Source organism: Nesoenas mayeri (genome assembly GCF_963082525.1).
Source record: "Nesoenas mayeri genome assembly, chromosome: 3".
In the NCBI taxonomy this organism is placed as follows: Eukaryota; Metazoa; Chordata; class Aves; order Columbiformes; family Columbidae; genus Nesoenas; species Nesoenas mayeri.
Window position 1 is genome coordinate 62,609,450 of NC_137544.1, and position 121,896 is coordinate 62,731,345.

The window sequence follows — 121,896 nt, forward strand, 5'->3', positions numbered from 1 at the left end:
CCCAATGATAATCCTCAGGCTGTTTCCAAACAACCATGAAATGGATGCTGACAGGACATGGAATTCTCCATTGTGCATTCTGACATTTAACCTGAAACCTTTTCTAGAAGAATTGTCCATGGGTTCTTGTACCATTGACTGTTTTCCTATACCATACCTTCCCATGTCTTGGTTTTTGTCACTGTTAGTTAAGACTATGTAAAACAGGCTGATTTCTCATGAATATACTCGTAATCTGTTAAAGGTTTGAGAACAAGGAATTCAGTCTGTTCTCCTGTTTCTTTCCCCTTGACCTTTTTTGGATGGGGAATAACTAGAGCTAAAAAACAAAGGATAGAAAGTCTCATCTCTTCCAGGAATTAAGCATTCTGAAATTCCCCATTTCTTTTTCTGTGTTTATCTGGCAAAGCCCCAGATTCTGTCACCAGTATTTACCCTGTGCAGCTCCTTAGTCACAACTTAATCCAAAGCCTGTTGAAGTCGGTGGGAATCTTTCCCTTGACCTCAGGGGGAATCAGCTCTGCTTGTGTAGGCAGAGCAGTTTCAAATTATTTCCACTGCTGATTACAGTATAAGAACTGGTTGAAATCAGTAACCTGTCCTGAAATCCAACACTGCAGCTAAGTTGATGACATCTTAAGTTACTATTATACTTTTTCAGTTGTGCTTTAAGAAGCTTAAGTAGTATCAGCTGCCAGAAAAAACAGAAGATAAATGACTTTTTTCTTCTCTACTGAGAGCAAAGAAATTAAGGACTGTACAGCTTCTGAAGACCATATCATTAATAACCATCACTGGAGATATCATAATGATTCCTTTTGTCTTTTGAAATGTTTACGTCAATAATGCAAGGTATTTTAGTAATCATAACTCAGGAAAAAAGGCTTAGGTTTTGTCTGGAGATTGGTTTTAATGGTAGAGGAATTTCTGATGCAAGTCAAAGGGACAAAATTTGGAGAGCAGTTTAACAGACATTCAGCAGGAATTTAGGGTGTTTGGACCTTTCTGAATCTGAATTGGTTATTTATGGAAATTCTACAAAAAGTCAGATTTAAATCCTACTGACTATTGAACCAAGCAGCATTGGTAGCCATTTCAGGAAGACTAGAGCAAATTCAGCTCCATTTTCCTCATTAATGTAATGGATGTCTGCATTCAAGTTCATTAAAAAAAAACAAACAAACAAAAAAACCAACCAACAATAACAACAACAAAACCACAAAAAACAGGGGATGGGAAATAGAGGAAGAATGTAATGTTTGTAAATTCAAGTTTTTTAAGGATTTATATTTTTCATCCTTGTAATATTTAGTATAGTGAGCATTATCTCTATACACACATTCTCACATAATGTGTGATACCTGAAAACCGTGCTCTGAAAAGTGCAAATTGTTAAAATGTTTACAAAAATATTTGTTTGCAGTGTATGAACTCCAAGTTTCTGCATCATCCTTTCCACACCCATTTCCTTTTGATCTAATAATTTTAATTTTTATAAACTTAGTGTTTATTTAATATTTTTTTCAAGTTTTCCAATTTAATGTGTTGTTTTCTTTCTGTACCTCCTTCTACCTTCTTTCATTCTTTCCTCTTTTCGCTACCATGACTCCTCTTGCCATTTTTCCACTCCGTAGCAGTATTTCCATTTCTCTTCTCTCCATTATGTGGTCTTGTCTCCACCTCTTCAGCATCTCTTTGACTTATCCATCCAGCCTTCTTCCACCAGTCCATCTTCACTTCTACCCTTTTCTCAGCGTCTTCCTTCTGAAATTTCCACCTGCTGAGATTTCCTGTATCTTCTTAATCACCCTACAGATGCCTGTCTTATGCCACCTCACACATTAACCCCTCTTCCTCAGTAGTTCTTAGGGATTTGCACTCCTTTGTTTACATAGCCTTGTTTGCTAAGATGATGTGCGAAATTCCAGGGCAGGGTGGATCCAGTTGCCTATTACTGAGGAAGGAGAAGGTGGAGGGGAGTGCTGCCTGCCTGGGGGTGCAGGAAGATGACTAGTCTGTGGACACAGTACGCATGAGGCAATAAGGGCGAAGAGGAGATGGTGAGGAAGCATGTTTCGCAAGAAGAGAGAAAGGGCAGTACCCACAGGAACACCCACTCTGAATATTTAAATGCAGTCTTTTATAGTAGGATCGTTTAATGACAGACAAAATAACTCTACGAATACATTAATATTTCCAGCATACTACTTTAAATGCCCTAAGGCAGTCATTTGAAAGTGAGGCTCTAGTGCTGCAGACTACTTTTTCATAGGAGTAGTTTGGGGTAAGATATTGCTGCCTCCCCAAGTCATCAGCAACAGGTCTTGTCCATGAGCTGAATGGTATATAGCTACCGTAAGAGAGAGGTCGCCTCTAACCACGGTTCCTTTCACTTCTCTGCCTGAGACTTTACATATAGATCCCAAGACAGATGTTTAAAGTTATGACATCATGATGGTAAAACCGAGTCATTGAGAACTGGACTCCAATGACTTAAGACATAAAAGAACCTGTATATGAGATCATTGCTTTAGGGACATATTATGCTGCTGAGTCATTAACTGTAACTGGTCCACCAAATACCTCTAGTTTGATAAATTGCTGACAATATTAATGTTGTGAAATTTATAAGCAGCACTAACATTCAACTATCTGAATTTACTTTTTTTATTTGAAAAAATAAATAAGTATGTTCAGGATAGATTAGACAAACATTAGCTGCAGGAAGACGTTTCAACATCATAATGAAAATGGCGAACTTCAAAAGCATTACTGTATTTTTTAAATTAATCTTTGTGGATTATCAAAAATGATCATTAAACTAAGTTCAGATCTTTTCTTACAAGGGATTTATGTGGAATTTGTTCTTTAACCCTCTGCATTCTTTTGATTGCCTTTCCTAATGAAAATAGCAAAATGAGAACATTAAATGGGAATGATAGTCAAACATCTTTAAACTTCAGGAATCTTGAATATTTAAGCTTGTATCTGTATTTACATTATTTCCAATGGTTTTCCTCTGTCACCATTTTTTGCAATAGACTCCAGAGATTAAGAGTGTATCTAAGTAGTAATTAGTATTGATAATGATAAGAGCAGATTTTGCTTATTTCTTTTGCCTTAGAAGCACAATAATCCTAACATAAGATATAACAGAGCATGTAAGTAGTCGCAGCTCTCCTGATTAGCTAGACCTTAAGGCTGAAATATGAAACAAGCCACGAGAACACAAGAACAGCCACAATTCCTGTGCACTGTGGGGTCTGTGTCCTCTCCTCCTGTGTCCTGATGTATGGGCAAAGCTTGCTCCTCACTTCAGTAAGTAACAGGTGATTTCTTATCACTGGCTGGAACTTGCTGTGGGTGAGCTATGGGCTCTTCGCTGGGGATATTATGCTTCCGGCTATATCTGCACTTAAATTCCTCCTGGCACCCCGATTCCTGGCAGGCGGGGGTACAGTCTGCAGGATTATTTTATATATCCGCATATAATGTAATGTTTAGGGAAGTAAAATAAACAGTCTCCAGGTCCTAGAAAAAGAGTACAGGAGACACCTCTACTGAAGGTAGGACTGGTCCATATTTCTAAGACAAAAAATGGAAAATAGTGCTTAAAAAGTGTGAAAAAGTCAGAGGTGGTTTTTTCCTTACCTTTTTCTTTTTCTTTTTTTTTTTAAGGAAGAGGTTTTGACTGACTTTGTTCTGTAATACAGTTTGTTCTTTTATGATGTTTTGAAAATGTTAATACAATGCAGGGAAATGACTGAATATATCTAGGTAATAAAAGCTTGGAAATCATGGTTTGGGTTTTTTTCCACAAACGTATATTAATCTCACTATTTTTCAAAATACATGCAAAATACAGATTTTTAATACTTCAAAAGATATGTAATAATTTTTCATTTTAAGTAGGTCTTAATTTAGAGTTAGGTTGAATAACATTGAAAAAAGAATCTCTAATTAAAACTGTTTTATCATCAAATATTTCTAAGGGAGGGAGGTGAGGGGAGAAGGGGTGAGGAAAGTAGGGGAAGCAAGGCAGGAAGGAAAGAAGGGGGAAAGAAGGGTAGGAAAAATTTTATAATAGTAAGAATGAAACACCAAAGTTTCACACAGGGCTAAATGGAAAATGTTTTCTTTTCTCCTTGCATAGTTTTCTGTGACTTGTTAAGCCCTGATTTCAAGTTAGAGAAGTAGACATTCCTTGTTTCTTTCCCCTCTCCCACAAAATTTTCCAGGTCTTATTTATTCATCATGAAGAAATACAACCTCAACTGTTTTTCTTAGGCACTCTCTCTTAAGTTAAGGAAAAAAACATAGATGTAAACAGCCAACACATGCCCCATAGAAGTAACACTAAAAGATAAGTGAATTCAACTCCTGAGGCTACATTTTGGGATGTTTTACTATGTCTTAATCTAAAAAAATGAAGAAAATACATAAACTTTCACAAAGGATGTGAAAGATTTTTTAAAAATTGGGCTATAAGTTATAAACACATCCTACAAGTATAGTCTTAATTATCCCTCACTAAAGGGGAAATTCATGGGACTGCACATTCATGTTGCAGTAGAAGTAGGTGCAGTCTCACTTCTATTATGAGAGTCACAACAATATTTTAAAAGAAATAAAATAAAATAAATTGAAAACATACGCATCTAACTCAGCTTTCACAACAAGTATGTGCAGATGGTGGACTAGGTCTTCTATTACAATTCTGAATTAAAGTGGTCTATAAAACTTTGGTGTCTTTCCATGCTGCTGACTTCCTTCCCCTGTTCTGTAGCGAATCTGTGGAAAGTCACTGCTGATACCTCTCCTCATCCTTTGCAATCCTATCATAAAGAGGTATGCCTGTTCTAGTATCAGTCACTTAATGGGGCTGTGACTTTGCTTTACAGGGTTTTTTGCTGCAGATTTTTTCTTTTAATTATTTTCTGCCTGTGAAAGGAAAAGAGAAGAACCAAAGAAGTAGCCAGGAGGTCTTCATAGGTGTGGATTCCTAAATCATCTTCTGGCAAAGTCCAGGTTGGGGTGAGGCAAATACACATTAATCTAGTGATTCTGAACTCGCTTTGGCTCATCTGGTGGTATTCCTTTGAGTAAATAAATTATAACCTGTTTCAGATAAACTGTTTTCACTCACAGCTTTTTCTTCTTTAGTTGCAGATCTTAACAAGGATGTTGTATCAGTGTCAGGTCAAGTTGGAGTAAAATCGGAGGTTCTTGAGTTAGGTGATCTAGTTTTAAGAGGAGCTCAGTGAACTAGACGTATATATTGGTATACAACCTTCCATTTCTCACCCTTGAGGGACCCTCAGGGTCCCAGCTTTTTTCACTGCTGGGAATCTATACATATTCCCACAAGAAGCAGGATTATTTGGAGAACTGGAGATGCTTCTTCCCTGTGCACAATACCTGCAACTAGTGAGAAAGGGGGAACAGATATTGGAAAGGAGTTGAAGATAGACAAAAACTAGTTAAAGGAAGCTATGAAAATCTTGTTGCTGCCACTGCCACTGAGATTTTAAATGGAAAAAATCATTATTAGCTTCTGTATTTCCACTTCCCTGTTAGTTTTTACCATGAGAAAGCCTGACCTCAAGAGGAATACATCTTAAAAATATAGAAGTGTTATAAATATAGAACAGAAATCATAAGGGAAAAAAATACTAAGTGTCCATCTTAGAACTCTTAGGGTATGTGAGCACTTATCTATAATTTTGCTCTTAATCTGTCAGTACTCTATTTGGAAAATAAGGCTAAATCCACGTATTCACTCAGGGATGCTATGTTATCAAGCATTCAGATATTATGTTGAGAGTAATTTAAAACGTCCTTTGTAAAGCTGAGGTTTTGGATTTTTTTTCAGATCACACCCTTAATGAAAAGCACCTTTTTATTTCAGTTAACTGTTCTTGTACTGGCTGGGCTCTGGTAGTCGGAAGCATGACTTTAACCATTACTCTAAATTCACACCAGAGCCTGTCCTATTTACTTCATCTTTTAAAGCATTCCTAATTTGCTTCAGGGAGCTTAAGGCTGACAGACTAAGTGTTACATGTATCCCTCCATTATGTGCTTCAGACTCAAGAAACTGCCATGTTTCTCGCTCATCTCGTGGAACAGATAGTATACGCTTGTGTAATTTATAATAATGCATATGCACAGGAGATGGAATTTAAGTTATAAAGGCAGGTAAAATTGTAATGTAGTTTTGAACCAAAATTGTTCTTGTTTGTATAATTTATTGAAAAGTGGAAATGCAAGAACTTCTTCTCATACCTTCAAAACAATACTTTAGAGCACTGGCCTAAAACACTGCTGTGTACCTCCCGTAGTTTCAGCCTGAATACAGGGAAAAGTTTTAGAAGGGCCATTGATAGCAAGTTGATCTCGAACACAGCACTATCTCATTGTTTTCTTTCATTCTCTTAGAAGTCAGAAAGGGTTTATACATCTGTACGTTTACTGCTTTCACACTACAACTGCAGCTCTGCCCTTTGAATGGTTTTTTAATGTTCCACTTAGCATCTGATTTCCATTCTTCAGAAGTATATTATTTTTTTATGACATGGGAAAAAGCTAACTGATTATGATTGATGTGCAATTAGTTTTGTTTCTATGTAATTCTGTGATTTTGTTAGCACTTGTGTGGTTTTTACAAAGAATGATGAATGAACTTCATAATGTTCACTTTTGTTTTGGTTCTGATAAGCATCCAAATATTTGGATGCTTGCTCAAAACTTATCCAAAGTTTCCTAAGCCCTTGAGTCTGCAAAACTAGTCTGAACACTTAGACAGAGAAGGGCTTTCCTCATGAGGTTTCCAGTTGTTCCACTAGTGGAACCTGATGGAAATACCATGAGGTCAGCTTTTCTTCCAGTTGTTCCAAACCTTTAACATCTGGACAGAAAACGGAAGTGAGAAATCCTGCCCAGAAGTTGTAATATAGGAAAAGTTGAGTTCTAAAAATAGGTGAAGAACGACTGGTTTTTTAACTCTGCAAACTGGTTACTCCATGACTGAAAAAAATCAAGAATCCAAAATTAGAGATGAATCAGCTTAATTGGTACCAGAAACTATAACCTCCTCAAGTAAAACCTTTTCCTCCTTAGAATCTGATTATTTGCTGAGAGACCTATTCAGAGCAAAATTCAAATTTGGTGACATTTTAGAAGCTTTTAGGGTTGGGATTCATTCTCATTTCTGTCAAGTATTTATTTGTGCATGAAAGGATAGTACACAGATGCTGGTTGGAAAAGGTTATCTCTTTCTTTACAAAAAATATCTTTGTTTCCTCACAGTATTAATACTTTGGAGGAGACCCTAGATAGAAGTGTTACCTTCTTTAAATAACTTGAATTTCAGTGCTCGTCTTTCAAGAAGACAGGCAAGTTCAGCTGTTGTTGATCTTAGCATTGAAATTACTTGCAGCCAGAGAGACACATTTTTAGGGAAAATAACTGGACAGCTTAATGCTTTCTACCCTGATGACTGGTATCTAATAAGTTCAAAGTATACTTTACAGAAGTAAATTATCTTTTTGATGAAACCCCTATTTTCTCTATCCGTGATCTTCTGTTCACTGTGCTGCTTTGCCTGTGGAATGCCTAGTTCTCCCTTCATAGCCTCTGATTCAACAGGCTCTTGCTAACCAGGTTTATCATATTGTTCAAATACGAGTCACCAGTTCAGATCAGGCTGCTGCTAATTGTTCATTGATGATCTCAACATCATCCTACAGGTTCTTTATAGAAATAGAGTGCACCACCATGTAACATGAGCATTGCTCCCAAGTTCGTTGATCTGAAGCTGGGAGAAAGTCCTGAGGTTCCTCTTCCCCTTAAGAAAAATGAAAGTTCAGGAAGCCTTTACAAGTGGGCAAGAAAAGAAAACAAGCATCCTCCCACAGATCAGAAATATGTGTGAGAACACCATTGGAAGCATGCCCCAGCAGGCTACAGTTTAGGACTCCCAGAGTGCTTGATCAAGAGTAAGGAGTTGAAATGAATTAACAAAAAAACCCAATAAAAACAAACAACCTCAGCCCACCCTCCCATCTTCTCCCTGCCCCTGTTTACTAGCTTTAGTCAATACTGTTCTTCCTTGTCTCCCAAGTCCCTGGAAGCCCGTGCTTGCTTGGTACTTGGTCAGGCATAGAAACTGCTTCCCATCTCCCTTTACCTGCTGGATCAGCAGCCTCCAAGAAACATCCACTCACCCAGCGTTCAGCCATCCCTGCCCAGCTCATATATGAAACCATTGCATTAAGGATCACAGCAAAAACTGACTTGCTCCCTCTTCAGTCTCTTAGTAATGGGAACCAGCCCTGTCTGGATGTGATCTCCAATGTGAAGGGAAAACACCTCCCTGGAAACAAGAACTGAACAAAGAAAAAGACCTGATTGTTCCTGTTATCTCATCATCTACAGCTGAAACAGAAAGGTAAGGCTCTTAATCTCTCAAATAAGGGAAAATGAGGAAAGAGGAGCTGTTTAGAGACCTTCTGGCAGGCTCAGTAGAAAAGCCAGGAAGTTAGGGCTGATTGTCCTTTAGACTGTGAAAGGTGGCTTCTGCTGTGACCCAGCAAGGGGTAAACAAGACTGATGGGGGCTGGGAAATCTGGAAGCTGATTAAGTAGTTCAGACAGATAGAAGACTCTTAAAAAGGAAGAGCTGCAGGACTGTGAAGATCACTTCATGTAATAGCATAGTGAAGCAGAGTCTTTGTCTGCTATATCTCAACAGTCTGAAGTAATAACTGAATTAAAAGCCTTGGGAGCAGCAGTTCAAATCAAATCTGCTCCTTCACCATTTAGATCAATGCCCAGGCTTTGATCCTCAAAACCAGCTTCTGGGAGCTCACCTTTGAACTCTTAGACTCAGCTGGGGGTACCTATCATGTTTTCTCCAAGACAGGAGAATGACCAGGCAGAAAGCCAGGAATGGTTGTAAAGTGCAAAGCCTTTTTCCCCCTCCTCCCTTGGACTTGATGAGAATGCATATGATCTTGGATTTTCTTCATAAGTTTATAGCATTGCACTATTTATTTTAAGCTTCCTTTTTATTGTTGTGTGTTAAAGTGTTTCTTGTTTTACACTATTACAGGCCATAAAGTTTCAGTATTTGCATTTCTTTGGAAAGTAAACACCGATTTTCCTAAATATAAATGATATAATAAGGAGAAAAGTTTCAAAACAGAAGTTCTGAGAAAAATCATGTTTCTCAAAGGTTAGAATGAAGTATCCAGATATAAAATATGATATTTCATATTACTATTTTATGAAACATTCTTTAACATTTTTATAAAATATTTTCAGAGGTCCATGCAATGTTGCACAAAACATAAGCAAACCACCGTAAGAATTAAGTTTAAAAAAATATATGAACAAAGTCATAAAAATCAGAGCCTACAAAATTCATACAAAATATTTCACTGATCATCTCAGAATATTAATGAAAAATTCTGGAATGTTTATAGAATTATTTCAACAATGATAGCAACCTGATCTAGTTTAAGGTGTCCCTGCTCATTGCAGGGGGATTTGACTACATGACCTTTGAAAGTCCCTCCCAAGCCAGAACTGTTCTGTGGTTCCGTGGTTCTGTTTTAATGATGTTAGGCCAAATAACTGATCCCAAAAATGCCTTCTTCAGAAAAGTATCCCCTCTTCAACTGTCTGCTCCATACCAAGTTGTTTGACAGTGGATTAAAGGCAGATGTGGCACAGTGAGCTGCTGCCAGATGATGATGGGCATTTTCTTGTGAGCAGTTAGGCTGTTCTTTGCTGCCCTGCAGCTCTGAGGCAGTCTGCAGCAACATGCTACTTTATCATCCAGAAAATCTGCACTGCACATTATCCTTGCTGGACAGCATAGGCATTTCTCACCAGGCAGTGTTCGGTTTGGGGATCCAGAAGCAGCAGTGCTCCTACTGTGAAGGGGAAAGCACACTGAAGTCTGAGAAAGTATATGACAGCAAATTCAGAACAGGAGAATTAACCAAGAAATAGTTCAACAAAAGCATGACAGAAGAAAGTTCCCATTATTTCTTCTCATTTTTTCTTGGTTTTTTTTTGTTTGGTTTGTTTGTTTGTTTGGTTTTTGTGGTGGTGGTGGGTTTTTTGTTGCTGTTGTGTTGTGGGGCTTTTTTTGTTTGTTTTGGTTTTCGTGCTTGACTCACAGGTTCTGGAGTTGCAGTCACTTCTAATGCCTTCCAAGTACGGAAGTAAGATGTAAATTTCCAACATAGCCAGTAGATACACACTACACTCATATTGCTAATCTCTGCATGAGCAGCAGATTGACTTCTTCCAGATGCTCTTGATTTACTGTGTAAATCACATACACAGTGGATGCAATATGCTCAGGAGATACAGAGCTTAATCTTCAATTGATCTGCACATGTACAGCGAGTCCAGTGTATTCTAGATGCACAAACTTTGCCGTGCATGTGAGGTAAATGCAATTTGTGTGTGTACAATAAACCCTGGTGGCAAGAACTTGCAGGTTTATTGCCCAAGCACAAACTGACTGTATGTAATAGAGTAAGTCTTATGTGCATTGATACATTGGACTCATCACAAATGCAATATAAACTTGATTTACATAGACTTTATCCAGTTGACTACAAGTCTTGGAGGAAAGTTGGCACGTACACCCCCCCCGTCCATCCCATGATCCCCTAGGGGGATTCCCCGTGTGATAGCAGGGTGGGAAGCAGTGCAAAACCTACTCAGAACACAGGGTACAAAGTCATTCGTACTGCCTTCCAGTGGAAGTTGGACATGCAGATTTGGCTGACCCAGTCCCAACAGTTTCTGCACCTGCGTTTAGTACCAGGAGGTTACAATGGAAACAAGCCTAATGCTTATTGAGTTTAAAGGCCGATAGTAAACATTGACCAGAACGAGTGAATATTAATGTTCAATATAAAGTTCATGAAACATTTAGCGATGTCTTTATGGTTTGTTTGTGGGGGTTTTTTTTAATAGAAACTCAATTTGCTTCTAACAGCCATTGCATGCTGATCACTTCATTGAATGATTCACTATGCCAAGTCTTCTCTTCCCCATCCTTCCAAATCCTGCCAGCTCAGATCCATGGAGAAAAATTTTGTAAAAATTTTGGACTTCTTTTGTGACTTTGTGTTTCTCTGTGTTTTCCTTTATATCATTTCAGTGTTTTCCTACCTAGCTGTACTTCAGTGCCATATTCACCACAGATTTTTATTGAACAAAGCAACTTAAGAACATTAGCAAATGGTGCAAACTACCTTCCTCCAACAATGCTACCCAGGAGTGAGGTGTAGGCCAGCACTGTACATGCGAGCAGCACACAGCCTTGTATGCTTCTGAAAATGGGTCAGAGATGCGTCACCTCCGCTTACCTATCTTCTATCCCAAGCATAGTGCATTGTGTGCATCAGAGAAAAATGGCACAACTGAAGTGCCTTCGGGTCTGTGTCATCAACTCTGTGACACAGTGGCATGGTTTGTTTCCCATAGGCATGCAGGCAGCCCCATGTGTCCTCATCTCTGCCATGCAGTGTGTGGGGTGGGTGGAGTGTATTTGCCCCCAGGGAACCTGCTGCCACTGGGATGCTGTGTGGTGCTGCATGCCCAGGGTACTGTCCCTGGTATGGGATCTCCTCAGAGATGACCTCTATCATTTGGGGGTGACTTTGGGCCTGTGGCTACTGTATCCTGGCGGGTGTAAGTGTGTTTGGGGACTGTGCACCCCTGGGCTAGCCCCTAACCGGTGGGCGGGGGCGCTGGGTGGCCGTGACTGTGTGAAAGGCGACGTGTGGTGCCTCCTGGGCAGTGCCTCTCCTGGGGGTCGCAGGTAGCAGGGTCCCAGTGGCAACTCCTCACCCCGGCGCGGCGACTCAGTCCCCTGGAGCGGGTCCCCGGGGGAGAGCGCGGGGCCCGCCCGTGGCGGCGGTTCGGCGGGTCCCGTCCTGCCTCCCCGCGCTGCGGGTGGGGCGGCCCAGCCCGCGTGGCCCCGCCGGAGCCTCCACCTGAGCCCCGGGGGACACGGGCGGGAAGGCCCCTGCCTTCGGCACGGGAGGCTCCCCTCGGCACCGAGGTTTCCCCGGCTTGTGCCGAGAGCGGCGAGTCCCGGCGCGGGGGCGCATCGTGGCGGCAGTGGAGGAGGAGCAGATCGGCGCGGTCCCGGTCGCCGCGGGCGGTGTGTGCGGGGGCGGGCGTGGAAGAGAGGTGAGCGAGCAGCGATGAGCTTTGCGAGGAGCGGGCCAGAGTGAGCTGCAGTGGGACAGAATGGTTGCTGAGACCCGCAGACACAGCATCCCGTAATGTCACCATGTAAGTCTCCGGACTCTGGGGCGAGGGCTGCGACTTGCTGTCCGCGGCGCTCGGGAAGCGCGAATAACCCTCGCGGGCGCCTTCGTCGAGCAAGAAACCGGGACCAGATAGGCAGGGCTTTTTCTCCCACCACCCACTTTCCCCCCACCCGCCCCGTAGCAGGTGATGAGTAATGTCAGGTTTGAGCCGTGCAGATAGGTAGGGCTGAAGGAATGGGGAAACGAGAAAGTTTCACGTTGGGAGCTCAGAGGGCAGGGCAGACAGGGCTCTGCCCTCTTCGGGCTCCTGGTCCGCCGGCGGGTGCCCTGCAGGGTCCCGGGCGGCCGCTGCCTTTCTCAGAGCACTGTAATCCCGTCTTTCGGACTGCTCTGGTGAGTTTTCCTGTGCTTGGAGGCAAGTAGCGAAACCCTCGGCTCCACCCGCTGCGGGCGCCGGTGTCCCGGCACTCGCCTGGCCTCTCGGCTCGGGGCCGTGGTCGCTCACGTCGAGGAGCCCCATCTACCACAGGCACCGTTCCCAGCCCTCCAGGTGCGGTGCCAGCACAAATAGGGGCAAAAAGGAGAAGAAGGGCTGGGCGGGCTCCGTAAAACCTTCCCGGTCCCACCGCCCCTCCCTGCAGGGCACGGTGGAGAGGAGGCAGCGCGGGGCTCCGCCGCCGTCGGGGGGCGAGGGGTGGGCGGGTCAGTGGCTCTCCTGCTTGTCACCCTCTCGTCCGTACGCCGCCTGGCCCCGGCCGGGCCACTGTCGTGGCCTCTGGGCGCCTTCACCGATATGTTTTGCCTTTGCTGACGGGCTCCCACAGAAGGTAAGGCGAGGGACTAAGGGCTGGGTTTAGGCGTTTCAGCGGTGCGCTCCCAGCCTGTGGCTGGACCTGAAGGGAATCAGTGTGAGGGGAAAAGGGTAGGGTTTTCTACCAGTGCACGGTGAAGTTAAGGCAGAAATGAGAAGTAGCTCCTGAAGACCTAGTTTTGCAGTGCTAGGGAGTTGCAAACAGCCGGCAGTTTAGTTGCCTGAAACTGGGAAAAGTTCACTTCGAAAGGAAAGCCAAGGGAGTGAAGCTGATCTGATAGAGCTGGAGCTGTTTGAATTAAAAGCCAATGTCTTATTTTTTTTCATCTCTTTTGATGAGTGTGAGGGTGTTTTCAAGTTTGACTGTAAGAATAATTAGGAACAAGTAATGCTTAACAGAATGAAAGTTTTAAGTGGCTTTGTGTAATTAAACTTTCAAGACATTCGTGTACTACAGTTTCAAGCAAGCGTTTCAAAATTAAAGTCAACTCTTCTGTTAAACTGTAGGAAGTAAAGTGTGAGTTGTAATCGCCTTTCACTTGTTGTAGTCCCACTTAAGAGTGAGTAAGCTTAAAATATTTTTGTTTGCAACCTATATGAGAAAAAAATTGTGAAATTGATGTTATCTTTCTTTTAATTTTAAAGCGTCAGCAACATTTTTCCTTAATAGCTTTAGACATGTCAAAGACCAAAGACAGTCTTGTCAGTCTGCCTGGGGCACAATTCACATCCTACTCCAGGGAACTTTGCCGAATCTTTGAACAAAGAAGATGGTGCATTGAAATACATATTGCGTGTTTTGAGACTATACAGTATATAAATTAAATGCTCCAGGATTATTCACATTTTGTGTATATTTTCTTGAAGAGCTGTATACTCCCTAAAAGGTGATGTCGGGTTAGGTCACTGTTAGCATCTAGAGTAAATTGTTTAGTAGTTAGATGTAGCAAAACTCCCATTAATTTCATCCTGAACTATGTCGAGTTACCATCCATTTATGGTTTATATAAATTACATGTCTATTTTGCTCTTCTGGGATGAATTGTGAATAAGCTCGTTGTCTCCCTATATTATAGGAAATGAGAGTTGCTGTGGACTCTATTGAACTGGCAGCTAGAGTGCATAGCTGCTCATGTCATCAGTGTCTACAGTGGAATGATGATGGTCCATAGAAAAATTAATAGCTCTTCTATAAGAATCTATAGAAGGGCACTTTCTAAATTTTCTACATTTTTTGTGAAAAAAATAAACAACAACAACATCAAATTAAGAGGGGTTGCTGTTGTGAGACTACATCCAACTGTAATGGATCTGTTCCTACCATAGGTATACTAATAGTTCCCAAATATATTGGGTAAAGTGTTTTGGTTTGTGTTTGACAATCTGCAATGATTTCTTCAGGGCTGCTAGCATGTTACCAGCTGGCAACACATCAGGGCTCCTTCATTTAAATTGAAACAAAACAGAGAATAAACCCACTAGGAACCATCTTCAGCAATTTTAAGGTACTTGGGGTTAAAGACTGAAATAATCTGCATATATTCTGAGATCTTTGTAATGGAGTGCTTTGCTTACTTAAACTCTTGGTGTGTTTTAGTATGTTGCTGTGCTGATATCCATTCTCTGTTCTATTTATGAACATTAAATGACAGAATAAATCTTTTAAGTACTATTTAAAATAGGAACACAAGACCAAAGGAGTCTCTTGGGCTGTGAAGTCAGTGCTGTTGTAGCATGGGACCATATCATCCTTTGATAAGCTATAAACTAGCCCAGAACTCTTTCATAATTTTTCTGTTGAATTATTTATATGCTTCTTGGATTCAGTTCTAGATGTTAATTAACACTAATAATCAGGAAAATGAACCTTAAAATAAATATACACATAGTGTGTCTTAACAGGTGAATATCTGCAACTAAGGGTGTTGTGATTTCTGGTGTGTTGTGGGGCTTTGTTGGTTGGTTGGCTTTTTTTTTTTGGGGGGGGGAGGGCAGGGAGGGAGAGGCAAGGCGGGGGCAGTATTAGTATAGTATAGTACAGTCTATTAGTAATTAGTATAGTATAGTATAGTATACTATATACTATACTATACTATAGTATGCCTGGGAAGTATTTACTAGTTGCTCTGGCCCCTTTCCATAATTGTTTGCCAACTGGGATATCACATTATTAAAGTATCAGGGATGTATTTTGGTATGGAAGAAGCCTTTTTGTTGGCAAAGTGTTAGCTAACTTCTATCTTCGACAACTTCTTGTGTGACCATGGCTTGTACATACAGCACAGCGTTAAGGCTGCGAGCAGTCAGGTTTCTGAATTTTGGCTTTTTGTCAATGCAAGATCTCAAGAACATGTAAATAACTGATTTCCTCACTCATTTATAGTACTTGGCTAGAGGTCATGCTTTGTAACATAGTTCTTCAAAAGTCCTCTCCAACAGAAACAGATCTGACTTGTGATGCCTGCGTTAGTGGAGTATTCTGGTAGTGTGCTGCTACTGTGGTCATTCTTGTTTGAGTTTGATAAACCTTTCTTTCTCGTTAACTGAGATGGTGTGGTGTAAAGAAAATGGTAGAGAATGTAAGTGGAGGACACAGGTTCACCGTTTTTTACATATTTGTTTGTTTATTTTGGTGGAGAGTTGTATATTTTTTATAGCAATTGTATAGTTATCCAGCCTTTTTCTCTGGGGAAAAATTTATAGTTGCTCCCTTTCTCCTTGCTGTTTGCACTTATTTATGCTCTGCTCTGTTGCTGATTATCCATGTTTCTTGACTTGCACTTTTTACGAGAGTGAGGATAAGGAAACAGACTGTAAACTAACACTGTGGAGTCCTGGCTTTTAAGCGTTACCACAGCGCAAGTAAACATTTACAAATAGAAAATGGCCAAATTAAATAGCGCTCTCAGACTAATGCAGCACCTCAGATTCTTTAAGAAAGGCATTAAAGGCATGTTGACTGGGTAGAGTCATGCCAGACTTAGACAGCAGAAACTTGTCATGTTATTTTTCCTTGAGTATCTCAAAAGTTGTCTTTCTTCCTCCAGCTATTCAATGAGTAAAAACTTCAGCTGAGTTCACAGAGACAGCAAAACTGAAAATTGCTGTAATGCACAGAAAATGTATCAATACAATGAAAACCAACACAGCTTTCTTCTGAATTAATAATTGTTTGTGACTGTTTCCTAGTCTGATAACTTTACTGTGCTTGCTCAAAACAAACAAAAACCAGTAATGCAACCCATTCTATAAGCTAGCATTGGTAGATCATACAACAGCCTTGCATTTATCTCATCTGTAGATGCAAGCCTTTTCATCTGTAAAAACAGCAATATTCTTATATATCTCTGGTATACCATACTGTTATCCTCAAAATTTCCATTTCAGCACTCAGTAAGTATATATGAGTGTACTATGCTGTATGTGTGTCCATGTGCATGTAACTGCTATCATGTTTTAAAAGAACTTCTGTTCAGTTTTCTAAATGAATATGAAGGGCATTGTGGATTTATGAATTATATACATTGAACAGTAACTGCTCCCAAACCTCAGCATTCTGTTGTCTGAAATTTTAATAAGGATTTTTGAGTCATTAGGTTGAAGGACAATAATTCTATTGTTTGATAATCTGGCTATTTTTGTGTCTGGCTTCATCAAAGAGATTCTTCTATTTTGGAGCTCAGTGTTTTCTGTGCTTGTCTTCAACACTTGTTAAGTTTGACTTTACAATATCTTGGAAAAATAAATCAGCCTCAAATTCCTAATTTGATTCAACTACCCATAAAGAGTGGGAGTCTTTTTTGTAATCAGACACTTGTGCTATGTAACACTGAACCAAAGGGAAACCTGACTGATGGCAGTAGCCTATTGAAGTGCTATTTACCTGAGCCCATTGGCATCTGGCCCAGGAGAGTGGTTTGATGAGTTACTTCTTTTGAAACTGAAACATTAGTTGTTCCTTTACAATGATTTATCTTGCTGCATTAAGTTTGGCCTGTCTACATTACAGAACTCCACTTTGGGAAGAAACAGAAGCTGATACTGGGAAAGGATTTACATTTGCCCACAAGTTTCACTGGCAGGGCCACAGCAATGTCTGTGGAGCAGAAGGAAGACTAGTTTTCCAAGTTTAATAAATTAAATTTCTTGCCACTGAGTATGAACTTTGCGCTTTCTTTCACTTACCTCTCTCACATTTCCATCCTGATAAATCACAGCAGTGGCCATTCTAAATATGGGGGGTTGTTTGTTTGTTTGTTTGGGTTTGTGTTGGTTTTTTTTTTCCTTCTCCCATCTGTTTAATATGCACTAACCTGGAAGACATTTGTGTTCATCAGTGTTTCTTCATGTCTGTTCATTTGTGGTTCTTCACATACTGCTGCTGGGAATAGAATTGTGAAATATTTTAGGGATTCTGCTAGAGATTTTTCTCCCAGTATAATAGTCTCTTACTGAACAGAAGCCAGTTAACCTTGCCAGATAGCAGGAAAAGAAGTTGGTCAAAATAATGTGTGTTGTTTCATTACTTGTTGCTTGCTTTTGCTTGTTGCTAACTTGTTGAATAAAATGAGGCAGGAATGTAATTGAGCACCATTCATTTTGGATACATATTTATAAGTCTTCCTTGCTTCCTTTTCTATCTAGTATGGGGGCATTTTATTTTAGCCATTAAATTTAATGTATGCTTCAGTGCAAAAGAAATCTTAACTTCAAGCTATAACTAATAAAGATTTTTATACAATTGCATTTGTTTTGTTAAATAATAAAGGTGTTCCTGACTTCACTGGCAGCACAGATGAACCCCTAGATTTTGGTAATGAAAGTTCCAGGATTTTCATTAAAGTTGTCAGCAGAAAATATTGTAGCTACCAAAATACTAGCACTGAAACATACAGAAAGGCTGGTTAAGGGCCAAGGCAAGTTGTCCAATCCCATCTTTATATAGTTAAGAACAAATATATATGTATTATACACGTATTTTTAAACACCATAAATGTATCCGTATATGTAAATAGGTAAATTAAAAGTTGGCAATCTCAGAAAAAGTACACTTTAACTATTTCAAGCCCTGTATGAGCTACTCTTACTGAAATACCACCCACGCTTATCTGCTTAAAAGCCCAGCGCTGACCAGTCTTGCACTTTGGTGTCTGCTATGGACCAGACAACATTATTTCTGACCTTTTTAAGCAAGTGTAGAGGCTTTTGTCTCTGTTAAGCAACACTACAGCCATCCATAATTTTCAAGTGCTACTTTATTTACTGCTAGTTACTAGTTCGACAGTATTTTGCATTTTCTTGGATATTTGTAAAGCTCTCTGAACTTTTTTTTCCCCCCAGGATGTCTCATGTAAGTGAAATGTGGTGCTATCACTGGAAATGGAAGCTGCAGCACTGTCTCTGCTTGTTTACCGCGTATATTATGTGCATGCAGCAAGCAGGTAAGTCAGCAAATTATCTCAAATAAATGGTCTAGGAGCCAAAGTCTTGATGGCTAAGGATTGAATATGCTTACATTTGATTGAATTATATACAACATAGTATTTTGATGAAAGTGATGTGTTACAATTATTAGTTGTAATTTAATACATTGTGTCATATATTCTGCAACTGCCAAATTTTCTGTTTGGTTTTGTGGTTTTGTGTGTGTTTAATAATTTTGCTGTTATTCTTTTGGTTTGGTTTTGTGCCACCTTTTTTTTTTTTTCACTTTGTACTTTGAATTATTTATTTTGCTTTTCCTTTGCTTTTACCTTGTTAACACCTACCTGTGTTTTGAATTTCTTCTGGTTGTTGAATACTGCGAGTAATCACGTTGCTCTTCCATTTTTGTATTGTTCGTGTGTGTGGATGATGTGTTCAGTAACTTTCCACTCTAGTTCAAAGCTGTAAAATAACGCTAGTGTGGTTATTATTTTTACGCTATTTTATGATCAAATAATAGAAATGTTCCTCAACAAGCTATATGTACCTGAGAACACACTGTAAAGAACAATCCATTTAAACTTATCTTCTTAGTCTGTAGTAACACTTGAGCACAGAATAATATAACACATTCTGTGTTCTTTAAACATATGAATGAGAGATTTCATTTATTAAATGTTTTTTCCTAACCACTAGAGTGCAAAATGTTTTAGGAGCTCCAGCTGCTTTACTGGAAAAAAATCTCTGGAGTTTATTCTGGAGCATATGAAAATTTTGGAGCAGCTTGAAGAATTCAGCTAATTCCATATCAGATGGCTGGTTTTACTGTTACAGACTTGCCATTGGAAAAAAATAATGGTTTATATATAGAAAGAGTTTCTAGCTTCTTTGATATATTTTTTTTCTCCAAACAAAACATGCAGTGTGTTTTGGTTTTTTAGACCTGCACTTTTTATTTAGAGAATAAACAATGCAATAGCTGCACAGTAGCAGTTTCCAGCTTCATGTGTTTTCCATTTCCGTTGAATTATGTAGCCAGAAATGTACTTAACACCCGAATCTCACCGGTGACTCTGTTGAGTGATGGCTTTTGTGTCCCTGGGCCATATATGATCCTGGGCCATGCAGCTGCCATCCTCAGCATAAAGTAAATCAGCAAATACTACTCTAATTTACAGGTGCTGTGGGCTGTTACCTGGTGAATAAAACATTAAGACCCATAGACCATTAGTCTTTGATAATTCTTCTTGATAAAAGTTTATTTATTGAAAGTGCAGGTGACACAGCAAGAGTAGGTCCCCTGAGCCAGAAGGTCCGAGCCAGTGTGCTGTGAGGACAGAGAAAGCCAAATACAAGCTCATCTGTGCATTGAGCTAATCGCAGCACACCATTGCTACCTGTGCTGGCCCCAAACAAGCAGATGGGTCAAAAGCCCTATGCTGAACTCCAACATACACATCTACAAAATCATACATGCCCCTGCCTAGCTACTTCATCAATAAAGTAGTTGGTGCCACTGGATAGGTAAAAATAGCCAAAGTGTTCTGGTTAATTTGGTCTCCTCTATTCTAGTTACTGTTTGTGCTCCTTTCTCAGGCACTGGTTTAGCACGTAGGAGACTCAGAACCAAGTCTCTGATGGAAATCATAGCAGGACCGGAATCTGAGTCCTAAGTGTGTGCTGCTGGGGGCTTTTTTGTTTTGATGGAAAAAGATCTGAAGTCTTTAAAACTTTCAGTAAATGGAAAATGCATTTCCTTATCTGCCTAAATGATGAGTAGATAAATAAGGCACACTGGCAACACCCAGGTTCAACAGACAAATGTTTGCTGTTCAGAAGCCAAAGAGATCATACGTAGTCTGCTGTCAATACTTGACTGAAATGGAGACATTTACCTTTACAGCAACGTATCATTTGGCGGTACTTGCTTTATGTTGATGTGAAAGGCTAGGTTATACTGCAAAATGGAGTCTTTGCATTTGTTCTTTTTAATAGCACAAGGCAGACAAGGTGGAAAACACTGCTGTTTCTGCATTTTTTGTATGTGTGTGTGTTTTTAAAGGGTATTGGTCACTTTGGCTGCAGATTCTTATGGTATCCATAATCTCCCTGGCAGCTTAAGCTTTACTCAAGTTAGAGTAGAAATATCATAAAACTAACAATCATCCAGCTTCACCACTGAGCTGTAAGCTTAGAAAGCTATTGGGGTTTATTAAGCTTTGCCTAGAGGAGGTTACATACAAGCAAGGGATTAAGATCATCAAGTACAGGTTTTATGGATTATTTAAGGCGCTATTCATAAGGATAAAAATATCAGTCATGCTGTGACATGGGAAAAATGCAAAAATAATAATTTTACAGTTTAACTTGAGAAAAACTACAGGACTTGGCCTGCTTTTGGAAACAAAGCACAGAAGAAGGACTATACAGCAGAAAACTTACAACAGGGTCAGGATAGTCTGTGAAAAGGATGTTTAGCCACAATTTGATCTGTAAGGTACTGACAAGCAGGTGTGGCAGTGGACTGTGATCCCAAAATATAGGTCTGATACCTCAGAGGAACCAGTGGAGGGACTCTGTAAAATAGAAAGACAGAGAGAAATGTCAAAAATAAAAAAAGAAATTTTAAAAATACAGTATGTACTTCAGTTAAAAACTCAGCAGCCTGAACTGTTTTGGTGTACTGGTTTCAGGCTTTGGGGTGAGACATGGGGTGAAGTTACAGAATAGCTCAGTGAGCAGCTTGACAGGTTTCCATTCCTGTCTGGAGTAGACAACCCTGATGGCCTTGAGTGAGTAATTTAGCTGTGCCTTAGTTTCCCTTCCTGTAGTGATGATGATATGTCTTGCCTGTCTTGTAAATAGCTGGTCTGTCTTACATTGAAAGGACTGTATAGAAGCCAAGATGTTAGAATGGTTGTGTTTTAAACAGCATTTGTTAAATCTAGTTTTATCTGAGATTCAGACATTCCTAACTTCTTGTTTGTATGTACATTTTGTTGGTTTCAGAGTCCAAAAGAGAACAGAAAGACTGAGCAGAGTCCTGGAAAACATAAGTAATGAGGGCAGACAGAAAGAACTAAGATTTTTCTGGTCTAGAGTAGGCAGAAGGGGGAATGCATAATAATGTAGAGTATTTAAACAGAGAGCTGCAGTGGGAAGGAATAGACTGATCTTTATAGAGAGTCGAAAGGGCAAAAAGAATGGGTTTAAATTACAGCAAGATAAATGAAGGGAGGAAATCTCATCAAAAAGTATAGATAGCAATTGAATAGATTGCCAAGGAATACTGGGTAATCTCAGTCTTTGAAAATGTATAGTAATATATGGCAGAAGTGGTTTAAAAATATAGCCCTCTTTCCTTGGGGCTGAGTAATAGATTAGATTATTTCCAAAGTTCCCTAATTTTTATAGGGCTTTCTAAATCTTTGCTCTATAGAATCTATTTTTGTTCAAAATCTGGGAGATAAGGAGGTTCATTGGAAATGGTATTTCTCAAAATATGGTGGTGCTTTTCTTGTGCCTACAAAATGATTTGTCCTGTTACAGTGGCCTCCTTTTTATTTGAAATAAGAAAGCAGCAGTTCAGTATCAAAAGTAAAAATCAGTTACTTCCGGTGTGTGTAACCTCACAAAACATGTTCATTTTAATGTTCCCTTGCTTTTTTGTGTTTCTGCTCTCATAGTACAACATTTAAACATAAGGGGTTTTGCTATCTCTTGGTTTTGACTGTGGTCTATGTTGTAACTCAGGAGCAGAACTGGACTTTTTTTTTATGATCTTAAAAGCAGATTCCAATTTGCATAACTTACTTTCCAGTCTAGTTTTCAAGTGTCTTGTCAGTGCTGGACTTCCAGGGTTTTGAACACTTGCACAGTGGAGATTGCAATAGCAATAGCTGGTTTAAGTACCATGCAAGCCTATTTAGTTTTATCCAGGATGTGAAAAGTATTTCTTTGAATAAATCCATGAATGCCTCTTAAATTTTTATTACACTATTTCAGCATTTTACCCCATACTTCTATTATCACAGAATTACTATGGCTGTAGTTAATGCCAAAGTGAGCTTTTGTACTTGTGTTCACCCACCAGTGCAGTGTGTTAGTGTCTCTAATCACGTTTCTGTGTCCTCAAAGGGCTTTAATCAATCTCCAGGAGTAAGTTTCAATTCTATTACAGTCTTTGAATTTTTTTTTTTTTTAATTTTTGTTTTTGTGGTGGTTCAAAGCAAAAATTTGTGCCATTTTTAATTGATCAAGAGAGATTTGAGGAAAAAAAGAATAAATCTGAAAGCCAGTGCTTCACCCACATGGCTCATAACGGTCTCCAATATAGGATCATCTCTGTCCATCGTGTTCCTTAATAGGGCCTGTGTGGATAAAGGAGGCATTTAAGTCCTCCCTTGTTTATAAGAGAGCTTCACAATGACCCTGCAGGCCCAGGAGCTTCATGAGGGATGGGAAGGGAGTGTGGTGGGAAGTGTTACTGTTGCCACCCACACTAACAGCAAGAGTCGGTCACATTGCTGTCTGTGAACATGGATTGGGTTTTATCTTGCACAGCCCATGTCAGGAAATGTCTGTTTTCACCATAGACCTGAAACTGCCCACCCCAGACATGGGCCAAAGATCCTATCGCTGAGTGAATGATGAACTGGTTGTCAGCACATTCCCTTATCTTCCTCTCTTACCATGTGCACAGCAAGAACCACAGTGCCAAGATGTTAACCCAGTCATTGGACTCAATCCTCACGTACCACAGGGAGGTGTGGGATGATTTTATAATATTATTACTGGCAATTTCTGAAATGTGTCCCATGGCATCCCTGGGAAGGGGACAGGCCTGCATATGTTGATGCTGAACAGGGTGAATGTCACTGAGAGTGGTGTCCCTGACTCAGGCATGGAAATTCATGTTTCTGAACATTATGGAAAAACTCAGAAAACCTGGAAAGTTTGAGAACAGCATTCAGTCTGGTGGTCTCTTTCCTTAAGCAGGCATGCGTAGGTCATGTGTAACTGAGAGATTGGTCAGGAGGAATCTGGATATTTAATGAATAGCTCCAAAGTATTTTTATTCTTTCCCTTTTCTCTGTCAGTCTTCTTTTATATATTATTGTAGCCAAAGCAAAACAAATCAAAAGCAATTCTTTATGTTCTGTTTAATATCTAAATTTCTGCTGTCCTGAGGCATGTGTTTAGAATTTCTGTTCGTATAAATCTTGTGGAGAAAAAGTTACTAGTTGGCTTTCTTGTATTCCCCTTAGTTGACAGTTCGTTAATATAAAAGTAAATCACTGTTGGAATAAATTTCACAGGAAGCTGCCTCTCATTACCTCTGTTTACTTTTTTAGATATAATTTTTTGATGGTGCTGATAATTCTTTTCCTTAAAGAGTTTGGACCTTCTTGCATTAACCATAACAATATTGCCTTAAAAGCACAGTGATTTTTTTTTTTTAACCCTTCTCTAATATGTACCTGTAACCTATGAAAATGGACAATACAAGTATCAAGCTCAGTGCTATATCCCCCAACAATCCTAAAATGACCAGTTGTGGCCAACTGGACTGTGCTTTACAAAAGGCTGCCTCTGATAGAGGTCATTATGTAAAGAAACTAGTTCTCTATGGTATTTGTCTGTTGCTGTCAATAAAGTGAATGAACATTTTAGAACCAAATGTGTTTCTGTTTCTTTAAAAGACTTCAGTCTTTTTTCTCTTGTGGATTAGTAATGCAAGAAATATTGCATCATGAAGTGAAGGTCTTAACTGGAAATAGAACAGTTTTCCAAATAAAAGTTCCGTACCTATAAGTTTAGCAATCTTGTGACAAGCATTTTACTATGTATTACAATGAATACAGAATAATTAAAATGGTTGATTTCATATACCAGTGGATGTTTTGGATGTGATTACCACTGTAAAGTCAGCATTTGCCAACTAACAAGAAGTGCTGATCTTGCAGATTTTGGATGTATATTGTTATGTCCATGATAATTTTGCTAGAATATTGGATTTATTTGCTTAATGAGATTGCTTAAGTGATTTGCGTAAGATGTAACATGTAAATGTTCAATAGATCAAGGCCTCATTTATCACTGTAATAACTGAAATGTTAACCTTTGCATTTTTATTATAACCGTAGCACCGAGATGTCCAAGACCTATTACCCCATGTATTATGTATGGACAATATTAAAATGAACAAAAACTTACATGACTTTTATTTTACAAGGACTTGAAAAAATGAAATTACGGAATTTTAGTTACAGTAAGGTACTAAGAAATAAGGAAATCCTTCCAGAAAATCACATTCCGTGTTCAGATTATGTCTAGCAATACCTTTGATTAAATAGTTCATCCATACTGTTTCAGAATTTCTTCCAGTCATCATGGAAGAGAAAAATTTCTCTCACATTAGAGGAAAAGAAAATATTTCAGCTCTAGACTGTGAACATTTTCTACAGAGTTAACTAAAATATTAATGTAATAATGATACGTTACATCAGAGAAGTACATCCCTTACTGCCCCTCATTGAACCAAAACTACTACTCCCAGCTTAAATATGATAATACAGGCAATATCATATCAAGGGAAAGCAGGGCTTCCAGAAACAGCTCTTGTTTTGTCTGGGTTTAGTGCTCACTGGTCTGCTCAGTTCCTGTAAATGACAGACTAAGCTCTGACTCTTGCTACGGTACAGGAAAATTAAGTGCATAATTCAGAGTTCTGCTTATGTGGTCAGACCTCCCAGTATCATTCACACTAATTCATTTAATTTTTCTTTCTTGAAGAATCAAGTCACTCTAAACTCCTTTCCAGTAATAAATTTTTGGTACCACTATGAATTTGTACTCCTTTTTTTTCCTCAGCTCTCATGTTGTAGTTTTTACCCTATTGTTTGTGATACTGGGACGACAGCAGCTTAAGCAGGATCTTGACTGTTTTCAATTTGTTAGTTGGAAACTATTTTGCTAATTGTCCTTGAGATTTCAGCCCCCAGACATGTTCACCAATTCCCCTTGTGTGAATTTCCCCTTCTGTAATTTCTGAACAACTTTTCAGTTATTTACTGGTTTGTCCAAATATCCACATAGCAAGCAGTCCCTTTTGACAAGAGAGGCCACCACAGTGGTAGCTCATATTGCTTAACACTCCAAAACTACAAGTATATCAATTAAGATGAGAGATACTCAATATTCTATGGACATGTCAACATGGCATATTTTTAGAAAACATATTTTTTGGAAGTTCTTGCAGAATGAAAAAGTCTGTGTAGATGTGACAGATGCACCCGCAAATAGAGAATGACAGCAAGTTAGTTCCCATTTGTGAAACCACTTCTCTTTTTTCTTTTTTCCTGTCTGACTGTCTTCCAGTACATTGTAAAACAACTGCTTTTTTTCAGGGCTAAATATCTGGAAGCGCTAACTCTTGCAGAACACAGGGGAAATCCATTAAAAGATCGTCACACAGCTAACCTAATTTTTGAAAGGATACAATGGGATCAGAGTTTTTCCAGTTCCAGCTTTTTCCCTCATGAATATGCTTCTCAATGGGTGTCAGACAGAAAACTGCAACTCCCTATCTTGAACAGAGTTTGTTTTGTTCAAATGCATGCTCTGGCTTCTCACAGCTCTTGTCATTAGGAGCTGTGCAGTGACAAATCCATACTATGAAGCTGAAGTCATGTTTTTAAATCAGAACTTGCTTTTTAGGTGGAGAAAAAGACCTCATGGTTGAAGTTATCACAGAGGCATTTGTACAAGTGACACAGTCCTCTGTGATTTTTGTTTTGTGATATAAGGAGTGAGAAGTGTGTTTGTTTCTCAGTGTCTTGAATTTACAGGAAAAGCTTATAAGCGAGCTTAAATATTAGATCTTGTACTGTGTGGTTCTTTTTTCTTCTAATTGTGCATCTAAATATTTTCCAATTCCAAAGTACATTAGCCCCAGAAACTAGAAGTATACAGAGAATGTAGAAATCACCTTGCCTCGTGAGTCATTAAGGAGCACCAATATTCTGGGGTTTGTATTGAAATCTAAAATAACTAAGAGATTGTGTGCTGGGTGTGGCTGTTCACCTATCCAGTATTTTGAACAACAAATCACCCAAACTGTGTTCAGCTCATCTTGGATTTTAACTTTGGTTTAGAGAATTTCTAAATTTCAAAAATGGTACCTGTAATATACTTACAAAAAGAAAAGGGCAAAATGCTGGTGTTGAACAAAGGCATTGTTCATACATTGAGTAGAAGTTGCGGGGTTTTTGAAAAACAAAATATTGTTTGACTGATAAAAATATTTAAGGTGTAATATTAAGTGTAAGTATGAAAACAAAGAGCCCACTCCCATCCATGTGTAAGCCTGGTGCATCCACTGTGCTGTGTGCACCAGCTGCTCTGGTTACAGTTTGTCATGTAACTAGTTTATAAAAGGTGGGCTTTCTTCTCTCACCTGTCAGATTTGGGCAGTGTATTGTTTCCATGGTGTCTTATATTTTGATCTTATCTTGAATTGGGTATGCTTCTGCTAAAATCTTGCCTCTAGAACTGACAATGATATTATATAGCAGCAATGCCACAGTTGAGGCTTCCCTCTCTGTCTCTGCATCTGGGGAATTACTCTTCTGTTAAGTGATTATTTAATTGCATTACGAATGAATTGCATTTAACCCTTCTGTGTTCTCAGAAGGGTCTCAGTGAAAAGTCAAAATAGTAGAAGTAGCACTGGTACAATAATAAATTTCTCTCTCTGGTGGCACATGGCAATTAGAAGTTTGTACTGAGGATTAATAAGGCAAACATCTCTCCCTCTCTCCTTCCCTCTGTTAAAATTTGCACATATTTTTCACATGTGGGTAATACCAAGTGAGTGGTTTCTAAATCCCTTGGCAAAAACTAGTGACTTGGAAATTACCTGCAAATAATATACATTTGGCTTAGTTAGTTGTCTTTAGTTTTGTGGGGGTGTTTTTGTTTGTTTGTTTCTTTTTTATTTGTTTGTTTGTGTTGTTTGTTGTGGGTTTTTTCCTCCCTGTTGTCAGTAGCATTGATGTATGCGATACAGGAGTTGCCTAAAAGAGATAACTTGTTTTACTGACTTCTTTGGCTACTACCCCCAGCAAAATTATCTGAAATTGTTCTCTATCAATCTATTGATCTATCTATCTATCGATCTATCTATATTTTTATATGTATATATAAAACTCAGAATTGAGTGACTGGCATTATATTATCAATGGTTGAACTCAAGATGTTAAGAAAAAAATTGCCTGTTTTTTTTTTTGCTTGGCTGCATAAATCTTTTCTGAATGACACATCACAATGGAAAGTATCAGATGCCATAAGAGTCTGTTTATAAAGCTATTGTTTTCAACGCATTTATCTTGCTTTATCATCTTAATCAGTTTTCTGATATAATAAATATTCTGAATTTGAAGGAAAAAAATTATAATGTTAATTTAAAAATTTCACCTTTTCTAAAAATTTATTTTCTTAACTAAAATGATATTCATTTCAAGAAATTAAAGAACAATAACTCTTACTAATAACATGATTGAAAAAATAATAAAATAAATTAATTTGCTTTTTTATGTTTAGGCATAGTGAAATTGAAACAGATTCATTTTAACCTTGAAATAGTTTTGTAGGCTTTCAGAATAAGATATAAGAAAACTCTTCAGTGAATGTTCCACTATATGTAGTCTGGTGGTTCCTCTATTTTAACTGGATTGCATAACATTGATTTTATTTGGTCCCACCAAAAGTTCTACTGCCCCCTTAAAGAGCAAAAATACATCACTGTTGTGCACTTTGGGAAATCCTTCCCCAAATATCCAAATAGAAACTACTTGATAGTTGGTGTCTTGGTCAGTCAATGTTATGTCAGATGAAGCTAAAGTTCTGCTCCATGCCTTTAAAAGATTTAACTTGCACAGTGCTGCAGCTTTGCTGTTCAGTGCTCAGAAAGGAAAAAGGCTTAGAGAATGAAAGAACAGTTGCTGTGTACACTTGGCAGGGATTATATGTTGCAATTTGAGGGTTTTGTCTGCAGATTACTATGATCTCACCCAGTAATGCTTGAGATGGAAGAGGGTTTTTGTGTTCTCCTTTTTGTCTGTGTAATCCCCATGTCATGTGAATCCCGACTTGGTACTTAAGAATTAACTTGAGCTCCAACAAAAATCTCAAATGCACAAACTCCCCTGGAAGGAGTGATATGGAAAGGCTGCTTCTTCCAGCACTGTTCATACTTTATGCAGGACTCTATACCATTTGCAGGAGTTATGAGCACCTAAAGTGCCCAGTAATTCAATGGGAAACAACCATTATCAATACTCCCAAAAACTGAGCTGAAGAGAAGAGAGCATATTTGCTCTCTCTTATTTCATCTAGGTTTATTGCATCCTGTTGGGGAATTTTTAACTGGCAGAGCCAACAACTGAACAATCATAAGTATTGAGACACCCACGCTTGTTTCTACCTATCCATCCATAATCTGCCTGGTTTTAAATCCTAACACACAGAGGAAAGCTTTCTTTTTCCTCTTTAAATTTATTTGTTTTGAATATAGTGGCATGAAATATTTTTTGAGCTTTCCTCAAATTTTACTGTAGTGTGTGTGTTTCTAGTGAGCAGACAGTTCATCCTGGCCAGAGGTTTAATCTTTAGGGTGAGGTCTACAATGCTTTTTATCTTAATCAGCTGCCATGTTTATTAACTTGAAATATGTGAAAATCTGAAGAAATATCTTGTATTATCAGGGATCAAGCCATACTGCCCACTCCCCCTCCCCCCAAATCACAAAGAAATCCCAAACAAACAAAAAGACAGAACCTAGCCTTGAACAATTAGTGATGTTTCACATTAGATTTCTATTAGCTTTCCTTTGCAGAATTCATTGTAAGGAATGATGTGACAGCAGAACAGTAAATAAACTTGCGTATTTTAAAAACAAAATAAAAGGTCTTAAACTAGAATCTGGTCAGCAAAACATGAACATTGTGAGTCATAAACATAGATCACTTAATAGCAGTTGGTGAAAATTAAAAGAAACATTTTTTTTTTTTTGCCAAGAAGCTCTTCTATAGAACTTGCATATTGTTCTTTATAGTTGGTCATAATTCATCTTCATGTTTGTAGTTCAATTTCTTACATTGACCCTCAAAATAGTTCTCATAAACAGTCCCCATTGGTCATTTTATATAACTCTTCATAAAACTTACAATGTTGGAGTGTAAGGTTAGAAATATGTGTGCCAATACTGACAATAACAAATATGATAATCAAATACTATGCAAGTAGACTTTATATGGCCAAGATAGTCTATATATTCACAAAGCAGTTACCTGAAATACAAGGAGATTATCTGCACAATTAGGTACCATTGTTGGGCTATATTTATCAACTTGTCAACAATTATGAAAAAAGCTAAGGACCAATATGCTCAGTCTAAACTCTGATCTAGTAAATATGTTCCTATATGGACTTTTCTTAAGGTTATGATGTATATTAGACATACAGTTTTAATTAAGATTAGCAATTCACCTGCTATGTTTTTAAATTTACAATGCAACTCCATAGGAGTTGTCCTCTTAAAGTTATAATATAAATGTTAAATAGTAATAATGGTGGTATTCTTTTTTTTTCATGTAGTGTTATCTTTCATAAATAAACTAATACTAGTTAGCATGATCATATCTCACTGGAGATATATTATCTGCATACAAGATGGACAATTACCCTGTGCTTGTATCCTGCCATAAATAATGTTACTTGGCTTGCCCTTTGGTACTACATTAAAAATATCATGGATATAAATCCTGGGTGATAAAAACTATTGATAAAAAAATCTATAAACTACGATACATTTGTGATGCAACTTAAACTTCAATACAGGAAAATGTTGAGCTAAACTTTTGGAACAGCTTAAGGACAATTATCCATATGGAAACACATTGATGTGTATATTTGGATTACGCAGGTGGATCTCCTGTACTGTTTGTGAGCGCTGATAGATTTATAAGTCTAGCCCAATAACACAGAACCTTTGTCCACATTTTAAGTAAATTACGTTCTTGAGTATGGGCTGCTTTGGTCATGGAAAAATACATCTGTTTGAGACTTGAATCAATAATGGTTTTCATTGTTAGCACCTTTTTATCAGCAGCAATATGAGAGGTTTGAGTGAACATCCAGGGTCCCAATTACACACAGATATTGCCATTTCCCTATAGTTTATCTTTTCTAATTATGACAGAGTACATTTATTTCTGAAATTTCACCTAGTATTAAGTATCTCTCGCTTGTCTGTTACTGCTTTAAAGTAACAGAACCCTTCATTCCTGACAATTCTGACAGAGCATAAGACTTTTTGTTTTTTTACTTGCTAACCATTTTCCATCTTAGGAAGAGGTGAAGGGATTTACCTAGTGAACCAAAATAGAGAATGATAATCTAGAATCAGCACTTGTTACTTCTGTTGAAATGTCAGAGACCTGTGTGGTGGAAATAAACCATAAATCAACAGTATAGGCTGGCATTGTCACACAATAGCACTTTTCAAAGTTAGAATTATTTTAAATAACAGAAGAAAGCCTTAGGAAGAAAATACTGTGAAGAAAATACTGAGGCTGAAGAGCTGGCAATTCAGTAATTTGGAAATAACAGAATTGAAGAATTCAGAGTGCCTTTGGAATTTTCTGTTTTCACATCCATTGCGATGATGCAGGTTCTAATTACAGACTTACCTGCTTTTTGTCATGGGCCATCAGCTTTGTACAGAGCAGACATGCTATGAGACTGAAAATAAAAACAATTCTTGAGATCTTTGCTTAATGTGTGGCCAGAGTTAGAACATACACACTAAGCAAGGCACTGGACTGCAAGGAGATCTCATGGCCAGGATGGCTGAATACTGTGCTAGAAAACTAAATGCTGTCTTTGACACTTGTCTGATAGGGGTTGCGGAGCAAATTATTTTCATGATTGTCTTTCATGTGTATCATTTTCTGTGGCTAATTTGAAGCTATAGAGCGATTTGCTCCTATAATTGCAGTTGGAGTGAGTGAATAAGAACTATGATTATATTAACCTCTATGCCATGCTACAAATCATGAATAAATCAGGTCCTGTGTGTCTGAAATCAGACACCTAATGTCAGAGGATTCTTCCGATCTTGATATTCTGCAACTCCCCTTCTATAAAATGAAATTAAGAATACTTTTGCCCCCATAGTCATATTGTAAGCTTTTAATTAATAACTACTGGGGAAACATTCAAGTGCTACACTAATGAACACCACATAAGAGCTCATGAGGAAATCTGTGATTCTGTCTCAGGGGAGGACTGAAATTGCTGCAAAGCTGCAGGTCACACATTAAAGAACGAAGGGAAAGCAGGATACTGAAAAGTTGCTTATTGCATGGGATTTGTCCTTCCTGTGCACTGAGCAAGGTCCTACAAAAACAGTAGTATGTGATTATGTAATTAAAGACTTTATCTATGCACAAATGCCGAAGAGAGGTTAACTCTGGCATTTCCTAACTTCAAGAGTCCTTGATTGTGCAACCCTAATGGTGTCTGCATGTTGCTCGGAGTGGTTTATAACGTTAGTATCTCTGTGTGTATTTGCAGATACAGATATAATTACTGTTAGAGATACTTAGAATTTTATTTTAACCCATACGCAAAATGGAAGGTTTTGTTAACAAAATGTCATTTACTTATTTTTCTTGTTTCACTCATTTTCACTTAATCAGGATGTTCTCTACCACATTTTTGAGACAGTTTAAGGAAGCTGAGATTGACAGTGGTTGGAGTAATCAAGCCACTTCACTGTGAAGCAAAATTTGCTTAGAAGAACTGAATGACCCAGCAGTTACAGCAACAGCAAGCTGTTTCTGTACAACCTCTGTAACACCAGAACATATTATTTCATTATGAAAAAAAAAAAAAAAGCAACAGAGAGGTATTCTGTTGTAGTACTTCTACATGTTATTAGCACTTGAAAGTTTGGTTTGTTTTTCTTTCCTTTTCAATTTTGTTATTCCATCCATAACTTCAAGGGGATTTCTGGTTACGCATCTAAAATATATCCTTTCTTCATCTTTCCTAATAATCTTTCCAGGGCAGTACTGTGTATGTTGCGGGTTTTTTGTTTGATTGTTGTTTTGTTTGTTTTTTACAGCACTGTAGTTCTTAGTTTATTCATGATTTATTAGTGTCACTCTGCTGGAAGAAGAAAACAAAACACTTTGCATTTGGAACAAGGGAGTCAGTGTTACACTTAGCAAAAGAGAGACAAGAAAATATCCATCTAGAGAAGAGATTTTAAGGCTTCTATTTCTGCAGTGTTAGTCTCTGGAGGAGCACTTGGTGAATGTTGGAGTCTGGATGAGTAGGTCCTGTGTGGACTGAGGTTTGAATCAAGGCAGCATTTTGCTAGGAAGTAGGGTTCTCTGAAATGCATAAAATCTTTCTGTGTATCTGAAGTAATGGAAGGATGCCCAGACCTTTATGGAAAGATGCCTGCTTCTTCAGAAATAAATAAAATAAGTAAATAAATATATTTAGTCAAGGGTAGAATATCTTTGATGTGGAGATCTGCTAGCTGAAAGCCTCCAACTGGCATGTGTTGCCAAGTGTCCCCCTGCTTCCTTAGCACCTTTGGTGCCAACATCGTCAAAAATAACAAGGATTGTAATCCTTAAAACATCAGATTTGAAAAAGGATTTCCTTTAGGGCTAAGATTGTTTTTCTTACCCTGTAGACATGTAGCTAGTGGTAGGACAAATGAGTCTTCCAGAAATAAGAAATGTATAATAACTGTCAGTTTTCAAATAACAAGCCATGAAATAAATTAATTTTCCTGTAACTATGGACAAGGTTCTGATGTCCATCTGCCTGTGAAACAGAGGTAGGTCTGTTACTGGTTTAAGCCAGGGGTTCAAGTAGCCCTGTGTTCATAGATGGGCACCTGGAACAGAAGAGTTAAAACAAGGCCTTACGTGCATGATGCTTCCCCTCAACACTCCCCCAGCCTTTAGCTGTTTTGATTTTGGGAATGAAAATCTCACTGAGGCTGGTGTGGCTTGCCTGTTTAGTAGTCTGCAATGGATTTCCACCAGCTAGTTGCCCCCTTTCCCTTTGAACCTGCACATCCACAGTTGACATGAGGCAGGGAGTGCCACGTGTCTACTTCCCGCTGCACAAAGAACCACCTTGTTCTTCTTACTTTGAACCTGGCTTGCTTGGTGGCCCATTGTTATGGAAGACAATGAGCAGATTCTCCCTCCCTACTTTTTCCCTCTTACCCACAGAGCTTTTGTAGACCTCTGTCAACTCTCCATTATGTCACCTCTTTCCTAGCATGAAGAGTTCTTGACTACTTCCTCGTTTGCCCTGACCAATCCCAAGCAGGACCTCCCCCCACCAGCCATCCTCTGCTTGTGGCTAAAGGGATTTATTTAAGCCCAGGCTGGGACAGCCATGTGTGGCCTGGGCTGTCAGCCTAGCTGGGAGCAGTAGGAGCAGGGTGGCCCATGAGAGGAGAGCATCTGGGAGCCAGGGCGACCCAAGCACAGACAGGGCCCTCACTGACTGAGTACAATCCCACCATATCTGAGCTGGGTTAGCAGACAGAGTGAGGCAATGAATCAGGTCCAGGGTCCACCCAGAGAGTCAGGTCAGGAGCAGGCAGAGTTGAGGCCAGAAAGAAGACCAGAAACAGATATGCCTCCAGCATATGTTCAGCAAGAACCAAAAGTTAATTAAGGGCTTTTAGTGCACTCAGGGCACTGTCATGCTTATCTACATTGAATTTAACTTCCTGTTTTATTGCCTAGTTGCTCTGTCTTGTAAAGGGACTCATTTTTGCAGTTCCTTACAGTTTGTATTCTAGATATCTACTATTTGGAGTAGCTTTCTATCCTCAGCAAACTTTGTCTGTACTCTTCTAGTGCTTTTCCAGATACACTCTGAATATGTTAAGTAACATGGATCCAGGCAAAGGTCCCTGTGGAACTCTACTGGTGATTTCTTGCCTTCTTACAACTTCACATTTCCTCCTATGCCCTACCTCTTAACCAGTTATCTATCCATGCCAGAATCTTCCTTATTATGTACTGGCTACTTAGTTTCCTTTAAAGCCTTTGGCGAAAGTCTTTGCCAGCAACTTTCTGGATATCCAAGTGAATATGTCAGCTGGGCCACATTTACCCACATAGCATGGCTGAACTCTGCAGAGAACTCCAAGAGGTTTTGAAGACAAAATGTCACTTTACAGAAGTTCTGTTGACTCTTACAAATAGATTTTATTTATCCAGGTGTCCACTAATTCTAGCATTTCTTATACCACAAATCCCCTGTGGTAGCTGAGGTACTGGGCTGTTCAGTGAGAAAAATAAAATTGGAGTAAGCCCATTTTACCTGACTGCCAGTCTCTGGCAACCTTTGCAGGTGTTCATGTTATTAGCAAATATTCAGGCTGAATGACTTGTAATTAGACTGTTGTGCCAGTGCTCTAGACTAAGACTGCGTGTTGCAGAAAGACCTTGAAAATAATAGGATGTGTATGATCATGTTGACAAGCAGTGGAAAGAACTGAGTGGTACTTCTAGTACTTTATTAAAATATAATGAAAGGTTTGAGCAGCTCACTTGAGTGGTAGTTCCTCATTATAATTTTGTCCTAGGGCTGCTCGTGTGACTCACAACTGTGAACATAAGCAGAAGAACCTTTCCAGTTGCAGCGAATAGCTAGATGACATTTTGACCATCTCAAGGAAGGAACCAAATGTCTGTTTTTCATATAATCCTCTCAGACTGTGAAGGGAAGGAAAGAACCATCACTGGAAAAAGAAAGCATAAATTTCTGCTTTCTTCCGAACTGCAGAAGAGACAGGAATAAACTAACATGCAGAAGGAATGGAGATAGTGTGCAATTCACCATGTGTGCTATACTTTCTCATAAATGCAGAGACAAACCTGCTACTCTGCGCAGTGCAGATCTGGTAGTCATGGGACTGACATTCCTAACTCTCCCTAAAGAAATGGAGCACTTCTCCATATCCACATCTTGACTCATATATGGTCAGATAAATAGAATAGATTGCTTCTCTTTGATGGGCAGTTCAGAGATCAGCTACTTCAAGAGGGTTTTATACCTTCCTGTTTGAAAGACCATGCAAAAGTCAGTTCTAAGTGACAGATAACACGGTTGTGCTAGTTCTGTGGGTTGTTTTTTTTTCAGTAAACCCAAATGCCCAGAAACTTCTGATACTATTACCTCCCGGAAAGTAATTGTTTTCTCAGAACAGGAAGGCTTGTAACTTGTAAATGAAATAGCAAGGTTAGCACTTGCAAGGAGTAGCAAAATTGGTTTGAAGCGAATATAAGACAAAATAGTGTGAAAAAGAATAACTTAATTATTTAATGTAATTAAACTATTAGGCTTTTAAATTCTTTTAGACAATCAGCACTACAACTAGAACAGTAGCTTTTCGCACATTCCACTTTACAAAATAATATACATAAATACAGTGGGCACGATTCATAGCTAGAACTTCTTAGAATTCTTTTAAAATTAATGATGTTACTGGTGTGCAAGGGTAGTCTTGGGCAAGAAGTCAGTATATCTCTTTATACCTGCCTAGTATCTTGTCTAGAGGCAGCTGGGCCTTTGGTTAGTCTTAGAGAGACAGTCCTGGGAGCAGGAGCAGCTTCAGGCAGAGCAGAGTGTTGCTTTGAGTAGAAGTCTGCTATAGGCAAAAGAGGAGCTGTAGTCCTGCTACATATAGCCCAAGGTGGCCTCACTGCCATTCAGGAAGGGACATGAACGTGTAGCTCATACTAAAGGAGGTAGGGTCACCCCTGCAAGCAGCAGCAGTGACACCCCATTTGTGAGCAGTAGGTGCTGCCAGGTTGGTTTTCAGACCTCTCATGACAACTCTTCACTATACCTGTGCCACTTTAACCCACTCTGTCCCTTATATTTCACTGGAGCTGCTTTATCACAGCTTCTTCTCCACAGATAGACAAAATAAGATAATTCTTACTCTACTGGGAAGTTTTGAATGTAAGCATGGTGGTGGGGTTTTTTTGTTGATTTGTACCATTTGGAAAGTTGGTATGATCAACTGTTGTAGGCTATGGTATTCATGTTTTTGTCTCTGTTTTCATTTTGCATTTGTTTTGTCAGTAGAGGTAGAATTTTGAACAGCCAAGAAGTTTGAAAAGAAAAGGTGCAGTTGTCTGTCTAGTCATAAATGAAAGAAGACACTTCTGGCAAACATTTGCAAATCATACCTGGTGATGAATCCAGGAGCTGCCTGATGACTTACAAACAACCCTCTGCTTTTCCATAACTAAAAACTGCTTAAAGTGGCTGCTGGCAGTTCGTTTTAGTTAAGTTTAGAGTTCAGGCTGTAGCAGATTTACCAAATGAGCCAAAAAAGTGTTTAGCCTGCCACCATTACTACCATGTAGTACAGCATGTGATTTAATGCTGGAAGAGGTGGTCACAGGTCCATGGCTGTTTAGATCAGGATTGTATCAACCTTTTGTTTCTATGACATTGCATAGATATGAGTGGGTACCTGAACTGGTCTGTTCAGCATTGTGGGCCTTCCTCAGCTGGAAGAAAGGTATTTCGCCCAACTGTGTGCTAGGCAGATCATCAAGCAGTGTTCTGCTATTTTCATAACTGGTCTAGATTCAACTAAAGAAAATGTGCGAGCAGTTACCATCTGAGCTATTGTGAGAGTTTTCTGTCTTGTAGTTGTTGCAGGCTGAACACAATGACTCCATTATCACACATTATAAAATGCTAAAATTGCCGTTAGCACTGTATACTGTCAGAGCCTGTTTTGGCTTTTCTGTCTGAGTAGTCTTGAGACTGAATACGGGAGGCGATGGGAACTGCCTGGATGGAGAAACCTCTGCAGTCATGAGAGTCATAGGAGAGCTGTCTAGCATACCTGAAAGCTTTACAGACTGCAGATGGATCTCCAGCACTCTATCTCACCTCAGACTTTACTGCACAGTAACACTTGAGGAAACTATGAAGAAGAAAGAGAATATCAGAATTCTTGGAAAGCTGTTTACATGAGGAATGGTGTTGTTTTTAAATTAGACTGTGTTTTGTATTTTGTTTTTCCTCCCAATACATTGTTTTTGCTGAAAACAAAAAGTATATCAGTTTTGAAGAAAAGTGACAAGATTAAAATTCTAGCTGAAATATTTTGATGATGGAGAAAAAATGCCACTTTGAAAATTCAAAGCAGACTTTTGAGTCATTGTTTTGAATTGACTTTAATGTTTTAATAAGTTTTTCTAAAATTCTTAAAGGCAATAACAATGAAATGTTTTGATTCGCTTGAAGTGACTTATTTTATATTATTTTGCAGAATATTTTTTGAAGGAGGTATCTTTTTTTTTTTTTTTTTTAATAAGATTTCTTGTCTGCTACTTACTGTCAGCAAGTTCAAATTAGCAGCTATCACATTTTTAATCTTGCATTTACTTCTTTGCTACACCCAATTAACATGTCTGGGTCAACTGACCAGGTATTAGGTTCATATTAGATTTAATACCTGCAAGTTTTAAAAGATTTCTTGACTTTTCCTCATGGCCTGAGGGAGAACTGAGAATCACAGAATGTTAGGGATTGGAAGGTACCTCAAAAGATCATCTAGTCCAATCCCTCTGCCAGAGCAGGAACACTTAGATGAGGTTACACAGGAAGGTGTCCAGGCGGGTTTTGAACGCGTCCCAAGTAGGAGACTCCACAGCCTCCCTGGGCAGCCTGTTCCAGTGCTCTGATACCCTCACTGAGAAGAAGTTTCTTCTCAAATTTAAGTGGAACCTCTTGTGTTCCAGTTTGAACACATTACACCTTGTCCTACCATTGGTTGAACTATACTGAGGCTATCCTGAATCATACTGAAGACTTCCTGTTCATTTGCACACACGGCTCAGTAACTTGCACTGAAAAACTTGCAATGATTGGTGCGAGCGCCAGCCATACAGCAACTAAAATAGATTTAGTAAGTTTAATTTCATAAGAACTAGGAGATCTGGAATAGCCTATCTCTTTTAAGAAGGAAGGTACAATAGTTCTTTAACTCTTGGGCAGCAGCTCTTCTGCAGGCCTTGGCATTGGGGTCAGCTGGAACACGAAGGAATGCTTTTCCTAACTAAGAAGTTCTTGATAATGACTGTGTCTTAATTGAGCTACTAGCTCAGAGTCCTTCATAGAAAAATCTAGATCAAAGAAAACATTAAGTCACTAAATTTTATTGATTGAACTCTTGACCAAAGATTTAGTCTCAGCAAAGTGGATCTGTCATGAATCAAAGTAAAACTCAGATGATGTACCTAAAAATTTTGTCATTCCTGTGACAGCAGTCTACCGTAGTTCTAGGCTCAGTTATTGACTTGTGTTGAAGAAACAATGCTGTCACTGAACTGTAACAAGGTGGATTTAGCTGGACATGACAGCATGCAGAATACAATAATTACATGGTTATGCATATAGATAGTGTGAAAGGAATTGTTTAATTTTTCTTATCCATGGTAATTAGACACTGTGGTTGGGGTGAAATGCAAGACCTCCTTTGTTTCCTGTTTACACAGACTCTATCCTCTTTACTCTATGCTTCTTAATAATGGTTCCAGACTCTTTCTCCTTGTTCTTCAGTACTCTGACAGCTGGTCCAGCTTAGTTCTCCCACAGCCATGGTGTTGGACTAATTTCTGCAGGGCTGTTATGAAATCATTCATGACACATTCTGCTCTTTCATAACTGAAATATGTCCACAAAAAATATCTCACTGTGGCATGGCATGGAAGACTTACCAACACAAGTATGCTGAGCTGTGTTTTACCAACTCTGTACAGTGGGTTCCAGCCTATACATTGCAGCATTACTATGTCTTCTCCTAATTTCTACCCATAGGGTAGCCTGGTATCCTTCCTCTCAGGATACAGTATATCATATTCAGAAGGAGATGCTACTAGGAGAAAAGGACAGTCAGATAGAACCCTCACTGTTTTTTGACTAGGCTTTGTTTGCCTTTTTCTGTTCCACCCTTCTGTGAGCATAATGATATGATCATTTAGCAAGCAGAGTGATGTTATGGTGTGTCTTACCTTATTTTCCTTGTCTGCAGCTTTCCTGTCCTGACTCTGTGTTACAGCTGGAACTCACCAAGCAACAGTTAGTTATATATTTTTAGGCCACTTTTTGCCTTTTCTGACACTACCTCTGTGAAGGAAATATATTGTCCAGATTAGGCCTTGTGTTTTTCTTTCCCTCTAGAAATGTTCTGCGATCTGCTTAATTATCATCTGACAGTTTTTATTACTTTCTGCATTCATATAGATTTTTACAGGGACCTAATGTGACAGTGTTGGAATGATTTGGCAGATTACCCTTACTTTTTATTTGTGCAGATTTTATTTTCATTCTGTATGCCTGTTAGGGAGCATCTTCAATAATTATTCAAAAATAACACTATAGATTTATGAAGTAGTAAGAACTTTATGCACTATGTTGCCTGCTATTTTCTGATCAGATATTATAACCATTCATAGGTAGCATGCTTTCCATATAAAAAATTGGCAGGCTGAAGGTGTTCATCTTAAGCAACCATTTTATTTCCATTGAACTTTGTGCATTAAGATAGTGAAGTAGGTAATTTGATTCTGTTTCAGAAACTGTACATGACCAGCACTCAGATCACCCTTGGAGGTTCTGTTAATGTCAACTATAGTTCTCAATTTTTGAATCTATATATAATTCCACTGCAAACAGTGAGAACATTTCTTTGAGTTAAGAGTTTTGTATGAAGGTTAAAACTAGATGGTCTGGCCAAGGACCATGAAAGGAGAAAAGCTTCTAGTAAGCGCAGAATCTCAAACTAAAATCATCAGCTATATTTTTATATATGTTATTTGTTTAATATGTTTAAACATATCTTCTTCAAAACTTTATATTTATTACTCTGAATTTCTGTTTTTAAGAGTTTATGTGGACTTCCAACAAAATAGCAAGAACATCTGGGTGGACAACAGTGAACAGAGATCTCTCTAAGCTTGACAAGATGGTAGGATGTGGGTGTGGGAGAAAGACACTATTCACACCAGTCTTCTTACGCTGCTTTGAACACTTTACTGATATGCTTCATTAGCCCTGATATGCTTTATTAGCCCCTGAAGTGAATTTTCAATGCAGGGAAATGATCATTGAGCTAAGTCCTGAAAGAGCTGAGACAAAGTCATTGATGGGTTTATTTACAAACCCAGGTTTACAGTTTGCAATTTAATAGTTTATACGGTGTATGTGAAGAAGTTAGGAAGAAAAAAAGAGAACCCCAAGAACAGTGATATAACTATGTATTGTAGGAGGCAAGTTTAAATACCTTGCTGCTTTACTTAGTGCGTTGTGAAGGGTCATACTGGTAATATAATGACATGTGCCATAGAAATTGGCATATGTTTTATATTTTGTTGCTTTTTTATTGTCAGGCATGACAAATTGCTTTTCTCTTAATCATTCTATGCCATGACAAGAAGATATTGCCCTCACCTTCTCCCTCCAAGCTTTGCAGTTAACTTTGCATAGTCACAAAGCTGTAGTCATGGGTGAAAATACACTGTGTTTTAACAGTGTGCTTCTAACAACTCTTGTTATTGACTGCTACTGCAAAGTAAATTTACATTCTGGAGGCAAAATACATCTCCTTCTTTTTGAGAAGTATACTTATACTTTACACTCTGGTATGTTTATGTCTCTGGGCATGCACTATTGCTTGTTCAAATGCTAGGTCAGAAGTTACAGTATCGTGAACTTTAAGATTTTGAGTATTTAAAGAATCAGAATAATTGTGATTAAAAACTATAGTCAAAGGTAACTACTGTGAAAGCAGTGAGAACTGTAAGCACTTTTGGCATTTTGAACAGCCATGCGTTTGATATTAGAGTTTGATTAGTGTATTTTCTGTATTGGGCCTGTTTTACTTTAGATGTCAGTGAGGCTCCATCACTGGAAATCCCAGGACTTGCTATCTTGAAGGATTCGGTCTTCCAGGCTTTGAAAAATTCAACAATAGTAAACCTGCAGTCAAAATGGGTTTTGATTCTGAGACGACTCCAGATATTCTGTCTAGATATTCAACAATGATGGCAGATCTTACACAGATACTTTTGTATTAGTTCATATTTCAGATTCAAAGACAGTGAAAATTGATAAGCGGACTCCAACTCTAAACAAGAATACACGTTTTAACTGTGCTTTGAAATAGACTTTCCTTGAGAACAGATGAAGTGTTAAGAAGGGAGAGCACTGCTGTCACGGGTGTTCTTTGAGGGTGAGATTTGCTAGAAATATTAGCTGAAAAATTAACGAGGTGAGGATGTTAAGTTTTGAGTTGATGACACGTTAACTTGCTTGAACTTCAGAGCTTTTTTGGATACAAAAACACTACAGAGTTTTGTACTTCAGGAAAATATTTTTTAAAATAATCTCAGATAGAAGGAATTTGGGAACAAACCAGGGCTTGGCTGTCACTAATTGAATAGTTAAGGCAATTAATGCAGTACAATGTGTTAAAGGTCAAGTAAAGATACAATACTGCATTGTAAATATTAACGTATAGTTCTTACTAAGTGAGAACAGTTTGTCCATTTAGTTTTGTAGAAGGATGATGCCATGAAGTTCTGTCTTGTACTCACTTCCCGTCTCATTTCAAGGAACACTGTGCACCTGTCATTATGCTTCCTAATCTTTTAAAACCTCATTAGACTGTGTCTCCAGAGCTAACAAAATACCTTTTCCTGTCTGCTTTATATGTAAATAACAGATTCATGAAAGAGGTTTCCTTTGGTTGATTGGCTTGGTCTGGTTTCAGAAATTACAGACCAAGTCGATTGTAAAACTCTGCAGTTTCCATTAAGTTGCAAGTGTTTTAGATGTTGTTTCCAAATAATGCTGATGACTGCAGAACCATTGCAGAAAATAGTTCCTTCGCATGAATAGTTCTGTTAAGATGAAGAAAGCTTTTTTGTTCTTAGAGTAAGCTGTATAATTTGCTGATTTTGATTTGGGGAAACAAGAAATTGTAAGTGTATTTGCAGAATTCCTCTTTCGGTGGAGAATTGAATTCTCCTGGTGTCTGAGGGCTAAAACAGTTCAGTATTGCTTATTTACGTGTTCTGAACACAGAAACCAGTGTAGCTCTGTAGCAGACGTTAAAACATGACATCAGTATCTGAAAATCTGTTCATTAAGATGTAGAGTAGACAAATAATAAAAATAAGAGACAAAGCATTTTGAAACTGAACAGGCTTTCAAGCCATGCTTAGTCAAACCTATCACAGTTTCCTTCCTAAGAGCAAATATTTTCGTGTGTGTCTGTGTGTGTTAAGTAGTCATAGTTGACTAGAAAGACCTGTAGAAAGACTAGAAAGATCTATATCAGTTATTTATTTCTGATTTGATCATTGTGCATCCTCAAGAGGTTAAATACATATAGTCTGATCAGAATCAAATTTCTAACTTGGAAGTCTATTCATCAATGGAATATTCTCCTCTAAGGAACTGGTAGAGAAAGCTGGTAGAGTTGGAAAAAGCACTGGAATGTATAGGGAGACTTGATTGATTGCAGTGGGAGTTCAGTGGCTAGAGCTGTTGGAAAACTACATAGAGGTTAGAAAAATAAAACATGTAGTCCAAACTGGCAAAAATAAAAGGTTCAGGTGTAGTCACACAAAGTGCAGTCATTGTAAGCTTAATGGAAACTGTAGGAAGACACTTGACTGTTTAATACAAGACTTTGCTGTCTGCATTCATAATGTTTTCTGCTGCTATGTAAAGGAGAAATATACCAACAAACCGGGGGTGGAAATTCATAATACAGCAGTAAAGGAATTACTGTTTTGAGCTAGGTATGCCATTCCCTTCCATCTTTACATCTGATAGAAAAACCACAATAAGAAAACAGTTCTAGATGCTGTATCACTGAAATTATGCAAATTATAATGAATGGCTTGTTTGAGAATATAGAGCAAAAAACAGCACTAGACATGTCAAAGTAACATTAAATGTCAAAAATGTACACACCCCCCAATAGATATTAGTTTGCTGTATCATACATACCATTTTTCTGTTCTTAGCAATGCAAACTATTGAGAAGTAAATTCTGATCTTGCATTTACTTGTATAGCTTCACTGTTTCCAGCAAGTCCATGAATGAAGTATGATGCATGAAAGCTTCAATTAGCAAAGAGGCTTTAACCCCTTTCCAGTCTTCTCAGCCATCTATTAATAGTACACAAGAAAATGACTGATATCATTATTCGGAACATCTTTTTAACTTGCTCTGGCTCAACTGATTGAATAATAAAGGTTAACACTGAATATGTTATTGTCTTTGGAAGGTGAAAATGTGACTAATTTTCTATGATGAGGTAGAAGAGAGTATTTCTGTATGTAATAGAAAAACTTTATTATTTTGTGATTGTAAAAAATCACAAGTATTTTGACTTAGATTTCTCCTTCTTGCAGATCAGATGAAACACATATATTCCTGACAGCATCTATTTTTTGATAGCTTACTGAAAGGACACAGAAAATACTGAAGTACTGAAATATAAGTAGCCCAAATCATATTGAAATAAATGGCTTAAAAACTAGTAGAAAGGGCTGGTAATAAACCCCTAAAAACTGTTCAAAGGCTCTGTATGAAATTTCCTTTGAATCTGTGTTTCCCAGTATGTCCAGAATACTTTGGTATTAAACCCTAATAATGAATTCCAGCGTAAAATAACTGTGCATAATTTATGTGTCTTTTTAAACACTAGCAAAGTGCAAGAGATCCATATAATAGCAGAGTTTCTGGGATAGATAAAAAATTCTAGAAGAAATTCTAGATCCAAAATTTAGCCTCTAAACACACAAAGCTTGAAGAATATCACTGACCAGCAGTACAATAACCCACCTACCTCATGTTTTCTAGAAGCCTTCACAAGAGTTAAGAATTATGCTTATTCTGAATATTGCAGCCTGGAAAGAAAACTCTGCAATTGAACTGACCTCTTATAAGGGATAAAAGATGTTGAATGCATCATGGATTAAATGGAAACTGCTTTGGATATTGGGTGTGTGTGGGATACATGGGATAAAGCACCCAGTGAAGAGGTAGTATTTTCTACTTTCACTGCACAAAATATTCTGTTGTGCAGAAATTTCATCCTAACACATTCTTTAGTCTGTTTCCAATTTATATTTAGAGGAAATGTATTTCTTATATGCATCTGCATGACTGAGTTTTATGTAGAACTTGACCTGTGCCCAGATACGTTATCTTAACTTGTGTCTGTGCATTTTGGTGGTATGTCAAATTCCTACAAACTACACCTCTCTAAAAGATTGTCAGCTGTTTTCCCATTCATTTTTGAACAGCCTCCCAGGTAAGCGTGATGCTTGCATGAATGATACCCAAGAAATTATTTAGCCATACAGTCTGGTGTAGTTGTGTTGAACTAACTGCACTCATGGACTTACTCAAGCTGAGAATGTGATTGTCTTTGTAACAATACAGCAACTGAACAGCTAGAAGCCAGCAGCCGGAACTTCTCGCTGGAGTGGACAACAATGTGACATTCTTGAGGACCGTTCTTGTAAATCTTGGCAGGGTTTGTTGATAGAGTGTGATATGTAGATCTCAGTTAGAAACCATTGCATTACATGTAGCAACCTCACAAAAAACCTCACCTATTACCACCCTATTCCTTTCCTCACTTAATCTTACCTTTACTGACATGTGTTAGCTTATGTGCTTATTGTACTAGCCTGTATACTTACTGGTTAATACTTTTTTTAACCAGCACATCTAAACTGAGCTGTCAATACCACTCTTTGTCTCAAACTTCTGCTACTTTGTGGGAAAAAAAAAAAAATATCTCGGGCCAAAACTAGCGAGTCAATTCTGTTATTTTTATAAGATTATCACAGGAATGCCAATGAAAATATTCTTAAGTTACAATGGGTGTAACACAGGATTTTCACATTACCCTCTCCCTCTGGGGGAAATCCATAACTTTGTCTACAATGTGAACTCCACTCGTATGGGTCAGAATAGATTTACCCAGTCAGTGTGTTTGTTTCCACTTCCATTTTCATTGGCACAAAACCAAACAACTAAAGGGAAACAGGCAGTGCAGGGCCCCCACCCTGGCTCTGAACATATTTTCTTGTATTGTAGCTGGTTCCCTCAATTTCCCAGATCAATCAAAACTTGCTGGAGTCACTGCTGTGATAAAGTCATTCGCTGTCAGGAGGTAGGATATTTGTGCTAAGCGATCAAGGGCGGCAGAGCTCTTAGTGGCAATGATAACCCAACAGAAATAAACACCTACTGAATTCCATCATAAAATGGGGCCTGGGGGTGGTATGGAATACACACTCAATTGCTAATGGTCTCTGTATTGTGCTAGCATCCCAGTCTAAGGGAATGAAGAACATCAGCTCTGATCTTTCCAGGGCAGTCAAAACATTTTGGAGATCTGGGATATAACAAATGCTGGTAATGTCAATACTTGGATGACTCTGTTTGAGGGCTGGTTAGGATGCTAGTCTTGAGAAGTCAAGAGGTCAGTTCCCTGAAGTATCCTGTCCAAAATTTCAGCAGCCTGCGTGTGAACAGTACACCGTAAATTGGTGTAAAGTTCCAGTCCATCTGTGTCACTTATGAAAAGGAGTAAGGATCACGGTCTGGCTTATATATATGAGACAATAAATAACAAAATCTCTCGTGATCAATGACAATGTTATACAGTTGTGTCATGAGGAAGTGCAGATCAGTTTCTGCTCTCTTGCTTTTAGTGAAAAGTCTGCTGCTGGCTTTAGTAGTAGCTGGTTACTGCCTGCATTCATGCTAAATGCTTCCTGAGTCAGTAGTTTACTATTCTCACTTCTGCTTTTCTAATCTTAACCTCAGATTTGAAAATTAAGTGTTGCTCTTCCTGATTTTTTTTTTTTGTACATTATTATCATTACTGACCTCAAGTGTATCCTGAAAGATAATTTTTATTATCATGTTAGAAACAGGATGTACTACCACCTGTTTCTCCCGGATTTACGTGTACTGTTTGAACCTCCAAAACTAATGAGAGCTGCTGTGCTGGCTCCTATGTAAGCTACGCAAGACAGAGCCTCGTGCTCTGCCTCGTGCGGCTGCTTTCCCTTCCCCATGCATGCACTGGGCCACCCCTACTCCAGTTAATGAGACATGCCCAGGGTTGTTCGCTGCCTCAGAGGCCAGCTCATGCCATGTCCGAGGTGCACATGGTTATAAAAACATGGGCAGCTGTATTCAGACTGTGTGTTGGGAATGGTCTCTGGCCTGTGCCAGGAGGTGTGAAGAGCTGGCTGGGCCGGCCCGAGTGGTGCCAGAGTCACCCTTGTGCAGCTGCATGGGCAGTCGAGTCACAGAGATGGGGGCTGCACCCACTGTCAAGGTGGAGCTATTAATACTTTTCCTAATCAGTTGCAAGCATAAACCATATGGTTTGCAATCCTTTACAATTATGTTTCTCCTTATCAATTATTGTATGTCTGGAGGGATTCAGAGTTCTTATTAGATACTTGGAAAAATGTCTGTTGGCTTTCTGAATTTTATGTTCCTTGCCTTAATAGTTTTCAGGTCAGAGTTCCGCAGGCTGATGTTTTAATGTAGGAGAAAATATTGTCTTTTATCAGTTTTCAATATGCCACATAATGTCACTAATTAAGTGCTTTGTTCTTGTCTTACGAAAGAGAGAAAATAACCAGTTCTAATTCTATGTGATGAAAAATTTAATTTGTTAATAATCTGGTAAACTAGAAGGGTTAGATCAACAGAAAACCAGAAGAAGAAGTGACTTCGCAGACAACAGTTATGCTTTCATATATGTCTATATATTATGCTGTGAGGATATATTTTTTTTTCTATAATTTCATTATTTTTAGGTGCACCAACCAGTTTAGCCATTTAAAGTGTATGCTGCAGGACATACTGCATCAGCAAAGAAGATGCGAGGCAAGCTGATATGACTGACCAGGACATAGTACTCTCTTTGTCTCCTGGCTTGAGTGACCAAAACCCAATTGTTAAATTATTTTGTGAGAGCACAATCTTGTCTTTCATTGAACTCTAAAAGGCTCTGCCAGGGTCATGTGCTATTTCCAGTCAGGAATATGGAGGCTTTAAATTATTGCTGGGTACAGGGAGTGCTATGCAGATGATGCAATGGGAATGATGCAGAATGAAAGTCTGGGCTGAGGTTTTAGTAGTGCTTAAAATACTGTTTCTTACAATTCAGGAAAAAAAAAAAAATCACATTTGCAAACTAAGAATAACACAGAGATGAAAGATTCTTCCTAATTACATCTTTATTATACTCATGCTGTGCAAAATGCATTCAATTATGTGTTGCAGCTTTAAGTAAGATAATGTGAAGTTTCACTCTCATGAAATTTATAAGATTTTTATTTTTGAACTATGTTGGTTATATTACTTATGAGTCTATGCAGGTGTTTTCATGTGCCATCCCATTAGGGATTCTGTATTTTCTATGCCTATTAGTATAAATAAGCATTTTAGGAAGGTTTTAGATAATTCTTTCACTTGTACTGGGTTTCCTTTTCTAATGACCTACACTACACTGCCAGGTATTTTAGCGACCAAGAGTTTAACTGTTCAGCATTTGAAGAAATTTAAAACCCCAAAAGGTGAACTGAAATACATTTCTCCACCCACAAGTTGTCCAGCTTCAGAGCCTGCTGCTGATGCTTTTGTAGAGCTGGAAGTTAATGTAACATACTACTAACAAAGGCTGATAGGTTGGGTTTGAACCCTACCAAAAGGAATAATGCTTCTATTTTTAAGTGGGGAGGGAAGGGAATAACATACTTTAACATGGTAAGATTTTTAGAAAGTTCATGACTGAATTAGAGTTAAGACTTGCCTTTCCTGTTTTTTATACAGAAAGTAATTTGGGAATAAATTCAGAGGTTGGAGGGAACTATTTCTGTGAGAGTTTGATATAAAAATCAACCTCTCGCTCACCCCCAAATTCAATCAGCAACTTGAGAATCTAGAATATGCCCAGTGGGCTGGCAAGGAAAGAAAGGAAGAGTGTGGATTGCTGTGTGGACATTAGGCCAAGTGTAAAATGGTTCATGTTAATTATTTAATCACAGTGTTACCAGCTTTTCATATGCACCCTCTGTGTCTGAGAGTGGATCTTTCTCCTTTGCCTATGCTGGTCCAGTTACTACTCCCTTCCTTAAAATAAAAAGAAAGTGATCAAAACTAGAATGTAGCACAACCTTTCTCACTGCCAGGGGCCAGCGGTGCCTCCCCTGCTGTTCCCATTGGGCAGTGGGTGTGGAGTCCTGCCCCCCTGCTGCCTTGAGGGGACTGCAAGGCTGAAGATGGGACTTGTAAAGCTTCGAATACAGGACTCAGAAGCATCATTGTGCAAGAAAGGACTTCAGATAGTTGCTGAATTTTAAGTCTATGCTTAAATCCAGATAATATCTGTGAGATTTTTTCATTTGCACAATATTTTTGTGAATTTAAGGTTGTGCACACTGTAGAAATGCCGAAGTAGAAAAGGTTTCATATTATCCTTACAAATCAGAGGACATTTACATTTATACACAATCATATTTCCAATCAGTAGATCTCAGGCCTGTAACGTTGTATGTGCAGGGGCAAGCTTTTATACGCATCAGGATGAGAGTCTTCCGTTTTATAATATTTCTTACAGAGATAATCCTTTTTTGTTGTTTTTGTCCTTTAATTTTGTCCCTTTAAAACAACAACAAAAAACCCAAACATTTTGATGTTTAAATAGTTATATTTAGGATTGTTTGATTTGACAATTAAATGCAAGCTAACATAAAATTATATGTTATCAGGGCCAGCATACTTTAGCAAAATAAGGATCTTTTGGGGAGGTCAAACAGCTTCTACAATTCAGAAGATAAAGAAGTGAAGTAAACCTGTTACATGTCTTCATTTGGACTTTTTCAGACAGAATTCTAACAATTTGTGAGTTGTGTGAACAGCAGACAACATGGTTTGGTGTGCAGAGGCTCCAGAAGAGTGCTATGCTTAACGTTTTGCATAAAAATTTGTATAGGTCTTATAACTGACTTACAAGTCACTGAGCAGAGCCTTACTTTATGTCCAGAGTGAATGATGTGACACCTCTCTGCAATTAATATATTCACATTTTGCACACAAGTATTTCTGTAGGTCCTAGATCCTCTTCACAGCTGAAATTATTTTTTAAAGTGAAGATAAGCTACTGCTGAAGACTTTGCCATGTGATAGCTGTTCTAGGTTTAGTGTTTGTGTCTCATTAGAATAACATGGTTTTGTTTGTTCTGTAGCCATGCCAGCCCACCCACATCTTCGTGGTTTGGCCCTTCCTCTTGCTTGTTTGCAGGTGTGTTCCTTGCTGACCTCATTCACTCATCTATTTGGAGTCATAAATACATTTAACATAATGTTTGGCTATGTTTCTGTTATGATATCCTTGAAACAGAAAAAAAAAAAAAATTGCTTCTTACGAAGGAAGACTTTTCCTGCCTAATATTTATTGAAATATGTATTTTTTTTTTGTGCTGTCGCAGTAGACTGTTGTAAGGTTTCATTTCTATTTTGAGCTTTGCCACAAGCTTGCAAGTGCCTACATCAGGTCACCTCCCCATGCTTCTCTCTTACTTCAAAATGACCATCCTTGCAAGTGCTACCTTTTTAAATGTATTTGAAGTGTTTAAGGGTTCTCTGATGTTTACTTGAAAGCAAATTATAATTAATGCTGTACTGGTTTTTTTAGGTCTAAAGTGCTAGGTACTGTAGCTAAGATTCTCTGTGGTTTAGAGTTGGCCTAATTCTGTCAGGAAAGGGAGATTTTATTGTTCATGTGAATAAAACTAGAGTTAACATAAACCGTTTTGGTTTGTTTTCTGGTAATTCAATTCCAGAGCTACATAGATTTATTTTTAAGGTATTTTCATATGAGAGTTGGATGCTCTACAGGGAGAACTAGAGTTTGCTTTCATGCCAAAATGGAATTCAGCATTATTCTGTCTTACTTTCATGAGTGAGCCTTTTAATGGATTTTGTAAAAATACCAGTAGTGTTAATTCAACCCACACAAGCTAGCATTGATATCCTGTGCCACTGCCTACGCTTATGTAGTCATTTACACTTCTGTCAGGTGGAAAATGCTGTACAGAAGGCCAGCTGCATGCTACAGCTGGAAAAAGAAAAACCCAATGCGAGGTTTAACTTAGTGTGAAAACAAACTGGATAACACATGAATTGCAAGAGCAGACATTTTTCCCTAGAGACCCTGTTTTCTTTTGATCCTAACCTTCACACACTTTAGATCTTAGGGTTGAAATAGGCAGTGTCCCAAGCTGGATTGCTTTTGCTCTTTTAAAAAAATTCTTGGCTAAAGATGATTTTTTTGTCCAGCAATTCTCCAAGGTTAGGTAAGAGCAGAAATTAAAGCAGGTGGAGAGGTAGAAGTCAAAACTCATGCCTGAGAAATAAGTGCAGAGTACAATAGGGCAAAGGATGAGGTTTTGGGGGAAAATGATGACAACGAAGAAAAGCAGAGAAGTATGAGGAACTAGAGGAGAATCTGAATCTTAGCACAGATTTTGGAGGCAAGGGCTGGAATGTATTAGTCATATAAGAAGAAAATAAAAAAGAAATTAAAATAAAAAAGAAGTACAAAGGTATGGCATGTGGTTATACACAGACTGTTTTCTTTCCAAATCCGTGCTTCTGCTTTGTAGCTCTGGGTCTGACTGTGGCTTCAGCTGCCCACAAATGGCTTATGGAAGTCACTTTCAAATTATCTAGCTCAGTGCCTATAGATGTCTTCATGAGTTCAAGTGGTGGAATTCTGTTCTAGGAACTCTAAAGCAACAAAATCTCTTGATGGGGTCATTAATTTTCTTCTACAGGATAAGGTTTTTGTGTGAGTGCATGTCTGTTTGAATGGTGCAATATTTAATGTCATGGTCTGTTTCCCTTAGCCGCTTAGCTTTAGGACAGTCTTCAGACAGTTCAGCATCATATAGGGAAGAGCTAGTACAGAGTACTTTCCTCTTCATAGAAGTTAAAAATTATATATGTGAAATAGGCAGGAAACTCATCGAAGACAGGGAATGGGCTCATGGTTAGGAAAATTGGCAACCATGGAATGGGATTCTATCTCTGCCTTTACCAATAAATTCCTATTAAAGACGGCCAAATGACTTTGACCAAAATTTTCCATTGGTCCCTAAGTATTATTTTTTGGATTTTCTTCAGTGGGCCAGATTGGCAGGCTGCTCTCCCAGCTGCAGTTTAAAGTCATTGGTAGTGTGCTTTGGACATATAATAGCTGTACAAATAGTAAGTGGTTAAGGAAAATCGGTACTGTCATTTCTTAGATTGTGAACCCAAAATCCATGGAAAATTTGCCATTTTTGCCCAATATCATAGAAACATAGGAGGGAAAAAGCCATTTCCCCTACAGTCATTTTGCTTTCTGAAGTCAATTACCATATGCGAATCACTTAAGTAACTTGAGTGAGAGCTCTAACATACACCAGAGGAATTTATTAATTTTTCTTTTTAGCATGGTGTCGAAGTGTCTTACTAAATACTTAATTATTCTTTTATTATAGGAATTATCAGTCCTACAGGGAAAAAATAAGTTATAAGGAAATGAAAACCATACTCTTCATGGAGAGAAATGAATTGCCTAGAGAAACTGTCAGTTTAGGAAATGCTGAAATTAAGTGCCTCATTTTGCTATATGGGTAGGGTGATCGTTTTGGTTTGGGAAAGAAAAGAGGGGAGAGAAAAGGTGAAGGTTTTTATTCGTTAAAATATATTTAAAGAGTGAATTTCCTGTGGTCTAGGGTAATAAAAATACTTGACAGGGAGATTCTGTGTATGTGGGGTTGCTGACCAAGAACATCACACATAAATTTGTTCCCATTAAAATCAATAAAATATCTCAAGTTGCTTGCAGAAATGTTTGTGGTCTGTATTGCAACAAGTATTCAGTATCCACAGTTCAGAACTGATCTGGGCCAATGAAATTGCAAAATATTTGTCAGCTTTGGCTGACAGCCTAAGGTTGCCACAGCAATTTTTCTCTTTAATGAGTAAAATAGGTGGTGTTTATAGAAAAATAACCGTCTCATGAGAAGCTGTGCAAAAGGTTCCATTCAAAACCATTCTGTTTATATATAGTTTTGTTGTTTGTTTTCTTTCTTTTTGCTTACTACCGTGGACATTTGCATCAAAACAGGATATTTCTCCTTCAAATTGCAGTCATGGACAGAATAGCTACTATGCCAAAATGGAACCAACCCACTTCAAAAAAGTAAACTATCTTGCTTACCAAATCTGTTTCTTCTGTGTATGTAAAGTTTTGAGCACTTATTTTCCTACCTAAATTTAGGGGCTGTTTTTTTGTGTTAGTTCTGTAAAACCAACAAAACAATATGGATATTATAAAATGAAAATATGTGAAAAGACTAAATTAGTAAAAAAAAAATGTAAATAACATTTATGTTTTAGTGTTTATAGTCATAGACATCAGGGATAAAAGTATTTTTTGACAAGTACTGATGATCTGGGGGGGTTTTACATAGTTTAGAAACAATGATAAATACTCAAGAGAGAGAAATAGAAGAATTGAGTTCTATTTAACTGATGGTGATCAATAGAATTAATTAAGGCAGGCTTTTCTTGAGAATGTCTGTGCTCTTTCTGATGGACAAATTTGACTTTTCTAGTCTCAGGTTGAATGTAATATTCTACCAGTTTGAGAAATACACTTTTACTGACAAGTGGCATGGTTTTTTTGCTGGTTCAGCAATGTTTGATAATGCCCTTAAGATTTATTTTAGGAGTCCGAGGCTGAATGAGTGTACATCAACACACATGTTCCTATATGTATTTACATCACTTAACAGCTTAGTCCCTGGCTTCAGGTGCATCTGGGTGCACAGGGAAATCTCCTGACTGGCCAGATAGCTCCGTGTCATTTATTTCTCTGGCAGGGAAGAGTAGGAGAGTGGGTGTGGTGTGCTGCCAAATCCTCAGGCCCTGTAGCCCTCATCTAGCAATAACGAAGGCAGGAGGGTGAATCACTGATCCTTCCAGCTGGAGGCGGCTCCAGCCAGAGCCATCTCTGCCCACCAAGGGCTCACTTGCCCTGGGCTAGGAGAGCGCAGTGGCTTGTGGCACAGAGTGTGCTTTTCCTGTTCCCCCTCCTTTCAGTCCTGGGTGGTTCTCTGAAAACTGATAACTGCCTGTGCAAAATCCACTGCATGAAACCATCATCTTTTTGTACAACTGCAGGATTTATAAGTAAATATTCCCTCTCTGGTTAATAAATGGAACAGGAGGGTTTCAGGGCAGGTGAACGTAGTCCTCTGATGGTAGAAATTTGCAAAGAAATTACGAGTGGGAAGACTCCTGTTTGTAATACACAGATAAGTTTTCTGTTGTCCTGAGTGCTGCTACTTCCCAAAGCTATCTGCAAATCTTTCAGTGTTTTTTTCTCATTTGAACAAATAAACATCACACTGATCTTTTGTAATGTAACTAGCCTCTACTTGGCTCTGAGAGCCTAATTAATTAGTAATCTCTTTACTGAGTTGGGGCCATATGAATTCATGATTAGTGAATAAAAAGTATAAAAACTCTGTAAAATACATCTTGCAAGTCTCCCTGTAGACGTAAACAGCTTTTTTTGCCAAACCACTTCACAAAGTCAGAGTCCATTTGCTCAGACCAAACACCGTTTGAATGTGGCTGAAGAGTATCAGGACCCAAGCAGTGGAAAAAAACATCAAGGGCACTTCGGAGAAGTTTGTTGCATTTATCCTTATTTTATAGCTGCTCCATATGTAGTTTACACATCACAACTCTTTGAGTTGCTTTTAGCTTGGGCAACTAATAACACGTGTTCACATTGTCCTGTTTTTTCATACTGTAATACTTGATGCAGGATTGTGGCTTAATGAAATGTTTGCAAAGTAATTCAGCATAAGTGTGCCAGTTAGTTTCCTTCAATGTTTGTTGGTGATATTCACTTCCCACCTCATTTGTTCCGTGCTGCTTTGGCAAACTGTTACAGATTTTAGCAGCAGGCAGTTCATGGTAATTATATTGTATAATACACCAAGTAAATATATGATAAATGAGGAAATGTAAACCAAAGAAGAAACACAACCCTGGGGAGTAACTGGGCCTGAAATTATCATGGATAAGCACAGCAGGTGAGTATGAGGAATAGATCAACAATTTCTTAGACCCTGACTGCCACAAATATGTCAATGGGTGGTGAGTCAGCATGGGAAGAGTGCAGTAATTTGCTGTTGATTCAGAAGCCAGTTGGTCACTGCTACACTTCTGGGTGATGTGAAGAGCATTTGCCAGAAATGCTGCTGATTAACTTTTGAGAGCTCTGCAGAGCTGCTGCTTCTGCTGCTCCTCGACCCTTCTCTTGTGATGCTGCATTCCAGGGACATTCCACTGGAAACAATGGCATGGCACAGAGCTGCTGGAAAAGCCACCAGTCAACATCAGACCAGCAGCCAGAAAATGCAAATGATACCAGTCATCTCTTTAGAAGCTGCAGTTTAAGAATTCATTTGCCTTTCTGAATTCAACAATGTTGCTTTTGCTTTGCCTGTGTCAGGTCAACATACATAGCAGCTAAATATTTTGTGCACAAATGAATATTTAGCAGTATAATTTATATTTATTTTGTGTAGGATTTATTACATAAAATATTATTTTGCTGTACTATTCCTCCAGCATTTTGTCCACTAGAAACTAGGCCTTTTTCTGCCTTTCTTCCTCCCACCTCTGTTCATATTTTTCTGCATAGAAATACATTTAGATATTGTGTTGATGATTATTTGCCTGTTAAGTTATCTCTCTTCCTGACTTCCAGCCTTTCTCTGTCTTTATTGCCAGCTCATGGATGTTATGACTGTAGGATTGTGCTAACTGACCCTTCTGGAGTTTTCACTTCTCCATGCTTCCCCAGTGATTATCCCAACAGCCAAGCGTGCAAGTGGATCATCCGAGCACCTCATGGATTCATCATCCAGCTAACATTTATTGATTTTGACATTGAAGAAGCTCCAGGCTGCATTTATGATTCACTGACATTAGACAATGGAGAAAGCCCAATGAACCTTTGTGGCATCACTGCCAAAGGATTATCCTATAACTCTACCGGAAATGAAATGATTGTGTCATTCAAAAGTGACTTCAGTATCCAAAAGAAAGGTTTTAATGCCACCTATGTACGAAGTAAGTAAAACCAAAGCATTTCATGTCTCTTAGAAATGTTAGAAGGAGATATGTCCTGTGAGGACTAGAATGACACTTCTCGAAGGAAACTCATCCTCCATGAGAAGGGAAAGGACGCGGAGACTGCAGGGTAAAACTAGAGTTCTCTTTTATGTTTTCTTAACTGATTTATTTTTCTTTGGATGAAAATAAATTGTCTTCTTCTGGGACATGACATCAAAAGAGTTAGAAAAACTTTTCACATGCGAAGATTTCAGGCCTAACATTGCCTCTCTCTGGAGTTTTATCCTGGGGAGTTTGGAAGGAGGGCAAGTGTCTTCCAGGTCAGGGTACCCGCAGAGGGACACAGAAACCTAAAGGAGAGCATGAGAGGGGACTTAGTTGAGCCAGAACCAAGTCCAGCCCAGACCTCTGGCCCAGTTTAAAGCCCAGCAATGAGGAGAAGTTTGCAGAGAAGGGAGAACTTCTCAGGGGTTCTTCCAGTCTCAGAACAAACTCCCAGGGATGAACTGGCACTGCAAAACAGCTACCTTTGGTTCCAGTTCCTTGACATTTCTTTGCCTTCCTTAAATACATAACAATGCTTAGAAGCCCAACAACTGAAAAAGGAAAGAAAAAACAAAACCACTCACGTTTTTTTCATCCAGAAGGGTACAAATAACGTGTGATTAATGTTTGTTTTGTTGTTTAAAGCATTAATTAGAATTTGCTGAAGGACAGTGAGGTAACAGGACGATTGCTTACAGGCCCCATATGCTACTGAACATTAATTCCACTTCAGGCTTATAGTTTATAATTGTATGCTCTCAGTGGGCTTTCTTTTTGCTGAAGTCACACAGCTTAGACTGAGCATTAGTATTGCATTGAGCATTTATATTATTGTAACACACTCATGGTCTGTTGGTTGGCTGGCCGCTGTAGAAACACAGGGCAAGGAGGTTTGCAGTTATCTCTTTAGTCACAAGCATATCTTCCTCATGATTTTTTACTCATATATTTTAAAATAATTAAGGTAGTAACCTACAGGAACCATAAGGCAAAAGTAGTCCTAATTACACCAGAAAAAATTTGTGCCCAGAAAAGAAAAAAGGTAGTGTCATATCAGAGGAACTAAAAATACCTCTTCCTACTGAGGAAGAAGCTGATGAAATGAATGCAGTAATAATTCTGGGAGCACCTTTTCTCTTCTGAAAGTGGAAGCAAATTTTCTGACAGGTTTCTGTATTTGAAAACAGTAGCTCTTGCTGTATTGCAAGAAGTTGTGAAATCAAGTGGATCATTAAACACTATATGCAATCAGATTATGCAAAAATATTAATTTTTTTATTCCTTTTTAATATTTTAATATCTAAGTATGATTATAAGGGATAAGATGACTTACAGTTGGAATTTAAAGATGCAACATAGTCAGAGAACCATTTGCATATAGTAATGTATTTTTGTGAAACCTCCATGCCATTGCATTCATGGATAGCACCACTAAAACTAAATAGTCTTGGAACATATCTTTTCATTTTGAATAGGAATACCACATCCCAGTGTGAGTAAAGATATCAGTGACCTTCACCAGTGACTTATATTTTGATATTTCACAAATATATTAGTTCAGAAACTGTGTTAAGGTTTGCTCATAAACATCTAGATTAAGGCTGCTGAATTTTGTGTCATTACTCTGATCACCTGAAATCTGACTGATTTTGACTGTAGATGCCAAGAGAGCTTGCTGCATGTACCTAGGGCAAATTATAACTATATTCTGCTTATTACCCATACTTGTGCAATTATACTGGGTTCAGAAGATAGTTACAAAGATCAGGGCAATGTTTAACCTGGCAATGGATACAGAAAAGCAGCATGGTAAAGGGATGATAAAGTATTGCTTTCAAGTTGTAAAAGTATGTAGACAATAGGATGTCAACGCACACACACAGAGAAATTATCACACACCTGCAGCTCTCCATCAGAGAGATTTGCACACCCCCTCGCTTCACATCCTCAAGGGAGTTCAAAGCTCAGTTGTCAAGCTGACACCATTGTTACTACTATGAACATGATAACTGGGCAAAATCATTAATTTCTCTCAAAGTGAGGGGAACAGTGTTATATGCATGTTTTCTTTAATTTCTCAGAAATTATAATATGTAAATAATAAGTAGTTTGTTCTGTTTTGATTTTCACAAAGTAATGCAAAGTTGGAAAGTAAAGGGCTGTTCGAAGACACATAGCAATTTGCTATCTAGAAAAGGCATTTAAAAACACATTAATGGTACATCCTAACATACAACATGTACACAAGACAAAAATATATGTGGGGAAAGACAAATAGAGAGTAGGTGAGTTTAGGGAGGGAACTGGCTGAGAACAGAACAGCTTTTGTGTGATTGCACAGATTTATGTAAGAGCAGTCTGAAACTCAGTTTCACAGAGCACATCCTGTTACCCATAACAAGTTGGCTGCCTGCATCAATGTTGGCTTTCCAGGTTGTCACCTCCTGCAACACACTAACGGCAGATGGATGGGCCATATCCTGAGATGCATTAAATGAACACAGCTTTGCTAGTCTTCAGGGTATTATGTCAATTTACACCAGCTGAGGAGCTGGCATGTAAATAATTTTCTAGTTAACTGTGTAAGTAATCACTCCAATGATGAGTAGAAGTTGCTCAGTCACCAAAAGGAGACGAAGGCGAGCCAACAGACTTCTGTTAGTACAGAAGTGCTTGAGCCAACGTCATGTCAAATTAGCACACAGTTGGGTAGTACTGCAGTAGCCCAGATTAAAAGCAACATTCAGTGTGGCAGTAACAAAACCCCTCACAGGTATTTGGTATGTAGATACTTGCAGACCTCATTAAAGTTGATGTATTTCTTCCAGCATCAGAGAAAGGGCAGAAGAAAGCATTGAAGCTAGGAACAGCAGAAGCCACCACTCAAGCATCAAACCATGCTGCAAAGTTCATCAACAGACAGGAATACAGTTTTCCCTTCAAGGGATTGTAAATTACAGTCTAGGGACTCCTGTCTTGCGTATGTGTGAAGGGGTGCATGAGATGTGAGACAGTGAGCTGCAAGTAAGTGAGGAGCTCTGAAAAGCAAGCAGAAGCAGGGTTCACATCATCGCAGTGCTCCCGTAAAAGCAGATGTGAATCTCAGAACAGTGAGCTGCCTGTTGCTGGTTATTCCTGCTGTGTCTGGGCTGCCAGGACTTTTGTACATTCTTCATGAGTAAATAGCAATGTGTCCAAAAAGCCCCAGTTCATTATAGTCAAGTTATCTTCCTAACAGAAATAATTTAACATCATCCTGAAAATAGTCTAAACACTTGGATGGATATTCCAAGAATATATGTATATTTTTCCTCAGAGAATAACCAGTTTTTCCAGTATTAACATCTGAAATTCATCAGTATGATGACTGGCTGTGCAACAGTATTCAGGAGAGAGGTCTGTGCTTAATGTTGATGGCGTGATTCTGGTTTTTTCTCTACATGAACAAAATACTTCGCAGTTTTGTTCTTTCACAGTATGGGGAAGTTGCCAGTGGTTAAATCTGTCAGATGAGTACAGCAAAGTTGACTAGACTTGTTCAGCACTGGAGCAACATCCTCCCTGTTTATTTTTCTTCCTATACTGTTTAAATGTGGCCAGGTGGTCTATAACTCTCCTGACCACCTTAACACAGGCTGGACAGTGCTCATATGAACTTTCTTCTTTTTTAAGTCTTGAATCCTTATAATTCTTATGGAACACTTTCCATGTTACATAAAGAACGTTACAGTATAATTAACCCATGAAAAAATGCCTCTATTTTCAATGGAGAGTTGAACACATTTTCTATCTATAAAATTGTTACAACATACTTTTGCCCTTGGAAAAAAAAAATTATGAAGTAAATCCAGTAACTGTAACAGCCCACTATTTATCTCTCTTCCCTCCCATTCTTCAGCTGCTGCCTTGGCAGTTAATGTGCAATGCTTTATGTTATTTTTACGATATAATATATTGGTCAAATTATGCACTTGTGTATATCCAAATAGGGTAGTTTTGGAACTCAAAGTCTTTGCTACACAGAATCTTTATACCCCGTATATCTGTCTCTTTTCCTGACTGTGGTGTGACAGTCACCCTTCCTGTGCATGTCTCACCCTCTGTGAGCCAACACAGGCAGGGCGCAGGAACAACAGAAACCATGGATGAAGTGCAAAGAGTAAATTCATTTTTGCCACCTCACTAACTGGGGGATCTCTGAAAAAGCACCAAAGCACCCAGGCAGAGGTACACAAATGGGAATACAGGCACTGCAGAGCTTAGTCCTTGCTAGAAGATCCATGAGCCAGCTGGTTTCACCTGTGTATCAGGGATTCATGAAGGCGCAGTTTACTACACTGCTTTGGTCTTTGCCTGCTGTAGAGCAGGAATTTCAAGGATGTCTGATAAGGTGCCTTCAAGAGTTTCACAGGCTTATGTTATCTAAACACAGAAATTCTATTTATGAAGCACACAAGGCTTAACAGTTAGTGTGATGTATGTGGTTTTCTACACCCCAGCTGCACTTGCTCGAGCATATTCAGAATTCTCCTCCTCACCAGTCTTCCATTATATTCCCATAGCTTCTCATATTGAAAGGTGTGTATTTCATTCTGAGAAGGGAACAGATATAGTAACTAATATATGTGCTGTAGCATCACTTGAAAATCACAGGGTAGTCTAGAGATTAACTACTGTGGCAGTTATTCTTCAGGTCAAGTAAAATCCATTTTCACTTCTAGCATATACACTGTGAAAATGTGTAAAAGAGGAAGCAGACATTTGCTGGAGGTGTGATCTACCACTGAACTGCAGAGCTAGAAGTAAAACTGATGGCTGCTGCAGTATGGTCTTGTTGACCTCGACGCCTTTGCATGATGGATAACATGAAATTTCTTTCTGTGGAGAAATCTACTAGAGGAATTTTGCTGCCATAAATATACCAATAAAACTGAGCATATTGACACTTTATTTTGAAAAGTCACATTCTCTAAAGTTGAGTGAATGGACCTGTCATTAGTATACTCATGGAGAAAAAGCATATGTGGTCTGATACTCTTTTTCACAATTGGTGACTACCATTTTGCCAGTGCAAATGAGAATACTTAATAATGGTTAGAGATAGAGTAATTCTGCCCATGCAGTACATATTTGCAAGAGGACTAGCAATTTCTAGATACTTGTGCAAAATGCAAAACTGCTGACCCAAATATTAACAAATACTGAAAAGCCTGGATATAAATATTCATAAACACATGACTGCAGTATTTAACCAGGAGGCTGCTGGGGGCAAAATGAGAAGATGCCTAATGCTTTGCAGAAACCCTTTAGCTCAATTCAGGAACAAAAGGCTTCATTCAGTTTGCCAAGGAACGTAATGGGGGCTTTCTTCTAGAGAGATATTTAAAAGAAGCAAGGCCTGAACTTCGTTGGTGTAATGCAGTCATGCAGACAAGTAATTAAAATAATATATCTTAAAAGCAAGTCACTGTGTTTTTCAATTAACTGGTTTATTCCATTGCCTAATGTATCCCAATTAGATGAATGAGTAGTAATTTTTAGAAAGTGAGCTAAAGCAGAGTTAGAAGTTAGTAGGTAATACATCCTAATATTGCTCTTAATGCGACTTGAGGGTTTGATATCTGTGTGTAGCGCAGCATTCTCCATGCTGTTGAAAAGGAACTCTGTATATTTTCAGTTGAGTACACTCCCAAGCCGAATTCCCCTTCATGCATACTATTGGTATATTACAGTGATAAAAAACACCTGATGAATGTTTGATTTAATGGATGTTACTTTAACCCCTGCTGACAGTCTGCCTTTATTTCTATATGATTTTTTTTTTTTTTGGTTAATTTACTTATCTGCTCTTGGTTCTAGTTGCCGTGTCTCTGAGGAATCAGAAGGTCATCATTCCCCAAGTTCCTGATGTCGACACTGTGTCCTTGGCAGAGACTGTCTCAGTGCCAGAGCTCAGCCAGTTTACACTGTGCTTTGAAGCCACCAAGAGCAGCAGCGATGACAACGACGACTGGAAGGTTTTCTCCTACACCGATTCTTCGTCAACAGAATTCTTAAGCTTCGGGAAGACCGCAGAAGGCCATTTTCTGTTCATCTCAGACACACAGTGTATCCTTGGGAATGCATTGCCCCGAAATGCAGAGTTCTTCACGGACACCTTTCAACAGCTGTGTGTCGTAGCAGATAGCTTCGCAGGCAGTATAGGTGTCTATGCCAAAAGCACCTATCATACAGTGTACTGTCCGGGTATCTTTCATAAAGCTGTCCCTGGAAACGGGAGGCTGGTGCTGGGTTCTAACAGCAATGAAGTGAGCTCTCTAAATGGGGACATTTACAACTTCCGCCTCTGGAATTTCACCATGAATGCGCAAACACTGGCCAACCTCAGCTGCGATGTGAAAGGAAACATTGTAGACTGGGAAAATGAATTCTGGAGTATTCCAACTTCAGCACTGAAAGCAGAAAACAATTTGAGTTGTGGTGAGTATGCCTTGGCAAATCTTTTTTTGCTTCTTTTCCCCTACACTTCTGCATTGTGCTGAATGTATCGTATACCAGCATGGAAGAAAAAAAAAGGAGCTCCCGTGAAAGAAAAACAGCTAGGTCTTGCCTCTCTTAGACTTCAGTTCAGCTCTTACCACACACAGAGGCTTTGAAAGGGTATAGAGTTAATTCCCTAAAGGAGCAGAACAAGTCCCCTAAGTATACTGAGTTGTTGCTTGAAAAGATCTGCAGATCAAAGTTTTTCCTAAACAATTTGTTTATTGGCCTTCTAGTAATACAAAATGGCGATAACAGGCAGGTACCTGCTAGCCTCAAGTAAGATTACAGTGGCCTCTGGAGAATAAAAAGTGTGTTAACTAACCATTTAGTAAGTGGTTTTGTACCTGCCCCTTGGCCCTTCGATTAGCCAAAAGGAGCACTTCCTAGCCTTGTGCTGTGTGTGCAGAGCCAGCAAAAGCAGTGGCAAAACAACAATGCATATGAGACAGAAAAGTATACGAAAATATTAAATTAAAGAAGGCAGACAGGAAGGAAGAATTTTAGATCTTTGGGTTTTACCTTCCTGACAACATATTGTCGGTCCTTTTTTAATTGGTAATTACTGAAGGTCTGTCTTCCTGTAGATTACTCCAGATGATAAATGTTAATACTTTGTCCAACCTCTTCTTATTTCATGGCTCAGACATTTGATTCTCGTAAGTGTCCACATGTAATTTTTATATATCTATACGTTATTACAACTGGTCAACCATTTTTTCCTGGAACATTTTTTTCCAGGAAAAAAACAAACAAAACAAAGCAAAACAGAACAAAAAAAACCAAACACACACCACCACCACCAAAAAAACCCCAACTTACTGAGAAATCTCTGTGAGTTTGGACCAGTATTTTAGTTAAAAAAAAAAAAAAAAAAAAAAGGTTGGTGGAAACTTTAGAGATATTTGGATAGCTATAAAATGCATGGGGGAAAATCTGAATCATGGCCAGCAGTAGCCTATATATGCATATATGATGCTAGTGAAAAGTCAACTGATATCAAACTTCATGTCCACAGAGTTTGAGCCCTCCTATTGTAATTTAAAAAAAAATAAAAATGTCTAGTAAACTGATACAAATTTTGGTTCTTCTCTGAACCACATGGGGTCTCTTCATAAGTGATGGTGTCCTTTCCAATTTTACCTTCCTACTCCTCTGATACCTTACTACTTAATAGTTTAAACATAGTTTAAATACCATGAATATAAGTGTCTCCTGATAGAGCATCTGTCAACACTCTGAGCATTCTTAGCTTAAAACAGAAGCTGGCATCAGTAAGGTGTGCTAGTTTCTGTATCTAACAGCTCATGACGGATTAAGGTGGCTAAAAAAACCATGTTGTTTGCTTAAGTTTCCTCAAACAGAAAAGTGAGGTACTCATTCACAGCTAGGCTCACTGGGACAGCTCTCAGCATGTCTCTGCTAAAAAGTTTAAGCAACACCTCTATAAAAACATGAGCAACTAGGTGCCTTCACCCATCTACCTGAACAAAGAAAAGGCTAGTCTAAATATTGACTGGGACTGCATTCTGGACACAAAAGTTATTTTTCCATTATTGCTAACTGATCTGACAGAAAATAACTTCCTAGAAACTGTTACTCCTCTTACGCCATCATACCATGAAGGATACCACAACACTTTCACTAAACAGCCTACCAAGACCTCTGTAAAAGTTGTGGTCTCATTTAATTTTGAATGGAGTATGGGTCTTGTCCTTCTTTCTGTTAAAGACTGTACAGTCCTGTGACACAAATGTAGTGTCATAGCTCTGGTCATAGAAACAATACACTTATTTTAATTCCACAGCTTTATTCTTTGGGATGTCATTATGCAGTGTTTTCCATATAGCAGAACATTATTTTAGATAAAATCTATTAGTGTTTGTATATTAGGCCCAGGTGTCTATGCAAGCAACCTAAAATGTATCTATATATAAACACTGCTATTTCCTCTAAGTAATTCACCAGTCTTTTTATGTTGAAGGAGTTAAATCACATCCTGTGATACAGACCTCCCTGAACCAGAGTATTTTCTGAAATAAAATACTGAATGCAGTGCCATTTCAAAACTGGTTACAAATCCCAGAGATGGAATTGTTAGAATGTTCTTGCCTTCTTTAATAAAAGCCTTCGTTGTAAAACCAGCCTTCAACAGGCGAGTTGATGAGTCAGACTATCAACCATGAATAAGCCACTGACAGTGGGGAGATGACTCTGGCTGATTAGGCTTCATTCAGCAGCAATGGAAGGATTTATGCAGAAAAGAGGTTTTCTCACAGCCCCAGTAATGCTTCCCTAGGAAGTGGCATGTAACTTAACAACAACCGAAACAAACAACAACAATAACAAAACAAACAAAAACAAAGCCAAACAAAACAACAAAACAAAACACCACCAAAAACCAACAACCAACCAAACCAACAACCAAAAAGAAAACAAACACCAGAAAAACGCCATCAAGCATTTAGCAGTGATATCAATGTATCTGTGCCTGAACAGTGCTTACATTTTCCAAGGGGCATTATTTTGTTGTTTTTTCAAACAAAGCTTTTACAAGTAGTTTTATGAAGCATAAAAACACTTGTGAATTGTTCCAGATAATCTTTTCATAGTTTTACCTTCTCCTAGTATATTCCTTAGACTAATGTTTTCACAGCTGTGCAGTCATGGTGGGGTGTTTCTGGAAGACTTGACAGAATTCTGTTTTTATTGCTGTACCTTCACACGGCTTGCATTTAAAGGTATATGTACACAGCCTGGGTATCCGGACTAATTTAAAAACAAGTAGCCTAGGTAACAGTAGTGGTGTAACAACACCAGTTCAGAGCTCAGTGCAGGCAAACTGAGGAGCATTCATTCAGTTTCTGGTACTGATCTTGGAGCCTGCACTGGCTACACCTCTAGCAGGGTAAGACCTACGCAGTTTAAGGGTAACAAGGCTGCACATCTGTCCACGCCTGCAATTGTTTTTGCTTCATGTACACTTCGTATGAGTCCTTCATTCCCAAAGGCCAGAGGAGTTCTTATTTTCACTGGCAGACTTGACTGAGGGTGGGATCTGCCTGCTTTAGGCAGCTAATTGATGTTTTAGGCTGAGCTAATTGCCTCCAGTGATGTTTATGAATAGTGGAATGAAAAGGGCTGTTCAGAGGTCAGTGCATCTCACACTGGAGATGTCTCAGTGAAGTGAGAAGTTTTTTGCTGTAGGAGTTCCCACTCCTCTACACTGACTATAAAGAACGTCTAGCATGATGAGCAGATATGGATGTTTGAGTTTTAGGTATTTGAAGTGAATGAGCTATATCACATAAAGTGTCCATAATACAGGTCCGTATCTGCCATTCACATTACTGACCATACCACTTGGCTTCATAAAGTAGCTTTTGCCGAGTATCTGTTTGCATCTAAATCCTTATATTTTCTTTACTGGACACTGAGGGAAAGTCTAGTCTGGCCAGAATTCAACCCCAATGCAACTTAAATAGCTTATTGAATATATTCACTGAAAATAATGCTCTTTAAAGTATATAGTCTTCTGACTTAAGTGTTTTATAAAGTTGGATTAGCCTTTTTTTAGTTTCACCAAATAAACTAATGATTTTTTTTTTCTTTAAATACTCGCTGAAGAGAATATGAATGTCCACAGGTTTTCCTAGCTGACTTTCAGGTGATCTTTCTGTGACACAGAACCAAGAGGAAATAACTCAGAGTATGTTTTGATATTGACTGTTTAATGTTTGCAAATATATTTTGAGGAAATAAATCTCACACAGGAGGTAGTATGTTCACTTAGAACATCCTTCCTGTAGTTCATAGGAAGTGTGCCAAGGAAGTGAATTTGCCTGTATCTCCTAATACATTTTAAATAAATAAATAGAGAAATGCTGAGTTTTAATACTTGTTGAGGATCACATGTTTTAAATTCTGCCCTGTTCTTGTCAGCAATACATGTAATCGTATTTGTGGTGTGATATGATTTCTGTGTCGAGGCCTTGTGTTTCATCTGTTCTTGCATCACAGGAAATATTTTCCCAGCTATCTTTACAAGCTGATGGGTGGTGGCTCCTTAACTTTATGGAAGGATACAATGTTTCATGAGAGAACCTCATTGAGTCAATACAATTCTGAAGTGGTAAAGCAAAAGTCAAAAGGGCAACACTCCCAGTAGGTTCAGATTATGCCATGCTCTATGGCCCCATTATTTTCAACAGAATGTGCAAAAGCAGCTGTATCTGCAGCCGAACTGCTGGGATACATGAAGTGTAATTAATGCAGTTTCATCAGTTCTGTGGCTATCCTTATATGCCTTGTTTTTGTCTCCAGATCATCAAAGTGTCTGCTTGTTGTTATGAATAATTCAGTAGAGCTACAGACTTAAAACATTATCTGCTTACAAATCATGCATACCAGAATATTAATCATGTCCACGCCCTGGGCAGAGGAACAAGTTTAATCACCTTTTATCTGGTTGGCATCTCTCGCAGGCAGATTACTCAGAAGTGTATGGTGGGTAACCTGTGCTATACCAGTAGAGCTCGGCTGCTTCTCCAAGATGCATGTTATTACCCATGAATATTGCATAAGTCCTGTGCCCATACTGACCCCTCTGCTTTAAAGCCGTTCCACAGAGTACACGCAAACTGCATTCATTTAATGGGATGTTATTTAGTGAAAGCTAAGATAACCTGGGGAAGATAAGTGAGTGACTGTAAGTTGCAAGTCAGCGGGTTTCTCATGGTTTCCTCAGCCACAGGAGAAAATGAAGACACATAAGTCTTAATAGGCAAATGGCAATATCAGTTTTGCCACTGCAAGAAATTAGGAAGGGGACTGTGTCACTTGCCAGATATATTTTGAGACATGGTAGTTTTTTGTCCAATAGCCAAACCTTTCTAATTATTTTACTTTCTTTATCTAAAGGCTCATACCTAATTCCCTCTTCTACAATTGAACCGACCAGTTGTGCAAACCTGGGAAACCTTTGCCAAGGTAAGAAACACAGGTCATTTTCACAGTTTCATCTTTGGGAAATTTCTGTTTTCCTTGGGTCTTTTATTCAATTTTTTGGTTTTATTTTTGTTTCTGAAAGAGTGAACTGTAATTAAAAATAGAAATAAAATTAATCTTCAAGAGTGTGGGTGTCCAGTATGTAAAAAAATGGAAAAAAAAGTGATTATTCCCTTGATAATACATATTCCAAATAGTCTTCATTATATCAAAACTGAATTAATCAAATGCTTTCTTTTCTTTCTCCACCTTTTCCTCCTGAACATTTCAACAGTAAAATATTAACCAGGATAAGTAGGTATATCTGTAAATAAAAGATGAACAGATGTAAATAAAGGAACTGACTGTTATTCATTTATTTCTAATAAGTTAGTTTGAGGCTAGGTACTTTGAGATTAGCAGGTAAAAATTTAACATCAAACTGCAAAATCCAGCAGCTCTTAGTTAATGAAACACTTGTTACAACACTAAGTGCTGGTTTAATAGTGTAAAAATCATCACATAAAGGAATTTTTAAGGTCCTGTTTAGAGGCTGAAGTTCTATAAATATGCTTGACATGAACAACACCATCTCATTTCCACAATACCTTTGTGAACACTCAGCTGCTAGTGAGGTGGATCTATGCCAGTAAGAGATCTATGTCAGTCTTCAGTTTACTTCTCCCAGATTTTCCTGAGGTAAATTTGGTTCAAGGTCTTGGATCATATTTTACTGGTTTCCACAAAGAAAGTGAAATTCCAGTTATGTCCATAATCGGATTTCAAACAGTAATTTTCAGGCATCGTATTCACAAAGCACAATATGATCTAAATACTACTCGAATAACTTAGGTAAAGGTGACAGCAACAATTACTCAGTATTAGTCTTTTTATATGTAAAGGGTAATATAGCCACCATATAAAGATCTTTGTGTTTTCTCTTGGAAGAATTTTGAGAATTTTTCTCTATCAAAATAACATGGTGTGAAAAGAGAATATCTTTCATTAGGTCAGCTAATATGCTAGCAGGATTGGACATGTTTTCAGTGAAACAAGCCTGTATTTCTAAAAGCCTCGTCCTTTTTTCCAGCTTTATTAACTTGTCTAGTAGAAGATATTGCCTCTAATAAAGTATGCTACCTTTCAAGTTTGCCTCTCTTAATTTCTTAGACCATCACATCTTCAATAAACACTGAGTACTTTCACAAAGGTAATATTTCCTTCTCTGGAAAGTGTTTGGTCAAGTGTCACTGGTGTTCCGTGTTCACCACTTTGGAAGTGGGAGATCAGATTTATCCTGATCAGATCAGATCAGGAGATCAGATTTATCCATCATCATCTTTATTGTCATAATATTGAAAATCACACAAAAGAAAAGTCTGTCTGTATGTTTCTGTAAGCACTGCAGACTTATTTTGGATTGAGAGGCCAGTTTGGGTTCTTTTTTGTTTGTTTGTTGTGTGTTGTGCAATAGCACCTGTAACAGAATTTGTGGATACCAGATTATATTAGCTAGACCTGATGAAAGAGCCATTTTTTCCAGTATGCTTGGCAAATATTTTCATTCATTGGAAGATGTTTCCTTTAAGTATTGTCTGGAAGATGCAATCAGTAAGAAGCCTTAAAACTTGTCTCGCAAACAGTGTAGCTCTGAAGTTATATGAAAGAAGAGCATTTTCTGTTATAGGGTATCACTTTCCCAGTTAGAATGAGTTATATATTCACTTTCCCAGTTAGAACCTTTTTGATGCAGCCTCCCAACTCTTCCTTCTCTTTTCCCAAGATTCTTTTTTCACTGAAACGTGAACATGAACCTGTTCCCTAAGCTGAAACCTGAGTTTACAACTTTCAGACTCAAAAGGTTAGCTAAAACAACCTCACAAAAAGTCAAAAGTGCAATTTCTTGACTAAAATATAATTGCTTAACCTTTCCAGGTTGGTTCTTGTTCAGAATCTGCAAAAGGTGTATAACACTGTGAGATTACACAGCGCAAACCTTCATATTTGGAAAAGAGTTTTCAGGAAAAAAGAAATCTATCAGTGAGTGGATTTGCATTCCCTGGGAGTTACTAGATGAAATTAAATTATTTTCCAAACTATTCTTTGAAAATATAGTGGCTTGATCTTTTAATTCGTCTAGAATGTATATCCTTCCAGTCCACTGTGGCGGAACTGTGCAGTTTTGGTTCCTCACTCTGAATTTGAAAAGTGTTCTAGCTAGTTCTCCTGAGGAACATTCGCCAGGATTGTGTGGGATGAATCCTGCTAGTATCAGTGGGAACAGTACAGCTGAGTTCTTACATGATATATATTCCACTCCCATTATTCCAAGTCCGATCGCAGTTCTCTTCATTGTATGGAGCTCAGTGGAGTTAATTGGATCTTTACATGGGTGTTTTACTTTCACATTTGTTCATCATCTTCAGTCCCTTAGTAGGGCCAATTATTCTTTTCATAAGCCATATTTATAGTGTACGCATAGTAGAACTTATAAGATCTATTTTCTGGTCTTTGCACAGCTGTTTGGATCTGAAGTTCTCATAAGAGGATTTTGAATTTATGAAAGCAGTATAGGACTGATCCTACAACCTTTCACAGAATCACAGAATGTTAGGGATTGGAAGGGACCTCAAAAGATCATCTAGTCCAATCGCCTTGCTGGAGCAGGAACACCTAGATGAGGCCACAGTGGCAAAATTTCCGCTGGATTCAGTGAAAGTAAAGATTGCAGGATTGGGACCCCAGTTCATATCCATTCATCACCTTGTGCAGAAAAAAATATGTGTTTATTTAACATTTATGGCATTGTGTGTAGATGGTTTCATTTTACATTGTCATGCGTTGTTCCCATTTTGTCTTACCTCATTAACATTCATTCAAGTTCACCTCTTTCTCATCTTTATTACCAGCTACTGTAAATGCTACTACTCCTACACCACCCACTGTCACCACTAACATGCGCGATACTAATAGAACCGATAAGCCAAACAATGGTAAGAAATCCTGTGTTACATTTTTCCTTGTACTGTGTCTAGAGCAAATTTGTTGTATTTTAAGGTGTGTTTTCATACTATCATAATGTCAAGGGTCATGTCTCAGTTCTGATCTCATTTACATTGAAATAAATCAGGAGTAACTTCACTGGGCCATGTAACAATGGTGTAAATGAGAAGAGAACCAAACTCAGTGCTTATTTGTATCCTGTTTACCTGGCTTTTGTATGCAAGGGACTCACTTTGTGTCACCGCTTTTATTTACCCATGCAAAGAACATGGGAAGGGACCAGTATTTCTAAAAAGGGTCTGAAAAGAATCAGGCTTTTGAAATGTTTCAAACTGCAGATGATGAGGCACTGCGTAGGTCCCGTCTGTGCAGCCAGGGTGGTAGTAAGCTGGGATTGTCTTTTCCTCACTGGTTGGGAGCAGGAGCCAAGTGAAATCGTTCCTATGGAGCAAAGCCACTTCCACTGAGTCAACAGGAATCTTTCCACTGACTTCAAGAAGAGCTGGATTAGACTTTACTAGGGAAAATGTTGACAGTATCAGCTATCATTTACTTTACGTTTAGAAAGATTAAGGGGAAAAATAAGGTAGTAAATGAGCCTATTATTAGCACAGGAAAAAAGCAGGGATATCTTTTGAGGTTTTCTATGATATCACTGTTTCCTAGAGCCTAAGCATAATTTTGTGAGGTGCTGCTAAAATATTTATTAGTTTGTTAAAAATAGTTTATAAACATTGTTACTAACACAGAGATAGATTTCTGCAATTTTCAAGATATTTGTTGTAAATATTTTTTTTTTTTTCAGTGTGCTCCAAGTAAAATAGAACCTGTTTACGGTTCTTTCTGTGTTGTTTTTTGGTTGATTGGTTGGGTTTTTTGTATTGTTTTATTTTGTTTTCCCTAAATGCATCAGTTGTTCTTGTAGGAATTGAAATTCTTAGAGTATTTTTTCTCTTGGCAGATCTTGTACATTAGTAATCAGGCAGTACGGTAGTTGTTGTGAAAGAATTATATCAATTCAGCCTGTTTGGATTTACTAAGCTGTAGAATTAAGAAGAAAATACTGAAAATGTCTTCCAAATTGTGATGTTTTATTTTTGTGGAGCCACTCACTCCATGTTCACCATAAGCAGTTAACTCTTTTTTGTAACTATAGAAGGAACTGAATGCCTTATTAAAGTTAGTATGAATAAAACCTGGACAATTAAGTCCTTTGGCTTTGAAAGTCCCAAGAGAAGTAAAAAGACTAAGAAAAATAAGCCAAGTTCATTTACATTACATGCGAACTAAACTTTCACTCAGTTAACTGGCATAATTTTCCACTCTTGGTAAGCTGATTTTTAGACAAAGAGCAGGCAGCCAAGAACAGACAGTTAAGATGCATATATTTTTCTTTAATCCATTAACTATGTGGCTTACTACACACAGACCTGCAGGAATTCAGACTTCCTGCTACAGTTATCTTCAGAATGAAGAGAAATTCACCTGAATCCTCCCATTCACTACCACAGAGGCAGCAAGAGTCTAAGATAGAAGGGGTCAGAAACATAGGAATTATCTCAACTCCAATTATTTGGCCAGTGAAACAAAAGCCTCTCCGTTTCAGTAAAAACTCAGCAGATGAGAAGCCAGTGAGAAAAAACACGTACAGCTTGTTTCTTCCAACTGTGTCCACATCAGCTGCTTCTGAGGAGACTGGCAACGGTACCTTGGCTTCTTTTACAGAAAAAATCGACCTAGATAATACTGTGATGAATCAGTTACTGAATGAAAACATTTTGAATTATTCTCAAAGTTCATTTCATGGCACTTCTGATGCAGCAGACGCTGTTACGGAGCCTTCTGTGAGTGCAGCAGTTCCTTTTCTTCAAAACAGAAGCCCTAATGTGGAACTAGCGCTGGCTTTGGCAGATGGGACAGTTCATTCCGACTCTGAGTCAGCGTTCCGCTCTCCCGTTACCAGCAGCACGACTAATGAACCCAAAAAAGAAACCCTGTGGATTTCATCGTCCAGCAGCAGCAGCACAACCAATTTAATGCATGTGAGCAATGTCTTGGAGCCTGCGAGTTGGTGGAGTGGGACTGTCTTTCATAATCATATAACTTCTGACATTGAAGAAGACAGACATCATTCTCTTTTTAGCTTACCTGTATCACCTACAGAGCAGAAATCATCATTCCAAAGAAGTAGGCTAGATTTGCTAGACTTCACACCTGAAAATTTTTACCTGGAAATGATGGAAGGCAATGCTAATAAGAACCCTTTTTCTGTCTTAGCAGCAAACAGTGAATTTCAGTTTAGAAAATCTATGCACATTAAGGAACATCCTTCAGCAGGCACAACAAATTTAACCTCTGTGGAGACTCCACCTGCAAAACGAACAACTTTTTTTCAACACTTAAAGAAAACATACACAAAATTTATGCCTGACGTCCAATTGACAAATTCAGTCCTAGGACACAGTAGAGAACTAATAACATTTTCAGCACTTTTGGTAGGAACAGGCTGGACAAGCTCATCATTTAAGCATGTTTTAATGACAATGCCTGTTTATCAACAATTGTCCACTGATGTATATTTGGGAAGTGACAGCACATTTATATCTAATAGCAATTACTGGTCACATTTAAAACATTCAGTGCATTTTCAAAAACCAAGTGAGACCTTCAAATATGGAGTACTGGAGAACAATTTAGATACATTTCACTATAGTAATCAAAATGAAGACTCAACTTTTACCATATTAGAGCCAGAGAATGCGAATAGAGTTGGCAGCTCCTGGGACTTGGGTTACTTGGATTTTCCAAGAAAATATGTAGATATTTTTCCCTCTTTAACAACACGCTTCTGGACTGTTTCCTATCATTTGAAAGAAGTGTCACAAGCGTTTCCTGGGAAGCCAGCAGAAAACTGGTGGCTCTTATTCAATAAGCTGCTTTCTTCACCAACAGAGAGATTGCCATCCATTAGTTCACATGCTAAGCCTGACAGTATCTCTGAACAAACTTCTGCCATTAGATTATTAGGTAACAGAGCTGAAGAAATTAACTTCTCTAGCCATGCATCGGCTTTGGAAACACAAGTCTTTAGTTCATTTATTCCAGGCCTTTCAGAGAGAATTTCACAAAGTAATGCCAAGACAATAACCAAGTTACAATCAACAGTGAACTTTGCAAACCTAAACATATCTTCAAACAGGGAATTTTATTTTGATTTTCCTTTCCCTTCCCTGGAAGTACCTTTGAGTCAACACTCTATACAAGTAGAGGTAAGTCCCTCTGATAAGATACTTGCAAACTGCACAGAAAAATTAATAATATTTGGTAGTTTGCACACACAAATTGGAACTGACAGAGTAAGAAATCAAACCAACATGACCTTCCTAAACAGTATGCAGCAGCTTGTTTCTGTCCTTCCAACACATTCAGGAACCCAGCCTTCACATTCAAGGGATAGCCATGCTGCTTTCTTGATCCCCACACTAGCTGAGAGTGTGGTGAATAGTACAAGAATGCACCGATCACTGCAGTCTCAAAGTCTTGCAGAGAATGATGCTGTGATAAATAATATTGATAAAGCAGAAAGTAAAGTTCAAATAGATGCAGCTGTTTTTTTAAAAAGCAACAGTTTTATGAGTTCTGATTTCCTTCCAATGACATTGTCTTTAGAATTAGGGCACCTTCTTCATTCAAGCTCAAAATTCAGTGTTAGTGTACCTCCAAACAGCTACTCAACACCTCCACTCCCACCAGATCTTCAGAACCATCTTGATACAATTTCTCCAAGCCTGATCCCCCAGTGGGATGTAGCAGAGTTAAGCTTGCCAACAACAGTAACACCAAGAAGTCATCTAACAGTTTTACGACAAAACTCAATTGAAAATCAAGTGGACAGCCTGAGATACAATCTGTGGACAGTAGAACAAGAAATCATTGGTGATAATGAAGACATAAGGAACTCTGCTGTTCTGACATCAACAAACATAGTGAGGTTTTCTGAACAGGATTCAGAAGGGGAGGTGTATCGATCCTTTAGCAAACACAAAGAAGGAGTGTCTCCTCTAAATATTGCTAGTACTCATGCCTTGGATTTTGAAAATGCTTACTATAGACATTTTGCAAATGTCTCTTCTATTTTGGAGTCACCAAGAACTGCAATAATGAATGATGCTGTATCTTTGCCATTTTCATACAGTGGAGTTATTATTCAACACAAAGAGACCACCTTCAGCCACAATCTGATGACACCTACAGCAGCAATCCATCACTCTTTCATGCAGTCCCAAATGCCAGTTTCTTCTGTAACACACCACCAGTCATCACTTTTGGCACATGATCATTCTTTGGCCAATTTACCATCTGGGACAAGACAAAGTACCACCCCTTACCCACCACTGCATCAACTTACTAGCTCTCCTGAAGTCTTTTTATCTTGTTTATGTTACTCCTTCACTGAACTGGGCTGCCTGTGTCGACCTGAGGTCAACTACAGTATGTCAAATCCTTAAGTTAGATGTAGAAAAAAAACCAGATTATTTTATCTATTTAGATACTCAGTTGGTAGACTGAACATAGAAGTAGCTGGCTTTCACCCTTTAGATATAGACCCATTTAGCATATGAAAAGGTTTGGAATAGTCATTTAATTACAGTAGAAGGGAATTTGTAACATTTTAGTAGTAGTAAATGTCATTAACGTGTGATTTCTAATTTATGTGTACTTCTCTAAGACTGCTCTCATGAGACTGTGAGAATACTACATTGGGTTGCCATGAATTTTATATATTTTTATGCCATTTTATTGTTTGAGATTGTATGAATGTTTTTCACTTACAGTATTCCTATATTTTTGAGGATTTAACTTCCAAAAAGCAAAGTTTTTCCAAAAGAAACTTTCCTAGCAGAAGAAAAAAAAAAGAAAAAAAAAATCAAACACCACACCACAAATCCTGGTATTTCATCGATCATTATATTTTTGTAGTTCATGGTGAATGTGGGGAGAATTGTTTTTCCAGGTTCTTTTTTCCTCTTTCTTTCAAATTATCTTTGGCTACTTTTCATCAATTTTCTGCCCATAAAAATATTTTTTTTCATTCAGCATTTTGAGGTGGGATTTCCACTGTTTAATTTGGAGAGTGAGAAATGATTTTTAGTTTTCAATATCTGCCACTGCAGTCTCCTGAGAGTGTTTAAAAATGTAGATTAGTTCTTTGTTCTTGTTCTTTTTTCACCTCATTAAAGCATGCCTTGGGTTACCATCTGATGGAGATCTTGAAGCTGTTGACTAGTTTGTAGTTATTATGTTTGATTTTAGAAATACTTTGCATATTCCTATATTAAGGTGATTTTGTCCATATACGTAATTATATAAATAAGGTTATAATTTTCCATATTATTACATAGCAATGTGTGAGAACATATATAATGCACACTTTCTGTATGTGTGTATCTGTATAGCACATATAAATGTTACATTATACATATAAAATTGAATATATGTATATGCAGAGATATGTACATATAAATGAGATTCAGGTCTTGCAAGTGTTTTCAACTTGCTGAAAGTCCAATTTTCTACTTCCAAAGACTTATTTTTTAATGTTTTTTATTTTCAACCATCACAGTAATTGCAAACTAAAATTTTCAGATTAAACCGGACACCAAATTTGTGTGTTTGCTGAGCTAAGGGAGGGAAAAAAAGACAAATCAAAAAGGAAGCAAGTTCATTCTACTCATAGCTAAATTTTAATCAGAGCTTACCAAAAAAGGTAACTGGTAAACCATCTTCCTGCAAGGAATTGATTCTTTAGTATTTTATCGCAGAGGGATTTTCATACTAATGTCAATGATGATATAGTGATGATATGAAAAGAAAGAAGAATATTCAAGCCAGCTCATGAACAAGGTAGTAACCAACACGCACAATTAAATCTGAAAATACTGATTTCATTTTTTTTTTCCTGTTACTTTTGTTTCAAGCTCTTGTAAAATGATAATCTATGAAGTTTTATATGATGAAATTTATTCCACATATACATAACTACAATAAAAATGTCTGTTATTTTGGCTCAGGAAGATAGAGCAGTTCTTTTATAATAAAGAGACAGGAAAGGATTTTTGTATCATTATTGTCATGTTCTTTCTGTTCAGCCCTATGTAGTGTCTCATTAAGATTTACATAAATACATGTATCTGTGATCAAGACACATGACTTTGTCTGGTAACAGCCCTGAACCGAGCAATGCTACATGTGCCATACATGCAAGTGAATTGATCCAGAAATTCTTAAACCTCCTCAATATCCTGGGAACTTTTATCCAACCAGACATTCAGAATTTTTAGTAGCTTAATGAAAATAATTCGACTTGTGAAAAGTATGGGCTTTTAACACAGAGAGTAACTCTGAGATTATTTGATGTTATTTATTAGATGTGAAATTTTGTAATGCTACCTACCAACTCATGAGCTTAAGAGAATTTATATTTACCCAGTGCCATTTCCAAACAATTTTATTGAATATAAAATTGCTCAAAGCCAAGTGTTACATGTTTTGTGACTGAAAGATGGTTTGTTCAGCTGCCAGTTTTGTAAAGCTAATGTGGGTTCTTCTACTACCTGGCCATCACCAGGCCTGAGAGTAAAGACCGTGCTGTGAAAACAAGAGCTGGAAATCCCTTCTCCCAGCTAATTCTGTCCTCAGTTATCTGGTTACCTTATCTGCTCTCCCAAAGTTTTAAATCTAATCTGCTGTTGTTGAATTCTGGATTATAACAATGTGACCGAGAGTAATAATTACCGACTTCAGTAATCATGATTATTTTTAAATTCATTACACTTTCATGATCTTGCTTTTACATACCCCATTAAAGGTATATGCAAAATACTATTTTTATATATGTTGTTTGTGAGTTTGCGTGCTACACTTGAAATGTATGGATTGGGGGGGGAATTATTATCTAATTCAACAGGACTAGTGAGCATGGACCCAAGCCCACAGGGCTTGTTCACTCCAACCTTGTATAACGCTAGCAAGAGCTTAAAGTGTTCTTCTAGCTGGGGTTCAACCCAATCTTTATATTCATCATGAAACTAAAGTCTCAGTATTAAAAAGGTAAAAATGCTCAGTGTCTAACATTGTAATGCTGTTTTTAATGGACAGGTGGACTGTTCTACAGGATAAGTATAACTGTCTTTAGTTCCAACTCCAACGCAGAAGTGAAAGTACAGGATGTGGTTGCAGAATGGGTAAGTTACGTTTTCTTTCCTGCGTGATTGCATGTATGAATCTGTCCCGTTGATGTATCAATATGAAAAGGAAACAAAAGAAAGAATACCAAATAAATGCTTATATTAATATGTGTTCTCTGAAGATCTTTCTGTTATTGCTTTGTGCAGTAATGGAATCCTATCTAGCTGGGGTTATTAGGCACTGTAGGTAAAATTTTGAAATGTCTCTACTATACAAGTCAGCTTCTTAAGAAATACAGATACTAACTGAGATTTTGGAAAGTGTGGAGAACCCAGAATTGTCCACTGAAAGAGAATCATGTCCAAGTTCCAACATCACTATACAGAGTGAATGTTTTCTCCCCAAATACTAACATGGTTTTGAAGTTATATTGTAATAGAAATAACAAAAAAACCCAGGCAGTGCTCATTTGTGTGAGACAATACACTTTTCCAATTTACCCTAATATTCTCTACTTCAGAAGTCTTCTGCCACAGGTCAGTTATTTGGGTTTCTAGTAGCCCTGGCTTTTCAGCCAATTTTAGCAGACATAAGCTCTCCTTCCTGAGCCCTCTGGATGGAGAATTCTTGAAGTTCCTGCCTCTGAATGCTTCTGCCTGCATACATATATTCTCTGTCCTGTTTGATAGTTCATATAGGGACACTCACACAATCTGTAATTAGTCTTTATACCAGCTACTTACATGAAAATATGATGCCATAGATATATGGCAATTATTCTGTATTTTACTTTAAGTAAACCTGGAGGCTTTCAGCTTTCAGAAGCTAAGGCAGAGAAGCCACCTATAGTCATCTACAAACCAGAAATACAGCCATTCTCACCTGCCAAGGCTGTTCTCTTAGAAGCAGTAGCCAGCAGAACTACGCAGGTGCCTGAGCCAAAGAATCCCAAAAGGTCTCACTTGGCCCTAGCAGAGTATGCAAAAATGTCTTCTGGGGGAAAACTGAGCAGCCATTTCCCACTCAGAGTAAGTGGTACAAAGGTCTGGAAAAAGATCATCATAAGGTTGTAGACTTATAGGTGAAAAGTGACCCTGTAGTTTTATCAGTAAATCTTTTCTAATCAAAGCGTTTCTGAGAAATGGAAAAGTTCAGCATCCTGTGCACTCACATATTCACTGTGTCATGACCCTGTAGAGATTTCCTTCCGTCAGTAAAAAAGCCCACATCTCTCACTACCAGTTGTACATCTAATATAACAATCACCTCACTGATATCAGAGTGTTCTCTTTGCTTTGAAAAACTGAAAGGGACTTCTCAAGGGAGAGAAGGGTGAAATTCTAACTCTTTTTTTAAGCAACAAAGAGCCCCATTAACATCTCACCATTCATATGATCAATGTCTTCCTGTTTTTCAGCTAAACCGTACTTTCCAGAACTGGAATTACACTGTGTATGTGGTCAATATCAGGTAAATGAAGGGAGAAGAAATTTATGGTATGTTTCTTTTGAGAATCAATCCACCCTAATTAATGTTTATTTCTTTTATAGCGTCCACCCTGGCTCCATAAAAGAAAGAGTAAGAGAAAAAAGAAGTATTAAAAGGTGAGATTTTTAAAGACATTTTCTTGATAGAGGCAATGGCTGCTATTACAAGTGGCTTTACAACAGTCTTTATTGTTATTGGATTCATTGTTTGTTATTGAGCATATGCTGCCAGTCTGTAAATATATGACTGCTGTCGAGCTGAGCGCTCTGATGTGCTCAGAAACCTAATACTGGTTATCATGTTTGTTTTGGTTTAAATCTACTTAGCTTTAATCCTCAACAGATCATTTCTTCCAGAGCTAAGATTTCATCTGTCACAAAACTGAATAGCCATATCATACGTATGTGGTATGTCACACCCAGCTTACGTTAACAACAAGCTTTGGTACGCTGGCATCTACCCACTGTCACTGCGTTTATTCTCTTGAACCAGAGCCTTTTCATTTAACAGACACCTTACTAGATGCAAAACACTGGAAACTCATGGTAGAATTGAGAGCCAAACTAGTGTGAGTTAAACTATTTACCATATGCTCTCATTTCCTGACTTCTGCTGGGCTCAAAGGCACTGGAGTTGGGACAGCCTCAAAAGCAGCCAAAGAAATTTGGGTGGGTTACACCCCCTGAAAATCTGGTCTCACAGGATTTCTTTGAAAGCAGCAGCCTGATTTCTGTGGGATGTATGGGGAGGCAATGAACCTTAGGACCAAGTTAAGGAGAGGAAACCAAAATGTGAGTAGTCATGTGAGGAAGGGGGAACAAGTGGGTATGGGATGTTTCTGTTTGCAGTGTAGGCAAGAGTTCGTAGGGAAAGGACTTTAACTGCTGACTCTTGAGAACTGCAGTGATGACACACGGACTTTTTAAGTACAGAGATAGCCCAGGATTCACAATTTACCATGAGGAAGTAGTTACTGATGCTTCCAGTGTTCTACTGAGTTTACCTAGACATGAAAAGATTTGTAAAAGGCTCTATCTCCTTCCCACACACCCACAGCAGAAAGACAGCTTTTATTGGCAAAACCATTTAACTGGTGTAGGATAAACCCAGTCTCTGAATGGGCTATTTTGCTGTTTGACCTACATTTACAGTAGGGTGTAGTGATGTGGGTGGGATTTTTTTTTCACACTTCTAAATGATACACTTATGCCAGCAAAACCTTTTAAGTGGAGACCTTGCCTCAGGTCTTACTAACAGTACAAGACTGCTGAGGAATGTAAAACTTTCCCCATCTTTATTGCTACATCTTTTACCAGGCTAGTAGCCCAGCTTGTCAGAATCTGTTCTCCCCTAGAATGAACACCTTATTTCTTCTCATCTCACTTTCCCACCATCCTGTCCTCTGGACTTCCTTTCTTCTTTCCAGCCTACAAAAAAGGAGGTGAAGAGGGAGAAATTATTCTAGTAATTCCTTCTCGCCTTGCCTTTCCCTTTCCCTTTCCCTTTCCCTTTCCCTTTCCCTTTCCCTTTCCCTTTCCCTTCCTCGCTTTCTGACATACAGTGAGTATAGCACTAAATTACTTCTAATACTGTGTCACTGTTATGGGGAAGCAACCCTATTCCTATTTACTTTGCTCATCATATGTAATTTCAGAGTCAATGGAATTGCATGTTTGTAATACGTCACGAAGTTTTACAAGGGAGGCTTGGCCTAATGAAAAACTAGTCTTCTCATGGGCTGTGGTGCATTTTATGTCAAAGCCAAATGGCATTTTGTTATGATTCTAAATAATTTAGGATAAATGCTAATCATGTCACAAAAAATGTTAGTGTTCTCCAAATAATCATGGTTATTGTGCTGTGCATGTTTTCTTAGAAAGGAGAAAAAAAAGAAAAAAGAGAAATCAAGATTATACCCAACCTAGAAACCCAGCTGGGGCAACATAGGGATAATTAACAATTTAATTGAGCTACACGATACGTGACTGACAAATGAAAATTACTCTTTTTATACACCGTGTACGCACAAATACATATATAGAAGTATATGTACACGTATATATACACAGGATTTTTTGGCTGTTTTTAGTGTATTTTTTGTGTCTTGCATATGTTTCACACATCATTTACCTCTTACAGTAGAAAAAGTTCAGAAAATTTGATGTTCTCCCAGCTTTAGGTCTTCTTAGTATATGTCTATCGCCGTACATTGCTTCCCTTCTAAAAGAAGGATTTGCTTCTCAGTAGTCATCAGTGTTTCTGGGTTTAGTCACCCAGTTTCCAGTTGTCTGATGTTCACACAGCTGTTTCCAGATTTTTGAAAGAAAGAAATCTGTTGAATTTCTGGAAATCCAGAGAGTAAACTTCTTTTTTTTCCCCTGCTACTTCCTGATCATTGCTTTCCAGATACTTCGTTAGGTTTTCCACTTTCTTGGATTTGTTCTGGGTAGGTTTCTAAGGAAATGCTAGAAGATACGAGAGTAACATTTTGGGGTACAAAAAATTAACACGTTACAGGTTGGAATTTTTCAATCCCTGATGGAAGTAGTGTTAATTTCTCACCTACTCACGTGATCCACTGAAATGTTGTGGCTGAGTGCTTGTTTGTAACTTGCTCAAAGTGTGATTTCATACAGTTTCTATTAATTAAATATTCCTGTAAATTATTTCTGTGAATAATTATTTCTCAATTTTGGATAATCAAGAATAAGTCTCTTGCAGTTTTATACATTCCACTATTTCCACTATTTCCCATAGTTTTTAAGTATTTCTTATTCCATTTGTCTTCTTGTTCATCTGAACCGAATTTCACTCTACAGTGAAGACCTAATCCATAAGTATCATGGTCTTAACTTTATCTTTTACAGAAGTCTAACTTTTACCAGTCTAACTCTCTAAACCTTATCTGTATTTTCTGAATTTTCCACAAGACTATAGCCTTCTTATTTTTAAGACACTATCATTATTCTTTAAAATGCTTTTTGAGAAGTTTTCCTTCTCTTTGCTTAAATTCATATTCTTATTGAGACTGTATCTTTTCTAAGTACCTTTTGGATTAGTATTTTATATAGCAGTTAAAAAACAAACAGACAAACAAACAAAACACAAACCCCACAACCTTTCTCCACTTTTTCTATACATTTTGCTTTTCTTCAACCCTTATTTACCACCCTGCTACCTTATCAAGGAACTTCTGTAATCGGTCTCCCCACCTAGTCTTCTTGCAAATGAAAGAGGAAGAATCACTAGAGAGAGAATGATTCAGAGAAGAAATAGAAGCTGGAAGTGGGAGGTAGGAAGCTGGCTTTTTTTGGCACAGTAAAAATAGGTGTTTTCCAAATAAATATTTTAAACTGTACTGCATTCTGGAGAAGAGCAAAACAAAACAAAAATATGAAAGTGGATTGTTATTCTTTCATTGCTGTGCCTTATGAGCTGGAGAAATCCTCAGTACACTGTGCTTATTATGTGTTTATGTGTATGGTGATGAGAGACAAATAGAGTGCCAAGTCCAAAAGTGCATATTATTATCAGCACCTTTAATAACATGAGATCTCTGGATGACAGCAGTATGTCAAGATAATACTTTGGTAGAATATTAACTATTTTAATAGACATAATTTTATCACAGCTATACGTGACTTCATGCCTGTGTTTAATTTTTTCCTCTGATCATGCTGTTTCCATCTCTTAATGAGAGCAGCTGTTCAAAATAAAGTAGACAGTAGTTCAGAATGGGCTATGGATATAGCTATTTCTTTGTCCTCCGTTATTTTGCGCAAACCCTTGAAAGTGAAGCCAACTTGTGTTCTTTATGTAGATAAATCATGAATGTGTGTATTTCTTTCATTTATTCTTTGCTTTTTATGACACTGTACTGTTGTCATAACTTTCTGTGACTACTGCTGCTTTTCTCAGAAGGGTCCTACTGTTCCTAGGTCTTGTAGGGCTGCCTCAGTAAGGGAATTGGTTTTTATTAAACAGCTCAGCTCCCCTGCTAAGTCTTTTTTTTTTTCTTTTTTCTTTTTTTTTTTTTGGTAAGCAATTTTGAGAATTCAGGCTCCAATTAATTTGTAACCTTTTCTCCACTCAACATACAAGTAAGATTATGCTTACTCCAGCTCTCCAGCTTCTAGTACTTTGATTGTCACAATCTTGGCCTATTTACTGTGTTCAGTTGCTTCTGCTATGTAAAACAACATTAATTTTAGTACTGTTAGACAACTCATCCAGGTTAAAAAACAAAGTGGTAGCAATCTGTCTAAAGACCACTAAACTTAAACAGAAATGCCTTCTTCCAGGAATGAAAATAGAGAGGAAAGCAGGAAATCAGAGAGGCCCGTGCCCAATCCTGCTTTTCTGAAGTCTGTGGGGGTTTTGCCACCGGTATCAGTGAGGCAGATTCAGGCTTCTGCATGCTATGTTCTTGGATGCTGTGCTGCTTAATGGAAAGTTTAATGCACTTGGATAAAACTTAAGCTAATTAGATTGTGTAATAGTTTCAGACAGAAGTTAGCAACATCAGAGCAGCATAATTTTGCTTTTATAGCCCTAAGTATCTTTACCGAGTAAAGAAAAATGGGCAAAGCATTAGGCTTTTGCATTCTTCGTAGATTACTTCAAACTATACATTATTAAATAATAATGCTATTCTTGTTATAAATGAAGTGAGGCTTTAAGAACAACTTGGAACTGGTCTGCCTCTACTCCCCCTAACTTCAGATTCAGTGTTACCAAAGGCAGCAATGGACAGCTTTGACCAGCACTGAGAAACATTTTAAAATACCACCCCACATATGTTATGTGTAGTATTTCCACTTGGAAAACTGACCAAAAAGGGCCAAGCAGAAATCCACAGGTTTCTCCACAGTGCCCTGGTGGCATCTTGTGTCCATGACCTGTAGAGAAAGCCTTCATCCCAGATGGTGGAATTTGGGAATTCTTCCCAAGTGACTGAAGGGTGATCCTTTCTTAGTCTCCTGCTGACACTGCCTGCTCTTGATCCAACTTCCAATGACTTCCTCTGTCTTGCCACTGACTTTAACTGGATTTAGTCTAGGTTTAACATTGTCAGAGATCATTTTTAGGAACTGGGCAGTCAGGTTTTCTTTGTTAGGAACATAGCATAACCAAAATTTGTTTCAGCAAAGACCAGCTGTTGAAATGAGAGGGATTCCAGACCTTTCTGTTTTGCCTTTCTGCTACATTCTCTAATAAAGAATAGTCTTCATACCAAATCATTGCATATTACAAGTGCTTTCTGTTGAAAAGCCACAGTTGTTTGTATTCCCACACCAGATCTGCAAGAAGAAGGAAGGCCCAGGGACACAGAGGCATTACAATGCTGCCTGCAGCACTGTTCTAATACAATGGCCATTAACTTACAAGGAAGGCTTAGCATGCTTTTATTTTTAGTAGTCCAAAAAGGTAGCTGCAATTTTTAGTTTTGTGTCCTGAAGTATCAGATTTTATTTTTTTTCTGTAACATCACTTTCTGCTGAGAAAGGAACCTCTTCATCCTTGTTGTTGATTTGACTGTCTATTATGCCCAGTCCTATTTTATTGCTGTCTGTTCTGAACTTTTTAATGGTATCACAGTCAAAATCACCTCAAGTAAATGTTTATCCACATCTCAGATGCCACTGTAGAATGCTTTCAGTTTCCTTCTACATTTGTATCTCTTTCTTTCTCTGCATATTTTCTAACCTGTCTGCTGTTTGCATTATGTCTTCGCTGAGTGACATGCAATAGTCAGCTCTTTTTCTGTCTGTCCAGTTAACATGAAGAAGTTAATAGTGTTTACAGGTGACTCTGTGATCTTACCCATACTGCCAGTCTTGAGTGATAGCTGCTTATTTTCAAATCCAACATGACAGCAAGATAGGTAAAGAATGTAATGCTGACATCTTAAAACTTATTTAAATATCCCAGGATAGTTAGGAATTAAATTCCCAGTGACTTTTAGTGGAAATTTAGATTCTGTGAATGCTTAGATTCTTTAAAAATGTAATTTGTTAAAGTTTGATGAACACAATAATTCAGCATTAATTCAGCCTGCCTAGTACAACTGAAGCAAGAGGAAAAATATGCATTGGTTGCTATCAACCAGATATCTTCAGGTATGAGACAGTCTGTGCTGCACGGTTCACATGGTTTGTTAATCCTTCCTTCAGGCTCCTCGCATCGTGTAGCAGCGAGACCACAGCCCGTGTGTAGGCACACTGTCCTGGAATAGCTCTGAGTCACACTGCCGGAGAAGAAAGCCGTCTTTGTGGGACGCGCCATGGCAGGGCAGGCACCCCCACTGCTGCCTGGGCCTCTGATGAGGACGCAGCTTTGTAAACTCCTCTCTCTGAGCCAGCTTAGCCTAACAGACCAGGACAAAGTGGGTTAGACATCCATCTTTCCCTTCTTTCCGGCTTGCTCCAGGTGTCACCATTTCAGTCAAAAATAAAGAGAGGCATAGCTGTCACCACTGTGTTTATCTATACCACAGTCCATTCTTTTGTATTGACAGCAGTGATATTAGCAGTACAGGTTATTCTAGGTGATGTGTCAGTTGTAATTGATGACTGCTGCAAGAATCTATCAGCTTTTATATGGCATACAATAAAAGATGTAAGGTTGGATGTAGCAAATCCAGTCACAGAAGTAGTGCATGGCAGTGTCACCATTTATCTGAGTCCAAGGATTTTGTTCTTTACCGTTAAAATGTTTTCCTTGTGGGATCTGAGTGTGTTCAAAAGTGGAAGGAAGTACTCAGCTTCATATTGCGTCACCTGTCAAGTTAAAAGGTATTTATTTACTTTGGGAAGATAGCATGAGTCATCCTGAGAAGTTTATAGAAATTGTTTTCATCATAATATGGAACAGGCTCTTATTACACAGTATACATAACTTGTGCTCTACGAGTTTCACAGAAAACAAGTAACAAAGTGGTTTAAGAGATTATTTTTATCAGTGCTTCATAATCAATATTTTCTCTGTAATTGTTCGAGATAACCATAACCAGTTCTACCTCATCTATCATTATCCCTTCTGTTTTCTTGCCATTATCCCTCTGCACAGTTATGGGTACTAAATATAATTTTGGTTAGTTGGGAGTCCTGCAACAGGCAGCATAGTTGTAGCGGTGACTGTTCACTTACGACTTCTGTTTTGCAGCCAAAGTGCTGAGGTAGGGAGTGGCATCAGTGTATTAAGTTTTCCTCCTCTGAAGTAAAGGGAATAGATGAGTGAAGCCAGGATCTTTTAGGAAAGATGGTTAAGTGCCAGGAGACTCTGGGGCTGAAGTACTGGAGGGCTGAAGGAATTGGCAATCTCATAGGCAATTTCCATGCCTCTGCTAAAAATAAATGCTGTAATAAATTTGTGCCTCGTAATATATGCGCAGTATAAAGCAAAAGACTACTAACGCACATCTACCCTACTGAGTCTATTGCCATATGTTAAACACTCCAGGGAGACCAAAGGAGTGTTAGGAGTAACTCAGTATCTCTGGGAGCAGGGGAGGAGTAACCTGACCAGGGAGAGCTGCAATTTCTGTGCTAAAATACTAAAATACATCCATTGGGGAATAAACAAGCCAAACCAGCAGACAGTCACATTTTTATCTTATTCTCGAGCAACATGTTACCAGTAAAACAGCATATATGAAAAGAAAAAATAAAAGTATACTGGTGCTTAACAAAAACAATAACCAAAAAACCCAAACAAACACACACCCCTGAAAAAACAAACAAACAAACAAACAAAAAACACAACAACAACAAACAAAACAACAAAAAACACAACACCATGCATGCACAAACAAAACAAAACAAAACAAACAAACAAACACCCCACAATAACAACCAAAAAAACCCCATGAACAACCAGGGACACTGTATATTTGTTTACTTATTTCTGTACATCTGCAACAGTGAAACATGTGGAGTATTTAGTTCACATTCATGATTTCTTTATGAGGTTTGGGCTTTGCTTTTCTTTTTTTATTTTTTTCCTAGACTGAGAGGTTGTTTTGTAATGCCAGCACTTTTAATGACATTTCACTAACAAGAGTAATCAGAATTAATGTTTGGAATTATTCAGTTTTCAGAATGATGTCTGACAGAAAAAGGGTTAAATCTAGCATCTAGGAGCAACATCTGTACACTAAGCTGTAGATTTATATTGTACCAAAGTAGGCATCTCTGGAAAGCACAACTCTGAGCTGTCATCATGGGGATATCTTTCTGGAAGATTTTTGGAAATGAAGCCCTAGTCTGTCTAGGAAGGGGTACCTGGAAACCCTGCTAGCCCTTACACAGCAGCCCTAAAGATAGTTTTCTCCTACTCTTCTGCAAGTGAACCACAAGATCTTGCTGCTGTTTCCTTGCACTGGGGGCCACCGGTGAAAGCAGCTTTGTTCCGTGTGTGCCCTGTTCCCTCCGTGTGTGCTGCTGCTTCCCAGGCTGCCAGGAACTGCTCACACACCGGGAAGGTCTGTCTTTATTCACGCCACTGGGTATCCAAGGGCAAGGCGACGATGAAGACAGCCCAAAGCAGGCTTGCTTTTTCCTTTTTTCCACATTTTGGCTCCCATGGAGATCCAATGTTCCATTCTTCAATGGCATCAGCTCCTACTAGCCAGAGCCAAGCAATGCTCTTGGGTACCGACATATTATCTTCTCCAACATGTGTTTTCTGTGCCCTGGGGGGAAATTTTTGAGCCTTCCACTCTGGGCTGCTTTGCTGTGTCCTGTTAGAAGTGCTTTTCTGTTAATTATTTCTCTTCCAGAAAAGCTATGTTTTTGGACAAGGGTGGGGACTGTTTTATTTCTCTCACAGGAAAGAAACTTGGGCTCTTTGAACTACTTTTTATGCCCAAGAAAGTAGCAGTGGGCTACAGTACAAAACAGCTATTACTTCTCAAACTTGAATTATTCATCTGAGCAACTAGACTTTCCTAATGAGGACTTTCCTAGTCTCAGAAGTGTGTCAGGGTGTTTTTCACACCATCAAAATTCAGGCATTTAAATGCTAGGCATCTGTTCTTTGTTAATCTTCTAGTTTTCCTCTGTAGTCAGTGGAGAGATGGATCCTCTGGAGGATAACTTGTCCCATCCTGGCAAGTTTTGTAAGGTGTGATGAATCAGCTCTTAAGTTCCTAAGCCATCAGCAAACAGATTTTTTAATTTAATTAGGGTCCATTTAGAACTCACAACTTTTTGCTTTCTTCTTTTAATATCTTTTTAAAAATCTAAATCCTCTGAAAACATTCCTTAGCTCTTTTGATGAGATGCTTCTTCAATTGGAACTAGAGGATGAAATTTCCCAACCATACTTTCTTGTCATGGTCCTATATATATATAATTTACAGATAATGGACAACATTATCTTGGTGGCACTGTTCTATATTCAGAAAACCAGAGTTTGTCATATATTTTTATTTCCACACACGTGGCCTCTGCTGTTCTGACTCAAACACTTGGATAATTTTCCTCACAGTTTTGGCGTTTTGGCTCTTCTGGTTTATAATGCTACCAATAACATCAATTTGGAAGAGGAAGAAATCCGACAGAAGCTCATAAGTAATAATGGGACCATGGAAGGAGGATATCGTCTTCATAGTGTGGATGTTGATCCAGTGGGTAAGTAGTTTTCAGCTTTGTTACATAATAGATATTGTTTGTTTGTCCATAAATAAGCATCGTCTGTGTTAAATAATAATAACACATTTCTGAACAGTATAACTGTTTCAAATTTTTATTTGTCCCTTTAAGCCTCATTGTTGCACTAATACCACAGAGCTGTGCTCAAGATATCTTTTCTAACACAAACACAGTTGTCCAGATTGCTTTAGTCATTGTTGTGCTGTCTGGTTCAAAGAAGCTGGAACAGACCCTGACAGCTCCTCTGGTAGTTTGAGGATAAAGAAATGTGATTTACAGCCAGAGCTATAACAGGATATTTTGGACCTCCAAGGCCCCTCATGGCCACTCCTCGACCCTGTTGTTTGTGCCTCTGCCAACTGCCACCCTTAATCAATCTCCTTTTATCTCTCGTCTTCTCCCATTCACCTTCTTCCAGAGACTGCCCTTCCTTTGGGAGGGAGGAGGTGGGTGCTGGTGCAGTGCAAGTGGGTGCAGCATGTGCAGTCAATCGTCTCTCCTGAGCAGCAGCAGTATGTGTTGTACCCTGCTGTGCACCCCTCCGTTGGGACTACTCTATGGATAACAAGCAAGCATTTCATCTCAAGACAGATTTATGCTGTAGACTGGTTGATATGCTAAGGACAAGAAATGGAAGAGGATCAGATGAAGGAACTTAGTGTCAACACTTATATATTTTTATTTTTACAGAAAAATGTTTAGCTGAAGAAAACCCTCCAAATTATTTTTGGCCAGATACCAGACCAACTGTGACCAACTTCACATTATGTCATGGGAGCTCGGTTCAGACTGCATCAAGAACCTGGTGGGTGTTTAAAAATCTGAGAAGCTGAGAGCTTCAGTGGCAGCTTTCTGGTTACATAATTAAACTGCATCCTCCATAATGGTTGCCATTGCCTGGTATTGTATTTCAGGAAGATGATATCTATGCTGTGAGAGATTATGTGTGTGCAGTAAGAGTATGTACTTAATTGGTAAGAAAAAAAAACAAACTCACCACTTCTGTAAGACATATGAAATCCCACAATTAATATATGTTCAAAGTGACTATAAAAATACCACCTTCTTACAGAATGAAACTGCTTTTTCAAGTCAGGATGTTTATGTTACCAAAACATAAGTTTCACATTTGTTACCACTCCGCTACTACTATCTTACTTGTATAAGAAATTCTCAACAAAATTTTCCAGAGATGTGTATTTGATTTAATACATAACCTCTCATCTTGTTAAGGGAAAGTAAAAGAAATCCTGTAAGACAAGCATTTTACCATTAGTTAGTCATAATTAAAGGTGGGGATAATCTTTTGCTTAAAGATTTGAACTTGTGTTTTTAAGGTTTAGGATGTATTTTCATTAATGTAGCCTTTCTTTGTGAACATCTACAAAAGATTTATACATTGTATTTCTATTTCTTCTTTTCAAAGTGAGAATATTACTACTTCCTTTGATATATTACCTAAAGAATATGGCTTTGATCTCCTTTAAGTGCCTTGAACACGGCTATGATGGAATATAAATTCATTTTTCAGTATTTAGGGTGATCACCATTAAACACAATATAGTAGTCTCATCCGCCCACATTTTATCTGGAACATGTTCTGAGAAGACCAGATCTCCTACTTTCTGAAAACAATATGGCAACATGGATATGAATCAGCTTTGAGGTTCTGTGCCAAACAGGAAAGCAACCAGCATTATGTTTAACTAGCTCACTTCCTCAGTCTCTTAATCTTGTACAAGAGTTGCTGGTTTCTGATTGACCAACTTTTGTTGTAGAGTAGTGCAGAAGTCAAATTGTTTTAGTGTCAGAGCCTCAGAATCATTAAAAATTAAGGCTTCTGGCCTTTGCTTCCCCAGTATTTCTTATCTTTATTGTTCATTTGTGGTCTACACGTCATTGATTGTCCATGTACAGAATTTCTCATAAAAAATGCTACTGTGTTCTGCACCGTGCTAGGCTTTCCTTGTCTGCCTGCACCAGCCTTTACCAATGTGGAGCACAGGTGGGATGTGTTTTGAGAGAAGCAGCAGCTCTTCTAATGGTCTCTTCTAGTCCTGTGCACTGCACAACAGAAGGTTACCTGCTAGTGTACTGTTATATAAAGCTGATCAACTAAGGAATAACTTTATTCTATCATGTCCTGAGTGGAAGGATAATTTTTTCCCATTATCTATCCTGCCTCTGTCGTACTATGACAACATGATTTTGTTTGAAGAAAACTGAGGCAAAAAGTGTATTTAATTTTGAACACATATCTGGGTATTTTGCTATGGTAACGCTTTCTAAAAAAAGCATTTTGAAAAAAAAAATCTTTATATCTGCCCCTCAGCTTGTACCTGGATCTGATGGTGACCTACCCTAGTTTTCATGGGTGACATAACGTTATATCTCCACATAGCTCCTGTGCATGTTCTTCAGAGGGGTGTTATACCAGCTATTGACTTGATCAAAGCAGTTTATATCAAAGTGATATTATAGAAACAGCATCTGATAGGCCATAACTGTTTGTGTCAACATTTGAGTCTCTTGAAATACAAGGCCAAAATTTCCACTGATGTTTATAAAATCAGAACTGGGGTTTCTCTTGGCACTGTCACTTAACTGATCACGTATTTCCACTGTCAAGCATACATATTTCATTTCACTAGGGCCCATGTTGCTAGGAAAGTTGGGAACTGAGAAGAATGGACCACTGTTAACACTTACAAGAGAATAATTTACATAATTTTGCTATCGTATTTCATGTAAATTTTGTAATTTTTCCTCTTTAGCTATTTGGCTCTGCATAATTATACATCATACTGGGGCCAGCCTGATCTTAGAAATTGCACAGGTGAGTATATTGATATTGGTCTTTGGCTAAAGGAATAGTTTTGTAGACTTTGGTTACTGCTTACTGTAAGAAAGTTATATTAAGGAAGAATATCTTCCTCCTTTATGCTAAATTGTTTAAAATCTTTCTAAAAAATAGTGCAAAGTAAATATTAATATTCTGGGGAAGTGGACCAAGTTGAACTCAGCCTACCCAAGAAAAGGTCTGGATACAGATTAGTGAAATAAATGAAGCTCTTCACGTAATTTAAACAAGAATAGAAGCAGTTTGTATCTTGCCTCAATATGATATTGAAGTTCAGACAAGTTTTTAAATGTTGCAAATGCCTATAGGTGCCAGTGGAAAGACTACCACTCTCTTCACTGGGTTATGATCAGACATTTTCAGATTTATTCTCGGTTTGCAAAATACCTCTTGATGTCATTCTGGCCTTAAAGGAGTGCTAAAATAAATAGACAACTGTTTTATGGCTCCTGTTTTTTACTGCCAGAGCTAGTGAGGAGAATGATACTCTCATAAGTAATTCCAAGCACCCACAGTAAGCTCCTGTTCTGAATTGCTTTCTTGGAGAAGCCTCTTTTTCTTTCTTCACTGACAGATGGGTCCTAGGGAACATGACTACCTGACTTAGATGATTGAGTAGATGCAGCCAGGCTATATGAAAACATTGTTACATATAAAATGAACATTCTACTGGAAATGTGGCAAAAGCTGTACTATAAAACACAACATTAAAAAGACCCAGCCAATTGCAGACTAAAGAAAGCTGATCTTTCAAAACCTTACTTCTGAATTCCAATAAATCTCAAATATTTTGATGCTGTAAAACATTAGTACTTAAGTTTTCTATCCAGCTGGTATCAAACTTAGATTTTAACAAGAGATTTACACTAATGTTTTGCCATAGGACACGCCATCAAACTTTACTTACCAGGAAGATTTTTCTCATGAAATTTGTTTGTTTGTTTGTTGTGCTTGCCAACCTTCTGAGTAAGAGCGCAGTTCTCTGAAGGATCCAAAATATTTACAGTGGGGTCAGTCTTTCTCCCTAAAGCTTGAAAGAGTGAATATTTTGCCTGTAATAGTGACTTTGGATGCATTTGTTTCACTTCAAGAGTGAAACTGTTTTTCCCAGTGAAAAAGAAAGAAGTACCACAGAATGTGCTCTAGATTTCAACGAGGATAAATATTTGTATTTCTGAGTAACTTCAGAACTGATATGCATTATTTTCTCTTTTTTACTTTGTTTCATGTGTACACTTACAGAAAATGCAGCTGATATAGCCAATCAGCTTCTGAATCTCACTGGTGAAGGTCAGCAGCTAACCTCAGACAAAGTAAATGATGTTGTACAGAAGCTCAAAAAAATTGTGAACGATGAAGAAATTGATGAATCTCTGGGTTCTACTGTGGTGACAATTTTTTCCAATATTCTAACCAGTTCAGACAGTGTATTGGCAGCATCATCTTCAGAGTAAGTATTTCTGCATTTCAGACAAGCTTTAGAGAAAACCTGCACGGTTGGAAGGATCCGTCTTTCCATATATAGACAAACAATTCAAACTTCCCTGATTTCCATCAAAAAGAATTTTCCAAATAAGGTATACAAATTTTCCTTCCTGTATTAAAATTAATGTGCATGACAAAGTATTTGGATGGAAAAGAAGTCTCCTGATATATGACACAGCATAGATTTAAGTATTGTTGGAATATTATTTCAAAAGCAGCAATATGTAGTTAGTTCTGTCAATCAAGAGCTTCTGTTTTCCACAGAGATACATAAATTTACAGCCTGCCAGTCTCCTTGTGAATACACAGATGGGTGATAGAAACATAGTAAAAAATAAGAGGATCATCTCAAGTGTAGAGAGCATTCAGAGAAGAGTGGGTTTTTTCTCTGTATTCACTTTTTAGAATAATCTTATTTCTGTTTTTAGAGCTCTAAAAACTATCGATACCTTGGCTTTAAAGATCCAGTTCACCGGACCATCCATGAGTATTTCCACACGAAACCTCGCACTTGGAGTGTCTTCTGTAAACTCAACTTCATTCAAAGGTGGTTCTTTCAGTGTCAGTCCACAGAATAATGCATCTGATTTCCAGGTATGGAGCAAGCATACATGAAATGTGCCTGTTGTTCCCAGTGTGTTTACTCTGGTTTCTATAAAGACACTTCCAACTCCCAGTTCTCCCCCTACTTTCTTTTTTCCTGCAATCATCCAAACAGATTAATGTAGTATCTCCTTGAGTGACAGGAAACCCAGATAAACTCATATGTTCCATATGGATAAAAAGTAATTTGCTTACAAATCCAGGATAGACTTTATCCTTTTCAGGTTTTTTCTTTTTAATAATGAAAAGGGAAAGTAATCTGTAACAGTCTGCACTATTACCCATTACCCACTAACTAACCATCCGTTAAAGCATTTCAGCTTTAAAATAAGACACCTCATGTCTACACGTCTACATGTAAATTTCTGACAATACAATAGGTGTTCAACCTTCCAGTAGAGTTTATTCACCTATTGCTAACAGTGACCTAAGGCTGATAACAGTTTTCCACATGCAGGTTGATAGGCTTGTGCCATTTGGGATGTTCGAGGCTGTTAAAGGCATGCTTGTGGAGCTTGACCAGCCTAGACATCAAAATTAAAAGAAACACAGATAATTCAAAACACAGAATGGTCTCCAGTGCTACCGTATCTAGACAGGCTGCTATAGTTAAGACATTTGTCATCATCTCAAAAATATTTTTTCTTCCTTTTTCATAAAAAGAAAGGCTCAGACATCTAAAAGCTATGAAATAACATTTGAGGTGCACATGAGCACCGTTTGGGATATTTCAAAGGTTCTCTTGAAATCAGTAGCAATAAGGTGTCTAGACTTTTAAAATTTCACTACATGCCTCTCTGCATCTTATGGCACCTAAGTGCTTTTAGCTCTCTTCTTAATGAACCTCAACAGCTGATTGTTCTTTGATGTTTATCAAAGGAATGTTTCTCTGCCAGATTTCATCCCGTATTTATGAAAAGAGCAAAGGAAAAATTCTGAAGTCAGATTTGGGATGATCGCATGTATAAAAAGAATTACCATCTGTGGCTTGAGGACATCCAGGAATTTTCTTGCTCTGGAATCATTTGTTACAGCACTGTCTAAATAATCATAAAATCCAAACTTTGTCAAATTATAATGTTCCTATTGGAACATGAGTTTGTTCTCAGACGCTTACATTTCCAATGGCTGAATGAGAATTCTTAGCATCCTTCCTACCAGAAAAGTCTGCAGCAGCTGTGATCGCCTTTTATATTTTCCATGCCTATCAGGAATGATACTTGCTATCCCTGCTGGAGGGAGATTCCCTTGTGAAAGCCCAGGTTTTTCACCAGTGATGTGATGATCTATCCCAGGCTCATCTGGGAGCATTAAACTCTTCAAGCTGTATGTCAGAATGTTTCCAGATTTTATTTCATTTTTTTTTATTAAAGTAGAAGTCAAGCAAATGTATCCATGGCAATTTGGAAAGATTCTATTTCAGTCCCCTGTGTCTTTATGTTTCTTGCCAAACCTTTGACTAAGTTAGGTTTTGGTGATTCATATTATTAAATTGTTCCTGTAATATATCCATACTTCTTTATAGAAGCCTCTTCCACTCTATTTGCTGACAATACCTAATGGGACATCTTTAAAACAAACACACTTTCTGTTTAATATGGCAGGATTATCCTTTGAAAACCTTTTATTCAACTGCATTTAGCCCCGTTGGGAGATATCTATGAAACACTTTTTACTAGTTTCCAAATTTAGAAGTTAAATAAAACTATCAGCAGCCTGTGGCTTTTAACTTTCTATTAGCTAATGGTGCTTTTATTATCACACAACTGGTCATGAGAGGCATAAGTACATGACCAAGTTGCCTCAGGAGAAGTCAAGAGTGTGAGTTCCCTTATCTCACAGTAAAATTCTCCAACACTTTTACTATAGAGCCACTGCAAGATGCCTTGCTCCCCTTGATTTCATTGGCAGGGTGGCACACCTTGAGTATGCTATTCGAGGAGAGCATGCAGTCATAGAATTGCTGCCTGTAGCTAATGAAATGCAAGTTTGCATCCTCATTTATTTCCTGCTCACTTGTTACATCCCTGTGCTATAAGAGAGCTTTCAGCTGTCTGACATGTTGCCAGACTATATTAAGCTTATAATGAGGGTAGAAAGTGCCTTTTTTTGTGCTACATAGCACGGTAAATATAGAAAGTTGACACTAATCATTATTTTTAAATCTCCCTTCTGTAACAAAGAAGCTAGAAAATCTCATAAGATAATTAAACCAAATGTGCATATCAAGATGAATAATACAAGAAAGAAGGATTCAGAGCATATTTTTCATTTCTCAACATTGTTAGGTATAAGGAAAAATGTCTTGAAGGTTACTGAAAGTTATTATGACTGCAAATTATTGCCATCTCATTATTTCCAAATCGTTATTATAGCAGTGGAGTTTGTGTGTTTGTTTGTTGTATCTAATACCTTTTTGAAGGAGAAAGCTGATCTCATGATGGAAGGGTGGGAAAACCTTGCAATTCTTTTTGTAATTTATTTATTTCATTAACTCTTACATAGGTACAGGTCATATTAGTGTTGGTTGGTTCTAGTTCCATGCTTAGATATTTTTGTATAAGGGTGTGAAACCAGTTGTAGACAACAGATGGTGTGGGTTTTGTTTGAACATTTTCTTCTGTTATTTTTTTTTTTAAACAGATAGATTTTGACAAGGATCAGACAAATGCCTATGCTTCTGTTGTTCTGCCACCAAGTTTACTGAAGAATTTGAGTCAAGACGAGTTCGAAGTTATATCCAGGGCTCAATTTACTTTCTTCAATAAAAATGGTCTTTTTCAGGTAAACTTTAAAGTACTTGAAGTCATTTCAGTTAGGATGACTCAAAGGCAGCTGCTAAAAGTTTTGTTTTACAGCATCTCCTGAGTTATAGGAATAAGAAGGTGATAGTAGATATAGGCACTGGAGACAGTGTTATATTCAGAGTGACAAAATAGCTGAAGTGCCCAAGTTGAATTAAAGTCAGTGATTTGACTGCGAATTCCTGGCACCTGGAAGATAAACTTTTTTCTCAGGCTAATCTATTGAAAGCTGGATCCTAGCTGCTTATAATCAGTGTCAAGGCCTCTTAAATGGTGTAACTTCTGTTAAAATGCATTAATGTAGGTCCTTGAATTTCAGTGCAGCCAGCTCTTCTATCAAAAAGGAATTTGGCCTGTAGCACTGCCAAGTACTCTCTCCTTTTCTTTTCCTTAAAAAACTTGGTTGGCACTCATATCCAGCTAACTGCTTATATTCAGTTGGAAACTCTGGGCCGATGGTCATGAGCAAGAGAAAAAATGGTTTTATGCATACTATTCTTCTTTTCATATATGTGTTCTTATAAGCACACCATATTTTAATATGGAATAAGGATAACAATACTTGTACCTGAAAACTAAAGGGATGCAGGTAGACTTGCCAAAAAAATTAGGAAGAGTTTGCAACTTGAAAAAACAACCAAAACCATTACTATTTTGGAAAAAAAAATGAGTTCATTAAGAAGGAAATATTGTTTCATAGTGAACTGTAGACTAAGCCTCAGAAAACTTGAGTGTGTTTTCCCATTAGTATTTCAGGTGACCTTTGGCTCTTGTGCATCCACAGAGCTCTGTGGTATTGTATTGTCCCTATATTACCGTTTTTATTGGCAGTGTATCCAGATTCTTCAGATAATCTAGGCAAGAAAATACACATGACCCTTAGTTGCCTTCTGAAATACACCCCAAAGTATCTTTAACTATTTAAAATAGTATTAATTTTAAGCCTTCTTTTGAGAAAAACAGGATGAATATATTTAATAAAGAAACCAGAAGGACACAGATGTAGGTTTGTCGTAATTGTATAAAATCATATAAAGTCAGAAAGTGTCCTTTAATGGTGCTAGAATGTGTTTCTACTACGCCACTGAGAAGCAAAAAAACAGGAAAATTTGTATCTAACTTAGCAACTAACATTTCTTCCACTTTTTGGTGTTTTCTTCAAACTATTCATGGGCGACATATTCAACACAATTAATTAAAAATGTGTAAAACTCACATTTTAGTAAGTCTAAAAATAAAGTACTTCTAAAATAAATAAAGCCTAAAAATGAATTTGTACTTATGTCATCTCAAACCAAATAACTTTATTGATTAGTATAAAAGTATTTCATAAATACATTTATTCCAATTGCAATTTAAAAAATTGCAATTAAAAAAATTGCAATGCTGTTAGCTGTATTTCTTATAAGCATTCAACATAACAATGAAGCATCATACTTTGCTGCACTGCAACTTTTTAAATTGCAACTGAGAGAATGCTGGTAAGTTTTATCTTGTCATTCATTAAGATCTGATCTTGACATTAATTAGAAGACTTTATGAAAAATTGATGTAAGCTATTCAGTGTGAGATTAATTTCACCAAAGGGTTCGATGTGCACACCTATGCCCAAACTCTTGTCCATAAATTGCCTTCAAAGGAAAGAACAGACACCATTGCAATGTGACACATCTCATCCTAGGGCAGGAGTAGGCATCACTTCCCCAGACAGAAGAGCATAGTGCAATTTGAGACACCTCAAGGTAGAAACATAGTACTGGCTGACAGATGTGACAATGAACCTGTAAGAGATGTGAGATCTTATGCAGTAGCAGCTGGAGACTGGGCAGGATACCTTAAAGCCTCTAAAATGGACACTTATTTTTAGGCAACCTGTATTCAACCTAGATGTATAGAATAGGTAAGAGGGATTATGTCCTGGATGTGTCCGTTTCCTGTCATTGACTATGTTAAGAATCCCTAGAATGGCTACGTCTATTCTAGACATCTTAATTTTTTGTGTCTAAAGTTAAACTGAAAGGATCATCCTCAGAAGTTCTGAGGCCATGAAAACAATGTGCAAATATGATAGATAATGTAATGATTGTCTAGAGTAGACCAGATTTCTGTCATTGACTCTTGTCTCAGCATTGCTCTGCTTTGTACCTCTGTACATTTTATTGGCTAAAAGCTTACATCTAACTTTAGCTGAGCCTCATAGCTAAATAGGCAGTTAACTGTGTTTTACTTTAATGCACACATTATTTATATTTCCTTCTAAGGACAAGTAAGACTATATTACATTGCCTTTCCTAAAGAGACCATATGATATTTATTTCTAGTATTTGTTATCTGCTAGAGACAGAATCCACTGAAACCCATTGAAATCTATCCAAAGACTTTCATAGACTTTGTCAGATGTTGAAATTTGGGTGGTAGCCAAGCAGTTTTATCTTGTTTGAATGCTCAAGAACTGTCTAGAAAACTGCATTTTAGTTCCTCTGCAATTTTTAAATTTTTTCAGAAATTATGTCACAAAGCTGCAGTCTAATCTGAAATATTGTGTTTGAAAAGTCTTGGATGTGCTTCTTAAGAAATGAAATATTCTTCTCAGGATAATGTGTTCTTAATAACTGAAACTGTTCTGTCTGTCATGACTGGTCGGATTTCATGAGCCCAGTGCTGAGCTGATACCTGACATCTTGTCAGGCTAACAAAACCCCTAGACTGAGGAATTAGGGTGGGTTTAGGAGTTGGGCAGCCGAGGTTTTTGGAGGGAATGTGAGAGGCAATGTACTTCATTTGACCTAAGATCTACTGCAGACAGTGAGCAAGCTTCCCATAAGGCCAGCCAGGCATTTAACTATTCAGGTTTCACTGGAAGTTCATCAAAAGAACGTAGTATTTCCAAAGCACGAGTATTCTAATAAATCATCAATTTGCAAGGAAAACTTTGGAAAATTGTCAACCTGGTACTTTTTAATTACAGGTTAGAAATGGCATTTCTCAGTGATAACATCAGTCTTCTACTTAAATTCCCATCAAATAAGACCTTGTAAAAAATATTATCTCCTACAGTATGTAACATTGCTTTGAATTTACTACTTCTTAGTGCTTCATTGTAAGATAGAGGTCAATTTAGCAACTACACAAAGAAAACAGGTTATTCTCCAATAAACTTTGTATCTACTAAAAAGGATAGAGTTGACAATAAGATAAGAAAGCTAGCTAGTTCGTTCTTGTTTAGGGAAATGAGCTAATCATATCATTGGTTGTTATCTGCTACATTGTTTGAGTTGTAATTTTGTTGGCACCAGACATGACGATTAAAAGGGGAATTTATGCCTTCTAACCTCTCTCTGTAATTGTGCCTATAGATGTTTATGATTCTAGGGAAAATGAGGCAAACCCATAATTTGATTTTATAAACATAATGTTCTTATATTGCATGATAAAAAGTGTAGAAATGCTGACAACTTATTTATTCTGGCACACTGCAAAAAATGAAACTGTGTTCTCTGGTTTTTATGTTATGTGCTGTGTAAGAATTTATTATATTTTTCTGAATCTTTCAAAGGATCCAGAAAATCCTGCCAATTTGACCAGTTTTGTGGTGGCATGCAGTATTGGAAACACAACCATTCAGGATCTTCAGGATTATGTGAAGGTTACAATTAGGCATACAAAAATTCAGGTAAGTCAAGACTAATTAGTCAGAGGAACAGGAATGCAGACTATACAGGTGTTTCAAAAAGACGGACTCAATTTGAAATCACACTGCTTTGAAACTGGGTCCATCTTTTTGAAATACCCTGTATATGGTAAAGGCTGAGTATATAGCCTGATTGATTTAGATGGCTTTTGAGTAGGAATGTAAACTCAAATGGAAATAAAAACTCTAGAACAAAATCAAGTAAGCAAAAAGCAATAACAAATAATCTCTCCCGTCCTCACACATTCCTACTCCATTCATGTTCTGTTAATAACATTTATCTGAAAGACTACTGATTCTGCCACTCAGAGGCAATTTCTGTGCCAATAACAGTAGGCAAAACTTCTGTTCATGACCATGTTCGTGACCAGTGACACAATTTATTACACTGCACCTCAGAATGACTTATATTCTTTGATCAAACATAAATGGCTTTGTTCATAGTTCCCCAAGTTATGTTGTTATGTGGTTTTCAGCAAAGGAAGAAGGGACAGAACCACATTGTTAAAAGATGGCTACAATTAATTTAGGGAAATATAGACCACACGTAACCTTTTGGCACATACGGTTTCAGTTAAAAAACGTGTGAGCTTGACTCAGATGTGTTGTCCCGTGGCTACTCCAAAAGAGACAATAGCACTAGAGAAGTTAAGAAAGAAGATGTTGAAATGCAATACCTAGGTAAGTTGTTTAGGTAATGAGAACCTGGTTTGTAATTTCCACAGTTTGATTAACTTTACCTTGCATTTCATTATAATTATTATTTTAAGGTCAGGCAAAACAACCTCCTTCAGCAGGCTCTTGCACATTTTCAAGGCCAGTTACACAGAGGATTCACTGACAAGTCCTAAGGAGGCGAAAAGCAAAAAGCATTTAGACTCTAAAGATATCATACTCACTGATAACTTTAATGAGACAATAAAATTTCATTATTCTGAGGATGTGGAAAAGGAACAGTGAAGAGGAACAGTGCTCTAGATTTTATAATCTGGGTAGATCTGTGTTTCTAGCAAAATAAGTTCTAACTTGACACTAGACAGAATTTCAACAATCCAAGTGATATTTAGTCTTCAGCACATTAAATGAAAAGATATGTAGTAAAACATCTGTTGTAAATGTATATGTTGATGAGATTTATGTCTGAAGAGGTGTAAAAAGTCTACTTTTGCATGTGTTCTTAGGAAGATCCTAAGCCTACCTGTGTCTTCTGGGATATGAACAAAAATGGTAAGTTTTAAAATATGGTGATTTCTTTTATGTGGGGAATAAAGGTGTCTAAGTTTTAAAACCACTCACAGTCTTGACCCTTTTCACTTCTTTGTTTCTTAATCCTTGCAGAATTAGATGAAGTCTTTAGACAGTATAATTTCTGCTGGTTAGTACAGTTATTTGTAACAACGGATGTTAAGTATTCTTTTTAAAAGTAAATTTGTTTAATATTTGAAATTTGTAGATTAATTTTCTCTACTTTTCTGTATCTGATAGCAATTTTTCACTATCTGTCTGTATGTGTGAATTACATAGTAATGCTACTCAGATACATTAATGGTTCTTAGCCATACTTCAACTGGTCATTTTAAAAATGTTGGGTTATTTAACTGTGAGATTGTACCATTTAAGCTGTTTTATCTTCTGTGTCAGGTTAGGAACTATATTACACAAACCTCATGCACCTTGTAAATGATGAGGTCCCATGTGAAGACACACATTAACAAGGCAGCATTGTAGCCCATTCTTCATTGCTACTGCCTAACCTGTGTGCATTGTTATGCTCATGCTCTTTGCCCTTTGCACAGACAAAGCCATTCTCTGGGATGCCTTTCCAGATCTTTCTATTTTAGAAATCACTACTGAGATGTTACTCTTCCTTATGATGAAACAGAGTGAAGAAGTAACTGTCCTTATCAGTAGAATTTGGGGTGGAGGAGTTTTGTATGAAGAGTCTTGCAAGAAATAAAATTTTCTACTCAAAGTTGTGCTTGAAAGCAGAAAATTCTGAAGAACTGAGGATAATGCAGAAGGATAAAAAAAGAGTGGAAAAAAAAATCTAGTTAAGAAGCTAAACTTAAGAAACACATCAAAGGAGAAACACACAGAGAGGAAAATATTCTCAGTGTCTGCTTGAGTAGGGGAGAGTTTTAAGTGGTTTAGGAATATCTTCACAGTCTCCTGAGAGATTATGTTTTGAATTTGAGGTAAAGTTATAGGGCTAGTAAATAATTTGCTGGACTTGGCCTGGAGTCATGCAAAAATGCCTTTAAGAGTTCAGAGAATATGAACTATTTCACAAAATTAGTTCGTGTTTTAGCAGGGGAGAAAAAAAGAGAAGAGAGGTAATCAGAAATACCAATTTTGCTTTTTAACATTTAATTTTTAGAATTAAAATGTTCCTACTTATTTTTAAGAGTCACCTTTTCAGGTGGGGTGAGTAGGGGACAGTTTACTTCATGTTTTTCTTAAGGCCACAAATGATAATAGGGATTATCCAATCTGACTACCTGCACTACGTGCTGTAGAGAGGAAGGGCAGGACCTTCTGCTCCTGAGCCATAAACACTTTCATATGCCTGGGGATATATGGGTGGGAGGGAGACAGGTCCAGGCATCACACTGGTGTGGTGAAAAGGAGTCTAAAACAATCGTATTGTTTGGTAAAACTAAGTTGTGTCTAAACGCGTGATCCACATAGTAGGTCTTATTCATCTCTCCTTACACAAAAAAATTCCTAGCTTTATTATAGATCTCCATACATTGTTTCTGCTCAGTAGGCTATTACTGGGACACTCATCTGGTGTGACTGTCTGCAGAAATGAGGAAATCTGGCATTTGCATCTTTCCTTATTGCTTTTTATGGTCACTCATTCAATTTGAGAAAGCACATCTGTGTTTGCACAAGACAAAGTGAGAAATCTGTTAAAAGAGATGGTGACATGAGTTTGTTGAAAATTACGGTTTCTCTCATTTAATTTCCACAGGTGGCAATGGTGGCTGGAACCCTATGGGCTGCCAAGTGGATGCAGAGTCCAATGAAAATGAGACGATTTGCTTGTGCAACCACCTCACCCACTTTGGGGTCCTAATGGTAGGCAAAGTCACTGTTCACTAAGTTATCTTTCCTAGCAACTCCAATGCATTTTTTGTCTTGGGTCAAGACGACTCTCATTTTTATTACTTGGGTTATTCATTTTGCACAGTATTTTTAATAATAATACATCGTTTTCTCCCTTATTGTCATAAAGTTATCTTTTCATAACAAAATAGTTAGTGATGATGAGGGTTCAGGAATAAGGTAGTGAATACAGTTAGTAATGAAAGTATATTATTAAAATTATTATTATTTTTAAATGGCTTAATATTATAAAACAAAAAGTAAAATATGCCCTTAAGAGTATTCTAAATTTTGAAAATATTGTACTGCAGAAGACCTGGGGTTGAGCCTTCTGAGCGATACCAAAATACGAATAGCATATTATAACATCAAACTTCAAAGCCAGGACACAGTTCGGTCAAAAAGAGGGTCAGGGACTGTAAAATCAAGGCCCAGCACTAACACTTCCACTAGCAAAACAGACAAAATTGATCTTAATGAGTCCTAAGGTGCAGGATGTCCCTGTCATTTCCCTTAACAATATAATCTGAAAAAAATGACATGCAGCTGAGACAGGAGGGTGTAACAAGAGAGAAATGAATGAGAAACAAGTCTAGGTAGATTTGAAATTTCAAGATCAGGAAAGTGGGAAGTTGTTTGCAGAAAAAAAAAAAAAAAAGAAGAGAAAAAGTTGAGATGCCATTTTCTGGAAAAAAAAAAAATAGAGACTTATTTTGTTAGGGAAAACAGTCTGGGAAAGAAAAACGTCCTTCAGTCAGTAAAACTGCTGATGAGGATGAAAAGTGAAAGGAGCACAATTATTTCCTTTCATCCTGAGATTCAAGGGGCTAAATTTCCCCTTGCAAATCTAGGTTTCAAATCTGACAAGATTTATATTTGTCTAATGTCAAAAAGTGTAAAGCTACACCTTCTTTTGCAGAAGGTGTAAACCAATACTTGCTGTTTTCTTATAAATGGCTTTAATCACCTTCAGGCATGCCTTGCAGTACAAGCATTCTCTTGGAAACAAATCTGCCCAGTGAAGCCTGGTATGAAACATGTCACACTATTAAAACCTTAAGCAAAGTCTCCAAACTGGGTGGCTGATATAGGTAGAGCATAGTCTACCAGAGAGATGAGAGGGAACCATACAGAGAACTTCAGCCTCAGGAGCATAACTCCTCTAGCACTCAGATGCCCCCAGCAATTTCCACATGTGAAGTGGTTTTGAGAGAAAAAGTCCCAACACGAAAAGGATGGAATACTGCCATCTTTTCTTAACATTTAGTGAGTTTTTATGCACCATAATGGCCTAAAAGTTTTCTTTCCATTTGAAATTCACATTTTTGGCCTCTAAAACATACTTGCAGAAACGGCATTTGCTCCTGATCCCAACAGTGCTCCTAGAGGAAGTATTTGGTGTTTGATTTCACTTCTTGCAGTGACACATGGGACGTAGCCACACAAGGGAGCCACATGCACTGACTTTTTTCAGCTTTGGCCTTCTAGAGCCTTCTTAGTAGAGCTGCTCGCTTCACGTCATACTCAGATGTAGATATGAAAAAGCCACAAGCTTTTTGCAAGTCTTTTTGCAAGCTAAATTGTGGTCTTGTTTCACTTTTCATCGTCAAAGGGAGGAAAAAAAGGCTTTCTTTAGGATATATTCAATGAGTCCCTTCTCTTCCCCGAATGCTTTTGTGACAGTAGGAAATAAGGCAGAAGTTCTTTGAATTTGGGCTGCATTCCAATAGATTTTTTGCACAGTTTTGGCCCTTCTAATTGCTTTTCCATTTGAATAATCTTTTGCAACTTTAATTTATATATTAAATTCTTTTAAAATAATACTCTCCTTATATATATATATTAACAAATTGTCATATAAAGTTGGGTCAGGGTGTAAAAAGCTGCATACCGTGCTTTCTTTTCCCTATGAATAGAGTGTTTTGTAGTGTTTTCGTGGTTTCTTTTTGCTGGATAATTTTGCTAGGTACAACAGTGACACTGACTGTAGAATGGACACCATTATATGTCAGTATTTGCTCACATTTACTCCATAGTGATATAGATCCAAACATTCTAGTTTTTTTCTTGTCCTTAAAAAAGGAAATAACACTGGCATTTATTCTCAGACGATACTATGTGGCAATTACAGTTGGACAGAAAACTGGAAAAAAAATCCTCAGAATGTTCCTGCTCTGTTTCCAATTTTTTTAAAATGTTGTCTTGGTCACTATTTTTCTGACCAGTTCTATTTATAACTGTAGTTTGCATGTCAAAACAGACCATAAAACCAAAAAGCAATCTCTTGCCCTTGGTTTCACCCCTAGATGATTTGCTACATTGACTTCTATGATCTTTTAATAATGAGAAGTGATGTCAGAAAGTCCCCAGAATGTTGCACATTTCACTATGAATACTTCTAAGTTACATTTTCAATGAACATTCAACATAAATATCTTCTTAAAGAGAGTATTCTATGAGCAACCAAACTAAAAAGTTAGAAAAGGGGAAATTTTTCCAGAGAAGGACATTCGAGTGGCTGGTAATGAGTTATAAGGATCAGTATCAGGCTCCGTCTTTCTGCTGATCCCAGCAGTTATAATACTTAAAGCACAATGTTTTCGAGAGCTATGGGAAGGAAGTGAGAGGTGTAACAACTAAAGACTAAGTATACTCAGTAAACATGAACCTTGAAGTCAGGGTTATAGTAGTATTGCCAAAGTGCTTTGAGTTGTACTTGACTAATTACCAAGAAATAGTGTTGTGCTCCTGGAAAAGGTGTTTGCTAAAACTGATGCCTCTTCCTCTTCTCTCACATAGGACCTTCAGAGAACAGCTACACAAATAGACCAACAGAATACCAGGGTCCTCACCTTTATCACTTACATTGGCTGTGGAATATCTGCTATATTTTCAGCTGCAACTCTTCTGACATATATTGCATTTGAGTAAGTATTAGTTTTATGAAAAAAATCACAAAGGAAGTACCTTCATGTAATGAATAAAATAAATTAGTAATATGGTTGGCATGGCTTATTTGTCTGGGAAAGGAAATAGTGTTTCAAAAACCAAAACTAAACAAAACAAACTGTAAAATCATCACAATGTTGTAAGTGGAAATTTCTTTCAAGGGGATATAAGTTCAGACTCTTTCCTCCTATTTCCACTTTGTTGTGCTGCTCAGGTCAGGTAACAAGGATAATGTGTCTCTTTGAGGGTACAGTACCCTCTAGATCCTGAACAGATATACATTATTTTAAAATCCACAACCAGGCTTTTTTTAAAAACAAAACAAAACTTGCCTCTGTGAGCAGATCCTAAATAAACAAAAGAAAAAAAAGTAAAAAGAAATTTCCAACTAGAAAAATTACATTCTAATGCTCTTGAGGAGGAAATGGGAAGAGAAATAAAATTGATGTGAAGTGTTACAACAACTTTAACAGCAATCCTACAGAAATGTGAAAGTGACGGAAGAGAATGCAAAAATTTTGAACTGATACAGTTCTGTGAACAGTGAAAAGAGAAAATGAAGTCATATCAACACAAAGAAACCATTCTGCCTGTAACAGGACAGGACGGAGTAGCTGCTCAAGAAGGATAGTTTGCTGTGAGGCGGGAAGAGGATTTTCAAGTTCCAAACATCTCTAACTATTACACTCCTATTGTATTACTTATGGTAAAATGTTCTGGTCAAAGACAGCCAAAGCTCGCTTGCTCCTCAGTTCATACATTTATATGGGTATCAGTTAAAAGAGAAAATTCAGTCTTCCTAAGATCTTGTTAAAACAAACAAACAAACAAAAACCTACCAAAATAACCCAAACCAAACAAAAACAAACAAACAAAACAATGCACCACAACAACAACAACAAACAAACCACCCTCCCCCCCCAAAAAAATGCAGAAAACAACAAGCATGTACTGGACAATATATTCTGAAAAATTAAGCAAAGTTCAACATTTAAAACTATCAGAGATGAGTTTCTGGCAGGCTGTGTTCTGAAAGTTTTATTTTTGTTATCTTCAATTTCCATTTAAACTACAAACCACATCGTATTATATTTCATTTGAAAGGTTTTTAATAATAGATCAGTTGCTAAAATAGTGTGGCAGTTATTTAGCTCAATAAGGACCCAAATAAGTGGTAGTTTTTCTCCACTGCATACAGCGGAAATGTTCAGTGATATCGCACAAAAGCGCATGTCACGATGCCTTATTGCCACAAGAGCTTACAGCTAGGAGGAAATCCCTGTGCTCTTATTTACTCTGTAAACCAGTAAACCCAGTTGCTGTATGCAGCTTGGGTGATTGAAGCTAATTGATCATGTGCACCTGTATTTCTTCTGATAGGAAGTTGCGACGAGATTATCCATCCAAAATCCTGATGAATTTGAGCACAGCCCTGCTCTTCCTTAACCTGATCTTCTTGCTTGATGGTTGGATTGCATCGTTTGACATAGATGGCCTCTGCATAGCTGTAGCTGCACTTCTGCACTTTTTTCTTCTGGCCACCTTTACTTGGATGGGACTAGAAGCTGTTCATATGTACATTGCTCTAGTGAAAGTGTTCAACACCTATATACGGCGATACATACTGAAGTTTTGCATCATTGGCTGGGGTGAGTTCAGTAGATGTGGTGTTTACATAGCATGTATTTGAAATTATTCTGTATAAAAACTCTCTTTTACAAATGCAGAGCAGAATCAAAATGAATCCGGCATTCCTTTCCCCCCGCCCTGCGGCTGTGCTGGTGTGCAGCAGCCCTCTCTGCCCCCAGGCTCCCCTCTGCAGTCCTGTGCAAACACACCAGAACTGGTGCTCTCTGTCTGGAGCAGCTCACAGCCCAAGGAGAAGCAGAGTGACCAGATAAACTGATCTTACTTTCCAGAGAGGCCAGAATGGGAGAAGGGAAATGTTAGTGCCATAGCAGAGATGGAGAACTGTGGCACACAGTGAATTCAGAAACTTGAAGTTAATACAAAGCCTACGGGGATCTTTGCATTGACTTTCAAAAAGCTTTCAATCCAGCTTAAAGTTTCTTGCTAACAAGTACAAAGCCTATGGCAGAATCAGAAACAACCAAAATTTCCCGAGCTTCAACATGGTGTTTAAACCACAGAGAGATCGTGCCTGCCCTAAGCAGTGTACAGTGCAGGACTGAAATGGAAAAATGTAAAATAGAAAAATAACTGCGAGGCTCAGGCAGCAAGGCTTTTATTTTTCATTTTTTTTCTATATCAGGAATCTTTGCCTTCTGCCTGAATGCACATATTGTGTTTGAAATAATACAACACAATACAAAACCATTAACCTCATGGCTAGAGCACTGACCTCAGTCCAGCTGATAATTGATGTCTTTCCATTGGCAACTAGCATCCTCTTTGGCAACCTCAGAGGAGGACAAGGACTGAGTGGTCGGAAAAGCAAATTAACCTCTTCCCCTTTGAATCTATTTTGTCACAGCAAGGATAAGACATGTAAATAAGGCATGTCAGGAAACTTATGTTTCTTTTGTGTGTTGCTGCACCACTCTGCACAGAATTCTCTGCTGCACAGAGTTCTCTTCTGCACAGTTGTTAATTTTACCAAAATATTCCCTTTACCTTGTTATTAAAAAATATAAAGTTTGCTTTATTTTTGGGTGGACACAATTTAAGGATATATAATGCTGTGGAAAAAGAGAATACTTTTACAGTTGAGAGAAGCAGTGGAGAAATTACAGGTTCAAGTTCATGTTCCCCAGGCTAATCAAGTGACATTAGCATCTCTGAAAAAAAATCCCTGAAAAACATCCCGATACCATCCCTCCATTAAATCTCATTTTTGTAATAGTTTGTTAATCTTCTCTTCATTATATTATGAGAGCCTGGGTGCAACTGCAAATTTAACGTTGGGTACTAAGGGAGTTTATTTTACTTTAGTTTCCATATTATATGCTAAAATAACATTTTCTACCTTACAGAACTTTATGAGGCTTATTCATTGATGCCCATTAAGTACTTTGAAAGATTTATACATTTGTACTTTTTAAAACATTGTCTCCTGCTAATTCTCTGTGCAATTTTCTGACATCAAACTACCTCAGGATACTCTGTACTAAAGCAATAGGGATGGAGACATCAATAACCCAGCTTTGCATGGTGATTTTGAATGTCTAGGAGATCTGAAAGTAACCTGCAAGCTTCCCTGTGTTACAGGTTTGCCAGCTCTGGTGATAGCAATTGTTTTAGCAAGCGCTAATACAAATGCAATTAATGTTTATGGCAAAGATTTATATGGCAAAGATGCTAATGGGCAAGGAGGAGATGACTTGTGAGTATTTCTTTTAATGTCTTACAATTTAGCATTTACAATCTGAAAAATTCGCATCAGTCAGTTTGCTTTGAAAAACTTAGAGGTACATTAAACAAGCAAAGTGGGCAAAATAATCTAAATTGTATGAATCTGAAGCATGAAAAAGCCTATAAGAAAATGGGAAGGAAATCTGCATTAACCAATGCCAGGCACAAACATTTTTCTAGCAAAAAAATAATTCATATGTTTTGTCATGAAAATAAAATAAAAATATCTGTCTTGGTTTATCTTAAATGAAAGCAATAGCTTTTAGGTAAGAGCAAAGAAAGAAGTAGTATAAAAATAGTCTCCTTTGTAAACAAAACAGCCTTTTGTCTATGTTGTTCAATAGCTTTCTATGTTCTTCTCTTGATCTCCAGATGCCAAAATTTTTACACGACTGTTACCTCATCTTCTGTTCCATTCCTGGCAAAGCTTCATAATGATAAATAAAAATGTCATTCTATATTTTTATTAAAGTAACATGCTAAGCATTCTGACCATTTGCTGCTAGAGGAACAAGCTAAATCTCTCACATGTCTGACTGTCAAATGGCTACCTCAAAGAACTATCCATCCTGCTGCTTCTCCTCAGATGTATGAGTTCTTCTTTAGATCAAGAGACAGAAACTTGAGATTTTGGCACTGGAGATGCAAGTTGGCCCATTCTGTTACTAAAGCATCCTGTGCTTCACAGAGATGACAGTTGTGAAGCTACTCATACTGAGTCTAAACTTTCCATGATGGGATTGCAGTTCCCACAGCTTGGGGAGGTCAGATTTCCTTTTTAATTAGTTTTACCTAAAATGAGGTACAACCATCCGATTTCTGACATCATAATACTGTGGGCCATAGTTACTTAAGATGCCACTGTGCTATTTGCAAACAGAAAATGTTTCGTTTTAAAGTATAGCTCTGCATCAGTTGTATCAGATATACACTGATTTTCCTTGTAGTCTTATAAATAATTGGAGTATCATTTACACTATCAAAAAAATCTTGATATTTTTGTATTTTTTTACAGCTGCTGGATCAAGAATGATATTGTTTTTTATGTGACTTGTGCCGGCTACTTTGGAATCATGTTTCTGATGAATGTTGCCATGTTTATTGTGGTGATGGTGCAGATCTGTGGCAGGAATGGGAAAAGAACTAATCGGAGCCTGAAGGAAGAGATCCTGAGGAACCTCCGTAGTGTGGTCAGCCTGACCTTCCTCCTGGGCATGACGTGGGGCTTTGCCTTTTTTGCCTGGGGTCCCTTAGCTCTTGCTTTCCTTTACCTCTTCTCAATTTTCAATTCATTGCAAGGTAAGCTGAATTTCTGTTTTGTGATATTCAAGCTGTAGCTGTTCTGGGACATATTGTGTCCAGTGATTTGACTGGGGAACTCAGATCCAAACTCTCTGGATATTTACTTGATACTAAACCATCATTAATTTCTCCTTATGTAGAATAATGATACCAACTACATTTGGGTTGAATATCTTAGTTAAATTAATTAATGTTTCAAGGTCTTTTGCATAAAATGGGCTGTATTATAAACAGTGCTATTCCTAGCTATTCGTGATCTCTGTTGAGATAGATCCTGTATGGCCTTCAGTATTTCCTTTCACTGATTATAACAAATATAGGAAGCCTCTTTCCTTAGTTTATTCCTGTAGGGAATCTGTAAAGCTCATAACTGGTTTATTAAGGAATGAGAAGCTCATTAAAAAAATTCAGTCCTGTTGCATTGCGGAGAGATATGGGATATTCTTTGGTTCTTTAAGGAAATTCCAGTGACTGTTATAGTTAGTTTATTTTTGTTTCCTTTACTGAAGTCTTTGAATCTTTTGCTTTTCCAGTGTAGTTCATCCTTCTGAAAAATGCTGTAAATTGTAATCAAATGGTTATAAATTACAGAATTATATAGCCAACATTTAAAAGAATTTCAGCTCAGAGCTAAAATTTGCGCGTGTACCAAATGACGTAAGAATCTCCACCTCCGCTTGCTCTACTCGCTGATAAAGAACAACTGAAAACATAACAAAAAGAAAAAGCCAAGAAGGACACAGGAGGGGCAGGTGTTATGCCACACAAATATTGAGATAAAAAATAAATTTTCCCAGAGTCGGCATAGTATATTTCCCTTATGGAAAAAGTACTTAATGTTACACTGTGTGGATTTTATCTGTTACAGTTGAGAGGTATTTACTGCACTAAAAGATTTATTGAGTTTTCGTGGAAAGGGAATAATGTTGTGGATTTTGGTTTGGGTCAGTTTCAACCTAAAATGCTAGGCAAAATGGCAAAAAATGTTTGGATGTGGTGTTCTTATTTAAGTCTTTTTCTCCAAATGACAGATTCTGATACTCCCCTAGCAGCATAATGAAGTATTTGCAGCAATGTGTCTGCGTTAAAAAATCAGAAGGGCCTAGAGAGATTAGAAGTATGGGAAAAACATGAAAAAGGATTAAAGCTCTGAAAAGCATGCCAAGGATCAAATTCAACAAGTTCTCAGTAACCAGAATTTCCAGTACAATCAATTAAGCTTGTATGTGCAGAGTACACACAAGGTTGACCACCACTGCTCAAGTGTCTGTGGGATAATAGCAATGTTCAATGGCAAATGAATATTTGGAAAGCACTTAAGTCAGAAGACAAAACTAAAAAACCTGGGGAGTAAATGCAAAAAGAAGAGTGATAAACTTTTCCTCGGTTGTGGTAGCAATGATGACACAGTATATGTTCAGGCACATCATATCAAGCACAGGAAGTTATATAACAATCTTATATCTGAAAATGCTTATTGCTGTGTCCAAAAGAGCCAGGTGAAGCTAAATAAACAAGGAAGAGAATATTTATAATCACAAATAACTGGTGCAGTGCACACAAAGCAGTAAGGGAATGGAATGGAACAAAGAAAAAAAAAATAGGATTTGTATCAGAAAGCATTTCCTAGCGGCAAAAAATAGTTCAGCATGGCAAGTCTTTCATCAGTATTAGCATGAGCTTAATTATTGAGCCCACAGTAAATATGTTTATTCTCTCAAGTTTTTGAAAACTGCGCTAGTATTTTAAGCTATACCTGCAGCCTCCATCAACCTAGTTTTCTGTGCACTGGCAGTGAAAAAGTTAATTGCAGCAACTACTAGTGTTACTGTGCTTCGCTATTTCATCTACATAGGAAATGATTTTTCTCTCTTTGATGCTCAGAGTAAAAAATCTGGGAACATCTCTTTTTTGGCTGCTCATTTATATATAATATGCCTGGGCAAGCCAAACACTTTCAAGTCAGAGCCAAGCCTAGGGTCTGATTTGGCTCTGGGAAACAAAACCAAAGCTGTATTACTAAAGCACATTGTAAACTTAATGAATAATGAAATACAGAGAAAAAATTTCAGAGACCAAGCCCAGATAGGGCAAAGGCAAAGTGCTTAATGCAGTACACTTGGTTTGTATTAATATAGACATACATATTTTCCTTTTTAACCATTCAGGGTGTTCCTAACATTCATCACAATTTAATTAAGTATCAATTTAGGACATTTGTAGCAGTGTAAAAGTCTTAAGAAGTACTTTGGGCCACAAACAACTGCATATCTCTAAGTCTGTAAGAGCTGCCAGTGATTGCATTGGAATTACTTGGTGCTTAAAACAAATAACACACAAATATTTTACTAAATACAAACACAGTAACCATAATACAACAGAGCTTGCATATGGGATGCATTAAGTTATGTTTGCCTTTCTCAAATTGTGTATTATTTCTTTCTTTTTTCCATGAGCTCTTGAAAAAAATTGCAAAAAATGTGTTTCATGACACAACCTTTACCTAAATTTAACTGATCTCAGTGGTCTTATCCTGGCCTCATGGCTACAAGCAAATGCAAGTCCAATTCAAAAGCAAGCATTCATGCAAGAGTTGACCTTGGCACTTTGGAGGGGAGAGGATAATTTTATGCTTCAGAGCATTTTTTTCCAAGCTATACCCTGCCATTGTGTTTCACTAGCTGAGACATAGTAGGCGTTAGTACACGGAGCTATTCATGATGATCATAAAGAACAGTCTTACAGGATGGCACTTAGCCCTGTTTGCCCACATTACGTAACGTTTATTCGTGTTTAAGATATAATCATGAGGGATTTGGCAGTAACATTTTGCCATCAGGTGTTCAGCCCCAGGTTGGCTCTCTCCCAGTGAAAAAGAGTAAAACAAGAACAGGCCAAGCCAGAGAATGATGGAAGATTCCACAGCTGGTGCCTGCCTGGGAAGTGCCAGGAGCATATGAGATTTCCAGTTCCTATATTTAGCTCCAAAGTATCTCTGTAGAATGATGAAATCCTACCATACGCCCCATAAAGACCTTCTTTTCCACATGATAGATGCTTATCTTTTGTCTTGAAAACAAAAATTACACAATTGCATGAGAAATATGGACTTTACAAAAACATTCTTAAACACATTTATTGCATTTGTATGCACAAACCAGGTAATTTTCTTCAGAAATAAGTACCTGGACAGCTAATTAGTACTTGTGAACATATTCTTACCATTTTCATAATCATTTCAAGTACATGCATGTGATGCACATAAATCCAAGTTGCTTTTTCAAGGGACTCTTTAGTGCCAATTACAAGACATCTGGTTTTAAAATACTATAACCCACAGTTCTGTAGAAGTGGAACAGGAGGAGATAAAATATGTTCTTGCTAATATAGTTGTGTCTGTATTTACTTTGCAATCTGGCTCTTGCAGTTCTCTTGGGTGCAAAATATTCATTTGGTTCTAAGACAAAACCTCTTAATTATTTTCCTTTAAGACTGAAAAAAAAAATAATTAGAAGATCCATACTGAGCTGAATCTACATCAACAGTATCAATAAAAGGGATCTGGTTCTCTCTCTCCTGATATCTCAGACACTCATATAGCAGCTAGATGATGCAAAAGCTTTAATTCATGTCCATACTTCTTAAATGAGGCATAGATGACAATAAGAAAACTTTATGATGTTTTTCCTTTGCTTGTACTTCATAGTCTTTTGTTAGCAGATTATAGTTAATCTGTTTGTGTATTTACAAATACATGTTTCATTTGTTATTTGCTTTCGTCACAGGTTTATTTATATTTGTATTCCATTGCGCTATGAAAGAAAATGTGCAGAAACAATGGAGAAGACATCTCTGTTGTGGCAGATTCCGACTGGCAGACAATTCAGGTAAAAGCAATTCATAACTTCTGTCCTTAAATACCGTAGTCCATAAAAGTCCAGGTGAACAGTTTGTTATGTTATTTTTAATATAACACAATGTAAGCCAGAGATGTGGAAAAATATATTAATCATATGCTGTTTCTTAACTTCGGTACTAACAATTGCCAAGGGACTTTTCAGATATCACTTCATAAAAGTTCTCAAGTCTTCTCTTTCAGTCTTCCATTGAAGGCAGTTGGTAAATTTTGCAGTGTTATGAGCATGGTTTTGGAAGGCCCTTTAGACCCTGGGAGAAACTTAAAAAAAAAAAAAAAAAAAAAGGAGAAAAAAATTCGGAGATTCAAACTCTGTCATTCAAAAGCCAATCTTATTCCTTTTCTCCTACATTGCAGTATGTTACCTGAATTGTGTAGACTGTTAGGTTGATGTAGGAGCAAATCTTAAAAGGCAGGTAGAAGTACTTTTGCCTTGATCTTTGTCTTTTCAAACTGTTCTGTCTTTCACCATATAATTCAGAGAGACCATTAGAGACTCAAAACATAATAAATTCCTTTAGCTGAAGCCTGATTGGGTTACAGTATCGAAGTTCATCTTTACCTGTGACTCTCAGAAGGAGAACAGTTGTTTTGGATGCTTTGAGTTATAACACTGAGGACACTGTGTTTATAATTGCCTTCACCTTTCGCCATCTCAGATGGCATTAGATTCCTGCATTTAGGCAACTAGATCTTGGTTTGCTTTATGACGTAATGATTTTGGACTATATAATTCTTGCTCATATGATTCTTGCTCAACGAGCAGGGTGGAAATCTAAAGTTGATGTAAGGTGGCATCAGCTCATTGCATAGTGAGTTAGGCCAGTCTATGCCAGATAAAAGCAGTGCTGCAAGGCCTCTAAGATTTGTTTCAAGGTTTTAAGTAACTGCTTTGCCATCAAGAATTTTGCTTTGTCTTGCTCTGTTTTATTTAGGGAATGCATTCTCACTGTACACTATGAAACATTTATGCTTTCACTTTGTAGTAAGAAAACCTGATTCCTGATTTCAAAGAGTTAATACAAATTAGGAAAAGTGTATTCATTCTGATCAGGCATCCAGATAATTTCATATGTTCATTTTCCATGTGGTTCAATGCTGTAACTCCTGAACTGGAAAAATCAGATGGATCAAATTATTTCCAGATTTTTATGCTGCTGTTGGGCAGCTTGCGGGTATGATAGAAATAAAAACCTGAAGGATTTGAGTACTTCAGTGTTATAGTTAATGTGCTGTCATTACGCCTAGCATTAACCAGTCCATCACCACCAGCTGGTTTTATTCTCCATGAACCTAATACAGTTTTCAGGTAGAACAGTGAAATATATGCCAAATATGAACTTACATATCTATCTGATTTAAGTGTAGTTTAGGGTATGCTACGATAGAGCAAAGTAACAAGCAAGTCAAAGCCTTGCAACACTGCAGATCAGATAAATAGTAAAGGATAAAATATTTGCCTTGACTTAAATCAAGGCTAGCATGGCCTATGTGTCTTTGGGTTGGACTTCTCTTTTGTGAGTTTAATTACAGGACGGTGAAATACGGCAACGAGACTAAAGTGTGAAACCATCTGTACCAGCCTACAAGTATATGATACAGAAGTAGTTAAGATGCATTTAAGCTACTAGCATTGAGACACATGATGAGGTTTTCAGTGTCAGTTTTCCTCAATAATTTTATTGGCATTAGTTATTTTATTTAATTTTGGAAGTCCTTCCAGTATATGATCCTGTTGTTTTAATGGTTCGTACAAAACTCTTCAAATGTGAACTATTAAATACCCATTAATATTCATTGTTATTAATAGTGCACCAATATGTTAATCCCTATATCAAGTGCAAATCCACTAGTATTTATTATCTACCATATCAGATCATGCCCTCAGACAGTAAAAGCTCTGTAAATGCTCCTATACATCCCTTTCCTGTCCATCCCTTCAGATTTCTCTGTTCAGGTGATGAAACTTTGGCATCTTTATACCACTGCAGATCTTCGCTGCTCTCATGCATACTGGAAAGCTGTCTTTTACTTACAGTTCTAACATCCAACAAAAGGATATTTAGCATGTTAGATCTACCAATTTGAACTAATGTAGTTAATAACAAAGTAAATCAAGTTGGAATCATTCTTGTATTTCTTAAGAACCAAAGTGGCTACCTGACAGGAAAATTATAGGCTGCAACAAGTAATGTTAAGAAATGCATCTGATACTAGAAATGCTAATAATTGAATAATTTTTGCATTTATTACTGATGGTAATTATTTATGTAAAACTTTTCAATCATTTTTAGATTGGAGCAAAACAGCAACCAATATTATAAAGAAGAGTTCTGATAATCTTGGAAAATCCTTATCCTCTAGTTCCATCGGCTCCAATTCAACCTACTTAACATCCAAATCAAAATCTACAACAAATACATATTGTAAACGAAACAGCCATACAGGTGAGTTCTTGCCCTGTAACACAGTGCATCTGTAAATATGTAGTTTCATGTTAAATGTACAGTAGGAATTTCTACCTAAAAGTTAATATGAGAAAATGTCACCAATTCATATATTTTCACCCTTTTCAAAATATATGTTCCTGTTTAATAAGAATCTTAACCTAATATACAATACATCCAATATATAGTTCTGATCTGTGTATGTTCCCATACTAAACAAAGAAGGTGTGACAAAAGCAAACCTTCCTTTTTCTATAGCACTTTCACCTCTTTGGCTAAAAGAAGGTAAGTCTTATTAGCCCATTGTAAACCCAAGAGTAGCCTAAGCACAGAGATAGGACACTCATCACCCAAGTTAACATAAAGGCTAGCAGAACAGCTGGAAATAGGCATCAAGTCTTCTGAATCCTAGTTGATTCACTTGGTCAAACTGCTTCCATTTCACTGCAACACATTTATGGGTAAAGTGACAAGTGGAGGCTACTTGGAAATGGGTACTGTCTTCCCCAGATACGCATTGTCCTTCCCTTCTACAAATAGCAAGCCATATCCACTGCTTATTTATTTAGATGTCAATGGTGTATGTAGTAAAATGGCCCACCTGTATTCCACTCATGCCATGAAAATGTGCTTGTTTTAATAACACATTAAAGGAGCTCAAGAAGAGAGGGGCTGGAATGATTTGCAAGTCTGTTTGCTTATGTTTCAGATAATATTTCAGAAAATCACTTAAATAGTTCCAATTTTTTTGTTACTGGTTTTTTGTGAACCCATGTTTTTGTCCTGTATGAAGTCACATAACATCAAAGAATCTTCTTCCAAAACATAGCAGAAATAAAATTTGCAGACATATTTAACCCAAAGGTGTATTTTCTTGCTTTAAAAATATTAGTTAGAATCAATGGTTTAGATATTAAAATTCCCATATGTACTTGTGGCAGATCAACCTTTAGACCCTTGGCATTGGGATTAACAATAAAAATATACTTAGATGTTTTGTTGGACTCTGGGCTTTTTCTCAGTCTGACAATTAAAGAGACGTGGTGCTGGAGGTTTTGTAATGCAGTCCTGAAGCAAAACAATAAACCAGTTCCAGATAAAAAGTAAGTTAGAAGAACCTTGCAGTTAGGAACATGCTCATGTACTGTTTTCAAAAGTGGTGAACTGTCCCATGTCTAAATTATTTACTAGAAGGGATTATAGTTGGTAATGTAATCATAGCTTGTCATGTGGTATTTATTGGACATTAAGGGAATATCACAGTTTTCTCTATATTTTAAATATTTTAATAAGTTTTGCTTTGACATCTGAAAAAAACAGTTACTTGTGATAATCCAAAGGAATTTTTACTAAAGTTAGGTTTTTTAATACTGGCGTATGATCTCATGTGTTAAAATAATAAAAAATAACACTAAGATAGATTCTGATATTTAATACACCTAAACTGCTCAGTTTGATGTTTTAGCTAAATTACAGTCAAATAATGTGATAGCTACATGTCTTGGCAGCTCTTGTTAATATAATTATAATGTGCTCCCTGGAATTGACACAAGCATTCATGTGTTTGTGGTATAGATAATGTCTTCTAAGGCCCTTTCCTCATCAGTGGTGGAGCATTACAGGTAAAGTGAGAATTGCTTTTGCTGAATGCATGGGTTGTACAGGGTGGAGGGATGCCACTTGCATGATGTCCTCATTGACACAAAGAACTTTGCTAATCAGAAACTTTGCTTATTTCTCACTATTACATCTTGTGCCACTGATGCTAAATCAAAAATAAGTGTGCTTCCAGCTCTGGGTGTCTGAACTCTGCATGGGGCATGGAGCATTTGGAAGATAGCATTTTAGAAAACAGACCATGTCCTGACATTAATGCCCGCGTTACAGTAGTTTGGGGGAAGAAGAGTAGGTTGCAATACGCATACACAAAACATACATCAAAAAGTAAAACCAATCTGATTGAGTCTTGTAAAAACTTTAAATATTTTTAAAAGTTATTACAGCAATTTTAAGATATTGTATTTCTATGTGTACTATGGCCATTATGCAATTAGTCTTATAGCCATTGTTTTTTTCATATCCAGTCACACCCAAAATATGTGTGAATGACAAACTGTATATGCCTGAAAGCCTAATTCAGTGCACCTACTGGGATATGAATATTGAGTGGACCCTACCGGGTGGACAAAATAAATCACTTTGGCATCTTGTGGCACTGCTGTCTCTATGAGACTGACACAAACTTGTTATAGAAACTACATAAATACCATATTATAGTCTACTATGAATTAGAATTTAAAATTATTTCTGCATAGAATTTAGGCATACAGCTCCTATTTGCTTCACTGATACGGGATTTTAACCCTGTAATTGGGTGTGAAGCCCATTGAGCTAAAAAAAAGGCCCCCACTGCTTTCAAAAGCCTTACATAATTCCTGCGCATGCAAATTTCATGAGGAAATAACTGGTAAAATAACTGATATTTAACAATTTAATGATGCCTTGTGAAAAAAAAGTGTACATATATGAAAGGAATTTCAAAAACTTTACCTAAAGACAGACAATTAGCTTCTCATCATTGTAATAAGATACTCAGAAAGACTTCAAAAGACAGTACCATTAGCTAGTCAGTACATTTGAAAGGCACACATAACTCAGCAGTTTGCTGTCGGACATGGAGTTATTTGCTGCAATTCATGGACATTCTTGCGTGCTTTTAAAAAATCATCCTGATATGCCTAAACATGCTTGTTTCTTTTTTCATGAGTAAAACTGTTTTGATTTCTCACTCTGCAATCCATTTCTCCTTTGTAACACTTTATACTCATTTATGGCTTGATATTATGACTTCTGCAGGGGTGGGTTACTTTTCTGTTTATTTTTAATTAATTTATTTCTGTAAGAAAAAAAAAAAGGCATGACATAATAGTTTCAGTAATATGCTAATTTCTTAAATGATCCTTTACCAAGGAATTTTTTAAGGTGATTTCACCAAGGTCTTGTAAGCAGCGATCGAAAATGTCACTTGTAGAAACCATTGCTTCACAGGTTACTCCCATTTTATGGTCACCTGCTGATGGCCCAGACCTTGCTTAGGTTAAGAGAATTAATTCCAGCTGTATTCATTGCAGTGGAAGAGATAAGAAAGCTCTTTAGGACAACGTACCGGAGTAGATGAGGCACAGGCTCCTTCCTTCTCATAGCTCGCTCCGTGAGCTCTACCTACTGGCCGTTCTCCGAACAGCAATACCGTCAGCCCCTGAAGCAGGCTCAACCAGCCCGGCTGGGAATTGCCTTGCTCCCTTTTTCCTTTCAGCTCCACTCGTGGCTTATAATACACGAACTCTGGAGGGATGCAAGTTTTGTGCATCTTTTCCTCCCCACAGCTGTTCGTTCTGTACCTTCTGCATGATGGAGAAGACGAAATGATTCTAGGCAAGCACAATAGGCCACTTTCAGCTCTGGTTATCTGATTTAAAACGCAAGTCATCTTCTGCTGCATTCTGCACAGAATACATAATTTCTGTGCATAGCTTAAAATCTTCACTGTTTAAATAATTAAAACAATTTACTGTCACTTTCTGCTGCTTTATTATGTGGGTATGTTATTTACCAGATGTTATGGAGGTCACCCTTTTTCCAGTGCTGTCAAAATGGTTTTAATTTGTAAGATTCAAAGCATCAACAGTAAATTAATATATAAAGGCTCATAGGAGTCAGTTACACTTTAGGCAAAATAGTAGGGGGATAATTTCAGGAGAGACCTGAGAGGTCTGCCCACAAAACCAGGTGTCTGAAAAGAATTTAGAAGCAGCAATGCCAAGCCAAAAAATTGTTTGCTGGCTTTTAGGTCAGCAATTTCATTCAGCAGTAGAGGCAATTGAAGGCATATCTATGTGGGAGTGACATGCCTCTTAAATATTAGTTTGCTTAAGAAACCCTAACTTCTTGTTGTTGATTTTCCTTTTCCTAGAGAATGTTTTTCTTGACAAGCCATCTTCAAAATTTGCCCAAGAAGATGGAGAACAGACATCAATCATCCCTGTCCACCAGGTTATTGACAAAGTCAAGGGATACTGCAATCCTCACTCCGAAAATTTCTATAAAAATATCATCATGTCTGACACATTTAGTCACAGCACAAAGTTCTAACTGGGCTTCTGAATTTTTTGAACCAACGGATGACGGAAGTCTGCCTGGAACTGAGAATACTGGATATCATAGAATGTGACCTATTTACTTTTTTTCCCAGTTTATGATATTCTCCTGTTAACAGCTTCCACTCATGGACCAATTCTCTGTCTTTTTACTGTTGTGGAGAAAGACAATTTTCCACCATGGTATTGAGCTGTTTTCAAATGTGTGCCAGCCAACATGATGTCTGGACAGCTAATTGTAATCCTGTGTAAATATTTTTTAAGACTGAAGAGCCACAAGCCTAACTCTTAAATTATACATTCCAAATAGAAGCAAGTCTTGACTCCTGGAGAAAATAGCAGGCATGTCACACAATAG

At 37.7% G+C, this 121,896-nt stretch overlaps 1 protein-coding gene across 1 annotated transcript; it reads left to right on the forward strand.

Annotated features, from left to right (window-relative positions):
- Positions 1–18,455: 18,455 nt before the first annotated feature.
- Positions 18,456–121,533, forward strand: ADGRG6 (adhesion G protein-coupled receptor G6; the record flags this gene model as incomplete). Its single annotated transcript, XM_080342692.1, has 24 exons — positions 18,456–18,556; positions 55,597–55,938; positions 61,846–62,466; positions 67,447–67,515; positions 70,422–70,505; positions 77,674–77,759; positions 79,121–79,173; positions 79,254–79,307; positions 88,681–88,823; positions 89,535–89,649; positions 91,619–91,680; positions 92,947–93,154; positions 93,618–93,783; positions 96,436–96,576; positions 100,153–100,269; positions 101,469–101,514; positions 103,262–103,368; positions 106,195–106,322; positions 107,725–107,993; positions 109,573–109,687; positions 110,732–111,015; positions 114,804–114,905; positions 117,229–117,381; positions 121,355–121,533. Exons 1-24 carry the CDS (start codon positions 18,457–18,459, stop codon positions 121,531–121,533), a joined length of 3,744 nt encoding a protein of 1,247 aa, XP_080198818.1. The 5' UTR covers position 18,456.
- Positions 121,534–121,896: the final 363 nt, after the last annotated feature.